This window comes from Haliotis rufescens, unplaced genomic scaffold (genome assembly GCF_023055435.1).
Source record: "Haliotis rufescens isolate VD_foot unplaced genomic scaffold, xgHalRufe1.0.p SCAF_134, whole genome shotgun sequence".
Taxonomy (NCBI): domain Eukaryota; kingdom Metazoa; phylum Mollusca; class Gastropoda; order Lepetellida; family Haliotidae; genus Haliotis; species Haliotis rufescens.
The window spans coordinates 277,707-399,602 of record NW_025963818.1 but is presented as its reverse complement, the minus strand read 5'-3'; the positions used below and the strand labels follow the sequence as shown (position 1 = coordinate 399,602).

The 121,896-nt window shown below is 39.7% G+C and overlaps 3 protein-coding genes and 1 long non-coding RNA gene across 8 annotated transcripts; 3 read left to right on the top strand and 1 right to left on the bottom strand.

Annotated features, from left to right (window-relative positions):
• Positions 1-3,402: 3,402 nt before the first annotated feature.
• LOC124118684 lies at positions 3,403-53,320 on the top strand. Of its 3 annotated transcripts, none has more exons than XM_048394938.1 (8): positions 3,403-3,534; positions 4,096-4,380; positions 24,707-24,857; positions 26,354-26,404; positions 26,666-26,679; positions 28,335-28,373; positions 28,807-28,869; positions 52,716-53,320. In XM_048394938.1, exons 1-8 carry the CDS (start codon positions 3,504-3,506, stop codon positions 53,318-53,320), a joined length of 1,239 nt encoding a protein of 412 aa, XP_048250895.1. In that variant the 5' UTR covers positions 3,403-3,503. The 3 variants fall into 3 exon arrangements, with proteins under 3 accessions (XP_048250895.1, XP_048250896.1, XP_048250894.1); XM_048394939.1 differs by having other exon boundaries at positions 24,704-24,857; positions 28,335-28,364; XM_048394937.1 differs by having other exon boundaries at positions 24,704-24,857.
• On the top strand, positions 46,622-49,744 carry LOC125378952. The gene is made up of 4 exons (XR_007220543.1): positions 46,622-46,676; positions 47,495-47,770; positions 48,706-48,859; positions 49,708-49,744. It is a non-coding gene; the product is annotated as an uncharacterized LOC125378952 (long non-coding RNA).
• Positions 53,321-53,733: 413 nt separating the features above from the next.
• On the top strand, positions 53,734-57,305 carry LOC125378958 (serine/threonine-protein phosphatase 6 regulatory ankyrin repeat subunit B-like). Its single transcript, XM_048394950.1, has 3 exons — positions 53,734-53,806; positions 54,386-56,909; positions 57,194-57,305. The coding sequence occupies exons 1-3, from the start codon at positions 53,734-53,736 to the stop codon at positions 57,303-57,305; spliced, it is 2,709 nt and encodes a 902-aa protein (XP_048250907.1).
• A 24,728-nt stretch (positions 57,306-82,033) lies between these two features.
• Positions 82,034-94,794, bottom strand: LOC124117591 (multiple epidermal growth factor-like domains protein 10). Of its 3 annotated transcripts, none has more exons than XM_048394935.1 (7): positions 94,692-94,794; positions 92,908-93,088; positions 92,293-92,358; positions 90,639-91,034; positions 89,072-89,473; positions 87,214-87,325; positions 82,034-82,174 (listed from the first exon to the last, which is right to left on the bottom strand). In XM_048394935.1, exons 2-7 carry the CDS (start codon positions 92,915-92,917, stop codon positions 82,036-82,038), a joined length of 1,125 nt encoding a protein of 374 aa, XP_048250892.1. In that variant the 5' UTR covers positions 92,918-93,088; positions 94,692-94,794; the 3' UTR covers positions 82,034-82,035. The 3 variants fall into 3 exon arrangements, with proteins under 3 accessions (XP_048250892.1, XP_048250891.1, XP_048250893.1); XM_048394934.1 differs by lacking the exon at positions 82,034-82,174 and adding an exon at positions 86,192-86,985; XM_048394936.1 differs by lacking the exons at positions 82,034-82,174; positions 90,639-91,034 and adding an exon at positions 86,192-86,985.
• Between the last annotated feature and the right edge of the window lie 27,102 nt (positions 94,795-121,896).

The window sequence follows — 121,896 nt, the reverse complement described above, 5'->3', positions numbered from 1 at the left end:
CGCTGGACCGCGGGGCCGGATGTTGTGCTACCTCAACCGTTAAAGGGACCAAAACGAGGGAACAAAATGCTCCCAAACAAACACGTACTCATCCAAATCGTGCGTCGTGCAGTAAAACGCACGTGCAAATTGGGAATGATTACCTTAAAGTCGAGGATATGACATCATGAATATGTATTGAAAGTATTACTTAAGTTCAGAACTTTAGTTTTTTTGGAACTTCATTTGAAGAAAAGTTACTTTTCCCCGATATCATGTTAAAACGAAGTTCGAGAAATATCCAATCAATATATTATAATGATAATCCATAATGTCATATTTGATCCGTTCCACCAGGAAATTCTTCAAGAAATACTTTTGTTGACAATGGGTCAATCACTGGATCAGTGTACATCAATTACTTGATGAGTTGCACCTGCAGAATGTTTGACAATACAACTATTGAAAACAGTGACAACAAATTTAGACTTACCTTTATGGGAGCATAGTGAACCAGACCAGCCATCTTCACATCCATAGATGCAATCTCCAGTCTGCTCGTTGCATTCAGAAATATCAGATGTTTTGTTGACATGAGTGCGGTTTGCCCGACAGTTTTTACTGCAATTCTTACTACAGAACATGCCATGAAATCCAGGTACACATCCATGGAGACATCCAAAGTCACATGGTTCCTTGCAGCGATCACATGAATACTCACAGTTCAGGCCGAAATATGGCGGACGACACTCAGTACATGTTCCTGATCTCTTGTTGCATGATCTACATCTACCTGAACATGTCTTGCAGTCAGTGCCGTAGTATCCATCAATGCATCCAGACACACAGGAGGAGCCCAGCTGACAATATCCTCCATCACAACCACCTGGACAAGCCGTACATTCACTGACTGAACTGTCACATGGTATGAGGCACCTACTTCCTTGGTATCCAGGTGCACATCCTTCGGTACAGACGCCAATGCCAATCGTTGACGTGTGACACATGCCTTTTTTGCACTCCTTGCTGCAAACGGAGCTGCACTTCAGGTCGAAATATCCAAGGTCACACTCTTTGAGGCAATGTCCCGTATTGTTATCACAGTCTGAGCAGTGCTGCCCTTCTCCGCATGGTGAAGCTGGAAGAGATTTGTCAATAAAGATTGTACATCTGTACCTGTGATAGTTATGTCAATAGCCATGATGTAATGTAAACAATAGCATAAACTAATAACATTGTTATGCAATACAGGATAATGTATTAACTGGACTTACCTTGTACGGACATAACAATACCAGCGATTGCCAACAGCTTTTCTGTTTTCATATTTTCTGAAATAACAAATAGAATAAGAACTTGTGCAATAAGACACACACACAAAGCACAGGGGAATAAGGCAGCATATAAACACTGTGCAACGTAACACACGAACATCAGTGAAGTGACCTAATATCTGCGCTCAGTTTCAAGAAACACGGGTTTATTTTTTGTGCCTACTTTCATATTCCATGTCACCAGGAAAACACAACACAGCTTGTTTCGGTGATCATTCGAGTGCAGCAGGAAACATTTACCTGCAGTAATTTGTGAACATAACTTGAGTGAAAAGCCATTTTGTTTTGACGTATGTATAGTTTCAGTTGGGACTAAATAAAATCCCCATGTCGGGTGATCAGGTTCTGAGATGTGGCATACGTCACATGCATGGAATGATTCTCATGTTGTTGACGTTGTGAGATAGCTACGCAATAAATCGAAAAGAAGAATGAAGAACAACGATAAAACATTGTACTATCATGACATCATTTCCGGAGATTTGAATGACGTCATATACTGTAAATCTTGAAATTAATGCGTCTCCAAGTTAATACGACTGCTGACCCCAAATATGCGACTCAATATCAATGTGACTCCCCGCACTCAAATCACCAGCACATATCCTTACCTTTATCCACATTTACCTTAATCCAATCAAACATCAAATAGCACCACCTATTAACGCCAAGTAAAAACAATAAACAGAAACAACACACGGTGTATATGGTTATTCTGTTGACTTGAATTAAGGAAGTTCAAAGGCTATACAATAATTGAGCCAACAACGGTTCGCTGACTGGAATGCGGATAAAGTGCCAACAAACTTGAAGGCAGATGACAAGACAAAGGCTGTAGATCTGAGGAGTGTGATGAAGCCTATCAGTGCGTGCTGGGTTGCGTCGGCTTTTTACGAAGTGTTGCATTGGTGGCGTCTCTCTGGACTGCAGGGGTGTTCAATGATGTCCTGTTTGACACGAGTGGTTAGAATTCTTAACCACAGCAGTGATAACTCACAAGATGCCTATTGTGTAATTGCTGTTCTTTGAATGACATTGTTATTCACTTGTCGTAAATGCTGCTTAGTAAACCGTGTTTATATTTATATCCAAGTTGGTATTTACGCTATTGAAAGAGAGCAGTGAGGCACTTATTGTTCACTCTCACGTTAATTCTAAGATGTACTGTTTTGGAAGACGTTAGTTTTTAGATCGGTTCGCAGATATACCCAGTGACCGAACGATCCCATCCAAAGTAGGATATAAATGACAATTGGTAACAGGGGAAAAGGTACAGATAATCGGCCTGAGGATCGTAAGAATATGGGGGAAATACCATATTTAAAATGGAATTGTTCGACTTTTCCGAGGTCGGATTCTATTCAGGGAGTCAGTATTATTACAGTCTTTTAAAAATCTTGCAGATTTTGTCAACATCCATAAAGAGGTTGAACATTATGTTGAAATATCAAATAAGAAATAAACAACTTGTGGTTGTTGTTTATGGTACTAGTGTATCAACAAACACCCCCGCACACGACGACGTCTACAGAACGACTGTTGTAACTGACGCCACAATATACATTATTAACCAGGTGGCGTTACTAAGTGACGTGTTTTCAGTGCTCTCAATGTGCACGTAGTGAAGTCAAACTTGCTGTTTATTATCGTTGAATAACACTGTGTGTGCCCTTGATCTCACTGACGGCTATTCATTCATAAGGTTTATTTTGTGTTGGTATATCTCCAGTAAACATGGCTCATTATTTGGCACATCTCCTTGTCGGGATTTCGGGGTACACTAAGGACTAAAGATCATTCCTTGTCGTAGGAGGCGACTTAATCAATCGCGTGGACATGGTTTGATTGATTGCTGTTGTCGTATCCTGACTGCACTGATCCTTGTACATATGTTTGATTATTTACAGCCCCCGGTCAAATAGCTGGATCGTTGCTGTGTGTGCTGTCAAATAACAAACACACAGTTCAGCTTTGCATGATGGTTAAATGTCAGATGATGAACGAATTTAGCTGCACAGATTGCAGAAAAGACGACCTGACGTTTGGTAGGACATAGTAAAAGAGTATTACATTATTCATCAAAATCACACATTTAATCGTGATTGTCAATTTCTGCACAGCTCCATGTTTTTGAAGTTTCTGTAAATTTATTTTCTAACAGGTATTGTAACAGCCAGACAACTCTCAAAGATGTGGCCACACATATTTCTGTTGTTAATCAGTGAGTACATTTACAATTTGTTATGACCTTTCAATGATCGTCCTATTAATTAAGTATGACTGTCACTTGGAATCGCCACTGGTTTATGAACAACTTCGGAAATCTCACCTGTCACGGCCATTTTTGACGTCAAGTAATTCGTGTACATTTATTATGACGTGCTGTCACTTGGACTAACTTACTGATGAAGTGATTTAAGAGACATTTTTCTTTAAATGGTATTTTTTGGATCTATTTGTTGTAACGAAACTAGGAAAATGTTTTGGCTGGTTGGTTGGTAGGTTGTTGTATGTCTGTCAGTGGGAACATGAAGTCACACATACTGCAAGAAACTGTGTGAAACATCATCAAGGTAAACACCAATGATATATACAATTATGAGCATTTGTTGAGGGTAAAACATATTGCCTATGTGAATATTAACTCACTCACTCACTCACTCACTTATTGCTAGTAAAACATTGTTTGAACAAGTTCGGACGTTCATAGTTTGGCCCCACTCTGAGAAAGTAAAATCTTACTTGTTTGTTGTATAATATGTCACGTATGATTCTATTCCAGCATCAATAGCCAATGGCGATGAGCAATGCCCCTGGGGAAAATATGGCGATAACTGCGACAAGATCTGCCCTTTGACCTGTAACACACACCCTGTGAGAAACCTCCGGCACTGTCTAAAGTACACTGGGAAGTGTTCTGAGGGGTGCGTTCCAGGAGATCATGGCGATCAGTGTAATATTCTTTGCAGCGGAGGCTGTCTGCACAAAACCTGCATTCAAGGAAACGCACAATGCACACAAGGCTGCAGTGGTGCATACAGCGGTGATTATTGCAACATAACTTCAGGTACAGTAGTCTCATGCAGAACCTATTTGTATGAGCTAAATAATCATTATACATTGTGTTTAAATAAATAAAAATAAATGATATAAAAAAACAACGTTCAACAGCCATTTTTTGCATAGGTCGAAATACATGATATACTTGTTAAATCATGGTCCAATGTAGATTCAATAATTAAAGCTCCAAATCAGACCAGAATGCATGTTTCTAAAATGTAACGGGATAATTATTAGCGTTTTATATTTCCATAATGACTGAAACGTATGAAACATGCTGCAAAATGTACAGAACTGCATTAATCAGTTTTCATTGTGCAAACACTTGCTTAACAATTCATGTCAAAATATTAGAATAGTATCCAAAAGTTATAAAGTTCACAAAGGTGTCTTTGCAGTCAGTCCACGCCATGAGGTCATATTCAACACAAATCAAATCAAATATCAAATCACTCTGTACATTTCCCTGAATAGGACAATTGGTTGTGTATTGTATGATTACAAACTTAAATACATGTTAAGAAGTATGGAATTCCTCTTTTTTCAAAATGACAATTATAAGAGTACTGCTCATTTAGCAACTTACACCCATTACGTACATTCATACGTACTTTCTTGTTGTCTGTTATTGTGTTATCATACTTAATACCTGGGTCTCCTTTTAACTAAACCAAACACAGCAAATATACATAAAATGCATATCTGTTATGGTCAATGTGGAAAATCAGTCCATTTGTGAAATGACTGATTCACTCAAATGAATAAATTGGCAGAATATTTGACACATTGACTGAAATTTGTGATTGTAGTAGAAAAGTAAAAACAATCATTTCTAGACGGGTTTTTTTTATAAACAAAGCATTTTGTATGGTACAAACATGTACTATACTTATTTGGTCAAACACTTTGTGTCTGTGAACCATTTATTTGTTTTACATGTGTTTGTGATGTTGGGGCAGGATACAGTCTCCTTCCATGAACACCTGGTATCATTACTGTTGAATATTTATTCATAAGCACATGAATTAGAAGTCGGAATCCTACAGTGGATTCTTCTGTAGCAGATAGATAATATAACTTGTTTGATGGCTATACATTTTGACAGTATATCATTTACTGGGCATGCCATGGTTTTGTACAATTAGGATTAGGATTAGGATCTATTTGCATGGTTTGCACTTCACAGCATTTGAAAATTGTATTAAATGTAAGTTTCAAGAAATACCTTATAAACAAACGCTATAATAACATGTAAATTAGCCAACATACACTCATGGATACATTTTTAACTGACCATGGTTACATATGTATTTCCAATGTCATAAGATTTCCCAAGAAGAATAAGGTAGCTCATCATTGACTCAACGAAGATTGTGCTGTAATGTGAATACTTTAGTTCAACCATAAGCCCTAGCTCCTGGACGTGATAGAGTTATAAAGTGAAACTGAAGCAAATCGTAGACATTACTTACTCGGTAAAACACAGATGCTCGAATCGAAGCCAGGAAGACCTGTTGTAAGGTGTAAAGTGTCGTAGCGTGTACAGTCAATTGCCACGCCCTAGGCTTTTAAATAAAAATAAATAAATATTTGGACCCTCTATCAAAACCTGTTCGCCTTTACACATCAGCACGCTATCAACAGCCATGTTTTCATGCTGGTAGTTTTGTAAAGTTTGAGCTGGAATGTCGTGTCTCCTACCAAGAGTTTGCAAATGTGACATGCGCCAAAATGGTCATTATGATATGCACTGTGAAATCTGTTATTCTTATGCTTTATGGTACATTGAGATACCATTATGTATATCTTTGTATTTGAGAGCGTTGACTGCCATTTCCGGCAAAAGGCTAAAGGGCAGACAGTGGCAATGAAGCGTCTGTTTCTGTAAGTTTCCACTGGTTATGTTATGCTAGTTCCTCTTCATCCGTGTGATCTTGTATAAGAATGAAATCAATAAATATGATTTTTTTAAATGCTTTGCTTCATTAGCATACAGAAATATAATACTGAGCAGCCAAAACATACGAATGCCTGAATGTTTTCCTACAATTGATACAGCTGACTGATCAAAGTGTTTAGTACCATGTCAGTAGAAAATTGAGATAGATATTTTGTTTAGTACTTTATTTAGGTGTTTTCTATGAATGCAATTAGTCATATGCATCTAGGTTGATAAAATACATTATGTTTAGAACTTGAATCCAATCTGCCCAGATGTAATGAGTACTGATACCGTTCCAAAACAATAGTTTAATCTCACCAGGACCAAATGCCTAAGTGGGCATACAGCCGATGACTTTCATTTTTTTCTCAGAGTGAGAATGGTGTTATACCACTTTTAGCAATAACACTTTCAGAGTGGGTGCCCTGAGCAATAAGGTTCACACATTGTACCCATGTTGCGAATCGAACCCGGGCCACCCCACTACCCATAATTTCTCATAACTAACTAGGAATATGAACATGAAATTTAAGGATATCCTCATTCTAGGTTTGATGTTGGTTCATAAAATATGCCTAACAATAAACTATGTATGGAATTGAAAAAATGGCTTCTATAAAAGTAAATGCCTATATATCTCAGCTTTAGGAGGCTTTTTAGAACTGAAATGACACAGAATATAACTACAGCTATCGGATATACCCTGGCTAACCTTATTTACTAGAAGCAAGACATGAACAAAAATTGCATCTGGATATCCTCCTTAAAATTGGTATGATGAACCAACACGCAGGGAATGAATGTAGGTGACACTTATTTTGACAAGCAAAACAGAAAGTAAATACATAATACAACGAGTAGTATAGGTAATGGTGGTTCTGGCTCACTTCCACTGGAGCCGGATTCATATACCTATACTGCTACTACAGATGGAATTTTTTATGCCAAAATGATTATGCGATTCAACGATAGTCATGAGATTGACTCCAGCTCACCAATACCTGGGGCCAATCATTGCTTTAGATGACTCTAAATGGTAATACAATATTCTTTATTATTTTTATCGATAAAGCGATATTCAACATTTTTATTAAGTTCTTCGTTCATTTTACTAGGAGACCAGACTATATAACTACACTCTTTTTGTAAATTGATAAGAAACAATTGATAACCGTATTTGGTTGGTTTGACATCACTGAAATATTAAAAACCTTGTGGTACTTCTCTCCATTGAATAGCTTTCTCCATTATTATATATTTAGGTAAGCATTTGTCTAAATGTGATCAAACGATAGTAAGCAATCTATTTTTAATCTCCAACCAGTTCTTTGGTTTTGGCACGGAATAATTGACGCGCTTGTTGCCTCCCCTGTTCTTTGAACTTTTTTTTCTCGTCTTCGCTAATACCACTGGTCTTACGATATTTTGATCGAATCTCCTGCTTCATTGCGTTGTATTTGGTGAGCTCTGACAGCACTAAACGAAACTCATTCTCGGATATCTTACAATCGGCCATTGCTGTCGAAATATGACCCTCAATGCTGTTCAACTTTGCTTCGGCGAGTACCGAATACTATCGTGTTTTAATGCTTTCTTTTGCAACCTACGAGAAATGAATTTTATCGCTATTCCTGCCAGTCCCGAGACTCCAGCGGTTATTTCCATGCCGAGCACGATAGGCGCGGCGATTATAGTTGATAGTAAACCGATACCCGCTACACCGAGTCCCATGCCAGATACTACAAGAGCGGTGTCAACTCCGTCCAGAGCATTCACGGCTCTGCGATACTTTTTATACAATCCAAGTCTCAACTCCCTATCCTTCCCTATTCGATTTTTTATGTCGCTTATTTAATGTAATCGAAATCCATCAACAGTTTCCATCTTTTCAAATGCTTCATCGAGCGCCGGATATAAACTCATAGTGTATATAACGATCATATAACAGTCTTTAATTGGTCTTGCTTAAATGTTTTGAGACTATACATCAATCTTATCAAATGTATATTATACGGCAAGAATATCTTAGAAAGAGAAATGCTGTCACTTTTAATAATTTGGACCCCCTCGAGGGTTGCAACGGGCGCTGCTCCGATATGAATAATACTGCAACGTTGATGCTCGTGTTTCTTGAGCCATTTAATCGATAGACCTGGTAATATGTCGAAGGCATCTACCGGTGCATCTCCGAACAAGACTTCAATAATAAGCGTGGAACTATTAGGTATTGCACTCAAGTTAACTTTAATATCTTCGAATTCAGTAATCAAATTTAAAGTAACATTTTGGATTGCCGGACGACTATATAACATATGACCTGGGTTTTCTGACAGGGGGGTAACTAACACACTTTTTCATTTTGATGGGATATAAGCCGCGAGTACGATGCCACTATTTATTATCTTAGTTAAATTATGTCCCTTACCCATCATCACATAAGGTGGGGTAATGACGATATTCAGTAGCCACTAGATGTGTGCTTCGACCATAGTCCATTTTTTATCGTCATTGCGAGTAATACTGTACGAAGTGTTTTTAAGGAGTCTACTTACGTCGACATCGCTTAAATCTTCTAGATTACCCGTGAATGTGACTTCTTTCCGCTTGTATACATTATCGTGTAAGTGTAAAGCGTATAATTTACCATCGGTACCGGGTTTATCAAATCCTTCCGTGTCTCCGAGATCGGAAAGCGCAATTGTATTACGTTTTCTTACTGTTCCAGGGCCTGATGCATCAACCATTATTTTTAATATGGAGTGTTACACTTAAGTATCCTATATGTACAGGTTGGTGTTTTACATCTAATACAGAAATTTTAAGGTCTGAAATAATACCCCGCTTTAATTTTTTATATTGTAATGTTGAGAAAGATTCCGTTCTACCGCTATTATATTTTTCATTTTTCACTGGAACACTTCTTAGCAGAGTTGAAGGACTTTCTTGTTGAATATTATCTGTCGTGCTTATTTGATCAAGATGGATGTACAACTCTTTATAGGGAACTAACTCAGGTAAATAGAGTCCCTGATCTCATGTCTTGATAACTGTTATTTCTCCTCCCCATCCAAGTGTGTATGCTAAGTTCACGTAAAGCTTTACATCCTTTGTTCCAGCGTTTAAAATCAGTAACCCATTTGACTCATTTTGTGTTAGACTAATTCCATTAGGCTTAAAAAATTCATCATTGAGTGAGCATACGCTGTAATACCTATCATGGAACTGTTCTAGGTGAACAATACCTTCCAAATGACGTGCTGGTTTTCTTGGGGAATTAGTCAGCAAAGAGCCAGAGTCACAGGAGACTAATCACAATTTTATTTACAAGAACAATTAACAATTTACAATATCTTAGAAAATAACTGAGGGTGCCACAGAGAGTCGGTACACACTCTGGGCTGTGGGAGAGAGGTCTGCTTGGTAAGAGAGTCAAACCCCTTCTCTCCTTCTCTCTTTTCTCTCTGGACCAAGGCTTATATAGCCAAGGTCACCTGACATTTAGTAAGTAATAAATATAAATATAAATGTAAACAGTAAATCATCAGTGACATACTTGCACATCCTGTTCAGGATGGCAGACGGTCGATGTACACAAAAATGGGGATTAACAAATAGGATTAGCATCTAATAAATAACAGCAATTAAATGTTTCAAGGCATATAGATGTCATGGCTCCAGGGTAATGAGCCTTTGCAATTAAATGTTCTTTAGACAATGGGTGTTGTAAATCAGTCACCATGACAACTTCCCTCCGTTACGTGAAGCTTGGACCCCAGGCTTATGTGAGTCCAAATTGATATGTGCGAGTTTTTTTCACTAACGAAAACAACCATGCAAATGTGATCAAAATCAGTTATATGAAATCCTTATGCAACAAATATATCTATGCAATGACGGTGTGAAAGTGATCATCTAGCCAATTTGATTTAGTGCCAGTAAGAAACCAACCAAGTGATCTTTGTAATGTGCAATTTCATTACAACGTAATTACTGCTTTGCACAGATTCAATAAATATATCACTGAAGGTTCTTTGAATTCAGGAGTCTGGCTTGGCAGTGCGACTCAGTACCGAATAATGATAATGAGTAATGTCATAAAAAGTACAAATTAAACATCTCAGCAAATATTATGCATAAAGAAATTTGAAACCAGGAGTCTAGCTTTACCGCGTGACTCAAACGGTACTTGTGGGTACTATTGCCCTTTTAAGTACAATGGGTGCTCTTCCCGTGTCTTTGATGGAGCTTGCCCAGATATTGTGGGTGCGATGACCAAGAAAAAAAAATCCTTAATTCCGACATCAAAACTCTGAAATGCTGAATACTGCTGTGCTGTTAATTACTTAATACTGACATACAATAAACATATGTGTGGGGGTGGCTCACCCATGAATATCCCTAATCTGAATTCAAAGTCTTAGACAATACATTCAATTTTGTACCAAACTGTGCACATTAATTACTTGTAACAAATGACAAATTTTGTCGTTTAGATTTTTGAAATTACGAGTCGAGCTTTAAGGTGTGACTCGATAACCCTACAGCTTAGGTTTGTCTGGGCCCTAGCTGTATCTATATGTCTGGCGTGGCCTGGAGACATTTCAAAGATTCCCTACACAATAACTTCAAAGATCTAGCTGGACTAAAGATGTAATTTGGAGTATATTGCACATATATAAAACTGAATTTTTGAAAGACACATTTTGGCATTAATATACTGGCTTTGATTAAACATACCTGGTTGCAATATTCAACAGTCACACAGTATATATCCTTGATTGAGTCCATGTAAGTAAACACAAATTAATAAGTCCCCATGAGATATCTTGTACACAGTGTCCATCTTGTAGGTGCCCGTGAGGCGGTTTCTGTATTGTGCAGGGTCTGCATGAAGATGGCTGTGGTCGGGTCTCTGTGGGATAGGCGTGTATACTTCTTTTCTTTGGTCCTGTACAGTGTGCAGGAACGACATCTTGAAGGGGAAGTCTTAGCAGTGTTGCTAAGATATTTGAGCAGGGAAGGTTTGGGATCTGAGAACTTGTCCTTGATCGGAGAGGTTCTTGTTCTTTCTTCAATCTTGTTAAAGGCCATTTCTTCGTTCTTGGTGACTGGCCTCCAGGAAGGTAGTATATCCTTTTAAAAAGAGACTGTCACTTCCTACAGTTTTGTGAACCATATGCCATGCTGCAAAGAGGTACAGGAAAGGACAGACTAAGAAGTCTGTCATACCCGATAGCTCCACCAAATTAACAACGTGTGTCGGTCCAACGTTGATTAATGAACGATTTGCACACTCGTATATGCAAGGGGCCGACGTATGGTTCTCAGTAGGAAGTGACAACTTGGAGACGATGGCTTGCGGTATATACAGTTTTACTTTATACATGTCGATATATACATACAGAAGACACTATGTGCCAGGTCAGCACATGGTGGTAGTGGTTGGTGTCTAGGTGCCCCGGAAGCACCCAGCCTAACCCTAGGTAGGCTAAGGGTAAGACCTGTCTTTTCCTCCTTCCTCTTTTTTATCTCTGGACCAAGGCTTATATAGCCAAGGTCACCTGACATTTAGTAAGTAATAAATATAAATATAAATGTAAACAGTAAATCATCAGTGACATACTTGCACATCCTGTTCAGGATGGCAGACGGTCGATGTACACAAAAATGGGGATTAACAAATAGGATTAGCATCTAATAAATAACAGCAATTAAATGTTTCAAGGCATATAGATGTCATGGCTCCAGGGTAATGAGCCTTTGCAATTAAATGTTCTTTAGACAATGGGTGTTGTAAATCAGTCACCATGACATACCCATAAGGTATGATGTATTTTTTACCATTTATTTCTGTCTCATTATTATAACCCCTCGCAGCACTTATATTGGTCCACAGTGGGTAATACGTTACATCGCATAGAGCGACTTTGAGTTGTCCATCCGAGTTATCGATAGTACGAAGCAGTTGAATAGACTGACCATTTGTTATTCCCAGGAGTGTAACATACATATCAAATATACAATGATACTATATCATAACTTAAATATGGCATCAACCATTATTTTTAATATGGAGGGTTACACTTAAGTATCCTATACGTACAGGTTGATGTTTTACATCTAATACAGAAATTCTGAGGTCTGAAATAATACCACGCTTCAATTTTTTATATTGTAATAACGAGAAAGATTCCTTTCTACCGCTATTATATTTTTCATTTTTCACTGGAACACTTCTGAGAAGAGTTGAAGGACTATCTTGTTGAATATTATCCGTCGTGCTTATTTGATCAAGATGAATGAACAATTCTTTATAGGGAACTAAATCGGGTAATGCATTAGGTACAATCACTTTTACGCCGGGTGGTAATGTTATTTCTTCTCCCAATCCAAGTGTGTATGCTAAGTTCTCACCAATAATTATTTTTGTGTTTCCATTGATGATTTTCATTGTCCCATTCGACTCATTTTGTGTGATACTAATTTTACTAGTATTAAAAAATATCTCATTAGACTTAAAATAGTCATCATTGAGTGAGCTTACGCTGTAATACCCATCAGGTATAGTAATAATTCTATTAACTCTATTTTGGTCATCTGTTACATATATCTCATTATTTCTTCTCGCAGCACTTATATTGGTCCACCGTTGGTAATACGTTACGTCGCATAGAGCTACTTCGAGTTGTCCATCCGAGTTATCGATAGTATGAAGCAGTTCAATAGACTGACCATTTGTTATTCCAGGGAGTGTAACATACATATTAAATATACAATGATACTATATCATAACTTAAATATGAAATCGACTCACATTACTAATCAATCGATTATAGTAACTGCCTCCGGTGCTGAGTTTACCGTTAAATTCCACGACATCTTTGAAAAATACAGTTTCACGGCAACTAACGATAAAATGATTGACGATTGGTTTAACCATCCGATCAGTTAAACTTTGCCGTATGGTGTGCCACAACGGGATGTGGCGTATCTGTTAATGCACCAGGATTTAAACTATATGAGTCTGTTATATTATTTCACGTGTACTATCAGATTAGACGTATACTTAAAGAAATTAGTGCTCCATTACCGATGGATCCAGCATGGAATCACGCAAATAATCATTATAATAAGAGGGCCTTCGAACGTATTTGTAATGAATTCAATGTTTCTACGAGTAAAGATTGGCGCATTAAAGGACCTAGCCATGGTCTAGGTATTCCGTACAATGGACAAAGAACTATTAAAGATAAAAGCGATTATTTAATTAAAGAGGGTGTGATCCCTTCAGGCTTTGCTCTCTCGAGTAAACAGTTTAGAGCAGATCGTATGAACTTTGAGAGTGGCATTCCTTATATTTTAACAAAGTTTGTGCATCCAAATGATACAACAGACCCTTGGAATGAATTTCTTAATGATAAAACGGAAAATAATTTTACTAACCCAGGATTTGAAAGAGTTAATGAATCGATAAGAACTTATGTATGGGCAATTCTCGGAGCACAATCGCAAACACGAACGTCCATCATAGGTACTGGGACGGCGTTCGATGCCCAAAAACAGTTTGTCGCAAACGTGGAGGACGCCATTAATTCACCAGTTGACATACCATCGTCTATAAAGCGTTTTCAAGATGCATTACAGTACGCTCAATCCAAAGTGGACTTCGTTTATGCGCCGGGACTATACATGTCTCTGAGTAATATGGAACTTAAGATCGGTCAAGTGATAGGCTATAATAATAAAATTGTTATCGCTACCGATCAACAAAAAACAGGTATAAATTCAGATATTAACGTCGAATTAATAACGCAAACGATCACGGGCGAAAAGGGAATAGTCAAGCCACAAACACCACCTATCGCTCAACCGTCTACTAACGCACAAGTACCACCGCATATTGCGGCTAAAAATCAACAACATATCGATGAAAAAACAGCGCTTGTAGTGGGTGGAGTCTCGGTTGGTTTTCTTATGATTTGGTGGTTAAATAGTTCTTAGCGGATACGTACAACAGCCCTGCAATTGCTGCGATCAGCCCCCACAAGTTTTGACTAAGCCAAGTGGTGGTCTTAGCTAATAAATTCAATAGCCAGGAAACTATACTCCCTATTATACCGGGAAGTGCGGCCGCGGCTTTCTCAGCGAGCTTTCCCAGTGCTGAACCTAATGCTTTTAAATGCTTTTTTATCCACTCTTTTATACCATTTTTATCGTTGGGCGGTGATCCGCCTCCACCTGTACTGCCACCTGTTAACGAGAGAGTCAAAGTCGATATAATAAATCCCAATGCGGTTAAAATACTGGCAATGGTTATTCCCTGTTCTCTGAACAATGTTTTAATTTTATCGGCCAGTGTAGTGTCATCGTTGAGGACTTGATCGATAGTTTCTCAAATACGACTGATTTGCGAACGAAGTGCCTTTCTATTACTGGAAGCAGCCTCGAGGCGGGCCAATCTTTCGTATTCTAAGTTACGCAATCTTTCCGCTACGCGGCGTCTACTGAACTCATCGCCCGCCTGTTCAAGTTTTGTTTTCTCATAAGCTATATGCTTGTCAAGTTCGGATAGCTTGGCTGTATTATTGATGAGTTCTCCCCACATTGTTTGCATTGCCTTGTCAAGACCTCGTAAATCCCTAATACTAAACTCTGATACCTGTAATGTGGAATTATCGTAATAGGTATCTAAGATTTCTAAGAAGTCCGTTCGAGGCCACCATCGAGGAAGCCTCCAAATCATCTGTGTTACCGAGTTCAGCATGCACAGTCCTAAGAACCTTAGTAGTCTTCGCGGAAAGTCGTCGGTAGTCCACAAAACCTAATTTATCACGAACAGTGCCGATGCCGTGTATAGCAGCTATCGTAGTCAAGGCTAGGGGTTTACGAGTACGAGAATGCATAAGATCAATATCCGGAGCGCCACGCAGTCGCAATATTCCTTTACTATCTATCTCAAACTTTGAATAGTCACGACCTATTGGGGTATCTTCTTTTAAGGCATCGTAATAATCATTGACGGACGATTGTAAAAGTTCATCGTTAAGACTACTAAACCTGGTTTCATTAGTACCCTCTTCAGTTCGATTCGGATCATCAAAGGTACTTAGATCAAAGTCATTATGTTCAAAATTAGTCATTTTTATATTAAACATAGGGTGCATAATTTCAATATAAACAATGTCTTCGCAATACGGACGCAAGTTAAACCCACAATGTAGACTTCGAGATCCATTAGGGGTCAAAGCAATTCGTCAGTCTGTAACTATAACAAATAACCCTAATACCATAGATCAGAATCAAACGCTTCTGGTTCGCTTTCCTAATCTCGGCGCACACGATGTGTTAGTTCCGGGAACTGTCCGACTAGCATTTACGATTAGTTTGACTTCTACAGACGTTAACAAGGAGCCCGTTCAGAACATAGGTCGTGCTATCGTTAAGAAAATCGCGATTAAAATTAGCGGTAATGAGGTTTTGAGTATCGACGATAGCGATGTATACTATTGTTACATGGATCTCTGGAGAACGGATAAAGAGCGGGAAAACTTACAGAACCAAGGTATTTGTAATAAGAACACATTGAGACTGCGCGTGGGCGCTGAAAATGGTGATAGTACCATCGTAAAAGATGAGGCCGTTGCCGACGCATTAGGTAACAGATTCTATATTCCCCTAGACTTTGAATTACTAGATTCCCACATGCCCTTTTATCAAGCATCCCTAGGCGATAGGTTAGAATACGAACTCACTTTTAATGACTACGGTAGAGTAATCAGATCTGCTAATGAAGATGCTAGATATTCCATTGACAATATCTCTCTGGAGTACGATATGATAACGGATCCCGAATTAGCCAGACAAATTCGTAACCAGTATATGGGAAGTTTAGCTATTTTGTACGATCGCGTGCTGCGACATCGAAAGATCACGAGGGACAAAAAAGATACGATGTACAATATCAATCTAAACGTTCCCACGAGGTCGCTGAAGGGTATTTTAATGTTGTTCGAGGACCCCTCCGATGCGTTTAAAAGAAATACCAAGAAGTTTTACAATCCCAAGATTACAAAAGTAGAATTGACTATCGAGGGCGTTCCTAATCAACTATATAGCCAAGGAATGCTAGCGTATCACCAGTGGGATGAGATTAAAAAACTTAAAAAACGTTCTCCGGAAGTTAACGCAGTCGTGAAAGATCTGTCTCTCGGGAGTGTATCGATGGGTGAATACCTCACCACGAAGTACGCGCTATGGCTCGACATGCGAACAACGAACGATGACCAACTACACGGCAGTGGGAGGAGAATAGAAAATGCTAGCGAGGGTGCCACCATACAGATAACGAAGCTTCAGGAATCAGCTGGTAAATTAAACATATATTTGTACGTGATTATGGATGCGCAACTTAATATACAGAATGGAAGATTCGTGCAAGCAATCTATTGATAATCTTTTACCTAAAGATCCGCACTGCGCTATCATATGCGGTCAAACGGGCTGTGGAAAAACAGCTTTTATTCTAGATATTTTAGAAAGTCATTATCGGGATGTTTTCGATCATATTATTATTCTGTGCCCGACTATAAGCGTTAATAAAACATACCTATCGAGAGATTGGGTAATGAATGACGACGGGGTACACAGAGTCGATCCGGGCGATCGTTTACAAGACTGCCTCCGAGTATGTCACGAAAAATACAAAGGAGAATCGACCCTTTTCGTAATAGACGACTGCAGCGCGAGTAAAGAACTCACAAAAAAGAAAGATATGCTTTCGTATTTAGCATTCTCCGGTCGGCATACTCAACATAGCGTTTGGGTACTTACTCAAAAATACAACTCTGTCCTGAAAGATCTCAGAGAGCAGACCAAATGGGTAGCACTGTTTCATTGCAAAGACTGAGATTCATTCGAGGAATGCTTACGCGAAAATGATGTCATTTATACCGAGGGTGAACGAGATAAAGTCAGAAAAGTGTTAGTGGCAACGAAGCACTGTAAACTCGTATTAAAAACCGATCAACCAGCTGCTTATGCAATTGCTTAGCAAATTATAGCAAAATTATAGCAAAATTATAGCAAAATGTAGCAAAAATGTAGCAAATATAGCAAAATGTAGCAAATATGGCAAAAAATATGATAAATTGAAGATAAGCGGTTAATATTACATAGAATGTGGTTCGAAATCCTCATTCTTTCGCAACAGTTCATTATTACGGGTTGTATTGGATATGTCATATTACGTTATGTTAGACTTAAATATCTCCTTAGGAATTACATTATGGAATGCGACGAACTCATCGAACAAATGCTCAAAGAATCTGATGTTGATCAAAATGTTACAGATAAATCTTTAGATAAACATAGAGAAAGACTCGCGGCTTTGGTAGCCGGTGGAAAATGTTCCCAATATTTGGGAGAAAATTATACCATCGAAAAAATTGATAACATGACCGAAGAAGAGATTAAAAAACTGTACGCGGGTTACGAGTCTAGACTGGGAGCTACCATGACTAAAACAATAGGTTCGGCTATGTTACAACTATACACAATCGTAGCTAGTAAGTTTCTCCCTATCCCGGTAGAACATCGCCTGTATTTATGCGAATCTCTCGAGAAAGACCCATTCATCGAACACGCTATAAGCGCAGTGAGCTGTGAGTTTTATCATAGATTCGGAATGTTCTTAGCTCCGTTCACCACCGCTTTAATAACGGCTAGGTATTGTCAATTTAAACATACATGCCCACTTAATAATCTCAACAGATTGTGAACGAGGAACAACAGATTGTGGAAACGCAACAACAGATTGCGGAACAACGAGTGAATGAGGAACCACCACCAGTGAATGAGGATGTGAATGAGAAAACAAAAAAACAACCTAGAGTTACTAAGAACCCCCCATAAATAGCCGCAGGAAGAAAGGGTGGGCTGGCGCGCAAAGCGAAATTAATAAATAATTCAAATCCGATTAAAACATGGGCACTAGTAGGAGTTGCTGGTATAGCGGCTGTATGGTTCTTTTATAAGACCGGAGAAGATAAAACGTCACCCCCGCCGCAACAACAAGTTCAATTAGAGGTTAGTCCTCATATAATGCTATAATAAGCATGACTACTCCAGTTACAGACGGTAAAATGTTGGTAAACGCGACGTATCATTCAGCGGTGGTCACCGGCTTGGCCATTGGCTATGCCCGTATGGCTAAAATGATTACTAAAGCCTCACCTCCCAAGCTAGATTTTAATGGATATGACATACCAAAGATGGTTCTGGATATTGGATTAGCTATGGCAACGAAGGATATGCTCATCAAACAAGGACTTATCCCGGCAGGCATAATGAAGTAATTCAACATTTGAATATTTATATTCATATAAACATTTGAATATTTTATATGGCAACAATTGCGATGATGGTCGGTGGAGCTGTTGTTAATGCTCTAGCTTTTTCGGGGAGTAATTATTTATTTTCCAGTATGAGGGAATCAAACGCTAAAGAAGTTGAAGAGGAGCGTAAACGACATAATGAAGCTTTAGAACAATACCAAGCAGCCCAGTTGCAATATACACAGCAGAGAATGAAGAGATTAGACTTTATTCATGAACAATTGATTAAGGAAGGACATTCAATTCAAACGTTTAAGGATGTCGAATATGCCATGCACGAATACTTCCTCGTTTATGGGAAAAAACTAGACCCAATACCGAGACCAACAATGAGTCAGTTTTATACACCGTCAGAGGAACAAAAGAACCGAGAGGTCACATTTATTATGTTGGGATTGACTTCTCTATTGATTTTCAGCTATACAATTACACATAAGTCAGAGTGACAGCTGTGGCTATGACCTATTTTGGAGCGATCTATAAATAGCCTAATCAATATCTCACAGTGTAGCTGTGATTTGCATTAGACAAATGATATGATAGATGTATATACCATGAATAACTGCAAGTTTACACTCATGGGTAAGACTACCCTTTGTAACCGACGCTGTGTTGATTTTTACTGCGGCATACACAACTATTACATCAGGCGCGGAAACATCAACTATACGTGTTCTGAATGCGGGATAGGGGTCAAAGGTCGTTATTGTTTATGCAAGAAACACGGTGCTGATAGGGTCAGGAACCAGATTATTTATGCTAGGAAGAGAGATTACATCAATGAGAGGAATAGATTGGGAGAATAAGTATTTAGATATATGAAAAACAACCAATTAGACATTTGTCTCATTTTGCATATACTTTTCAACCACAATGGTTTTTGTCAGAGAATTAAAAGCTATGGCAAAGCAAAGTGGACTGCGTGGATATTCTCGTATGAGAAAAGCTGAATTGATTGATTTACTCGGTTTGGAATACAACAAACCCGAGACTGTTAGAGAACTCAAAGTTCGAGCGAGAAACAGTGGGCTGAGAGGTTATTCTCGAATGAGAAGAGCTGAATTGATCGCTTTACTAGATAATAATCAACCTAATGATGATGATGATATTCAACATAATAATGTTGATAATCAACATAATGATGATATTCAACAACAACAACAAGAATTAATATTTGTACCCACATCCGCCGGCGTTGGTAAATATATAAGAGGTTGGAAGATGAATATTAATTCTAACAAGGATGTTAACGATATTAAGCCCATCATATCGAGTAAAATTAACGAGGAATTAGATGATTTACATAGTATAAAATACCAGCTGACGATTAAAATGACATTGGGTAAAAGTAACACAGACGATAGCACCGAATATACCGAACCATATTTCCGTAGCAATCAAGAAGTTATAACCGAATCTGATACTATAAACTCATCATTAGATACATCAATTCAGAGAATACAGGAAACTTTAGAATGCTGGACTAATAGAGGTTCGGGTTGGGGTGTGGATAAAACCGATAGTTTATATTTAGATATAGCAAATTATATGCCCTTCAAAGGTCGATCTTATATAGATTTACCCCCGTATTATAAGAAGAAAAAAGCCATAATTAACGTAAAAAATAAATCCGATGACTGTTTAAGAATGATGATAAGATCTGCATTGTTCCCCGTAGACAAAAATCCGGATAGACCTTCTAGCTATCCCCAAAACGATGGACTCAACTTCGATGGTATAGACGAACCTACACCAATATCACAAATTGATAAGGTAGAAAAGCAAAATAATTTAGCTATAAATGTTTTCGGACATTCTAAAGGAATTGTTGTACACAGGATAAGCTCCGCTCCGGAACATATTCCCAGAATCAATTCATTTCTGATCGAAAAAGATGGTAAATATCATTATACATGGATAAAGAGTTTAAACAGGCTATTATACGATCAAACAAAACATGCTAGAAAGAAATATTTCTGCGAAAGATGCCTACATGGGTACAGCAGACAAGATCTATTAGAAGCGCATAAAGAAGACTGTAGAGGTGTTGGGCAGACCGCTATCAGGATCGATATGCCTGAAGAAGGAAAAAAATATATTAAAATTTAGCTACCTCTGTTGATTCTTTCGATGTTAATGGCTCAGCCTCTTTGTATCGACTAGCCACATCCACTACTGTTAAAGCGTATTTATACGTTTTGCGTTTTACCTTATCGTGGGGAAGAAACAAGAGGTCAGCCTGATGAACTTCATTTGTTGTAAAAATATCAAACTTCTTCCTCGGTATATAACGCGGTGCCGGTAAATATATCTGCCACATCGCTTGTTTCTTAAACCAATCCTTGGCCACATCTTTAGATACCTTAGCCGCGGTGGCTAATTTTTTTATTGCTCCTACACCTTTCCAATATCCTCGTGGGCTATAGTAAATTTTATCCATTATTAATTAATATTGATGTTTCGTTTAATACAACTCATGACTATCGTTGAATCGCATAATCATTTTGGCATAAAAAATTCCATCTGTAGTAGCAGTATAGGTATATGAATCCGGCTCCAGTGGAAGTGAGCCAGAACCATCATTACCTATACTACTCAACGATTGTCCTCATTCATTTTAGTTCGTTCATGTTGTAGGTTAGAGTAATGTCTGATATTTCGGACAATGAACTATCAGTAGCTCAACTATCTACTCCTGTCTCCTCCTTCCCGCCACCCCTACAGATAGTAGACGCGTCCACACTGAATTCTCGAGAATTGTACTGAGCTCAGTCAGACTGCCGCTACACATGACACGCAGACATTTGAAACTCGGCAGTGCAGGGTAGAGCATGGAGTGTCTGGGAATAGAGTGATATGTGCATGGTATAACCACTCTCATGGAGGGTATACACTTGGAGGCTGTGGGTAGCGCTGGGCTAATTCTGTTTATAGTTGTGTGTGTATGGGAAGAGATGATGAGAAGGAGTGTTGACAGTGCCTGTAAGGGTTGGTGAAGTGCAGGGAAGGTTTGTGGACCTAATTGGCAGTTAATTGTTTGTTTGAGTTGTTAAAGGGCGTGAAGTTAGGAGTTTGTGAGTCAATGGTTACAGTTAGGGTCGTGTGTGGAAGAGTGAGTCAGTGGTTGCAGCTGGAGCGTGTGTGTGGTAGAGCTATTGTGTCAATGGTTGCAGTTAGGGGGATGCTTAGAGCGTGTGCGTCAATGGTTGCAGTTGGGTGTGTGTGTGGTAGAGCGCGTGAGTCAATGGTTGCTGTTGGAAGCGTGTGTGTGGTAGAGCTATTGTGTCAATGGGTGCAGTTAGGGGGATGCTTAGAGCGTGTGAGTCAATGGTTGCAGTTAGATGCGTGCGTGGTAGAGCTCGTGAGTCGATGGTTGCTGTTGTATGTGTGTGTGTTAGAGGTAGTGAGTCACGTGTTTCTCTTAGAGGTGTGTGTTAGAGCTCGCTGGTCAGTGGCTGCTGTTAGAAGTGTGCGGGGCAGATCTAGTGTGTCAAAGGTTGCTGTTAAAGACATGTGTGAATGTGCGCGTGAGTCAATGGTTGCTTTTAGAGGCATGTGAGGTAGAGCGTGTGAGACAATGGTTACACTTAAGGGCGTGTGTGGTAGAGCGAGTGAGTGAATAGTTCTTGTTAGGGTCGTGTGTGGTAGAGCGTGTGATACAAGGGTTGCAGTTAAGGGCGTGTGTGGTAGAGCGAGTGAGTGAATAGTTCTTGTTAGGGTCGTGTGTGGCAGAGCGTGTGATACAAGGGTTGCAGTTAAGGGCGTGTGTGGTAGAGCGAGTGAGTGAATAGTTATTGTTAGGGTCGTGTGTGGTACAGCGTGTGATACAAGGGTTGCAGTTAAGGGCGTGTGTGGTAGAGCGAGTGAGTGAATAGTTATTGTTAGGGTCGTGTGTGGTAGAGCGTGTGATACAAGGGTTGGAATTAGAGGCACCTGTGATAGAGCACGTTAGTCAATGGTTGCAGTTAGGGGCGTGAATGGTAAATTTTGTGATGGTTTCAGTTAGGGGCGTGTGTGGATGAGCGCGTTGGTCAGTGGTTACAGTTTGAGGCACGTGTGGTAGACCACGTGAGTCAATGGTTGCAGTTAGGTGCGTGTGTGGATGAGCGCGTGGGTCAATGGTTACAGTTGGGGGCACGTGTGGTAGACCACGTGATTCAATGGTTGTTGTTTGAGACACGCATTCAACCAACGCTGATTAACACGGGCCATTCAGGAGACTTTCGACCATTGGTTGCTGAGGGCTTCCTATTACAACCACGAATATGCGAATGTGCACGTTGCGTACAGCTCTATTCAATAGGAGCATTTCAGCACACACACAACGGTGGAGTAAATGAGAATAGTCCCTGCATAAACACAAAGCAGACAGGACATAGTTATCAACAGGCTGAGCAACTTTGACGTCTGTGCACAGCGAGAAGGGAAATATGAAGTGTCAATAATATCGTAAAAACCTAAATCTGGTGACATGACATTTTTATGGGAGGCTCCAGTCTTGTTCTCCTTTCATTTCTATGTATGGCAACACAACACAGAGAGAGTTTATTCAGTATTGAAGGCCTCTTCGCCAAGAGTAATTTTTTTTATGTAACATACGCGTGGGTGTATTACATGTACGATTTTAAAAAAAATAATTAAGTTATATATCTAACGGTGAACTGGCATTTGGCGGGGGTGGTTGTGTGTGTGTGTGTGTGTGTGTGTGTGTGTGTGTGTGTGTGTTTCGGGGGGGGGGGGGGGGGGGGATTAGGTAAGGCAAATTCCTGATCTTGATAAGCAATGATGAAAATAACGAGGAATTAAATTATTCTTGTAATATGGGCAAACTAGTGCAAAATGATATTCATCTTCTAGTTCTAATAAATCAGACTTATCACAGAACATTAATTCAGGTTTCATAAACTGTTTGCTAAAGCGGTGTTTTTGTACTGTTAAGTCTTGTGTGAAACACTTACAAACACTTACAAGATCCTTGTCAAAGCATGAGGTTATACAGAGTTCAGTTTCCAGTAGTGATTATTATGACGCATAATGGTTCAAGAACATAGAATTGATAATCTTTAGACTCCAGTTTTGTACATCAATGTCAATACATCTTCTCTTGAATGATTCCATAAAACAATGTATGTGTCCACAGTTATGCGACATCCACGCATAACCAACACCAGATTTAAGCAAAAGCATTCTCACATGAGATGCGCAATTAACACTGGCACTTTATAACACGCATTCAATCGATTTGAATTAATGCGTATCAATATACACCAACATCTTATACATCGGCTGAAATAAATAACATTTAGATGATAATTGCCAACTTCACCAAGAACCATATCAGATTATGTTTTAAACCATGGCTCCTTTGTCTTTGAATGTGGTCTAACTAAGTGAATTGTTAGTTAAACACAACTTGGCAATGAAGGACCTTCTTTTTCCCCAAGTTTTGTTTATCTTGATGTTAGAACAATTTAATGAAAAGCGGAAAATGAATTCAAATATTTGATGTCATGTGAATTGTTTTTGTGTGTGCCAAAGATACTGTAGTTTTAAAATATTATGAAAAGTCGAAATGTGATCTTTCACTTATAAAATGTATAGTCGCCTGATACGACATGTAAAGTCGCCTGATACGACTTGTATAGTCGCCTGATACGACCTGTATAGTCGCCTGATACGACATGTAAAGTCGCCTGATACGACTTGTATAGTCGCCTGATACGACCTGTATAGTCGCCTGATACGACTTGTAAAGTCGCCTGATACGACTTGTATAGTCGCCTGATACGACCTGTATAGTCACCTGATACGACAAGCATAGTAGCCTGATGCGACAAGCATGGGTTGCTGAAGATCTACACTCTACCTGGAGTTTTACGTGTCTTTGCAAAGAAACGTTGTTATTTTGAAAACACACATATATATATATATCTAAACTATTGTTCGTTACAGTGTAGATGTGTATTATTATTCTTGTTTTTGAAAACATATTTTAGTAGACGCATCTACGAAAGGTCCTATTGACTCAACCACGAACGGTCCTATCGAAACCACCACAACACAACCCACGCATCTTCCTGTGATTCTTGTCTCTGTGTTCATCGTCATCGTCGTCGTCGCTATCATCCTTGCTGTGGTGGTGCTCAAACTGTAAGTGTATGTTTTACCCAAGACGTGTGTGATTCAGAGTGTCGTTGTTGAATGAAATGAAACAATACTCATCCTTGCTGACATTTTCTGAAGTATTAGTAGGATGTAAGGCACCGTGCATGTTGCATCAATTGGGAAATATTTTGAATATACATGTGACCCGCCAGGAGAAAATGTAAGGACGAATATAATTGTGCTGTGACGTCATGAAGAAAGACGTTTGACGTCAACTTACTTCCGTACGCCAAGTCTCAGGACTGTACAGACATATATAATGTTTCTCTTGTTCGTCAGTGACACAATAAAAACAGTATTTCAAAACATTTCAGATCGCGAAAAATCATTCACTATATCTTAATTATAACAACAGTTAGTATTTCAAGACTGAAAATGGGATTTTGCAGAAAATCAGTCCAAATGTTTGATGCTATGTATCTCTACAATACAAATGTTTGATGCCATGTATCTCTGCAATACAAATGTCTGATGCCATGTATCTCTACAATACAAATGTTTGATGCTATGTATCTCTGCAATACAAATGTTTGATGCTATGTATCTCTACAATACAAATAGTTGATGCCATGTATCTCTGCAATACAATTGTTTGATGCCATGTATCTCTACAATACAAATGTTTGATGCTATGTATCTCTGCAATACAAATGGTTGATGCCATGTATCTCTGCAATACAAATGTTTGATGCCATGTATCTCTGCAATACAAATGTTTGATGCCATGTATCTCTACAATACAAATGTTTGACGCCATGTATCTCTGCAATACAAATGTTTGATGCCATGTATCTCTGCAATACAAATGTTTGATGCCATGTATCTCTGCAATACATATGTTTGATGCCATGTATCTCTGCAATACAAATGTTTGATGCCATGTATCTCTACAATACAAATGTTTGATGCTATGTATCTCTGCAATACATATGTTTGATGCCATGTATCTCTGCAATACAAATGTTTGATGCCATGTATCTCTGCAATGCAAATGTTTGATGCTATGTATCTCTGCAATACAAATGTTTGATGCCATGTATCTCTACAATACAAATGTTTGATGCCATGTATCTCTGCAATGCAAATGTTTGATGCTATGTATCTCTGCAATACAAATGTTTGATGCCATGTATCTCTGCAATGCAAATGTTTGATGCCATGTATCTCTACAATACAAATGTGTGATGCTATGTATCTCTGCAATACACATGTTTGATGCTATGTATCTCTACAATACAAATGTTTGATGCCATGTATCTCTGCATTACATATGAATTGTTGCTTGACTTGTAAATTGTATTTAGATGATCCTAAAAACCTGTAGTTTTGAAAGAATAAGATGTCAAAATGTCATATTTCACTCATAACGGATTTATTTCATGGTGGGTCACACCACGTCACTATTACAAGTGCAAAATGTAATTTGAAATAATACAAACTATTACTTGTAATACTTGGTTTTTGCTTCTGATGTTTTGCAGAAGGAGGAACAAGTCGAGAAGAAAACGGAAAGGGGGGCGTTCAGATAACAGGTAAATATGAAGTTTTGATTATCCGCTGAAACACATTCCACTGGCCATAAAACACAAACCAGCAGTGAACAGTAAATGAATCACGAATAAATACATTGTTGTACACGTTTCTCCCTTGAAGAAACGAAAGGTACAGGATTAATAAATCACCATCTCGTAGCTAAGTGATGTTATGATCCATGCTGTAAGTATATCTGTCTCTACTGATATGCACCTGATTATGACATACTTTGTAAGACAAATGTATTCTTTCCTTTGCAGTCCTGCTGAAGATGGTAAGTATACCTCATTCAAAATTAATGAAGCTATGGCTGGCTGGGTATCCACATGTCCACCAAGAGTATATCAGGCCCTCACTGCTAATTGCAGTGAACACTATTCCTGTATCATTTATTTCCCTAAGGTAATGAAGATCGTTAACATCAACATCATACTTTAATCAGTCTTGAATTAATTCCACAGAAGGGAAAAGACAATACAGAGATGAATATACAAAAAAGTATATGAATCGAAAACAGTTTTTACGTAAACGTATATAGCGACCATTGGACTTAATAACAATAACTATGCAGACTTATCAGTCTGGATTATATGTTGAAGCATATTACTCCGAAAATAAAATAATGAGATAATATGAATGTATCTTCGAAAATAAGTGATGTACAGGTGTTGAATCCCAAATAATTGAAACGTGAAGGTTAACCCAGAAAACAGCACATACCAAACATTTTCTTTTGTGAAATTAGTAAAAAAACACACAAGAACAATCAACAATCAACAAAATATATTGAACCACACAAAGTTAGGTTTACAATCGTGAAAAAGGCAACACAATGCAATATATCACCATATGAAAATCATGTGTTTATCGAGCTCTGAGTATTGACCTAATGGATATTACTATATATTTCAGACCAAATTGTCACTATTTTTTTATGAATAAAGCGATATAGGAACACAGTGTCACGGGCATTTATTAGAACTCGCCTCAAGCTAGCTGCCAAAATAAATAATGTATTTCAAGCCCGTGTGCACTGCATCTAAACCTTCACATACATGAACGGAATATACTCACATTTAAGAGCTATTACATAAATGTTCAAATGTCTCACACCTTGCAATAACATCGAAGTAAATAACTGTACATTAACTGGTGATTGTGACCGATCCGAGAGAACATAAGGTTGTTATCATATCAGTAACTCAAATCGTCCTGACTTCTTTCGTATAAAAAGGACATTTCATAACTCCTTTTGGGTCAGGGGGTACCCGACATTCACATTTAATGTAACCAATATTTAAAAAGCTCTCATCCCTACATTGAGAAATAAATGGAATCTGACACATTCACCAAAAAACAATTCTACTCAGTGTTTATCGTCAAACATTCTATAACCACTTGCACACATATAATTAAACTTTCTCAAGTTCTTTCATTTTATGGAATGCCCTTATAATAGCATAGGTGATATCCTAGCGTCACATCATCTGAAAAGAATATTTTTAGAATAAGGCTTTTAACAATAAAATTAATGTTTTTAGTATGTTGATTAATACCACTCTAGCTTGAACAGCTATATTGCAGAAAGCTTCTGACCATGACAGCCTGCTGCTAGAAAACAAACCTAAATATTTATACCCTTGTGTGACTTCCACAAGTTGTCCATTCACAAACCATTTTCCCTATTATTCAGCCGCCCACCTTTCTCACAAAAAAATACCATTTGGCTTCTATAGTGTCTGAAATTAAAGTCGAATCATGTGCAAAGAGCAAAAATAAAACTTGTATGACATCAGGATGTAAATATACCCCAGAAAAATGCTCCTGTTCAATTACAAAACAATCATAATGTTGTCGAAACCTTTGGCTTATTTGTTTGGAATGTTTCATTTGATAGTAAAATAATGTATAACGTAAAATATGTTCCAGTGCGCTTGATTGAGCAGCAGCCTGAAGCAGGTCAGTGCAGTGAGTACACTCTGATCGTTTCATTGTTGTTGCGGTTAATGAATGAATGTGGAGTACTATAAAGTGACATTGTTGCTCTCTTGTATACGTTGTGTGGGGCGTGCGGGTAGCCTAGTGGTTAGAGCGTTAGAGCGAACGCCGAAGACCCGGGTTCGATTACCGACATGGGTACAATGTGTGAAGCCCATTTCTGATGTTCTCCGCCATGATATTGCTGGAATATTGCTAAAGGCGGCGTAAAACCATACTCACTCACTCAATTGTATACGTTGTTATACAATAGACGCAATTGTTTCAGTCTATTAAAATTCTTAGCTGTATGGAACATAGACAAGGTAATCTTCAACACAGACGTTATATTCAAATGAGTAATGCTGCAACCCACAAGCTTCAGATATGCACAGTGAATCCATTGAGTTTATTGTTCTGACAGCATCGCCAAGGGATGAGGAGATTCAGGAGATGAGCCATTCAGACGGAGATAAACTACCAAACGGTATGAACTGGGTTCCGTCATATCCGGTTTGTTTTTAGCAGTATGTGTATATGATACAGATGTGTAGAATCAGGCAATATGTACAGTGAAGTGACTTCTATCTTCAAAAGATGAATATATATTCAAATTAAATTGAGGATAATTTATTAAAGAGACTAATTCATTTCAGTCAATCTGTCTAAAATCCAATCTCATTTTGTTTGAATCAGCCGATATACATATTGCCTGATATTTTGAAGTCAGTAAACAAATTGCTTGATGGTAGATATTTACTCGTCGTACATTCACCATTTTGTTATTAGACAAATGTGACCATTCAATTTCTGAGTTAGTCCATTTGGATACATTTCAAACGAAGACAATTTTCTTTAGGAAATATGATTTTCTCAAGCTTCATCATCCCGCAAGGATATATAATTTATATCTGTTTGTTTTACCTAAACAGATCTGCCATACCATATAAAGGATAACAAAGATCTATTCATTGAAACTGAGAATTTCAACTTAGTGGAAGAGAAGCTGAAGACGTTTGGCCATGTGACAATAAGTGGTGCTCCAGGATCTGGTAAAACATCCATGGCCCTGATGCTGGGAGCTGAATACAGGAAGCAGGGGTATGAGCTGGTACTGGTTGAGGATGTTGGAACTGTTCAGTTGTCTGATTGCCTAGGTCAGGGCAAGGACGTGTGTGTCATATTCGATGACATGTTTCAGAAGGGTGGATCTATGGATGTGCATTGCCTGAGACAAGTTCTCTATGAGCTCCATGGACACCTGGAACAGTGGAGAACCAAGTTGGAAACAATATACCACAGTCTCCAGCAAACTCGAGGAGCGGAACAGAGGAGGACCGACCATCCAAACCTGTATGTTATATTCACCACAGATAGCAACAACCTTGAATGTGCAATGTCAAAACTTGAAGGCCATATATTTTTCCAAAACTCTTCAGTGGTAGACTTGACTAAATCGAAGAAACTTGAAGAGAAGAAGGCCATATGGTTGAAACACAAAAGTCACTATCAATGTGAAACTGACGTTGATGTGACTACAGTTATTGAATACGAGGAAACTGTTGGTTTCCCTTTGGCATGCAAACTTTTCTCAACACACGTACCTTTTCAAGAGCTCAAGGAAACGTTTTTTGAAAGGTCTCTGTTTTATCTTCAACGTGATCTTCATAAGGACACAAGTCAACTTGATGACAAGTCCCTGAAACTGTTGCTGAAGTCAGTGTGTGACGGTGAAGTGAAAATCAAGCAACTGGAGACTAAATCTGATGCACACCTGAAACGTGTTTTAACTCTTGTCTCGTTATTCCATCCTCTAATACATGATACATGCATGTCTGTGTTATTGAAAACTAAGCCGGAGCTTGTCCTTCATAACTGCAGTATAAAGTTCATTTGTGAGCATGTACATGATCTGCAACACAGCACTGCTCATGTAGAACAGAATGCCATTCATTTCTCAGATGCCTACAGTGACACCATTGCTGCCAGGCTGGCTGAAGCTGTTGTTGCTGGCACTTTCAGTAGGTACATCATGCATCCAATATGGAAAAGGAAAGACATAGAAGATAAAGTGTACCAAATGTTGAAAGATGTATGCACTATGTCTTCTGATTCTAAGCACAGCGTTCTCCATTATGCCTGTTTCTCTGGGAACAATGACATCATTGAAAGATTACTCCCTCACTGTGACATCAATAGACGTGCTGTGAATGGCTGGACGCCCGCTATGTTTGCTGTTACTGGTGGACAGATGGATACTTTGAAACTTCTCGTAAAGCATCAAGCTGATATCACATTACGTGACACCATGAACAATGACCTCTTTCATTTGGCTTGTCAATATGGGAATATTCAAATTGCGGAATGTATTTAGCAAGTTTAGGTGGTAATATATCTATTGTCGAAGATCTTCTGCCAACTTCTGACATCAACAGTTGGGGTGACCACGGGAGAACTGCAATAATGAATGCTGCCTGTTCAGGCCAAAGTCATATTTTTAAATTGCTTGTGTCACAGGACGTTGATCTTAAACTGACTGACTGACGACTACAATGACACGGTGCTTCATTTTGCCTGCGAGGGAGGGGACGCAGCCATTGTGGAACATCTTCTGCCAACAGTTGACCTCAATACCCGAGGAAGGAATGGCTGGACCCCGGTTATGGTCGCAGCTCGCTTTGGAAAATTAGATCCTTTCAACTTGCTTGTTTCAAAACAGGTCGATCTCAGGCTGACTGACGACAACAATAACAACTTGCTTCATCTTGCATGTCAGGGAGGAAACAGGTTCATCATAGAGCATCTGCTTCCACTGTTTGACATCAACAGTCGAGGACAGGATGGCAGGACGGCTGTGATGTTTGCAACTGTCAATGGACTGAGAAGTGTATTTGACCTGCTTGTCTCACAAAAGGCTGATGTATTACTGAAGGATGACTACAACAACTCTGTATTTCATTTAGCATGTCTAGGTGGAAATAGTTCAATTGTGGAACAGCTATTTCCAAATGTTGACATCAACAGTGTGGATGACAATGGGAGAACAGCAATCATGAAGGCAGCTTGTGCCAGAAACAAGAGTGTTTTTTTTATTTTCTGGTCTCAAAGAACTCGGATCTGGAAGTAATAGATGACTACCGAGACAGTGTGCTACATTTTGCATGTAAGGGGGGAGATAAGGCTATTGTTCAGTGCATTCTTCAAAGGCTTGACATCAATACCCGGGGAAGGAATGGATGCACACCAGTCATGATTGCAGCTCGGTTTGGAAACAGACATCTTTTCAACTTGCTTGTTTCAAAGGAGGTGGATCTCACTATGACTGACGACCACAGTAACAACATACTCCACCTTGTATGTCAGGGTGGAAACAGGTTCATCACAGAGAATCTCCTTCCTCTGTTTGACATCAACAGTCGGGGACAGGATGGAAGGACGGCTGTGATGTATGCAGCTGTCAATGGACTGAGGAGTGCGTTTGACCTGCTTGTCTCAAATGGGGCTGATGTGTCACTGAAAGATGATTACAACAACTCTGTATTTCATTTAGCTTGTATAGGTGGAAATAGTTCCATTGTGGAATGTTTACTTCCAGAGTATGAGTTCAACATTCGTGGTCACATCGAGAGAACAGCAATAATGGAGGTAGCTTTGGCAGGCAAAGGAGATGTCTTTGACCTTCTCGTGTCAAAGAAAGCTGACCTGATGGATGCCTTCAATGATACTGTTCTACATTATGCATGTCAAGGAGGGAACACAGCCATTGTAGAATATCTTCGGGAGATATTGGACATTAATGAGAAGGGACAGAATGGCTTGACACCAGTAATGCATGCAGCTAGGGCTGGTCAGAAGAATGTGTTCAATCTGCTTGTATCACAACAAGAGGAGTTGAATCTGCTTGATCACACCAGGAACAATTTACTGCATCTTGCCTGTCAGGGGGGAAACCATTTCATCATTAAGTACCTCTTGCCACTGTTTGACGTTAATGGTCCTGGAGAAGACGGGTGGACACCAATAATGATGGCAGCTCTCAGTGGAACGATGGATGCTTATGATCTGCTTGCATCAAATGGGGGCATTCCATCCCTGACTGCTCCGCAGAATGATAATGTTCTCCATGCAGCCTGTCAAGGTGGTAACAAGGTCATAGTAAGGAAGGTCATTGACATCTTTGACATCAACACCAGGGGAAGGAATGGTTCCACACCTCTGATGAGGGCTGTTATTGGAGGCCACATTAGTGTGCTGAAGTTCCTGATGTCTCGTTCAGCTGACCATACACTGGTGGACAATGATGGGCTCACCCTTCTACATCTTGCTTGTAAATATGGTCACCTCGATGTTGTGAAACACATCTCAGACAGGTTTGATATAAACACTAAAGACAAGGCTGGTTTAACATGCATCATGACATCAGTATTGCATGGTAAAGTTGCAGTATTTGAATACTTGCAAAGTAGAGGCGCAGATTTGTCACCAGTTGACAACGAAGGGGTTGACGCCTTAGATCTTGCCCTTAAAGTAGACTGCAAGCAAATCATAGAAAAACTGTCATCAGGTAGAGAGTCAGAGAGGAACGTCACACCATGGAATGCCCTTGTGATATCAGGAATGAGATCAGATGTGTATCATCTGAATAAAAACCGGCAAGTTTCCCTAAGGCTCTAATGAGGCCACTGTAGAGGATGTTATTGACAGCTTTGACATCAACACAAGAGGAAGGAATGGCAAGACTCCTCTGACGAGAGCAGTCCGTTGAGGTCACATTGCCGTGTACAGATACTTGGTGTCCTGCAGTGCTGACCGTACTCTGGTCGACTAAGACTGACATAATCTTTTACATCTTGCTCGTCATCACGGACAACTTGTAATGTTGAAATATGCCATTGATTATTTCGATATCAACTCAAAGGTCAATATTGGTTTGTCACCTGCAAGTTCGGGAGCAGACAAATCATAAAACAACAAGAAGGCAAACAAGACAAGACAGTGACTCCATGGAATGTACTTATGACATCTTTGGTAAGACTGGAAAAGTCACATCATGTGTGCACAGAGACACTCTACACTGAAAACTACAACAAGGCTTATATTGTACATTAAATGCTGTATCAGCATTGACTGACAAACTTATCTATGCATACGTTCAACAAGTTTCCATCCAGTAGCAAACTGGAAGGTTGGTTGGGTGTTGTCTAATGCCGCACTCAGCAATATTCCAGCAATATGACGGCAGTCTGTAAATAATCGAGCATGGACAATCGAGTGATTGACATCATGGGCATCGACACCAGACAGAAATTTATTTTAAAACAACATTGACAAGGATGTGCTTCTTCAAGATAAAGAATCACTGATTAAATGTAGTTTATGCTTAATATTTAATAATGATTATGTTATGCAGTAGATCCGTGTTGTGGCTATGCAATTTTACATGATGTGTTTATATATATAAAAGTAAACACATAGTTGCACAGGAAGCATGTCATGTTTTTAAGCCCTGATTCTGCAAATTTCGTCTTATTATGAAGGAGAATCTGAGAATAGTGACAAAAAAGAAAAACATTGTTACTCATCATTATATACTTCATTTTCATTGTACACGTACGGCCATAATCTTGTGGCTATCATGAGCATGCAGTATTATCCATGTATGCATTTTATGAGATGAAGATGACTGAATATATTTTGCAATCTTCATAGTTTGCAACATTTCAGGACGTCATACGGACACATTCTACATGGCAAATTATGGGGTGCTGCCGGATAATAGGACATGCTTAAAACCATGATTTCAAGCAGAAAACATGATATCTACCGGTATTATTATCTTAGATTTTTTTAGATATTCAATTAAATCGCCTTTGAACGTAGCATGAACAACTGCAAAGCAACAAAACTGAATGTAAATAATCGAGTCATGACAAGACAATCCAGTGATTGACATCATGAGCATCGACCCACGCAATTGGGATCGATGACATGCATCAACCAAGTCAGCGAGCCTGGCCACCCGATCCCGTTAGACGCCTTTTACGACAAGCATAGTCACCTTTTACGGCAAGCATGGTTTGCTGCAGGCCTCTTCTTACCCGGATCTTAGAATCTATACAATATGAAAGGATTGGCCTGGGCTATTGCAGGCAATAGCATTTTTTTTAAATCTCCAAACAGAGATTTAGTTCTTCACAATTTCAATTGTTTTTAGATTTGGCAGCCAAATAATGTAATAATCAGATTAAAAATATGTGTTTTTGTCAAACGGTATTTGCATCTACTGATGTCTTTAGTATTACCATCTAAAAAAACATACATTCAAGAGGAGATTTCATATGAATGATGCTTTGTCATTTCTATTCATATAGAAAGATGTGATATTCTTGTGGCAATTTTACCAACTTTGAACACCTATTTTACTACTACAAGACATTGTGGAGAGACCCTACATAATTAGAAAAGTAGAATCATGCTATTTACCTCAAATGTTTGACAGGTGTTGAAACTCCTATTGTTGAAACAATTGGGCAGTAATGTTGTTCTGTTTTGTATTACAATCAAAGCGCTCTCCTGCTTTAGGCGAGTATTTGTTTCTGCAGAACATATGTTTCTGTAAACAGCAGCACCTCTGGAAAGCCGCAATGACTAAGGTTGTAGACTTGTTATATAATCGACACCAGGCAGAAATCAATTGTAAAACAACATTGACAAGGATGTGCTCTTTTTAGATAAACAATCACTGATTAAATGTAGTTTATTGCTTCATATTTATCAATGATTATTGTTTGCAGTAGATCCTTGTTGTGGTTATGAGGACCTCACACACTTTAAAAAACATTTCCCAAAACCTTAGGCGATGTCAATTTCAATGATATTTCTAACAAACATTTGCTGCTTTCTAAAATTTACCTTTTAACAGGTGGTGAAACACACATGAAAACAGAAGGAGGCAACGATGAAACAATGTTGTTAAATAGACAATATATGTATGCAAGTTGACAAATATTTTTTACAATATCAACACATGATCACCACTCCTCGAATGTATCATTAGCTTTGATTTGATTGTATCATCAAATAGAATAACTACCATGCTTATGCGTGTGTATATTCCCATGTAGCATTAGATCATTTTAATATTCATACAAGATATGTCACATAGAAGCCTGACAACATATACAGTTTTACATTATATGTTTCTATATAAAAACGTAAACATATAGTTGCACAGGAAGCATCTCGTGTTTTTAAGCCCTGATTCTGCAAATTTCGTCTTTTTATGAAGGAGAACCTGAGAATAAGGACTCATCATTTAATACTTCATTTTCATTGTACACGTACGGCCATCTTCTTGTGGCTATCATGAGCATGCAGTATTATCCACGTATGCATTTTATGAGACGAAGATGCCTGGCTCTCATGAGCATGCAGTATTATCCACGTGTGCATTTTATGAGATGAAGATGCTTGAATATATGTTGCAATCTTCATAGTTTGCAACATTTCAGGAAGTCATAGAGAGACATTCCACATGGCACATTATAGGGTGCTGCCGGATAACAGGACATGCTTAAAACCATGACTTCAAGCAGAAACCTTGGTTCAGTCCGGTATTGATATCCTAGATGTTTTAGATATTCAATAAAATCGCCTTTGAAGTGCAAAGCAAGAAAACTGAATGTGAATTATCATCAGAAATAACCAATATCAAGACAAAAAAAGTTAGTAGATAAATTGGAATTAATTGTTTACCATTGTGATGATTAACTAAAGTCTTAGCTAACACTGTTAGTTATCTATCAACCGCTTGGATAACCGCAAGAGTATCTTCAATGCGAGCTGCGATTAGTTACTTTTCTTATTACCTTGGATAAATTCCGACTAGTAATGGTATCTCAAATGACAGTTCATTGCATTATTTCATGTACAATGTTCTTATGTTATAATAAACAACGTGAACACTTGACACAGTGTTTGTTTTTATTAAGTCTTGTGTTGTGTGCACTGTAGTATCTTCTGTGAAGGAAGGTTGCTGCAGATGCGGATACGGACAGCTCACTTTGGGGAGTCCAACTTGTCTACGCTACAAATCACTTCCTGGTTGGACACGGTTTCCTGCCTTCTCTTCCATGTTATTAAATGTTCACCTGAGTCCATCCCCTATATCTCCATGGCCAGTAGTTCGGTGAATCTACTCTAACACCTGGCTCCATTCCCGTGGTTCTTGCGATAACCTGCTCTTTATTTTCATTAAAATTGTATTGATGAATCAAATCGACATAAGGGAAAGGGAACGGGTAAGGGCGTAACTCCCATTACCTAGAAGCAAAAGCCACCACCAGTTTTACTGGACATGAAGACATCCTTATCATGAGGGATGTCATTTGCTTTTCAATGTTGAGTTTCTCACCAATTAATGGGACTGGCACAAAAACACTGAGACTGGTTTTCAACTCGCATTCTGATTGGTACGTTAAATCTTGTAGCCCAGCCAATCGACTTGCCAACTTGAAATCAAAGGCAGCAATCATCTGACTGTTACTGTGAGTCCAAACTGATGACAGAATGTCTATCTAATCTATCTGTCCATATCCAAGATTAGTTATTCAGCTATCAAATCAATACCAATTATATCAAAGTTGTTGCCATGGAAACAACATATATAAAATCCCTACCAGCTACCAAATCAATACCATCGAATTGGGATTCGGAACTTTGTATTTCTACGTCAGATACACACCACTATGAACAGAGTCAAAATCAAACTTGTTGCCATGGAAACAGACAAAATATATTCCAAAATCCCTACCAGTCTTCTGGTCTTTGTGTGTGCACACTTTCAAGAAAGAGTACTTATTAGTTTAGATATATGGTCCGGATAAACACATCACTATGAACAAAGTCAAGGTCAATGGAAACAGGAACACGTTTTTGTATTCCAAAATAGAGCAAGGCACCACTCCAGCCCATGATTAAGATTGGATGAAAACATGTACCAAACTTGGGTGAAAATTGTTGAAAAGTGTCTTAGTCCTGCGAAGAGATGCAGGTCCTTGACGTTTACCACTTCGGTGAAACCCACGAACACGGGTATGGTGCTGACAAACCTAGACACATAATCGGGGCGAACAGGGATTCGAACCCACAATCATTAGTTTCTGGCGCGTCCCTAGAGATAATGAGAATTGACATTGACGCACTGAGTGAAAAGGCAGTGAAAGCTGAAAGTTACTATCGGGACCAAGAAGCTCGATCAGAAGACCAGGAAAGGAGAAGCAGGCGAAACAACATTGTTTAATACAGTATTCCAGAGAAACGAGATGGAAATTACACTGAAAGCAAAGACAAGACCTGAAAAGTGCTTGACTAAATAAAAGTCTACAATCACTGACTTTTAAGGGCACAACCGTACCCTCTTGGCCCACACAGGAACGTTGACACTGGTGATGAACATCAACGACGATCTGCAACTGGATCAGGGCGACTGACATATCCAAAACTCGCCCGTCCGTCAGGGGACAGACCAGATAGGAATGGGGCCAGGGGCATGATAGAGACAGCACCAGAGATTATATGACTCTTCATGATGCCATAGAAACAGACACATGTGATATATCTGAACACTTGTTTGTGAATTTCATGTTTTAGAACATTTCCGGTATTTCACAAAATTTAACAGAAACTGACTTCTTGAACTATATAAAGTCTTTTGACATAGTTTGAATAACTGAAACATGGACTAACAGTTTTGATTTAGAATATGTTTTCCCAGATCATAAAGTTATTACTAAGGATGCGGATAAAATATCGAACAGTGGAAGACATTTTGGTGGGATATTAGTATTGATAATAAGATAGTTCTTCAAATATGTAAAATGGTACAAAATAACAGAAAACTCTGTTTAAATATTATTTAACAAAACTTTATTGAGTCTTGATTCTGATTTACTATAGTCATGTGTGTATGTCCACCCAGAAGGGTCCACTCTTGGCTTGTATTGAACAAATGGAATAACAATATTTAAAGATAGATTTATGGACGTACTATCTAATCTCCCGAATGTTTATATTTTGTTGAGGACTATATAATTGACCGCTTTGAAAGTTAAAATCACTCCATGTGGGATTTCCTTCTTGATTATTTTAAAGTCCAGCGATTCTCAGCTGACAAAACTGTAAATAATTTCGGTAAATGTCTATTAGATCTATGCTCAGTGTTAAATGTTCATATTATGAACGAACCATGTCACACTGATTCTCAAGTGGGAGATTATACGTTTATATGTGCAAATGGCGCAAGTGTAATTGATAATGTTATTGCCTCATCTTAGCCTTTCGAGTACACGAGTGATTTTACGATACCGTCACGTACTGACACAGCACATCTTCCGCCTACATTGAAATTACGTTCGTCTCACGTGGACCCACAATTATCAAATGAAAGTAAATGTGATAGGCCATTTAAGTTTGTATCGGATTAAAACAAACAAGAGTTCTTTCGACAAAACCTTTTAAAGAGAAAGCGTACAATATATTACTTAATATATCTGTAGAAATAGTGTTTAAAATTTTAATAGGTGTATGCAATACATCGTAGAAGCGATATATTTGGCTGGTGATGATATGAAACGACAAATCCGTAATATAAAATCAAATGTAATTGATAACAAATGGTTTGACGCTGAGTGTGAGAGATTGAAAATGAAAATATGTGAACATAAAGACACTTATTCGCTAGATGAGTATAATTGCCTTAGACATAAGTATAGTGCTACCTGTAGACAGATGGATGTTATGTTCATCACATTTTTAACTTGATGAAATTTGTTTTTGATGAAGAAAATGTAAGCTAACACATTCATAACGTCCAGATAAAGCACCAAGGAAGCGAAAGTTATGACGATTTTCAGCAATTTTAAGATTTCATAATAGAGCTGTACACTAACGTATTTCTTTTTTTATTTTCTCTGTTAAAGAACTCGAAAAATGCTCATCAAATAAATCTTAATTACGATCCATCATCACGTGTTTCTAAAATAACCGTGTTTTTTTCCGCTCAGTGGAATGAGAAAATACCGGGAAATACCTCCATGTTCGAAGCTGTCTTACATGTAAATAACACGTGCGACGATTCGTCCGATGTTTGGTATCGTTAGAAATCTCTGAATATCAATAATATTTGACAGTAGCCTGACCAGGAGTATTTCAGTATTTCTTATATGTTTTTTTATTGGATTGACATTGGTTGCTGATGACGCTTTTGCCGCAATCTAATATAAGGATCGTGATTGGTCAAACACAATCACATGACCTAATGCGGCCAATCAAATTACAACAATGGATACCGTCCTTGTGTATGAGTTACCATTTTATGGAGAACAATTTCTGCTTTACTGTATATAGCGACGTTTCGATGTTGAGGTGAGATGGGGTTTAACGTCGCGTCCAAGATTATTGCACTAATATAACGACTTGCATGCACGTGTATGTGTGTGTGTGTGTGGCTGCTTCTACTTGTCCGGACTGATGCCGATTTATAGTGCTAGCTCACTGAGATACCATGCCGCAGTTTAACATGAGTACCCCACTCAGACACAGTATACTGACTCTGAGCCGACCAGTCCTTGTTTTAGCCCCTTAATGCCGAGCACCAGACAGGGTAACAACAAACTAACATTTTTAAATGTCTTTTGGTATGACGCGGCTGGGGATCGAACCCCGGATCCTCCGCTCTCTTGGCGGACGCTCTACCATTCGATTACGGAGGCGGTCTACACCGTTATCAAGCTCGGGTGAAAACAACCAAGTGATGAGAGCTTAACATTGACAACAGCAGGAAATAGATAACAAGTATCATACAGATAATTGGATAAAGACAAATGTACAGTAAGAATAACACATATCACACAGGTAATGAAGCACACGGGTAGTGAAGAGAAATGTACAGTAATAACTACCCATAGCACACAGATAATGAAGCACACTGGTAGAGAAGCCAGATGTACAGTAAGAATAAGGAGTAAAGGGATTATACAGTCGTGACAAGCTGACTTGATCCTAATTGAATTTTTTTTTTCCCTAATTAGACCTTAATAGGCAAACAAGATAAACTACCCTTCATCTCTGTTGATCAAAGGTTAATCGGTCGTCACAAACCTTTTTAATATATTATTTTTTGCTGATATCTTCAAATCGATTTTGCGTTATCAATCAATATTTCATGATATCATTTAATCAAATTTGTGAACTAAATTCATTCTTTGGAGTCAATAAAAGAATGACTGATATCATAAAACAAGGGATAAATAGTAAATAAAACGGCGCATAATATATTTTTCCTTTTGGTTTGTATTGAACAACGCAATTGCATCAAGGTAATAGTGTCAATTCCTAGTCTGTTTCTGCACCAATATTTCATTTCTTTTATGAACACTGTTTAATAAATGACAACCCCTACCTATCTATTTTAACTGCACACAAGGAACTACTGCTATCCCCGACCTGCGTATATTTATCTCTCTATCGTTATCACAGTTAAGTGTATATACTTATACCAGAACATCGTACTGATTACAGAAAGTCACATCATCTTAACACATTAACATGTAAACTGACGTCCATAGGAAACTATACCAACTGAAAATATAAATTTCAGACAAAGCATATTTTTTTCTTCGATGAAGTCTATCTAAAACACATAACTTACATACAACAATAGTGTATGCAGAAAATGTTAATCGTCTGTTACATGTTTGCGAGATAAAACGCGAAAAAGTGAAATGCACGTGCACCCCGGACAACTGCAAATGCACGTGCGGGCAAGGGTATAAAATGATTGCAACGGCAACTCAGACATCCACAGTGATAAAAACACACAAAAGAAATGCCACAACTCACAGTCGAACAACGTGAACGAGCCTTGGGTAGGGTACAGATGGGAACCACCCACGCTCATATTGCACGAACCTTCGGTTGCTCCCGTGTTGCCGTTACCATCTTGATGCAACGTTACAGACAGACATGGCGGACCGCTAACAGGCCAATAATAGGCAGACCCAGGGTGACCACGCCCCATGATGACTGTACCTTGCACCTTCGAAATCTCTTCCTGACAGTGACGTCATCGGCGACAAATGCCTTAGGTCACAGGGTTAGTTGACAGACAGTGGCCAGGAGACTCAGGGCTCATGGAATCAGGGCTTTTAGACCATACGGAGGACAGCTATTGACATCGCAAAATCGTCGTCTACGATTGTGATGGGCCCGGACTGTACGACGTTGGCAACGACGTGACTGGCAGAGGGTTGTCTTCACTGACGAAAGTCGATTCTGTATGTTTAGGGCTGATGGAAGACAACGTGTTTACCGCCGAAGGGGTGAACGAACGGCGGCGTGTTGCGTGCAGGAGGTCTTACCATATGGTGGAGGGAGTGTCATGGTGTGGGGAGGGATCTGTGGGCAGGAGAGGACACCGCTGGTCATCGTTGACGGAAACTTGACAGCCCAGCATTACATGGATAATATTCTTCGTCCAGTTGTCCTACCATTTCTCCAAAAGCAGCCACGTGGGGTCATTTATCAGCATGACAACGCTAGAGCCCGTACAGACAGAATTGTCACTAACTTCCTCGCAGCCAACAACGTCAACGTCCTGCCGTGGCCTGCACGCTCACCCGACATGTCCACCATAGTACACCTCTGGGACTTGATTGATCGTCGTGTTCGACAACGACCACACTCTCCAGCCAACCGGCAGCTGATCTTGGCCCTCCAAGAAGAATGGCGTCAAATCCCACTTGACCTCATCAGACGACTGACTTTTTCTGTGCGTTGAAGAGTTTTTGCGTGTATTGGCATTTTGTGGTCACACAGGCTACTAATGTCTTGTTATTGAACGTGAGTGATTGTTTATGTACTCCGCCTATTGACCATGATTCTGAACGCTCGAGTTTTGTACCACACCAAGCTTTGGGGGTCTCTGATGTCATTGTCGGTCGCGGTATGATTGTCATTTTCAGTGTTGATTATGTTGATCTATTGATCTTCTCAATACACTTTACTTCATGCATGTATGTTTTGTTGTTTTTGAGCAGGAGTGATTTCAAACTCTGGTAAAGTTTCTTTTGGACGTCAGTTTATATGCTGTATATTCATCAATACTTTGATTCTGTAGCACCGAATATCGTTACCCTGGTTACTACTGTATGACGGCTCGCTCCTTGTTTTCAGACGTGACATTCAAACTAATAATTCAGATGTGACAGTTGTCACAATCTCACCGGTTATCGAGAAGTCTCACCCTAGTTGAGAGTGATAGGCTGAGATTTGAGGCAATTCTTTTCATAGACGCTATCGGTTGCCACGGGGATTTTCAACATTGTCGATTTTCTTTGACGTGCCGACTGGTAATTTGTTTGTTGTTATACCATGTGCTTCTTTGGTGAACCGACTACTGTCTGTATGGAATATAACCCCGATGGTGATATATTTATAAGTCTGATGCAATTTAGTATTGACATGACATACAGTTAAATGTGTAAACGTCAATACAATGCCTATTTACAATTTATGCGGATCATTGACATGATGACCTATTAAACTAACGTTTATGTATTACACTGTATATTGTGAGTTTACCATACAACTCGAACGTGTCATATGGTGACATGGTGACCTATAAAACCAACGTTCATATATCACAATGTATATTGTGAGTTTACCATTGTACTCGAACGTGTGATACGGTGACATGGTGACGTATAAAATCAACGTTTATGTATTACAGTGTATATTGTGGGTTTACCATCGTACTCGAATGTGCAGGTGAACATTGTGTCTACAGGCTACTTTTCGGTATGTGACGTCATTTCCCTTCAATAGTCTTTCTTACTCGGTATAGCTCTGCATGATCAACTACGGGATGGATGTACATTTAAGAAACATAAAATCTTACACAATATCATCCATTCACAGCCTGCAGATATCTCTCGATCTAAACTGATGGCTGAAACCGCACTGTCACAACGGGTTCTGATTAAGTGTAGTGGACCCTCATGGTGGATCTGTTTACGCATTTACTGTCAGGAAGTCACTCAGGTGGGTAATGGTCACTGTAATGGTGGTAGTGTCAGCCGTGGGAATGCAGAATATGTTCGCCACGAAGTGGCATAATTAAAATCGATATGACTCAAGGCATTTCTTTTATAGCATCGGGAAATACATATTATGATATTTAGGCGTTTTAGGGTTAGTTTTGTCAGGTTCGTTTGTATTTTAACGAAGCACTCATCGATATTCCAGCGGTCTGGATAAGAACATCGATCTACGTGAATAGGATACGATGACATGCATCAATCAAGTCAACGAGCCTGACCACCCCATCCCGTTAGTCGCCTATTACAACACTCATCAAGTCAACGAGCCTGACCACCCCATCCCGTTAGTCGCCTATCACAACACTCATGGCTTGCGGGAGACCAATTCTATACCATGAGAATTCCGTCCGCCCTTCCGACAACATTTTCTTGCTGAATCTATAATTACCGAACAACTTCATATCAAAAGGAGAGGTGCAGTGAAAAGTTTCATTTCAATATTTGGGTTTCTCAAATAATACAGCAATTTTTAATCTTTATTTGGAATATTTTTACTTATTTCAATAAATGAATTTTCAGAGAAAATATTGTCTTTTGCATGTTTTGAACTTAGAAATATTTGTATACTTCCGACCTGAAGGAAAATCCGGCGATAAACCGGATTTAAAATTCAAGTGTACTGTACCCGGCAAAGCTTGCCGCTGATGCACTACTGCATCTTTGAATCATGCCATTGCTATGTTATATCATTGTGCTTTGTAAGAAAAGTCAGCTGACACGTTAAGACATCAATATATCTCCAATATTTAGATTGTTCTCCAGCAGATGTTGGAGTAGAGGTCGGGGGTGTAAGTGAGCCCTGCTCACTTTGTGCCTTGCTTTGTTTTTCCAACCCTATTTCCCTTACATATAAACACTGTCGTATGTTGCTATGTTAGTAGCATCAACCAAACATGGAAGACAGGTATCTGTGAATAGGCATGTTTCCCAGGTATAGAAGAAAACCTACAGTAATGTGAAATAACCTTTCATGAAAATATTATTTTTACTTCGACTCTGGTGTGACATTGAGCATGGTTTGCTTTATTTTATAGTTTTGCATTTGTTTATCTGATAATGTTTAAGAGTGACTTGTCAAAAGCGTAAATACATCAACATATTTGTATTAAACTTATTGTGGGGGTTAATTTCCAACACGCTATACACAAGGCATTATAAGTAGTCTGTACACAAGGATGTTTCCTTCACATGATAATGTGTAGAGTGGCCATATTCAAATTGGTTGTAAGCAAGCTGATGCAAAATATTAGACTAATATTACACGGTAACGTGGATCTATGTCATTAACAAGTGTGAACAAAATAAACAAATGTTACAGGCATAAACCATGGTTAGGGAGCATTCGCTAAATTTATGATAATAACTGTTCCCCCTAAACGATATTCCCCAAATAAATAATAATGATTAAATATTTTTTTTGAATGCTTATTGGTTCGGTAAATTTTACAACATTTCATGATTATTCACATTGTCAGGAATTACATCTTTATCCGATATCAACTGACGTAAGTGTTCGGGGTATTTCGAAAAAAAGATCAAACGACCAAAAGAACATATCTCCATCTAATTAATCACCGAAACTGGAGCAGAAGCTGATAGCACTCCCAAAGAAAGTTCTCAAGAAAATTTACCACCTCTGTGCCTTTCACGTGAAACCGATATAGGGCATGCATGATCCTTACATACATTATCACTCTCATTTACAAAATATGATAATTTGATATGATAGAGTAAAATATAGGTGATGAATACTGACTTTACTTAATTTAGCTGCAGTCACATCTAGGTCGGTATAAGTACAGTCACATCTGATCGGTGTAAGTACAGTCACATCTAGGTCAGTGTTAGTACAGTCACATCTGGGTCGATGTTAGTACAGTCACATCTAGGTCAGTGTTAGTACAGTCACATCTAGGTCGGTGTTAGTACAGTCACACCTAGGTCGGTGTTAGTACAGTCACATCTAGGTCGGTGTTAGTACAGTCACGTCTAGGTCGGTGTTAGTACAGTCACATCTAGGTCGGTGTAAGTACAGTCAGATCTAGGTCGGTGTTAGTACAGTCACATCTAGGTCGGTGTTATTACAGTCACAACTAGGTCGGTGTTATTACAGTCACATATTGGTCGATGTTAGTACAGTCACATCTAGGTTGGTGTAAGTACAGTCAGATCTAGGTCGGTGTTAGTACAGTCACGTCTAGGTCGGTGTTAGTTCAGTCACGTCTAGATCGGTGTTAGTACAGTCATATCTTTGTCGGTGTAAGTACAGTCACATCTAGGTCAGTGTTAGTACAGTCACATCTAGGTCGGTGTTAGTACAGTCACGTCTAGGTCGGTGTTAGTTCAGTCACATCTGGATCGGTGTTAGTACAGTCACATCTAGGTCGGTGTTTGTACATTCACATCTAGGTCAGTGTTAGTACAGTCACATTTAGCTCGGTGTTAGAACAGTCATATCTAGGTCGGTGTTAGTACAGTCACATCTAGGTCAGTGTTAGTACAGTCACATCTAGGTCGGTGTTAGTACAGTCACGTCTAGGCCGGTGTTAGTTCAGTCACGTCTAGATCGGTGTTAGTACAGTCATATCTAGGTCGGTGTTAGTACAGTCACATCTAGGTCAGTGTTAGTACAGTCACATCTAGGTCGGTGTTAGTACAGTCACGTCTAAATCGGTGTTAGTTCAGTCACATCTAGATCGGTGTTAGTACAGTCACATCTAGGTCGGTGTTTGTACATTCACATCTAGGTCAGTGTTAGTACAGTCACATCTAGCTCGGTGTTAGTACAGTCACGTCTAAATCGGTGTTAGTTCAGTCACGTCTAGATCGGTGTTAGTACAGTCACATCTAGGTCGGTGTTAGTACAGTCACATCTAGGCCGGTGTTAGTACAGTCACGTCGGTGTGGTATCCTGTAGCAGACACGTTAATATGTAGTAATTGGTGATTTAATACAGCAGGTTCCAGCCTTATTCTTTGACATGTTGAATCATACATTTTGGTTGGACTTGGGAGGAATCAATTATGCAAAAGAATCCCAGCTAAATTTGACAACTATTTATTTTTATTTGCAGGTGGTACAAACATGGATGCCCCCCGAGCCGTGCTTGTACTCTACTAAACTCTGCTGATAGTCAGTGAGTACTGAAATGATACAAGGCAGACAGACAGACAGACAGACACACACACACACACACACAAACGCACACACAAACGCACACACACACACACACACACGCACGCACGCACACACGCCACTCTACTTTGTACTAGTCGGAACTAATGCCAGTGTCATAGATGCCATATAACAATTTACCATGGTCACATCAATCAGACACTGGCTCTGAGTCGACCAGACCTTGTTTTATCATCTTAATGCTAAGCATCAGACAGAGTAACAACATGAACCACAGACTGACACCTCTGTCCATATAAATACAACACAACCCTGTCTATAAAGACCACCACATAATGACGGGACCTTCGAAGAATCCTCTACTGATGCTAGTAAATTACATGCTTTTAAAAAATAATATATCATTTTCTTGACAAAAAGTGAATACACAACTTACCTTAACTATTACTTCTATCAGTTGGCTGTCAGGTGAGACCGATACTTACCTTTGGACAGTCTTTCCGACTTCTGTCGTCTGCTTTTTTTCCTCCCACATTAAGCTGACAAGCCGCGATATAATTGGAATACTGTTAAAAATTGGCGTTTAACCCAACTCACTAACTCTAAATAATGGAAACACCTCCTTAGACATGTTCATGCCTGATTAGATTTTCCAAGCTTTCCGTTGATAACAAATACATCCTGATATACCTCCGGTAGACCTTTTCCAAATGTTGACTCCAGACACCACTGCTCTATTGTATACACTACATAACTATAACGTGATTGTCAATGTGGTCTGACCCTTTTATTTCTATTTCAACTTTTCACTACTTACAGCACACGGACAAGACAGCTGCAATTGGGGAAAATATGGAGAAAACTGCAGCAAAGACTGCCCTTCCAACTGTATCGCCAATCCAGGGAGAAACATCAGGCACTGCCACAAGGAGACAGGGAGGTGCTCGGAGGGGTGTGTGCCGGGGTGGTTTGAGGATCTCTGTGATCAAGCCTGCAGCAAGAACTGCTTGAGAAACATCTGTAATCGCCAAAATGGCATCTGCACGTTTGGCTGTAGTGGAAGCTACACAGGCGACTATTGTAACATTTTACAAGGTTTGATTTTCAATTGATTCAGTTCCGTTAAGATTAATGTTGATCTAGATTGACTTTATTTGCGTCGTAATATTGTTCTGATCCAATAAGCAAAATATTTCATTCAGTATGTTGAAGTAGTGTATTTAATAAATCGTATTTACCCTGCACTGTGGCCCGAGATTCTCAACCAAATCAAATTATACTGGACATAAAGATAAAGATAGGATAGGATGCCTAGTTGTGTTTGTTGCTGGCACATGGCATATTTCAACTATAGATTCCTGAGTTGTTTATTGCCTTTCGTTTTTGCCTCAGTATGTTTTCTGATAAATGCATGATATGCGACCCACCAGGAGAAGGGACCTTATCGGAGCTTTGGTACAAATGTGCGTTGACGTCATAAAGACGTTTGACGTCAACGTTCTTGAGTGAGGTCTGACTGTATCAAAATATCTTACTCTCGATAGTTCGTAATGTAATAGAAAATATTATTTCAAAACATTTCAGCATACAGCTCTACTTAAATTCACCAGACACTATGTCTTAAAACTGCAATTATTACATAAACAGTTATACATCGGAAAATTAGTTCAAATGTTTGATGTCATGTTTCTCTGTCATAAATATGAATTGAAGCTTGTGAATTGTTTTTGCAAACATAACTGTAGTTTTAAACTATAATGGAAAGTGGAAATGTGATCTTATAGCTACACATTTTCAGATATTGGAAAAAAAGTGTCATGTCTGTTGTCGTCCCTGTGAGACAGCAATACTACACTTATGATGTAGCATATTAAATCACGCACACACACACACACACACACACACACACACACACACACACACACACACACACACGTGATTTTGAAAACACACACATATTTACATCTGAACTATTGTTCGTTCCATTGTAGATGTGTATTATTATTCTTGTTTTTGAAAACATGTTTTAGTAGACGCATCTACGAAAGGTTCTATTGACTCAACCACGAACGGTCCTATCGACACTACCACAACACAACCCACGAATCTTGCTGCGATTCTTGTCCCTGTGATCATCGTCAGTATCATCGTTGCTATCATCCTTGCTGTGGTGGTGCTCAGACTGTAAGTCTATGTTTTACTCAACACGTGTATGATTCAGAGTGTCATTGTTGAATGAAATGAAACAATACTCATCCTTGCTGACATTTTCCACAGTATCAATAGTAGGGTGTAAGGCGTCGTGCATGTTCCATTTATTGGGAAAAAAATAAGTATACATATTGTGACCCCCCAGGGAAAAGATAAGGAAGGATATAATTTTGCTGTGACGTCAAAAGGAAAGACGTTTGACGTCAACTTACTTCCGTACGTCAAGTCTCAGGACTATACAGACATATTTTATTTTTCTCTTGTTCGTTAGTGATGTAATAAAAACATTATTTCAAAACATTTCAGAATTCGAATAATCAGTCACTATATCTAAATTATAGCAACAGTTAGTATATCAAGACTGAAAATGAGATTTTGCAGAAAATCAGTTCAAATGTTTGATGCTATGTGTCTCTACAATACAAATGTTTGATGCCATGTATCTCTGCAATACATATGTTTGATGCCATGTATCTCTGCAATACAAATGTTTGATGTCATGTATCTCTGCAATACAAATGTTTGATGCTATGTGTCTCTACAATACAAATGTTTGATGCTATGTGTCTCTACAATACAAATGTTTGATGCCATGTATCTCTGCAATGCATATGAATTGTTGCTTGACTTGTAAATTGTATCTAGATGATCCTAAAAACCTGTAGTTTTAAAAGAATCAGATGTCAAATGTCATATTTCACTCATAACGGACTTATTTCATGGTGGGTCACACCATATCACTATTACAAGTGCAAAATTTAATGTGAAATAATACCAAATATTACTTGCAATACTTGGTTTTTGCTTCTGATGTTTTGCAGAAGGAGGAACAAGTCGAGAAGAAAACGGAAAGAGGGGCGTTCAGATAACAGGTAAATATAAAGTCTTGATTATCCGCTGAAACATATTCCACTGGCCATAAAAGACAAACCAGCAGTGAACAGTAAATGAATCATGAATAAATACATTGTTGTACACGTTTCTCCCTTGAAGAAATGAGAGGTACAGGATTAATAAATCACCATCTCGTAGCTAAGTGTTGTTATGATCTATGCTGTACGTATATCTGTCTCTAATGATGTGTACCTGAGTGTGACATACTTTGTAAGACATATGTATTCTTTTCTTTGCAGGGCTTATGAAAATCGTAAGTATAGCGCATTCAAAAGTAATGAAGATATAGGTGGCCAGGTATCCACATGTCCACGTATAATATATAAGGCCCTTGCTGCTGATTGTATTGTTCCCTAAACACTATTCCTGAATCATTTATTTCCCTGAGGTACTGACGATCATTAACATCAACACCAGACCACAATCAGTTTTGAATCAGGGAAAAGACAATACAGAGATGAATATAAAAGGTATATGAATCGAAAACATTTTTTTAGGTAAACGTATATAGCGACCATTGGACATTATATTGAACGCCAACTTTAGAGACTAATCATTCCAGAGCTTATTACTCCGAAAATGAAATAATGAACTTATATGAATAGATCTTTGAAAATAAGTCATGTGTAAGTGTTTAATCCCAAAAAGTTGAAACTTGAAGGCTAACCCAGAAAACGGTACACACAAAACATCTTTTTTTTGTGAAATCAGTAAATAACCCCACAAGAACAATCAATAATCAACAAATTATAAAGTCAATACAATGGGTATCTAAACAGTAAACTGTGTTGGAAGCAGGCAGAATAAAGTCCGTATTTTCTGATATACGTCGCAAGTGAATTAGAAGGAGACATTGAATCGCCCACGAATCGTCCTCATACAGGTACACCTGACCTTCCAGAAACGATTCGCTCCGAGAAGTCACTTCCGGATGTAACGACATATGTAAACAGAGCTCCTTACTCACTCGTTGTACCGGGAGGAAATGAGGGTGTCATTCGCGGGGACGGAGTTTTGACTCAGTATATATACTAAGGGAGGTTACTCTAATTTATCAGCGTTGCATCTAACTGCTAACGCATTACCACTGCAACATAACAGATGGCGCCAGGTTTGCGTTCAAAGGGTAATGTCTTAATATACCGTCTGCACCCGCCACAAACACAATTTACAAGAAAGAGAGGAATTGTTTGTTGCCCAACAGCACTTCTAAAACACCCCGCACGACCCGCACAACCCACCCCCACCAATGCAATGTATCACCAAATGAAAACCATATGCATATCGAGTTCTGAGTATTGACCTAAAGGGTATTACAAACTATTTCTGACTAAAATGTCACTAATTTATGTTGAATGAAGCAATATAGGCAATTATTAGTACTCGCCTCAAGCTAGTTGCTCTCATCGCTGCATTAAGAAGTAAGTGGAATCTGCCAAATTCACCCAATACAATGCTACTCGGTGTATATCGTTGAACATTCTATAACCACTTGCACACATATAAATAAACTTTCTCAAGTTCTTTCATTTTATGGAATGCCCTTAATATAGCATAAGTGAAATCCTAGCGTCAAATAATCTGAAAAGAGTATTTTGAGGATAAGGCTTTTAACAATAAAATTGATGTTTTTTAGTAAGTTGATTAATACCACTCTAGCTTGAACAGCTGTATTGCATAAAGCTTCTGTCCATGACAGCCTGCTGCTAAAAAAAACCCACCTAAATATTTATACCCTTGTGTGACTTCCATAAGGTGTCGATTCGCAAACCATTATTCAGCCGCCCACCTTTCTGACAAAAAACTACAATTTGTCTTTTATAGTGTCTGAAATTGAAGTCGAATCATGTGTAAAGAGCAAAAGTAAAACTTATTTGATATCACGATGTAAATGTACCCCAGAAAACTGCTCACGTTCCATTACAAAATAATCATAATGTTGTCAAAACCTTTGGCTTATTTGTTTGGAATGTTTCATTTGATAGTAAAATAATATATAACGTAAAATATGTTCCAGTGCGCTTGATTGAGCAGCAGCCTGAAGCAGGTCAGTGCAGTGAGTACACTCTGATCTTTTTAGTATTGTTGCAATTATTTAATGAATGTGGAGTACTATAAAGTGACATTGTTGCTCTCTTGTATACGTTGTGTGGGGCAGGCGGGTAGCCTAGTGGTTAGAGCGTTAGAGCGAACGCCCAAGACCCGGGTTTGATTACATACATGGGTACAATGTGTGAAGCCCATTTCTGATGTTCCCCGCCATGATATTGCTGGAATATTGCTAAAGGTGGCGTAAAACCATACTCACTCACTCAATTGTATACGTTGTTATACAATAGACGCAATTGTTTCAGTCTATTCAAATTCTTAGCTTTATGGAACATAGACAAGGTAATCTTCAACACAGACGTTATATTCAAACGAGTAATGCTGCAACCCACAAGCTTCAGATATGCACAGTGAATCCATTGAGTTTATTGTTCTGACAGCATCGCCAAGAGATGAGGATATTCAGGAGATGAGCCATTCAGACGGAGAGAAACTAACAAAAGGTATGAACTGGGTTCCGTCATATCCGGTTTGTTTTTAGCAGTATATATGATACAGATGTGTAGAATCAGGCAATATGTACAATAAAGTGACTTCGATCTTCATTTCAGTCAATCTGTCTAAAATCCAATCTCATGTTGTTTGAATCAGCCGATATACATATTGCCTGATATTTAAAGTCAATAAACAAATTGCTTGATGGTAGATTTTTACTCGTCATACATTCACCATTTTATTATTAGACAAATGTGACCATTCAATTTCTGCGTTAGTCCATTTGGATACATTTCAAGTGAAGACAATTTTCTTTAGGAAATATGTTTTTCTCACGATTCATCATCCCGCAAGGATATATAATTTATATCTGTTTGTTTTACCTAAACAGATCTGCCATACCAGATGAAGGATATCAAAGATCTATTCATTGAAACTGAGAGTTTCAACTTAGTGAAAGAGAAGCTGAAGACGTTTGGCCATGTCACAATAAGTGGTGCTCCAGGATCTGGTAAAACATCCATGGCCCTGATGCTGGGAGCTGAATACAGGAGGCAGGGGTATGAGCTGGTACTGTTTGAGGATGTTGGGACTGTTCAGTTGTCTGATTGCCTAGGTCGGGGCAAGGACGTGTGTGTCATATTCGATGACATATTTCAGAAGGGTGGATCTATGGATGTGCATCGCCTGAGACAGGTTCTCTATGAGCTCCATGGGCACCTGGAACAGTGGAAAACCAAGCTGGAAACAAGCTACCACACTCTCCAGCAAACACGAGGAGTGGACCAGAGGAGGACCGACAATCCAAACATGTATGTTATATTCACCACAGATAGCAACAACCTTGAATGTGCAATGTCAAAACTTGAAGGCCATATATTTTTCCAAAACTCTTCAGTGGTAGACTTGACAAAATCAAATAAAAAATGGAAGAGAAGAAGGCCATATGGTTCAAACACAAAAGTCACTATAAATGTGAAACTGACGTTGATGTGACTACAATTGTTGCATACGAGGAAACTGTTGGTTTCCCTCTGGCATGCAAACTTTTCTCAACTCACGTACCTTTTCAAGAGCTCAAGGAAACGTTTTTTGAAAGGTCTCTGTTTTATCTTCAACGTGATCTTCATAAGGACACAAGTCAACTTGATGACCAGTCCCTGAAACTGTTGCTGAAGTCAATGTGTGACGGTGAAGTGAAAATCAGGCAACTGCAGGCTGAATCTGATGCACACCTGAAACATGTTTTAACTCTTGTCTCCTTATCCCATCCTCTAATACATGATACATGCATGTCTGCGTTATTAAATACTAAGCCAGAGCTTGTCATTCATAACTGCAGCATAAAGTTCATTTGTGAGCATGTACATGATCATCAACACACCACTGCTCATGTAGAACAGAATGCCATGCATTTCTCAGATGCCTACAGTGACACCATTGCTGCCAGGCTGACTGAAGCTGTTGTTGCTGGCACGTTCAGTAGGTACATCATGCATCCCATATGGAAAAGGAAAGACATAGAAGATAAAGTGTACCAAATGCTTAAAGATGTAGGCACTATGTCTTCTGATTCTAAGCACAGCATTCTCCATTATGCCTGTTTCTCTGGGAGCAATGACATCACTGAAAAATTTCTCCCTGATTGTGACATCAATAGACGTGCTGTGAATGGCTGGACGCCAGCTATGTTCGCTGTAACTGGTGGACAGATGGATACTTTGAAACTTCTCGTAAAGCATAAAGCTGATATCACATTACGTGACACCATGAACAATGACCTCTTTCATTTGGCTTGTCAATATGGGAATATTCAAATTGCGGAATGTATGGAAAGGCTGCTGAAACAAAGTACTGCTTGGCATGTCAACAGTCGAGGGATGAATGAATGGACACCGATTATGTGTGCAGTTTGCTCAGGCAAGAATGGTCTCTTAAACTTTCTTCTAAAAAAGAAGACAACTGATTTAACATTACGAGATAGGAACAACAACACTGTTCTTCATCTGGCATGTATCTATGCAAATGAGTCCACTGTTAATTCGTTGTTGCCATTAACAGATAGAGATTGTCATGGGGAAAATGGCATGACACCTATGATGTGTGCACTATTGTCTGGGAGGAGGGACATATTCAACCTTCTCATGTCACACAATGCAGACATCTCTTTGACTGAAGATGACAACAACAGCCTCCTTCATTTGGCCTGCCTCCGTGCGGGTATACCCAACAGTCTAGTGTCAAAGATTGACTATGATGTTCCAGGAAGTCATGGTTGGACACCTGCAATGAAGGCAGCTGTTAATGGAGCAGCGCATGCATTTGGCCTGCTTGTGGAAGCAAAGGCTGATCTTTACCCGAAAGATGACAACAACAACACTATCCTTCATCTCGCATGCCATAGTGGACATGCCTCAATTGTGAAATATGTACGGTCAATGTTTGAGATCAATGCTTGTGGAAATAATGGATGGACGCCAGTAATGTACGCTGCTGCCAATGGAGAGAAGAACGTGTTTGACCTGCTTGTGTCAAAGGGGGCTGATGTATCCCTGAAGGATGACTACAACAATTATGTATGTCATTTAGCATGTGCAGGTGGAAATATGTCCATCGTGGAATATTTACTTCCAATGTATGAGATCAACAGTCGGGGTGACCACGGCAGAACTGCAATAATGAATGCTGCCTGGACAGGCCAAAGTCTTGTTTTCAAATTGCTTGTGTCACAGGACGTTGATCTTAAACTGACTGACGACAACAAGGACACTGTGCTTCATTTTGCCTGCGAGGGAGGAGACGCAGCCATTGTGGAACATCTTCTGACCAGAGTTGACCTCAATACTCGAGGAAGGAATGGCTGGACCCCGGTCATGGTCGCAGCTCGGTTTGGAAAATTAGATCCTTTCAACTTGCTTGTTTCAGAGCAGGTAGATCTCAGATTGACTGACGACAACAATAACAACTTGCTTCATCTTGCATGTCAGGGAGGAAACAGATTGATCATAGAGCATCTGCTTCCACAGTTTGACATTAACTGTCGGGGACAGGATGGAAGGACGGCTGTGATGTATGCAGCTGTCAATGGACTGAGAAGTGTATTTGACCTGCTTGTCTTAAATAAGGCTGATGTTTCACTAAAGGATGACTACAACAACTCTGTATTTCATTTAGCATGTCTAGGTGGAAATAGTTCAATTGTGGAACAACTATTTCCAAATGTTGACATCAACAGTGTGGATGATGATGGGAGAACAGCAATCATGAAGGCAGCTTTTGCTGGAAACAAGAGTGTTTTTAATTTTCTGATCTCAAAGAACTCTGATCTGAAAGTCATAGATGACTACAGAGACAATGTGCTACATTTCGCATGTAAGGAAGGAGACAAGACTATTGTTGAGTGCATTCTTCAAAGGCTTGACATCAATACCCGGGGAAGGAATGGTTGCACACCAGTGATGATTGCAGCGCGGTTTGGAAACAGACATATTTTCAACTTGCTTGTTTCAAAGGAAGTGGATCTCACTATGTCTGATGACCACAGAAACAACATGCTTCACCTTGCATGTCAGAACGGAAACAGGTTGATCATAGAGCATCTGCTTCCACAGTGTGACCTCAACAGTCGGGGACAGGAAGGAAGGACGGCTGTGATGTATGCAGCTGTCAATGGACTGAGGAGTGTGTTTGACCTGCTTGTCTCAAATGGCGCTGATATGTCCCTGAAAGATAATTACAATAGATCTGTATTTCATTTAGCTTGTCTGGGTGGAAATAATTATATTGTAGAATATCTCCTGCAACGGAGTGATATCAATTGTCTGGGATACAACAAGAGATCTGCACTAATGGAAGCAGCTTTGGCAGCCAAAAGAAATGTATTTGACCTTCTTGTGTCAAAGAAAGCTGACCTGAATCTGCTTGATGACTACAATGATAATGTTCTGCATTTTGCATGTCAAGGAGGGAACACAGCCATTGTAGAATATCTTCGGGAGATATTGGACATTAATGAGAAGGGACAGAATGGTTTGACACCAGTAATGCATGCAGCTAGGGCTGGTCAGAAGAATGTGTTTAATCTGCTTGTATCACAACAAGAGGAGTTGAATCTGCTTGATAACACCAGGAACAATTTACTGCATCTTGCTTGTCAGGGGGGAAACCATTTCATCATAAAGTACCTCTTGCCACTGTTTGACGTTAATGGTCCTGGAGAAGACGGGTGGACGCCAATCATGATGGCAGCTCTCAGTGGAAAGATGGATGTTTATGATCTGCTTGCATCAAACGGGGGTATTCCATCCCTGACTACTCCACAAAATGATAATGTTCTTCATGCAGCTTGTCAAGGTGGTCACAAGGCCATAGTAAGGAAGGTCACTGACATCTTTGAGATCAACACCAGGGGAAGGAATGGTTCCACACCTCTGATGAGGGCCGTTATTGGAGGCCACATTAGTGTGCTGAAGTTCCTGATGTCTCGTTCAGCTGACCATACTATGGTGGACAATGATGGGGTCACCCTTCTACATCTTGCTTGTAAATATGGTCACCTCGATGTTGTGAAGCACATCTCAGACAGGTTTGATATAAACACTAAAGACAAGGCTGGTTTAACATGCATCATGACATCAGTATTGCATGGTAAAGTTGCAGTATTTGAATACTTGCAAAGTAGAGGCGCAGATTTGTCACTAGTTGACAACGAAGGGGTTGACGCCTTAGATCTTGCCCTTAAAGTAGACTGCAAGCAAATCATAGAAAAACTGTCATTAGGTAAGAGAGTCAGAGAGGAACGTCACACCATGGAATGCCCTTGTGATATCAGGAATGAGATCAGATGTGTATCATCTGAATAAAAACCAGCAAGTTTCCCTTAGGCTCTAATGAGGCCACTGAAGATGAGGCTATCGACAGCTTTGACATCAAAGCGAGAGGAAGGAATGGCGAGACTCCTCTGACGAGAACAGGCCGTTGAGGTCACATTGCCGTGTACAGATACTTGGTGTCCTGCAGTGCTGACCGTACTCTTGTCGACAAAGGCTGACATAATCTTCTACATCTTGCTCGTCATCACAGACAACTTGTAATGTTGAAATATGCCATTGATTATTTTGATATCAACTCAAAGGACAATATTGGTGTGACACCTGCATTGACGGCAGCAATACACCAGCAAGCTGCAGTACCCAAATACAATAAAGGCACATATCTGACTTAAGTTGACAACACGGGAGACGATGCCTTTACTCTCGTGCTTAAGTTCGGGAGCAGACAAATCATAAAACAACAAGAAGGCAAACAAGACAAGACAGTGACTCCATGGAATGAACTTATGACGCGCTTCGTAAGAATGGAAAGTCGCATCATGTGTGTACATGGACCCACTCTACACTGAACACTATAACAAGGTTTATATTGTACAGTAAATGTTGTACCAGTATGGACTGACACACTAATATATACATATGTTCAACAGGTTTCCGTCCAGTAGCAAAATGGAAGGTTGGTTTGGTGTTGTTTAATGCTGCACTCAGCAATATTCCAGCAATATGACGGCAGTATGTAAATAATCGAGCATGGACAATCCAGTGATTGACATCATGAGCACCGACCCACGCAATTGAGATCGATGACAGGCATCAACCAAGTTAGCGTGCCTGACCACCCGATCCCGTTAGTCGCCTTTTCGACAAGCATAATCGCCTTTTACGGCAAGCATGGGTTGCTGAAGATCTATTCTAACCCAGATCATCACAGGTACAATATGGAAGGATTGGCCTGGGCTATTGCAGCCAATAGTTAACAGCAGAGATTAAGTTCTGCACAATTTCATTTTTGTTAGATTTGGCTGCAAAATGATGTAATAATCAGATTGGAAATATGTGTTTTTGTCAAACGGTATTTGCGTCTACTGATGTCTTTAGTATTACCATCTAAAGAACATACATTCAAGGGGACATTTTATACAGATGATGTTTTGTCATTTCTATTCATATAGAAAGATGTGATATTCTTGCAGCAATTTTACCAACTTTGAACACATATATTACTACTACAAGAGATTGTGGAGAGACCCTACATGGTTAGAAATGTAGAATCATGCTATTTACCTTAAATGTTTGACGGTGTTGAAACTCCTATTGTTAAAACAATTGGACTGTAATGTTGTTCTGTTTTGCTTTAGGCGAGTATTTGTTTCTGCAGAACATATGTTTCTGTAAACAGCAGCACCTCTGGAAAGCCGCAATGACTAAGGTTGTAGACTTGCTATATAATCGACACCAGACAAAAATCAATTTAAAACAACATTGACAAGGATGTGCTCTTTCAAGATAAACACTCACTGATTAAATGTAGTTTATTGCTTAATATTTATCAATGATTATTGTTTGCAGTAGATCCATGTTGTGGTTATAAGGACCTCACACACTTCAAAAGACATTTCCCAAAACCTCAGGCGATGTCAATTTCAATGATATTTCTAACAAACATTTGCTGCTTTCTAAAATTTACTTTTCGACGGTTGGTGAAACACACATGAAAACAGAAAGAGGCAACTATGAAACAATGTTGGTTAATTGACAATATGTGTATGCAAGTTGACAAATATTCTACAATATCCACACATGATCACCCCACCTCGAATATATCATTAGCTTTGATTTGATTGTATCATCCAGAAGAATAACTACCGTGCTTATGCGTGTGCATATTTCCATGTAGCATTAAACAATTGTAATATTCATACAAGATATGTCACATAGAAGCCGGACAACATATACAGTTTAACATTATATGTTTCTATATAAAAACGTAAACACATAGTTGCACAGGAAGCATCTCGTGTTTTTAAGCCCTGTGTCTGCAAATTTCCTGAGAATAGTGACAAAATAGAAAAACAAATGTTACTCATCATACCTCATTTTCATTGTACATGTGCGGTCATTTTCTTGTGGCTATCATGAGCATGCAGTTTTATCCAATTATGCATTTTATGAGATGAAGATGCCTGGCTATCATGAGCAAGCAGTATTATTCAAGTATGTATTTATGAGATGAAGATGCTTGAATATATGTTGCAATCTTCATAGTTTGCAACATTTCAGGAAGTCGTACAGACACATTCCACATGGCACATTATAGGGTGCTGCCGGATAATAGGACATGCTTAAAACCATGATTTCAAGCAGAAACCATGGTTCAGTCCAATATTGATATCCTAGATTTTTCAGATATTCAATAAAATCGCCTTTGAAGTGCAAAGCAAGAAAACTGAATGTGAATTATCATCAGAAATATACAATATCAAGACACAAAAAGTTCTTAAATAAATTGTTTACCATTGTGATGATTAACTGAAGTCTTAGCTAACACTGTTAGTTATCTATCAACCGCTTCGATAACCGCAAGAGTATCTCCAATACGAGCTGTGATTAGTTACTTTTCTTATTACCTTGGATAAATTCCGACTTGTAATGGTATCTCAAATGACAGTTCATTGCATTATTTCATGTACAATGTTCTTATGTTATAATAAACAACGTGAACACTTGACACAGTGTTTTTTTTTATTAAGTCTTGTGTTTTGTGCACTGTAGTATCTTCTGTGAAGGAAGGTTGCTGCAGATACGGATACGGACAGCTCACTTTGGGGAGTCCAACTTGTCTACCCTACAAATAACTTCCTGGTTGGACACGGTTTGCAGCCTTCTCTTCCATGTTATTAAATGTTCACCTGAGACCATCCCCTATATCTCCAGGGCCAGTAGTTCGGTGAATCTACTTTAACACCTGGATCCATTCCCGTGGTTCTTGCGATAACCTGCTCTTTATTTTCATTAAAATTGCATTGATGAATCAACTCGACATAAGGGAAAGGGAACGGGTAAGGGCGTAACTCCCATTACCTAGAAGCAAAAGCCACCACCAGTTTTACTGGACAGGAAGACATCCTTATCATCAGGGATGTCATTTGCTTTTCAATGTTGAGTTTCTCACCAATTAATGGGACTGGCCAACCAAACACTGAGACTGGTTTTCAACTCGCATTCTGATTGGTACGTTAAATCTTGTAGCCCAGCCAATCGACTTGCCAACTTGAAATCAAAGGCAGCTATTCTGAGATTGTGAAAACTTCAGGAATGGATCCGGGGGTAAGTGCAGATTTACCGAAATGCCAGTCATGGAGATACAGAGCATGACCTGATGCCTGCCACACCTATTAAAACGAAACACCATGGCTTCAAAACAAGAGTCATTAGAAGATGACAAATTCCCCCGGCCCCAAAAATTCGAAAGAACCAATCATCTGACTGTTACTGTGAGTCCAAACTGATGACAGAATGTCTATCTAATCTATCTTTCCGTGTCCAAGATTAGTTATTTAGCTATCAAATCAATACCAATTATATCAAAGTTGAAGCCATGGAAACAGACAACATATATATTTTAAAATCCCTACCAGCTACCAAATCAATACCATAAAATTTGGATTCGGATCTTTGTATTTCTACGTCAGATACACACCACTATGAACAGAGTCAAAATCAAACTTGTTGCCATGGAAACAGACATTCCAAAACCCCTACCAGTCTTCTGGGTCCTTGTGTGTGCACAATTTCAAGAAAGCGTGCTTATTGGTTTAGAGATATGGTCCGGATAAACACACAACTATGAATACAGCCAAAGTCAATCTTTTTGCCATGGGAACGGAAAACAGACATATAAACGCTAAACACCACTAAGTAGCATAAGGCACCATGTGACAACCTGGTCTTTGTGTGTGCAAAGAATAGGGGCGGCCGGGTAGCCTAGTGGTTAAAGCGTTCGCTCGTCACGCCGAAGACCCAGGTTCAATTCCCGACATGGGTACAATGTGTGAAGCCCATTTCTGGTGTTCCCCGCCGTGATGTTGCTGGAATATTGCTAAAAGCGGCGTAAAACCATACTCACTCACTCATGAAATAATACCTATTAGCATTAGAAATATAGTACGCGTGATATAACTGGAATAATGTTAAAAGCAGCGTTAAACCCAACTTACTCACTCACTAGAGTTATGGTCCGGACACTATGAACATAATCAAGGGAAACAGGAAAACGTTTTTAAATTCCAAAATAGAGCAATGCACCACTTCAGCCCATGATTGAGATTGAATGAAACCATGTACCAAACTTGGTGGAAGATTGTTAAATAGTGTTTTAGTTCTGCATAGCCCAGTAATCTAAGTAGCTGAAATTCGCTGTGTCCTGAGTTTTGTCCCTTGGGCATGCCAGAATAGTGAGTGAGTGCGTGGGTGAATTGGGTTTAACGCCGCTTTTAACATTGTTCCAGTTATATTGCTGCGTGTCAGCTTAATGTGGGAGGAGAGCCCGAATTGATGCAGGTCTCAGACGTTTACCACTTCGGTGAAACCCACGAGAACGGGTATGGTGCTGACAAACCTAGAAACATAATCAGGGTGAACTGGGATTCGAACCTAAAATCTTTGGATCATGGCGCGTCCCTAGAGATAATGAGAATTGACATTAATTCACTCAGTGAAGGGACAGTGGAAGGGACCTAGAAGCTCGATCAGAAGACCAGGCAAGGAGAAGTAGGTGAAACAACATTGTTATATACAGTATTTAAGAGAAACGAGATCACGAACTACACGGAAAGCAAAGACAAGGCACTCGAAGTCCTTAACATTGCTAGACTACATAAAAGTCTACAATCACTAGTTGCAAGAGACTTCGAAGGGCACAACTGTACCCCTCGTGGCCCACACAGGAACGTTGACACTTGTTATGAACATCAACGACTATCTGCAACTGGATCAGGGCGACTGGCCATATCCAACACTCGCCCGTCCGTCAGGGGACATACCAGATAGGAATGGGGCCAGGGGCGTGATAGAGACAGCACCCGACATTATATGACTCTTCATGATGCCATAGAAACAGACACGTGTGAAAATCTGAGGACTTGTTTGTGAATCTTTTGGGGGGAACACAAATTGCCTTCTTGAACTAAAAAAGTATGTGACGTAGTTGGAATAACTAAAACATAGACTGACAGTTTTGATTTAGAATATGTTTTCCAAGATCATAAAGTTATTACTAAGGATGCGGATAAAATATCAAACAGTGGGAGACACATTGGTGGGATATTAGTATTGATCATAAGACAGTTCTTCAAATATGTAAAATGGAACAAAATATCAGAAAACTCAGTTTTAATATTATTTAAGAAAACTTTATTGAGTCTTGATTCTGATTTACTATAGTAATGTGTGTATGTCCATCCAGAAGGGTCCACACTTGGCTTGTATTGCAAAACTGGAATAACAATATTTCAAGATAGACTTATAGACAAACTATCTAATCTCCCGAATGTTGATATTATGTTGTGGACGACATAGCTGACCGCATTGAAAGTTAAAATCACTCCATGTGGGATTTCCTTCTTGATTAGTTTAACGTCCAGCGATTCTCAGCTGACAAAACTGTAAATAATTTCGATAAATGTATGTTAGATATATGTTCAGTGTTAAATGTGCATATTATGAACGGACGATGTGGCACAGATTCTCAAATGGGCGATAACAAGTTCATATGTGCAAATGGCGCAAGTGTAATTGATTATGTTATTGACTCATCCTCGCTTTTTGAATACACGAGTGATTTTACCATACCGTCACGTACTAAAACAGCACATCTTCCGTTCACATTGAAATCGCCTCATGAGATCCAACAATTATCAGATAAAAGTAAATGTGATAGGCCGTTTAACTTTGTATGGGATGTGACAAACAGGAGTTATTTTGAAAAAATAAATAAGAGAAAGTGTACAATATATTACTTAATATATCTGTTGAAATAGCGTTTAAAATGTTAATAGTTGTGTGACAGATTGAAAAGGAAAATATAGAAACTTCTAAACAGGTTTAGAAAACATAAAGACAAAAATTCGCTAGATGAGTACAATTGCTCTAGAAATAAATATAGTGCTACCTGTAGACATATGGAAGTTATGTTCATCATATTATTTAGATAATGCATTTTTAACTTAATAAAGTTTGTTTTTAATCAAGAAAATGTAGGCTAACACATTCATTACGTCCAGATGAAGGAACAAGGAAGCGAAAGTTATGGCGATTTTCAGCAATTTTAAGATTTCATGATAGAGCTGTAAACTTACATATTTCTTTTTGTATATTTTCACTGTTAAAGAACTCCGAAAATGCTCATCAAATGAATCTTAATTACGATCCATCCTCATGTGTTTCCAAAATATCATAGGTTTTTTTTCCGCTCAGTGGAATGAGAAAATACCGGGAAATACCTCCATGTTCGAAGCTGTGCCTACATGTAATTAACACGTGCGAATATTATTCAAATGTTTGGTATCGTCAGAAATCTCTGAATATCTATAATATTTGACAATAACCTGGCCAGGAGTAATTCAATATTTCTTATATGCTTTTCATTGGATAGACATTGGTTGCTGACGACGTTTTTACCGTAATCTAATATAAGGATCGCGATTGGTCAAAAACAATCACATGACCTAAGGCTGCCAATCAAATTGCAGCAATGGATACCGTCCTTGTGTATGAGATAGCATTTTATGGAGACCAATTACTGCTTTTACTGTATGTAGCGACGTTTCGATGTAGATCCTTACACCGTTATCAGGTGAGGTGAGGTGAGGTGAGGTGAGGTGAGGTGAGGTGAGGTGAGGTGAGGTGAGGTGAAATGGGTTTAACGTCGCGTCCAAGATTATTGCAATTATATAGTGACGTGCATGCACGTGTATGTGTGTGTGTGTGTGGCTGCTTGTACTAGTCCGGACTGATGCCTATTTATAGTGCTAGCACACTGAGATACCATGCCGCAGTGTTACATGAATACACTACTCTACTGACTCCGAACCGACCAGTCCTTGTTTTAGCCCCTTAAAATGCCGAGCGCCAGACATGGTAACAACAAGTGCCACTTTTTAGCGTCTTATGGTATAACACGGCTGGGATCGAAGCCCGGACCTTCCACTCTCCGGGCGGACGCTCTACCATTAGATCACGGAGGCAGTCTACACCGTTATCAATCTCGGGTGACAACAACCAAGTGATGAGAGATTAACATTGACAGCAGCAGAAAATAGATAACAAGTATCATACAGATAATTGGATGAAGACAAATGTACAGTAAGAATAACACATAGCACACAGGTAGTGAAGCACACAGGAAGTGAAGCACACAGGAAGTGAAGCACACAGGTAGTGAAGCACACGGGTAGAGAAGCACACGGGTAGAGAAGCCAGATGTACGGTAAAAATAAGGAGTAAAGGGATTATACAGTTGTGACAAGCTGATTTGATCATAATTGAAGTAGTTTATTCCCTAATTAGATCTCCATAGGCAGACAAGATAAAATACCCTTGATCTCTGTTGATCAAATGTTAAACCGTCGTCACAAACCTTTTAAGTATACTATTTTTTGCGGATATCTTAAAATCGATTTTGCGTTATCAATCAATGTTTCATGATATCATTAAATCAAATCTTTGAGTCAATAAAAGAATGACTGATATCATAAAACAAGGGATAAATAGTAAATATAACGGCACCTAATATATTTTTCCTTTTGGTTTGTATTGAACAACGCAATTGCATCAAGATTCCTAGTCTGTTTCTGTACCAATATTTCATTTATTTTATGAAAAATGTTTAAAAAATGACAACTTATACCTAATTATTTTAAATGCACACAAGGAACTACTGCTATCCCCGACCTGCGTATATGTATCTCTCCATTGTTATCATAGTTAAGTGCATATACTTATACCAGAACATCGTACTGATTACAGAATGACACATCATCTTAACACATTAACATGTATATGCTGTATATTCATCAATACTTTCATTCTGTAGCACCGAAAATCGTTTCCCCGATTACTACTTAATTACGGCTCGATCCTTGTTTTCAGACGTGACGTTCAAACAAACAAGTCAGGTGTGACAGTTGTCACAATCTCACCGGTTATGGAGAAGTCTCACCCTAGTTGAGAGTGATAGGCTGAGACTTGAGGCAATTCTTTTCATAGCCGCTATCGGTTGCCATTGGAATTTTCAACATTGTCGATTTTCTTTGACGTGCCGACTGGTAATTTGTTTGTTGTGGTTACCGTGTGCTGATTTGGTAAACCGACTATAGTCTGTATGGAGTATAACCCCAAAGGGTGAGATATTTATAAGTCTAATACAATTTAGTATTGACATTCCATACAGTTATATGTGTAAACGTCAATACAATGCCTATTTACAATTTATTCGGATCAATAACATTGTGACCTATAAAACCAACGTTTATGCATTACAACGTATATTGTGAGTTTACCATTATACTCTAACATGTGATATGGTGACATGGTGACCTATAAAACCAACGTTTATGCATTACAATGTATATTGTGAGTTTAACATTATACTCTAACATGTGATATGGTGACATGGTGACCTATAAAACCAACGTTTATATATTACAATGTATATTGTGAGTTTACCATTATACTCGAACATGTGATATGGTGACATGGCGACGAACGTTTATGTATTACACTGTATATTGTTAGTTTACCATTGTACTCGTACGTGTGATATGGTGACATCGTGACCTATAAAACCACCGTTAATATATTACAATGTATATTGTGAGTTTACTATTATACTCGAACGTGTGATATGGTGACCTATAAAAACAACGTAAATATATTACAATGTATATTGTGAGTTAACCATTTTACTCGAACGTGTGATATGGTGACATGCTGACCTATAAAACCAACTTTTATATATTACAATGTATAGTGTGAGTTTACCATTATAATCGAGCGTGTGATATGGTGACCTATAAAATGTTAACGTTAATATATTACAATGTATATTGTGAGTTAACCATTATACTCGAACGTGTGATATGGTGACATGCTGACCTATAAAACCAACCTTTATATATTACAATGTATATTGTGAGTTTACCATTATAATCGAACGTGTGATATGGTGACCTATAAAACGTTAACGTTAATATATTACAATGTATTGTTGTGAGTTAACCATTATACTCGAACGTGTGATATGGTGACCTATAAAAACAACGTTAATATATTACAATTTATGTTGTGAGTTTACCATTATACCCGAACGTGTGATATGGTGACATGCTGACCTATAAAACCAACTTTTATATATTACAATGTATATTGTGAGTTTACCATTATAATCGAACGTGTGATATGGTGACCTATAAAAACAACGTTAATATATTACAATTTATTTTGTGAGTTTACCATTATACCCGAACGTGTGATATGGTGACATGCTGACCTATAAAACCAACTTTTATATATTACAATGTATATTGTGAGTTTACCATTATAATCGAACGTGTGATATGGTGACCTATAAAAACAACGTTAATATATTACAATTTATGTTGTGAGTTTACCATTATACCCGAACGTGTGATATGGCGACATGGTGACCTATAAAAACAATGTAAATATATTACAATGTATATCGTGAGTTTACCATCGTACTCGAATGTGTAGGTAAACATTGTGTCTACATGGCAGTTGGTACAAACAGGCTACTGTTCGGTATGTGACGTCATTTCCCTTCACTAGTCTTTCTTACTCGCTATAGCTCTGCATGATCAACTACGTATACAATGTGCGCCATCAGATCATACTACAAGGACCATGTGTATCTTCAAACGCAGTGCATAGCATAATTCCTATTATTTTGGTTTTATTAACAGATTAACTCTTAACTTACCTGAATATGGTCCGCTTGAACATTTTCCACACAATGTTCTTAATCTTTAATTTGGTTCATATACCTTAATATTCGAAGGATATCCCAACGTGTTAGAAGGCTAATTTTGATTATACCACTGTGGCTTGTTCATTTCATGTGCACGTGCTGAGTCCGTGCAATTCGCCTTGCCCCAAGCGTGAGCTCAGTTTATTGATGACTATGAACAAAATCCTCATTTTATCATTCTATTCATTTGTCTATCTATGTATCGCCTCGCCTCGTCTTTTCTCGTCAGGTATTTGTCAACGTTTGACATGTATGACCGATGAGTCCATGATCAGGATCAGAGCCGTGAGTGAGTGAGTGAGTGAGTGAGTGAGTGAGTGAGTGAGTGAGTGAGTGAGTGAGTGAGTGAGTGAGTGAGTGAGTGAGTGAGTGAGTGAGTGAGTGAGTGAGTGGGTGGGTGGGTGGGTGGGTGGGTGGGTGGGTTGGTCGGGTGGGTGGGTGGGTGGGTGGGTGAGTGAGTGAGTGAGTGAGTGAGTGAGTGAGTGAGTGAGTGAGTGAGTGAGTGAGTGAGTGAGTGAGTGAGTGAGTGAGTGAGTGAGTGAGCGAGCGAGCGAGCGAGCGTGCGTGCGTTTGAGTGAGTGAGTATAATTTTACGCCGCGTTTAGCAATATGCCAGCAATATCACGGCGGGGGACACCAGAAATGGGCTACACACATTGTACCAATATCGGGAATCGAACTCTTTAACAACTAGGGTACTCGACCGCCCCTGAGGTCAAATGTGTAAATTTAAGGTGAAACATAACGAACGGGATGGTCTCAATAGGCCTATGTTCATTTTGAGGGGACATAAGTTCATCCACAAGGCTCATGGTGTACACACTCTTTTTGGTAGTGTTTTTGTTTTCATTCATCTCCATGATTTGATCAATATCGTAATTTTCATATAAACGAAACCTTGCATGGGCATTATCGACCTTATAAAAAAATATGTCGTTCAAGTCGGCCTTTGTAATCAGTCCTTTCGATCAGAACAAAGAAGGACTTCTCAAATAGAATACCACTAGTGTGTACACATCCGCGATCGCCGATTGCCAAGGGCGACGCAATGTTTCTTTGTAAACGCTGAACGTCATCCTTACTTGACCTTTCAGTCATTTCATTGCTGTTCCAAATAATACATTGTCATCCCGCCATTAGCACTAGATATAGACAACAACTTAAGACCAAGGCTCGGGACTAACAACTTTAATTTCACTCTGGACAGATAATCCGTCATGCCTCATCGCGAGTAGTTTATTGTCTTTATTGCCTATCGTCACGTTTTAAGATAAGAAGCTAACAAAACAAGAAACAGTTTACTCTTATCACAGAGGCGAAGTGGCTTTTCATAATATTCATACGCGTCTGAAACGTCATGGAATTCGTGGAATTTTACCTGATCACACACAGTCTACACTCAACACTAAGATTCCGCGAATAGTTCGTTTGAGAGGCGTTAATACTTCGACAATTTAAGCAATGCTGTAAATTTTGGCGAAAAAAATCCAATTTGATTATTGTTTAATAGTACAACAGTGAATAAAAAAAATGACTTGGCATTATTGTTTATACAAAATTCAAACACGTGTAGTTCAAACTGTTTGCCAATTCCTCTCGGTCGACATGGCTGTCAGTCGCCTCAAAGTCACTAGCTCTCGTGACTGCGAAAAGATAACCATAGCCCTTCGTCTGCACATTCTCAACAACATCAAACTGTTTAAACTGATTCTACAACAAGTGAGGCTTATTTGATACACTCTTCAAGCGAGCATATGCCTTTCATTTTAGAACAGCAGTACATATTCCAAACGGGAACATTGGAATGTGACGTGACCTTGACCTTAAACTGAAAGGTAAAGGCCGAGTGTTTATGCAGCAATTTCACGAAAGTTAAACGTAGATGTCCATAAACCAAGAACATTGGAGCAGGAGTTCATTCTGAGTCAGAGGATATTTCTGTCGTAACCTCCCTAGGATCCAGTGGATCCAACGCCCGTATCGACAGGTTTGCAAGTAGTTACGTTGAATACGCCGCCGTAGATCGGGCCAGAAAACAGGCTGTGGGTCATATCCGTTGTTGCGTGCTGCGAGTGTGAAGAAATCATAACATCGTGTTTTTGTACCGAGGCGGATACAGGAACAACATGCGAAAGGAAGGTTGTTCAACGGCTGGGAGGCCACTGATTGACATAGTAGGCCTGCATAATCCGAACGTGGTTTGACCGGGGTCTCTGCGTACACTGGTATTGGACAGAATGTTGGATATACCACAGTGTTGATCTTCAGTGATTCGTGAATATGTTTATAGAATGTATATTTTTGTGCCCAGACACTTGCATTATTTGCTGGGCTGCAACGCCCTTACTGGACTGTGATTGTATCATGTGTTTCCTGGCGCTGTGATTACTAATGCGTTTGTCAGATGAAAGGTTGGCTTTGGAAGCCATTTTTTTCATTAGTGTCTTGTGTTTGTTGCGAGGTAGAATGGATCGTCCCTCCCCGAAACACTGCTGGGTCTCAAGTCGCGGGACACCTTCTACACGTTGACTGGACAACAGGAGGGGTCGTCGGGTTGGGCCCAGGCCCTGGGTGTCACAGCACGAGCACCCGTGGGGTCGTCTCCGGTTCTGGTTTTGGATTGCCATTCAACATACTCGATGAACTCCTTATTATCAGGATTTCGTTTCAACTGAACATCCCCCCAAGTCATTCTTCCGTGTGGAGATATTGACCGTAGACCGAACACAATTGTATTGTTCTACCATAGAGTGTCTAATATCGACACTTTCAGGTGTGTTAGTGCCAAGCTGGCCTGCATCTCGGAGTTGTTTTATTTCACTGTTGGAAATAGCTTCCGCTCTGTGAGGTAAGGTGCCTTTTCCCTGTTTTTTAAATGATTTTGATTTTGACTTGATTACATCCCAGATTTTGAAAAATTCAATTGAATCTGGAAGAGAGAAGTCATAATCTTTAGGTTTTAAGTGACGATCTAAACTGATCCTGAATCCAATGTCCTGTTCCCTAACGCCAATGAAAAACTTGCACATGATCGTATTAATTTCAGTTGGAGGGATAACTTCAATTGGGGCGCTGCTCATTCAGCTTTTCTGAAAGAAACTGTTGGACAAATCGATAGTTTTTCTTATAGTGTTTGCATTTTCATTTTCTGCCAGACGTTTGTAGATGACGCCATTAGGTATATCAACAAATCTATCTGCTTGTTTTGGAACATCACGGATATTATTCGGGCCATCAAATAAATCATTATCCATCAAATCATTCAAACAAGATTGATTTAGACCAAAATGTTAGGGTGTGGCTGACATAGAAGTCACGGTTTCAGGAATCACACGTAGTCTATAACGAGGGACTTGTCTCTCACCCATGTCAGTTTTCACCACAAAGGCGTTTAAACTGTTCAAAGGCTGTATTATGTTCACCACTCATCCAACCAATTTTTCGCCAATCTTCACTTTTACCGGGGACAACAATGTCACCATTGTTGTTTACATGCCTTTGAGACGATTTATTTAATCAAATTTAATCTACATGTCTCAATTAGTTTTGTATTGTGTTCCGTGTATGCAATTATCATAAACAACATGTGTGAACGATATTTCATTTGAATGCACACTCGTGTGGAACCCGTCTGTCAAGCGTGTGACACCCGTGTGCATCGCGTTAAACACGGATGTGCACCCCGTGACATACTCATTACAGGGGGAAAAACTTTTGACCAAAGGAGGACCCATGTTAAGCTCAACTTGGAGGTGGTAACAGGGAGAGAAATGTGTGATATCCTGACGAAAAATGTCAACACACATTTTATTATATGTACTTGCTGATGTCTCATTTTTTAGATGTGATATTGTTTGAAAATATGAGTACTATTGTGGCTTCTACATGATTTTTTGGGGATGGTGTTATGAGAATACATGATCCTGCTAAATGTTATTGCTATTCAAATGCTTCTCTTGTGATTTCACATTTAAAGTCTGTAGTACGACTTTCAGTGATTATGTATATCCGGTTTGACAATTGTTTTTTGGGACCCTAATTACTTTATGATGGTTGGGTCTCTTTGTCTCAGCTCCATAGCCGTGACGCAGGGAAAGGGCATCATTTGATTGAGGATACACTTTAGGGAGGGGGTTCTACTAATTACCGCACCACAGGAAGAGACCTGTAGACTTGAGCGCGGGGTTGTGTATAAGATGGCCGTTGCATAATGGCCGCCAGGACAGGTAAACATTGAGCAAAAGCAATGTTGTGTTCACGGGCATGTTGAATAATGTCCCAGCGCTACTGTCAATATATCTTCTTCTTAATCTTTGATAAATCATTTTGGCATTTACATTGTACATTGATAGTTTACTAGTCATGTGTTTTAGAGTATTTGTCAATTGTGTTGAGCTTACAGGCAATAATTGTGATTTTTGGTAAATATGAAACGTCTCATGTAAAACATGAAGTAAGTACGATAGTAAATAATAACATTCAAATCGCATTAAAATACAATGATAACAAGATACATATGTAATCCTCAAGCCTGTATTCCACATTCATAACCAGGAGGAAAACTGATTGAATATAGCGAAGAAGCTTGCCCTTACATATATGTAGACACATCATCTGAATATGACCATATATGTAAATGTTACGATACTGTAGCTATCTGCACGAACAAAATGGTCATAAGGTCACGGCGACGAAGGCTTTCGATACCATAACATGGTCGATTTTTTAGATGATAAAGTATATTATTAGGTATCATTAATATAGTTATGGATATCTACAACTAAAATCAAAATTGTGATAGAAATTCCTTCTTTGGTATCCATAAATTAATTATTGACATCAAGTAAGGAATAAATAGTAAAAAGGCGCCCTATATATTGTTCTTTGTGGATTGTATGGAGTAACGCGATTGCATCACGGTTTTCGTGTTAATTGCTAGTCTTGTTCTGCACCATCAGTTCTTTCATCATGAAAAAGTGCTTTAAAAAAGTCAACTTATAACTGATTTAAACAATATTAATTTCCAAAAGAAAATGAATGGAATTGGTAAAAAGGTTAACCCTATTTAAACGCCTCTCCATTCAAGGTACATGTAACAATTGATAAGAGTAAACTGTTTATAAAATTATAAATTTAGATTAATTTTCCCTTCTGTTGCAAATATTATAATGCGAATATACTAGTCACGCGTGAAGAGAAATTTAAATGTGTTTGACATATTAATATATTTCAACACCTTTTTAAACGGTAAAATTAGATATATTTAAAAGTTAGAAGCATATAACACTTGAAATTGAAAAGTCTACAAAAACTGTATTTCTTATAATAGAAGGTTCTTAATGATATTTAGAAAGGTACCGAAACTCGTTACGAAAAAATAGTTATCTTGATGATAAATACTGGACGTTCCCGACCACCCCACTTTTTGTTCGTTTTTGTGTAAAAGTTAATAAGACGATGCTTGTTGGGGGACTAGAGGTATATTTTCAGAGGATGTTATTCGGACAGTACCCACTATTTATTGGAGGATATTGGAAATGATTATTAATCTTCCAGTTTGCTGACTTACTGTTGGTAATATCCGTTTTTTATTCTCGTTGCCTATCAAGGCACCAATTTATTGGTCCTGGGGTTTTGTTATGTTCTTTTTAGCAAATAAGAGGATAGTTTGTAACACAAATATACAGTATATAACGAAATTGTTCACAACTATCACAAAATCATTCGACACTGACACCGCATCAAACCCATGGTGGACTGGAAACAATTATTTGCGCACCGATAAGATGACTCCTTCCCGCAGGGTGGGGTTGTGGTTCCAAGCGAAACGGACAACCCTGTCTGTTGTCTAATTAGTGCTGACGGCGCCATTCATCTTGCCTCCAACCATGCATGTAGTAGGAGTAAACGATGATCAGGATGACCTGGAAATAAACAAGATTCTTTCTTGTTGCATATCAAGACACCAATTCATCGGTCATAGGGTTTTGTTATGTTTGTGTAGCCCAGTGTATCCACAACTAGAATGTCTTTGGATACATTTTCGCTTATTGTAATGATATCTAGATAACAAATCATATCTCTTTTTGAAATCCACGAGCACAGTTGCTGTCAAACCTAAAACCATATTCGGTCGGCCAGTTTTGACTCACTTGCATCGGGTTACCATGGCTGTTGCCGTGATGCGTTTAGGCGATCGGTTTTATTGTCATCTGCTTTGGGGTTTTCATCATCAAATTTCATTTTCCGGACAAGGTAATGTTAAAGTTTAGGAACTTAGACAAAATTACCCAAGACAAAAGACATGTCATGCAATGTTACTTGAAGTGACGTTTCTTTTGCGGTTCAGTGTATATCACGTCCCTGTCTCAAAGTTGTTAATCGGTAACCACGGTCCAAATTTAAAAACTTAGTCATCTATTGTTAGAAACTAGACTGATTTGTTTACACAATAAAAGATGTTGTTCCTTTATGCGGATATTCACGGATACGGTTACATATAACTTGGATAGGTTGTAATTATTTTCTTTGCATTTTGTTTTCATTCATTTGCTGTTGCATTGAATAGAATCATTCTTCTTCCTCTACGTTTTCGTTGTTTGCACAATCCTTTTCGTTTGTAGGTGGGCATATGTTACAGTGAATGTGAAAATGTGATTCACTCAGGCACTTTACACAATGTCTAAATATTTCAGTATTTTACAAATTGACTGAAACATCTGTCCATTTGGTTAAAAAGGGCTGAAAACATTCCAATAGACTAATTATTATATGACTAGAAGCCAAAACTATAGAAATGTACTTTGAATTTCGAGTTCCTTTTTTCCTATCATTTTCAGTTACTGGGTGATGAAATTAAAGCATGTTTGGAATTCGTTATCATAATAACAGAAATGGACTGTTTTCCAGTCAATTTGTAAAATAACTGAATATTTAGGCATTTAATAAATTGCCTAAGTGAAAATGTTTCACACTTTAACTATAAAATATACACACGATAAAATAAGCAATGCTGATCAGGTGAAATATTGTCTTTGTTTTGCAAGTAAAAATAGTGTAAACGAAAATCGCACAATACCAAGCAAGTGACTTCTACACCATTATCTATGCACAGATGCGTACATTTCCTTATTATTTTCAGGACTAAACTGTATTTCAGTTTGTTGATCAATGTGACTATACGCCCTTACACTATCAATAAAAGCGCAGCACAGGTCACGAACTAATCTAGATGTCTGCTGTATCATCCGGGTACTCACGGGGAAAAAAACAATAACAAATGCAACAGCCAGTCGCAGGGAATTGCTTGAGATCAGTGCCCCTTTAAACGTGCTGGTAGAACATTATTTGGCCATTAAACTACACCGTTCAATGCTATAAATAACTATGAATATATACAATCTTCGTATCGTGAAGGCAAGATCTTACCAATTCACCATGGTAAAAGCTAGTCTGATTCAAACAATTACAGAGGGATTACGTTAAAATCTGCCCCCAGTAAGCTTTCTGAAAGCCTCCTGCTTTGCAAAAGTGTAAAGTGGGTAAACAGAAAGTGTGTTGTCTCGCATCCGTTACAATTCGGATTTCGCAAAGCAACAGGGTCGTGTTATAAGCAGCCTGCTTCAGCCTGCTTGAAAACATCGCATACTATACCGAAAGAAAACCAGTTGTTTATTGTGCATTTCTTGATAACACAAAGGTATTTGATCGAGCGTGGTTTGATGGATTATTCTTTAAGCTACATGGCATGGGTATGACTGGTAAGGCATGCGTGTCTGTTGCGTAATGCCTATTCGTCCACGCAATCATATGTTGCATACGCAGGCTATAGTTCAGATGTATTTTCTATCTATCAAGGTGTTGGCCAGGGACGTGTACTATCTGCCTGGTTTTTAACATTATTTATCATTGATCTCATTTGCCAGATTTTTTTTTTTCTGGCGACGGCCTGCACATACCATGGGTCACTATCCGGGTCAACTACTGGCAGACGATACGTGTATGTGAGGGGGATGCGTGTATGTGGGTCCATATCAGGGTACATAGGTCGTGTGAGGAAGAGATGGGGATGTGTGTATGTGGGTCCATATCAGGGTACATAGGTCGTGTGAGGGAGAGAAGGGGCTGCGTGAATGTGGGTCCATATCAGGGTACATGGGTCGTGTGAGGGAGAGAGGGGGCTGCGTGAATGTTGGTCTATATCAGGGTACATAGGTCGTGTGAGGGAGAGAGGTGGCTGCGTGAATGTCCATATCAGGGTACATGGGTCGTGTGAGGGAGAGAGGGGGCTGCGTGAATGTTGGTACATATCAAGGTACATAGGTCGTAAGGGAGAGAGGGGGCTGTGTGTATGTGGGTCCATATCAGGGTACATAGGTCGTGTGGGGGAGAGAGGGGGCTGCGTGAATGTGGGTCCATATCAGAGTATATAGGTTGTGTGAGGGAGAGAGGGGCTGCGTGTATGTGGTTCCATATCAGAGTACATAGGTCGTGTGAGGGAGAGAGGGGGCTGCGTGTATGTGGGTCCATGTCAGGGCACATAGGTCGTGTGAGGGAGAGAGGTGGCTGCATGTATGTGGGTCCATATCAGGGTACATATGTCGTGTGATAGAGAGAGAGGGGCTGTCTGTATGTGGGTCCATATCAGGGTGCATGGGTCGTGTGAGAGAGAGAGGAGCTGCGTGTATGTGGGTCCATATCAGGGTGCATACGCCGTGTGAGGGAGAGAGGGGGCTGCGTGAATGTGGGTCCATATCAGGGTACATGGGTCGTGTGAGGGTGAGAGGGGGCTGTGTGTATGTGGGTCAATATCAGGGTACATAGGTCGTGAGGGAGAGAGGGGGATGCGTGTATGTGGGTCCATATCAGCGTACATAGGTCGTGTGAGGAAGAGATGTGGCTGTGTGTATGTGGGTCCATATCAGGGTTCATAGGTCGTGTGAGGGAGAGAGGGGGCTGTGTGAATGTGGGTCCATATCAGGGTACATGGGTCGTGTGAGGGAGAGAGGGGGCTGTGTGTATATGGGTCCATATAAGGGTACATGGGTCGTGTGAGGGAGAGAGGGGCCGCGTGTATGTGAGCACATATCAGGGTACATGGGTCGTGTGAGGGAGAGAGGGGGATGCGTGTATGTGGGTCCATATCAGGGTACATGGGTCGTGTGAGGAAGAGAGGTGGCTGTGTGTATGTGGGTCCATATCAGGGTACATAGGTCGGGTGAGGGAGAGAGGGGGCTGCGTGAATGTTAATACATATCAGGGTACATGGGTCGTGTGAGGGAGAGAGGTGGCTGCGTGAATGTGGGTCCATATCAGAGTGTATTGGCCGTGTGAGGGAGAGATGGGGCTGTGGGTCCATATCAGGGTACATGGGTCGTGTGAGGGAGAGATGGGCTGTGGGTCCATATCAGCGTACATAGGTCGTGTGAGGGAGAGAGGGGGCTGCGTGAATGTGGGTCCATATCAGGGTGCATAGGTCGTGTGAGGGAGAGAGGGGGCTGCGTGAATTTCCATATCAGAGTACATAGGTCGTTGTAGGAAGAGAGGGGGCTGCGTGTATGTGGGTCCATATCAGGGCACAAAGGTCGTGGGAGGGAGGGAGGGAGTTGTGTGTATGTGGGTCCACATCAGGATCCATGAGCCATAGGAGGAAGATAGTATGTTTTGACAGCTTTCAACACGACTATGTTGCTTCTTAAATCACACATGTTCAGAACAGTCAGTTTCTTTGATCTGCAACTTACTGAGCAGTTGAACTTGATGTATATAGCATTCTTTGTTAAGACACTCGACAATTACAACCAATTACCACCAATATATCTACAACAATCTCTTTACTGCCATATGGCATTTGACAAAACGCACGTTCCTGCTTTGCAATTCTTTGTAAATCTTGGAGACTTCAAATGCACCCACTCAGTTGTTACTGTGTGCAGGCTTCTCAAAATATTGTCTCTCATAACTGTGTTCATGGACATTGCTGCTGAGCTGTTTTAGTAGGAAGATATCATATTCATGCGATGAACCATGGTGTTCGGTGTTGTATCAGCATGGGAATGTCTGGTTATGTGGACAATCTGAGATAAATTATTTGAACTTCTGTGAATGCATTGGATGAAACATATTAAAAATGCATTTAGTAAATTGATTATTTGGAGAAAGTAGCCTCCCTGTTGTCCAAATCAAATCAGTTCCACGTTATGCCCCTTAAACAATTATAATGGAATATATACAAACAGTATTACTCGACAGAATGGTTAGTGTCCTTAAGTCAAAAAAATTAAATTGAATTCCTGGAAATCTCAAATGCTCTCAGATTGATGAATTTGTCGGCAGACTTCTAAAAAACTACTTCTTTTAACAAAGCCTTCCTGTGGCAATTTCCACGAAGTAGCTGTTAGGGTTGGAAGGTAAGTGTTATGTACATCCATTATTCTTATTACCTACTTGGGCTCAAATATGCATTGTAATATCTTTGTGATATTTGCACAAGTGTGCAATTAGTGATTCTCGAAAATCAATTTTCATTGGACAACAGCACTATTTCTTTCTCATTACTTTTCTCAACAACATAATTTCACATTATTTTTTTTTCATATGATTTTCGTTTTACAGTAAAAATCCAAACTAGGAGTGTGTTTATAAAAAAAACATGGCTGGCTATTTGACACCTGTCAAAGTAACTGACCTCGTTAAATCGGAGGCAGATCTGACTGACATGAAGAGTTATTTGTTTAATTCAACCTCTGCACACATTTAAGGTCTTTGTTCCCAAAACTGCATGTGGCCACATTGCAGATCATCGCCACCAAGTCCGGGTTTGCGTCTGTGTTAGAGGGCCTAGACCACCGGACTAAGTACAGACATGTTTGCCTTTGTGAACAAGGATGACTTTGATAACTGAAAATGAAAACAATGCAAAAGACTAAACTTGACAAGTTGACTTGAACTTAGTTCACCAAGTTATACAGGTAAGAAAAACACGAAACATAACTCATACTTTCAACGATGGCATCAGAATAAAAAAAAACACATTTTGCAACAACGTTAAGACTTTCCGAAAGACAATATAAAGCTCCATTAGAATGTTGTAACGGATGGTTGTACTCATGCCTCACGCCATGTTGGTGCATTTGCTTCGATTGTGTTGTATACAGCGTCACAGTAGTATTATAAATGTTAAGTACTGTCTCACTTGCTAGAAATACGACAGGATAGTTGTACTCATGCCTCACGCCATGTTGGTTCATCTGCTGCCATTGTGTTGTATATAGAGTCACAGTAGTAGTATAAATGTTAAGCACTGTCTCACTTGCTAGAAATACGACAGGAAGGCTGTACTCATGCCTCACGCCATGTTGGTGCATCTGCTGCCATTGTGTTGTATACAGCGTCACAGTAGTAGTATAAATGTTAAGTACTGTCTCACTTGCTAGAAATACGACAGGAAGACTGTACTCATGCCTCACGCCATGTTGGTGCATCTGCTACCATCGTGTTGTATATAGCCTCACAGTAGTAGTATAAATGTTAAGTACTGTCTCACTTGCTAGAAATACGACAGGAAGGCTGTACTCATGCCTCACGCCATGTTGGTGCATCTGCTGCCATTGTGTTGTATACAGAGGGGCATAAACCGCACATTTCCCCATTGCTTTCTAGTGAGTGAAATAACCTGTACACTGTACAGGCACGTCGAAGTTCTTCACAACGGTATGCGCGAAATACAACTAGAACTGGTTAGAACTGGAACTTCGCAGTACGCGTAATAAAGCATTGGGATATCATTTATCTATCCAGGATCTTGGCTTAATGAAGAACAAATATGTGGACTTCTGCACTAAGTGTTTGCATATTCACACTCTGAACTGAATGAAGTGTCAGACGATCAATATATACAGTTGACATACATCCCGAAAGTATACAAATATACAAAGACATATCGGTAAATCAGGAAATCATGATCAGCTATTAACAGGTTTCATAATTCGGTTAAACAACAGTAAACCACGGTTATTACGATCTCAAGGGACCACGAATTTTAGTTCGTTATAACCGTAGTTCCTTATTAGCATATATATAGCAAAAATCAACAAATGGCCGGGACCAACAAAATAAGCTTGTTACATACGTTAGTTCGTAATAAGAGTGTTCGTTATGAACGTCATTTGCTGTATTCATTGACACATATGTGAAGCGTCAATGGTGGAGAATAAGCTGTATCACTTCTCTGTCATGGTGATCAAGTGAGATGAAATGGGGTTTGAGGTCGCGATTTCTGTCAATAACATACGAATCGTGGTACCCAGCACGTAATGGTTGATAAGGGACAGGCAAAAACACAAAGTCTTTATCGCCAGGACTGGCATGTCTCTCTTGAGACTTTTTGTCATAATGTACTTTCATTTTGTCATGGGATTCCTTCACGTTATCCCAGGCACATCCACAATACTGAAATGATGAAACAAACTCCAACAAACATATTTACAACTTATCATTCATGTCCGGATGTCCATAGACACACACAGCTTAAAATCCTCCAGCAAAACCAACATCCTCAAACCATCAAAATCACCATTGACCTCCTTTGCAGTATGCCACCTACCAAACAGTTTCCTTCTCCCTTGGAAAGTGAACAAACATAGAAACAACACTAGCTTTTGCCTGTAGGCTTCGGGAACCAATTCATAAGGATTCAATAATTCAGCCTACTATTTTCAATGTTTCTGCTTCCATTTCTCTGAACCAAAGTTCTTTTCCAAAGCCATTTCTTTTTCTTTCAAATGCATCTTTCAAATTCAATTGCATATAAAACTTAAGGACCATCCAAAATTTTATCCTCAACCAAGATATGTTATCAAAACTATCTTGACATCAGCCTTAATTGACCAATTCGACCAGTTCAGAATTGTTTTAGCACAGAGACCTATTCCGTGGAAGGCGGGCTAACAGATTCTTCAGCAGTAAAGGTCATTGTGATTGTTGGCGTCACAGCGTATTAGATAATAAAACGTTTAGTCAATAATTATGACAACTACTTTGTAATATATTAATTTCAATCCCGGAGGAGTCCCCAATTTCTGCTACGTCGATTCTCAAATTGATACAATATGTTAACCAAGAAATATGTACATAAAACAATTCAATGTGAAACCAACAAATGTGTTACATATCTTACCCCATGGTCTGCGTCTGGCCCGTGTTACCAGCATCTATGTTATTACATGAAGATGCAAAATAACGTGTGAATTGAAATTCTATTGACAACAGTTATATGCTACTTTTCCTTTCAGACTGCAATAAGAATGGAGAAGGATTTCCCCAAAGCTAAATTCCAGCGTGTTGTCTTTGTCCTGGCAACTGTAGGAGTAATCATCTTATTGATGGTAGCCAGGACTTACCAGCCAGGGACATTTTATTTGCCAGCGATAGAAACCTACTACAAACATGGTACATGTCCAAATGTACTCAAATGTATGGTGGCTGGTTCGTGGGCAACACGTCCTATCACACAGAAAGAGGAAGGTGAGATCGAAGCATTTTTACTACAAGGCCTCTACGCTGTAAACGGAAGTAATAATTTCGAACTGATGGATAAAAGATGCGGAAACCTAGGCTACTATCCATGGAAGTCAAGTGAGAGAATGGCAGACTGGACAAGAGCATTGTGTAACCCAAGGGGAAGTAACCCTTGTTGCTATAACAACACGTGTCAGATGAAAACAATTAAAGAATGTGTCTGTACAGACTGCTATGACCTTCGACCTCAGTTACATGCTGAATATTCGAAATGGATTCCTAACGACAGCAGGTAATAGGGTAGGAATAGTTAACCAAACAATATATTATATTATATCGTTTATTTCTTACATGGATTATCAACATTATGTACAGCCTCGAAATGGATGTTACTAAAATGTTCACGATATACAAATATGTTCCCGTATTTTAATAATGACTGACTCCCTCAGTAGAATCCGACCTCGGCTGTGTCAGACAAGTCCATTATATGCACAGGTGGATATTTCCCGCATATGCTCACAATCCTCACGTCAGTTACCTTAAACTTTTCTCCCAATACCGATTGTCATATCTCTCCCGCTTTTGGATGCGATCGTCCGGCCATCGCTTGTATCTGTGTTGCTCAGCTACATCCTTTGGGAACAACACAGTAGACATTTCACTCTATAAAAATAACGTCATCCAATTTACGTTTGAAATCGTTACACCGTTCAAGGCATCGGTGAACGTTTTATGGTAGACGTGTGAAGGATATTTGATGCATCAGTGACAAGAATGCAATGTCCGATGCAGTTCCATAGTTTGACTTGTACCGTGTGATTCCTTGCTATTTTTTCACATGAACAAGTCAGTTACGTTTGCTGGGATTACACTATTTGATAGTAATTCATTAACCCATGTTAATGATTTTGTTGAAATCGTACAACGGACTCTTTTTAGTAGAGATTCCCTGTGATTATGGAAATGTTTTGTTGTTGTTTTTATTCGCTTTAAATTGCAATTAAAACATCAGCTACAAAACCATTTCTATGATTTTAAGAAATCCAGTGTACCATTCTGATTATATTAAGAGCATGTGTATATGTCTAAACAAATACAAGCGAAAACCAAAACACTTTCCATATCCACTAGAAGTCCCAGTAACACAGTGACAAGAAACATTTTGTTTAAACTTTACATGGATTAACCGAAGACCAGTCATTTTAACATTTTAGCATATGTCTATAACTAGAAATGGAAATTAGGGAACCATGATGCTCCATAATACTGAATAATCAGGATCTGTTCTTGTCAGATGTCAAGTGAAAACATTCTCACCCAACGCTGCCTGTGAGCTCCTCCGGGGAGGCACCTATCACTTCTATGGGGACTCCATTGTCAGAATGGTGTTTCTTGCCGTCATCATTATACTCAAGGGAGACAATCAATATGGCGGACTTCGACCCGATGCACCTGCAGGTATGTAAACCTTTTTTCTTTTCAATGATTCAATCATAAATATTGTACCTCCATGGTGCCTGTACTTATTATTGATGAATTAAAACGTACAAGATTTGTACATATATCTACAACCATTTGGATGAGAAGCAACCACCAAAGTGATTTTCATATTTCATTCTTAATAAATCAAGCTTGTGTTAGGAGGAATAAACTGAGTTACAGCTAAATAATCCTTTCAAAAGAAGTCGTTCTGACACATATTTGGTTTTATTACAGACATTAAGACAAAATGTTCTGGGATGTATGTTTTTCCAACCCGTAACTGTCGAGCGTATTTGGACTACACTCCGAAACTCTGCAACGGGACGGTAACAGTGCTGTTCCGTCATTATCCACAGAGTAGCGACGTTCCTAAGATGAGACAAGACGTCAAACGGATTATGGGGAAGCCAAAGTCTCTCCTCTTCTTCGGTGCCGGTGCATGGCACCATTTCAATAAATTGGTTATGAAAGATTATGCCATGACTGTTATCACTTTGCTTGAGAACGAGGCTTGGCCGAAGTTGATATGGTCAGGTTTTCATCATTTTGGTCTCTTTCACAGACGGTATACACCAACATCAGACAATGCTCACGTTGAAGTCTTTAACAGATATATGGAGGACCTCCTGGGAGGATTCAATGTCTCTGTGTTTGATTCCTTCAACATGACTAAAGGAGTCAGGAGCGTGGATGGCGTGCATTACGGCCCTGGGGTCAACTTTGTTAAAGCTCAGATATACTTGAACTATATATTGGAATTACAACGTCAAGAAATGTGGAATTGAGACGTCTGTTTTATGCATGGATATGATGAAATCTTATATTTGCTGCAAATCATCATATTTTCGCTTCATTGGTCCATACTCGTGACGTTGTGGATGTGTGAGCTTACATTATTTTTATTTACAACAAATTTAATTATTTTGTAAATGCATTGTTTAAATCATATGATAAACATAACTTTCATAAGCATGAACATTAGGATTAGGACCTTCCCAATGGTGTATAACATGTTGTGGCAAATATGTTTTACAAGCAGATATTTTACTTGATATATGTTGGCTTCATCCATAACCAAAGAGTCTCTGGGACCTCGGTGACACAGCAGTAAAAGCTTCTAGTTGACTTGTGTTGAAAGAGTTTAATTGATAAAACGAGTGGACACTATGTACCATGGAGTCTTGGATAAGCATTTAGAAGTTGGAATAACATGAATGCATGACACGTTTTCATTTTCCACCTCATGAAGGGGGCAACACTGCACCAGCAGTGGTGCCACCAGCAGTGGAGAGAGTAATCTTCTCAGACAAGTGCAGTTATAACAACAGATGGCAGAGAGAGAGAGAGAGTCTGGCGACGCCCTGGGGAACGTTATTATATTCGAATGAACAGCATCCCAGACAGAAGCACCTCACGGCGTATCACCTGAATATGGGAGGAAAACCTGAATTGGTTCATATAGTAAATGTTTACCACTTTGTTGAAGTAGGGTAAGGTGCTGATAAACGTACAAACATGATCTTGTCGAACAGGGATTCGAACCCACATTCATAGGTTGCTGGCGTGTCCAAGGGAGACAACTCTGCACATATAGTTATAGGACTAGGCCACAGGTGCCCCATAATAAGAGATTAGGTAGGTATATCGTACATCCTACAGCACATTACAGGAGACGAAACAATTTGGAAATATCGTAAAATTTGAATGAGGACATGTGATCCAAATGATTATTTCATACCCCGTAATTACTGTGAAAAAGTAAAATGGCTCAACTCGAATCCCACATAAAACAAATATGAAGGTAATGGGCAAAAGATAATGTGAAAATTGTGTGGGCAAATCTGGAGATCGCCCACTCAAACTCTCCACCTAAACCCTGTACCTCGTCCCGCCAATCCCACAACTCCACTACTCAACCACCCACCTTGCTAATTCATTTCCCTACTCGATCCCGCACTCCTCTAAGTCAACCACAAGCCTCCTCACCGCAACTCCGACCACTTAATACTGGACCCCCCCCCCCCCCAACCACCCCCCCCCCCCCCCCCCCCTCTCAACCCTGCAACTTCCCCACACACAATCACCTCCCCCACTCAAGCATTCACCTCACTTCCCTCGCAACCCCTCCACCCTTACATCAACACGGATACCCGAATCTTTACATTCAAGCGTATTCCCTTTGAATACAGCGTGTGCATCGCCTACTGTGTGTAGGGGCCACGGCGAGGTTTAAGCAGGAAACGAAACCCGTTGCTGTCAGACATACTTGTATCAATATTGCAAGCGATTGATAGAAATAAAATATATAACGATGAATATATTTGTTTGGTTTAGAGCTGTTGTTGTTTCTTATTTCATTGATCAATTGCTCACTACCTCAGTCTGCTCTGGACGATTGTACTCATTCCTGAGGAATGTGGTCACACTACGACCGCGACGATGCAAGTATTTAACGTGTAGTAAAGGCTACATGACATGCAAAGTCAGGTGACATAACTTGACGCCTGTGACAGACTGTGATCTTCAATATCACTTCCTCCTTATAACGAACACTGTAATCAGAGTGTGCGATATACGCATGCGCCGTGCACTATGCAGTGTGCTGACTCTATTTATAGAGGAGGAAATAGTGCAGACAGTCCTGGTCTTATCTCGGCTCTATTTTGACGGTGTTAGAGTACACGGCACGGCGTATTATTTACAGCCTAGTTATGTGCTGTTTGTTATCTTCACTGTGTAAGTACTTGCTTCCGCATGGTTGCTCAAATCTCTGTTTTATCGCTTGTCATGTTTCCAAATGTAGAACACGTTAACTGTAAACATATAGCTGTTGCTGTTATCAATGTCCGTTGCCGGGTTATCCATTCGGCGAAGTGAATGTTGATTTACACCGCAGCCATTCGCTCCTGACAAAGTAGTGGTTGATAGCATGAACAACTTAAACACTGTCGGGGTGCAATGACGCGCAGTTCTACAGGTAACCCATTGTTAATTCATCAACCACACTGGAGTCGGCTCTTATACAACGGGGGCCACCTTTAAAACTTAAATAACGTTGTTCAGGTTACTTTATGCAGCTGTCATGTAAAATCTGTGAACTGACTCGATCCCACGTGTAATGTAAATGCGTGACGAAATTCTCACTCGTTGAAATTTATGCATGCAATGACGGGGTCATCATGGGTAATTGTGACAAGTGTTTGCACATGTGACTAGCATGCATGATTATGACAATCCATAATTGTAGTTAAACATGACTTTTCATGGTGCATAAGATGTGCTCCCGTACACGTATATGTATAACTATATGTCAATATTGTTCAGCTATGTAATGCACACCCAACGCGCACATGCGTCACTCCGAACGCACCATTAACACTCAAGGTGGACTTGAAAGGAAAAACACAAACATATTCCAGTACACGGATGACAGAGGGCAACGTGACCTAACCCTCGACCACATCGATAACGTTCCCTAACGTGCAGTATGATATGTGCTCTATAGTTAGGCTGAGCGTCGTGTTTCTGTCTGTACTTCATATCATAGGTTCTGGACTATGTCAGCGGAAAAAGAACGGGGTCGTGCTTGTTGTCCCTGTTTATTATTTTCATGACAGTCTGTCTTTGATCTTTATTGTAAGTATTAATCAGTTAAAAAAGAAAATAAATAAATAAACATCCACTACATTCCGGTTTAAGCACCTGTCCCAAATTCTGTGTTAGAAACTGATTTATGTTGAATGAACGTTGGTTTGGTAAATTTGTTTCTTTGTTTCTTGTTTCATCACATCATATGTCGTTTTTACACCTCGACATAAATAGTAAGGTGATGTGAAATGGAATTTAACGTCGCATCCAAGATCATTGCACTTACATAGCGACGAGCATGAACATGCGTGCGTGTGTGTGTGTGTGTGTGTGTGTGTGTGTGTGTGTGTGTGTGTGTGTGTGTGTGTGTGTGTGTGTGTGTGTGTGTGTGTTGGGGGGGGGGGGGCGCTTTTTGTACCAGTCCACTGTAGTAGTCCACTGGGATCCCATGCCACAGCTTAACATGAATACCCAACCAAGACACAGTACCTTGACTCTGAGCCGACGAAAGCTTGTTTTAGCCCCTTTTCGCCGAGCGCCAGACAGGGTAACAACTATTACAACTATTACAATATTACAATACGAGCACAGCTGCAAATATGTAATCAACGTCAGTGTGTGGGAAACATATATAAACATGCACTACAACAATGCTCACACCCAATATAGAATCTGAATAATCCATGTCGCTCTCTCAACAACGCACTAACAAAATATCAGATATGGCACATACAATATATATACATTATACAACTCTTTTCTGTTTCCTGCTCTTTTCTAGATATCTCAGTTCCTGGTAGCCTCACGCTCAGAACTCCGAGTTTGATATTTCAGTTCTTGGTAGCCTCATGTTCCGACCTCCGAGGTAGATATATCAGGTCTTGGTAGCCTTATGCTCTGACCTCCGAGGTAGATATCTCAGGATTTGGTAGCCCCAAGAGGTAGATGTGTTATCCTTATTTCTAAAGCCTCTTGGGCCCAAACCCTTGCTATAACGCCTTCATACTAACAGGTCAAGGGTTGTGGTTCCTGGTTCAGCTGTTTCTGAAAGTTCAAGGTCACGTGATAGGCTGGTTTGTCTATCATCAGTGAGCGGATCATACATCTCTGCTTCATCAATGAAATCATATACTCGAGCATCAGTGTCCTCCGTTGACATGTGTATGCCATGGGTAGGTGTGAGGTATTGAAACCTGCAAGGAGATTGCCTCGTTAGAATACTCATAGCTTTTCTTGGATCACAGTGTGTGTGTTACCAACAATTTCAATGGTTGTTACCAACAATGTCAATGGTTGTCTGTCTACATTGGTCAGTTATTATAGTAAGTATGACATGGGGACCACTTTAGTCAGTTATTATGGTAAGTATGGACATATTGTGACCCCGGATCTGAGTATATTTCTGAATTTCGCACACTCACCTGTTTTTCCTTAAGTGTTGACAATACTTGTAGCAGCACACAACCAGGAATAGTATTACAATGAAAAGCACACCTGCAGCAGCAAGTCCTATAAACAGTCCCACGTTATTACCTGACAAAGAAAAACAAGGTTGATTTGTAAATACTGTTGCAGGGCTTTCTTGTAAAATTTATGACAAGCTGATTTATGTTTTCCTACTACACAGTCAACCAGGATGTATGTCCTCTGTTTATACATGAATCAGCTTGTCTTACATTTTACAAGAAATCCCTATATATATCTGTTATAAGGGCTGTAGGAAACGGGCTCTTGGTTAGGTTAGGGGCTAGGCATAGGCGTTGGGCACATACGAGATTGGGGCAGGTGCAAGAGATGGGGAAGTGGTAGGTGCACAACGGTGCAAGACGTGCAGTGGGTGGCAGGTCTAAGACATTAGGGGTTTGTAAGCTTATTAGATATGTGAGGGCGAAGTCTGAGTTTAAACCTAGTAGTAGAAGGAAATGTGACTGGGTGAGTAATTTCATTCACATGGGAGGTGTTTCAGCCACATTGGTACTTCAGGATACATTTAATGTCCCATTTTGTCAACAAAGAACACACCAATAACCAGTCATCAAAGAGGTAAGTTTGCTAGTTTTTAACATTTTTAGCCACACCACAACACAGAAACGACACAGCAACATATTCCAGACACCAGCTAACTTTTACTCATAGTAAAATGCGGCAGACCTAACCGACTTTGAAATAAGGCCAATTACATGTGTGTGTGTGATGTGGCAGAAAATAGGAGTAGGGATCAAATGGTCGAGATATAGTAGTATTCGTTGGTGTGGCAGAATCACTGTTGAAGGAGGTGTGTGCGTCGGGAGGGATTGGTGACGTGGGCAGGTTGAACGATAGGGTTGGAAGGGATTGGTGACGTGGATAGGTTGAACGATAGGGTTGGAAGGGATTGGTGGCGTAGGTAGGTTGAACGATAGGGTTGGAAGGGATTGGTGACGTGGGTAGGTTGAACGATAGGGTTGGAAGGGATTGGTGACGTGGGTAGGTAGGTTGAACGATAGGGTTGGAAGGGACTGGTGACGTGGGTAGGTTGAACGATAGGGTTGGAAGGGATTGGTGACGTGGGTAGGTTGAACGATAGGGTTGGAAGGGATTGGTGACGTGGGTAGGTTGACCGATAGCGTTGGAAGGGATTGGTGACGTGGGAAGGTTGAACGATAGGGTTGGAAGGGATTGGTGACGTGGGTAGGTTGAACGATAGGTTTGGAAGGGATTGGTGACGTGGGTAGGTTGAACGATATGTTTGGAAGGGATTCGTGACGTGGGTAGGTTGAACGATAGGGTTGGAAGGGATTGGTGACGTGGGTGGGTTGAAAGATAGGGTTGGAAAGGATTGGCGACGTGGGTAGGTTGAACGATAGGGTTGGAAGGGATTGGTGACGTGGGTAGGTTGAACGATAGGGTTGGAAGGGATTGTTGGCGTGGTTGGATTGAGGGATAGTGGTAATGGCTGGTGTAACAGAAACGTATTGAACTAGTGGAATGGATACTTTGATTCACGTGTTTGTGACGGGTGCCACGGATGGGACAGGATACCTTCCCCTTTATTGCGACTATGTAGTCTGAACCGTAGTTGTACCTTATAGCAGAGATTTATTTTGACTTTTGAAATAGTCACTTTTCTTTCTGAACAGAAATAAAATACTTCCGTTGAGGGGCATCCTTGCACATGTGTCTTTAATGTGCACCATCATATGGGGCCAACTTTAATTGTTCTGATCGACACATGTTCATCTAAGTTTGTAGCCTTAAGGACAGTAATACTGTGAACTCTTTTCATAAAATAATACTTACCTGATGTCTCTTCGCATATTCCTGTTCCTGTCAACCTGTTGCATTTGGTACATCCTCTCGAACAGTTCTTACAATCAGTCCCGTAGTGAGAGTCTACACATCCAGACACACAGAAGGAGCCCAGCTGACAATATCCTCCATCACACCCACCTGGACATGCTGTACAGTTACCTCCTGGACTGTCACATGGTATGTTACAGTTGATGCCTTGGTATCCTGGCACACAACCCCCAGTGCAGTTAGCACTACCGTGGCTTGAGATCACACATGTGTTATCCCTACAGTTTTTGCTGCAGGTAGACTTGCAACTCAGACCGTAATATCCAGTGTCACACTCAGTGAGGCAATACCCTGTCTCACCGTCACAGTCTGAACAGTGATTGGTTTCCTTGCATGGACTGGCTGAAAGTGATATTAAATGTATTATAATTGGTGGTCTTGTGAATAGAAACATGGGCATTGTGACGTGGGTAGGTTGAATGATACGGATGGAAGGGATTGGTGACGTAGGTATGTTGAAGGATAGGGTTGAAAGGGATTGGTGACGTGGGAAGGTTGAACGATAGCGTTGGAAGGGATTGGTGACGTGGGTAGGTGGAACGATAGGGTTGGAAGGGATTGGTGACGTGGGTAGGTTGAAATATAGGGTTGGAAGGGATTGGTGACGTGGGTAGGTTGAACGATAGGGTTGGAAGGGATTGGTGACGTGGATAGGTTGAACGATAGGGTTGGAAGGGATTGGTGACGTGGGTAGGTTGAACGATAGGGTTGGAAGGGATTGGTGACGTGGGAAGGTTGAACGATAGGGTTGGAAGGGATTGGTGACGTGGGTAGGTGGAACGACAGGGTTGGAAGGGATTTGTGACGTGGGTAGGTTGAAAGATAGGGTTGGAAGGGATTGGTGACGTGGGTAGGTTGAACGATAGGGTTGGAAGGGATTGGTGACGTGGATAGGTTGAACGATAGGGTTGGAAGGGATTGGTGACGTGGGTAGGTTGAACGATAGGGTTAGAAGGGATTGGTGACGTGGGTAGGTTGAACGATAGGGTTGGAAGGGATTGGTGACGTGGGTAGGTTGAACGATAGGGTTGGAAGGTGTTGTTGGCGTGGTTGGCAGGGGGGGGGGGGGGGGGGGGGGGTAGTGGTAGTGGCTGGTGTAACAGAAACGTATTGAAGTAGGGATCGGAAGGGCTATAAACATAGCAATGTGTTTTTCACCAAAGGTAATTGTGGTTAAACACTTTCAACCAAAGCAATCAATTCTTTGATTCACGTGTTTGTGACGGGTGCCACGGATGGGACAGGGTGCCTTACCCCTTATTGCGACTATGTAGTCTTAATCTTAGTTGTACCTTATAGCAGAGATTTATTTTGACTTTTGAAGTAGTTACTTTTTTTTCTGAACAGAAATAAAATACTTCCTTTGAGGGGCATCCTTGCAAATTGTGTTAAATGTGCACCATCATATGGTGTATACTTTTAATAGTTCTGATGGACACGTGTGCATCTAAGTTTGTAGCCTTTAGGGGAGTAATACTGTGAACACTTTTCATAAAATAATACTTACCCGATGTCTCTTCGCATGTTCCTGTCAACCTCTTGCATGGGGTACATCCTCTCGAACAGTTCTTACAATCAGACCCGTAGTGAGAGGCTACACATCCAGACACACAGGAGGAGCCCAGCTGACAATATCCTCCATCACAACCACCTGGACATGCTGTACAGTTACCTGCTGGACTGTCACATGGTATGTTGCAGTTGATACCTTGGTATCCTGGCACACAACCCCCAGTGCAGTTAGCACTACCATGGCTAGAGATCACACATGTGTTATTCCTACAGTTCTTGCTGCAGGTAGACTTGCAACTCAGACCGTAATATCCAGTGTCACACTCAGTGAGGCAATACCCTGTCTCACCGTCACAGTCTGAACAGTGATGGGTTTCCTTGCACGAACTGGCTGAAAAGTTATATTGCATGTATTATAATTGGTGGTCTTGTGAATAGGAAAATAGGCATGTTGATATTGAAACATGGTAAGGTAGTAGGTCAGGACATGCGCACCCATTGCGAATACTTGGTTCTCTTCATTGATTCTCAGTGACTCCTTCAGATAACTGTCACCACTATTTTTGCTGTTTATTTCCAACTGAATCGTATCATTGAGTCTGGTTATTCTCTGGCCTTGACGTTGTATATTAAATGACCAGTTATACGTGACCCACTACAGGTATAAAGAAATAAAAATGTGACTTATAATACCTGAAGAAATGTCTACCAATTGCGTGGCTTTGAATGATATACAAAACTGACTATCCCCGAACAACAGCTGCTGAAAACTGATAATAATGGCGTTGACAAATACCCGAGACTTATAATACCTTGGCTATTTTGTACTAATTGATTTGGATTTGAGAGAAACGGTTTGATTGTACCTAAACAAGTGTATGTTGTCAAAAGAAATCTATGAATAAGATACACTTAGGGTATGAAGACGTGATTGTCTTACCGCATTTAGCTAATATTATTTGTGCGAGTATGTGTATTAATACAGAGTTCCCTGATAGTACCTGCATACGGCCTCACATAACCAAGCAGAATGGCATCCCTGTAGTGCCTCCCTGTAGGACATGGATATTCTTCCAGCTCTACTGATCACTCCCTATATATGTTTGAGCCTGCCCTGTAGCAGTCTTGTAGTGCCTTCCTGTAGGACATGGATATTCTTCCAGCTCTACTGATCACACCCTTATATGTGTGAGCCTACCCTGTAGCAGTCCTGTAGGGGCTACCCAATAATTGCATACTTGGATATTTCAAGTTAAATTTGTTGGATGATTTTCTTATATCATCAAAATTTTATTCTTAGCAAACTGAAAGTGGTATATTCCCCGTTCAGGGAAAAAAGGCAATTGGTACAGTGTGTCAAACACCAAGAACTTGTTTTAACCTCAGTAGCGTTTTTTCTTTGAATTGGGGACGAGTTCGTCTGTCAGTTTTAAGTGTCTTGTTTACGCTATTTCCTTTTATCAAATCTAATTTGGGGATCTAAGTAATTATGATTAAGTATGATATAAAGTTTCAAAACTTGCAAACTTGTTGTGTTGCTCTTGCTTGCTCTTTGATCTTACATTATTTAAAATGACACATTATTGTACATAGGTATGGACATTGGCAAATAAAAACACTCAATCAGCAATATACACACAACGTGTTACCTTCAGTAGCAGTTACCAAGCAGGCAATCCATATCATCAGCGAGGCAGCCATTATGTTGACTGTAACTGATCAGAAAAAAACAATTAAGTGATATCGCACATTAACCATTAACATAAACATCTAAACAATGAAACAACAATTGTTTGATGCAACCACAACGAAATTAAAAGTTGTCCAGGTGTGCAGAAAACAAAGAGTGTATGTGTATACTCCTCATGTAGCTGAGAATAAAAGAAGCTGGACACAGAACACACCACATTATATGGAGTCAAGCTTATAGAAAAGCTTTATTGAAGCCTTGAATGGTGTAACCCTCATCAAACAACTTTTGAGCAGGCACCATGTAACGATCTTTGAAGTTTTTGTGGAAAGAGCTTGCTCAATTGTACCTCACAAGAAGTGAAATGTATCACACAACGGATGGAGCTGCTGAAATATAGCTAGGAGTTGGAAGTCATCCTGAATGTGTATGTACATATCTCTATGTATATACATGAAACAGATAAGGTAGTTTTACTGGTCAAATTCATTTCTAGTTCTAGTGGGTAGATGAGTCGAAGAGAATTGGCAGTTTTACCATCAGTCGACGATATCAGATCACTGTAATACCTTACCTGTGAACATCTGGGTAGGAATAGATCTTCAGCAACCCATGCTTGTTATAAATGGCTACTATGCTTGTCACAAGAGGTGGTCAGGCTCGCTGGCTTGATTGATGCATGTCATCGTATCCCTAACGCGAAATCGTATCCCAATTGGTCTAGACTTGATTATTTACAGACCGCCATCATAAAGCTGGAAAACAAACAAACAAATAAACAAAGATTAATGTACCTGAGGCTTAAATTCAACTTTAAGAATTGCATTGGCCTCAGCCAATCTCAATCTATAATTATTACCTGGAATTCTCGAAGACACCATTTCTTATCCAATGAGAGTGACACTTCAAACTTTGCCTCCATCCTTGGAACCATTAGTAAAGAATCATATTTTGGTCTTAATTTGGTATATTCTTGTAGATAGACCAATTGGTTTGTGTTATATATTTTAGTGTAGTAAGTGTAAGGTCTACCTACTGTTTGACTGGGACTCTATATTAGGAACACGTTTTAGATACAAAATAAAGTAAGTGACAGACAAATATTGCTTTGCGTGGACACCCTGATCCGGAATATATTGGTCAGACAGTTGGACTTAAAATTGAAGAAAATATGAAATTAAATGACAAAAGTGGCCACTCAAACCAAAATCATATAAATCCTTCCGAATGACATGCTTCCAGGTAGTGTCAAATGGAGATATTTATGATAATAATGGTAGTTCCTAGTATCTGTACTTTTAAGGTACATTTCGTGACGACATAAAGCAGACGGTTTAAAATCCTGGATCAACAATCGAATGTCATAAAGATTACTTCTAAGTCCTCTGCAATTCTGTTAGATTAGGTTAACTGGTTGAGTTATGGTGGTTCAAAGGGGGACCTCTCACATGATCATATGGAGGAAGTAATCCTGCCTCGGTCTTCTGAACACAGGATCCTCTTCATTTCTGGAGGTCCAAGCGATAGGACTACTGCACAAAGACAACAACCCTGACATTCTACACATTGAAAATAAACAGTGTCCGCTCCACAGTGTAATGATAATATTACCTTGAAGAAATGCGAAGGTCTATTTTCTTAACATTTTCAAATATATTATCATAAAGACACTCTTTGTGTTCGGCGACGACATATCAAGGACTAGATCATGGTATATATTGTACGGGTGGTCTGACGCCATAAATGCTATGTTTAATGTGTTGTCGGCTGACTCAGATTTTATGATGTGCACAAGACTAACAGTAAACGATTACTGTCACCACACAAAAACAAATCACAATGCCTGGCTCTCGACTTACAATGTGCACCGAGTCATGGAGAATAGTTCCACGCCATATTGTGTCCATCATCATGTCTTGCACAAGAACCTCTCCCAAACTATGTGAGTTAAAAACAAATGCTTGTGTTATGGTTAACATCATATAGTGGACTCGCATTGAGCAGATTCCTTATTCCTTATGATCCTGGAAGAATTGTTTTAATTCAGAATGTCAACACTTGATGATAATGGCTGAACATGCATTACAATCTGGTCCTCTCTGCTAATGTTGTTACCTGTGTTATACCTCGATAGTGAAATTTGGAACTTTCACTGTGAGCCGCTCAGCGACTAATGCCTCCCGCTTACATAAGTTGTGTGTACACGTTGATACTTGACACTCATAAAAAGTGTCACGACTGCCGATAGATAGTAATGTAATCAATCACACGACCAAGCCAAGGCATGTGCTCAAAATATTCTCACCCAAACTGTCCGAGATGAACCGAATATGACTACAAATCACATACAATACTCACCAACATCTCATGAGAACAGTACAATGTTTTATGCTGCATGTGTCACATGCACCCCAGAAAGCCTGTCGAACGGGTAACGTCCCTGTTGTCAGCCACGTATCAAGTATGCATGTAGGCATTAGCTATGTCACTGCATGACTAACTGCTCTTTCGGGTCACCACGTATACCCGCTTTAACTGTTGTTATACACATTCATCAGCTATGTACTGTTAAACCTGTGATAAGGATACTGAGATAAGGAACCTGACATGTATCAATGAAGTCTGAATTATGAGTATGCCATTTGGTGTATCACAGAATAATCGTCCTGATGCCGTATAGTACATTGCAACTGCAACAACACGTTCCTGCATTTGTGTCATGCTATCAACGCAATACAGGGGCATGAATAGAACACTGTGACACACGAGCGCATAAGCCATGCTAAACATCATATGACACTGGATGATGTATACACACATTCATTACACACCTCTGCACTTGGACTATGCTATATATTATATGACACCAGATAACGTATGAACACACTCACGACACACAGAAGGACGCTACGACCATGCTAAATAGTTTAATATAAAACGATAATGGAAAAAATAACGAGTCTCGATTCTTTTCGATTGGGCGTAAAAGGCAATACAGTGGTGACAATTGTATAAGAAGGTCTTCGCAGAGATGTGTATACAACCTCTCATAACACACATCGACGATAAGGCACATGGAGGTGTATACTATCTATCAACAAACATCGACGATAAGGCGCAGGGAGGTGTATACAATCTCTCAACACACATCGACGATAAGGCACAGGGAGGTGTATACAACCTCTCATAACACACATTGACGATAAGGCGCAGGGAGGTGTATACAACCTCTCATAACACACATTGACGATAAGGCACAGGGAGGTGTATACAACCTCTAATGACACACATTGACGATAAGGCACAGGGAGGTATATACAACCTCTCATAACGCCTTGACGATAAGGCACAGGAAGGTGTATACAACCTCTCATCACACATTGACGATAAGGCGAAGGGAGGTGTATACAACCTCTCATCACACATTGATGATAAGGCACAGGGAGGTGTATACAACCTCTCATCACACATCGACGATAAGGCGCAGGGAGGTGTATACAACCTCTCATAACACACATTGACGATAAGGCGCAGGGAGGTGTATACAACCTCTCATAACACACACCGACGATATGGCGCAGGGAGGTGTATACATCCTCTCAGAACACACATCGACGAAAAGACGCAGGGAGGTGTATACGACCTCTCATAACACACATTGACGATAAGGCACAGGGAGGTGTATACGACCTCTCATAACACACATTGACGATAAGGCACAGGGAGGTGTATACAAGCTCTCATGACACACATTCCCGATAAGGCACAGGGATGTGTATACGACCTCTCATAACACACATTGACGATAAGGCACAGGGAGGTGTATACGACCTCTCATAACACACATTGACGATAAGGCACAGGGAGGTGTATACAAGCTCTCATGACACACATTCCCGATAAGACGCAGGGAGGTGTATACGACCTCTCATAACACACATCGACGATAAGGCGCAGGGAGGTGTATACAACCTCTCATCACACACATCGACGATAAGGCGCAGGGAGGTGTATACAACCTCTCATAACTCACATTGACGATAAGACGCAGGGAGGTGTATACAGCCTCTCATAACACACATTGACGATAAGGCGCAGGGAGGTGTATACAATCTCTCATCACACACATTCCCGATAAGGCGCAGGGAGGTGTATACAATCTCTCATCACACACATTCCCGATAAGGCGCAGGGAGGTGTATACAACCTCTCATAACACACATTGACGATAAGGCGCAGGGAGGTGTATACAACCTCTCATAACACACATCGACGATAAGACGCAGGGAGGTGTATACAACCTCTCATAACACACATTGACGATAAGGCACAGGGAGGTGTACACAACCTCTCATAACTCACATTGACGATAAGGCGCAGGGGAGGTGTATACAAGCTCTCATAACACACCTAGACGATAAGGCGCAAGGAGGTGTATACAACCTCTCATAACACACATCGACGATAAGGCGCAAGGAGGTGTATACCACCTCTCATAACACACATCGACGATAAGGCCATGCTTAATATTCTATAACACTGAGTCATGCTTGTAAACACTTACAATACACTAGCTAAAGGGTACGCGAGGAAGAATGTGTGCCAAGCACTGCATTGCGACCACATTGGGCTGTCAGATTGCCTTGGTCTGCGTCCCTGTGTAGGTGGATGAGTCTGGAGCACTTGTTTCAGGAGTAGTGTCCCTTTGTCCAATACACCACTTCGACCCTAACTTCACCCAGACGGGTAGTGGGTTGGGCCAAGTTAAACCAATCAGCAGGCCATGCCGTATCAATATTGTATTGGTGAAACTTGTAAATCTATTCAAAAGATTCAAATGTATAATTTTAATTATGTAATTTACCTAGAATCAAAAGTCCAGAAGCCGGTTGCGCATGTGCAAATCAAGAGCAAAATATAGGCTGTCAGTTTGTACCTGCTTGAGTATATCTCCCGAGTACACTTTGTTACACGACAGTGTATTTCATTGTTAAGCAATGATTGTTACTGTATTACATTGTTTCTATTGAGGTACCTTGGTCACGCCAGAATACAGTGATATAACTGTAATACTTTTCAAAGCAGCGTTAAACCCAATTCACTCACTCGAAAGTTCTGTTGATAGTCAGTAGAAGTCCATTGCAATGTATTTGGTAAATGATAAGTCGGAATCAGGATCACGAATGTAGTAGTTTTTAATGTAGGCAAGGGTGAGAAAGTCATTATATTTAGATGCTCGAACTATCTGTAAACTCTCCTATAGCATGGATGGATGTGAAACGTTATAGAAACATGTGGAATAGTGTGTGATGTTCAAGTGAAACTGAACTGGTCTGGCACTGTGAAGAAAGTAACCTTGAAACTGGTTAGCCTAAAAAAGTAGAGAGGGCGCGTGCCAGATACATTTCACGTTTCATCTCGCATTTCATCTGATATTACATCAAGACCAGCGGTTGTGTGAAGATCTCTTATCACCCCAGATTCCCAGCCTTGGCCTATCTAGGAAGCCTGACCTCTGTTGCGGAGAGGAACATGTTATTAACTGCACTTTTTGCTATCACCACTGCCATCATATTTTGTTTTTGACACAGTCATTGAATATTGTACAACGTTAACATATTATTTCTATTTGGTAACCGACATCTTGGTGCTGCAAGTCAGAGATCCACTAGTTCTTAGCATTGTCTCTGTGATACTCCAAGGTGGGTGAGGAGCTCGAGTAATGAAATATTATACAATGAACGTGAGCGGACCCCTAAAAAAAATACACATCCACTTGGCAGAGACCTACAAATCCATTAGTTATGGCTAACTTATGGCTTGTCTACCTCACATATATTTTCCTGTCACTGTGAATTAGATTCAAAGTACCTCACTATCAATCAGCCGTGTATGTTTGTTGTTTGTTGTTTATTCAAATATCAAATGTATATGTAATTAAGTTATATTTTTGCTTTTACATAAATAAGAAAGAAAACAAGCCCTAGTATGTGTGAAGTCAATTTATATTTTTGTAGTATCTTTTGTAAATACTTCCTCTAAATATTTCCACAAGAGAAAAATAAAAAAAAGAGTACTGCTGTGTCATTGTGCTGTTTGAATGTTATGATTTAATGTCGATCTGTCATTTAGAAATGTATTTACCACAAGGGCATTTTCTTATCGATACGAGTGTTACCTTGATTCTATTATTTTATCTATTTACAATCATGTATAATCATAAATAAATGAAAGTATTTTTAATTCATACTTCTGTTGGTTTTTTTTGTGAACAAAGAATGAAACAATTGGGTAAGTGAAAAGACTATTCTCAGTTGCGTACATCATGAGAGAGTAGGACAAGACCTGGTTGGAACACTTTTTATTTTTTTCATATACAACCATTATTAAGTTCACATGCAACTTGACTTATCATCTAATGAACAAACATGAGGAACAATCCAAAGTCTATTTCTCTCATGTAATGAGTCAAGGAGTAATGTTGTTTTGTGTTGTTGTTTATTTTTACTTCAGGACTTTTACCTGCTCTTGAAAAGAAAACAAAACTTTTTGACTTAAGACACAACTATATACTAGACAGTGTGTTCCAACTTAGTTGAAAGGTCTACTTCTTACCAGTTACTAACACTCAACCAGCCAGTAAGGTTAAACAAGAGAAAACTGGAAATTATACGTGCACTTTTAGGAGTAATAATACGAAGAGCAAAAGACAACATGAGTTAATAGAACAATAAGTATAAAGACGTTATGTAATACAGTATAGTGGCGAGGCGATCAACGACGTTCCTAGAATTTGCAGTTGGTAATGAAGTTACTGCTCACCCTTACTTATATAGTCTTACATTTCTGAATAAACATTCCATTACAACCAATGGAAATGTCTTGTTTATAGTGCTGTGTAAGCAATGTAATGACACATGTAACCCTTCAAACTCCCTAAAAAACTTTTTGTTTCTTTTTTGATGAATTTTAAAAAAGTGATTTTTGTTTCACCAATGTGAGATTAAAAGTAATTCGATGATTGTTAAATGTTTTAAGAACGTATTTAATCGAGAAAAATAAAATTCATGATAAATAAGTGTGTTAAAACAAAACAAAACAACATGAAACATATCTGTTGATGGTTTAAAACATCTCATTAATATAATTTCGTATCTTTATTGGAAAGGCTTTGATTGTTCAACAATAATTGTTCGTCTTTATTAAAATATTTCTTTTAGCAATAAGCCTTCATATGCAGAAGAAGTCAACTAGGTATACCGCATTCGCAAAACTTATCGTCTCACTTAGATTTTTTGAGTGGATCACAATGAGTGGAATGGAAAATGGAGAATTATGGAATGGTGCTTCTCACATTTCCAAATTAACACACTGTCAAAATATCTCACTTTTTAAAAAAAATGAATTGTATGCATTATAGGAATTGTTTTACTTTTTGGTCGACTCAGCAGCATTTTGTTCTAAATACGAGTGAGTGGTGACCTTGATAGAAAAAAAAGATTGTGTTTTTTTTTATTTGCAACTGATTGGATAATTTCGCCAACAACCTTAAATTTGTATTATTCATATTCACACATCTATACAATTATTAATTACCTGTGGTCAATAAGTACATGCTCCCGACATAGTTGGAAGTGTACAACGGAGTATTCAAGGTTGTATTTTGATGATTGAAATACTTTTAATACTTTTAGTAGGACCTGATTCACCACAGAACTCCGATCTCTGTGGAGAGACGTATCGACGACACACTTTATTTCGTAAAGTTTAATGACACAGCGAAAACCACGACAATAAATATAAAGGCTAACCTATTTAAATATGACACAAAAAGCAAGTTTGTCGAGATTGACCTGCAGGGAAAAGGTAAAATTTGAATGCAGTTTCAATGATTCTAACCCAAGACATTCCAGTTTACTGTTGGAGTTAGCAATGTTAAGTCTCAAAATTATTCACATATCTGGCTTGAAGAACAGTCAGGAGATGCGTCTCTAAAAACGTTGAACAAGGACACAACTTTAGGTTGGTAGACACATATTATTCCAGTTGTGTGTTTGCCATTGCCGTGAGCACTGAGCCAATATTCTGTTTTGAACATCCAACTGTCTGCATAGCCTGTTTCCATCTCGAATGTGAACACTGAAACCTGAAAAAAAAACAACACAATCACGAGGAAATTCTTAACTGTAGGATCACATATCAGTTCATTTATCACTGTTTGACACGCAGTAATTGGTGATGGTGGTTTCTGTAAACACAATTCCTTCTCTGTGATTGCTAAACTTTGCGTCAATATTTGAGTTGATGCATACATTTGGTTGGTTTGTTGTTTTACGCCGCACTCAGCAATATTCCAGCTATATGACGGCGGTCTGTAAATAATCGAGTCTGGACCAGACGAACCACTGATTAATATCATGAGCATTCATAAACCAAGTCAGCGAGCCTGACAACCCGATCCTGTTAGTCACCTTTTATGACAAGCATAGTCACCTTTCACTGCAAGCATGGGTTGCTGAAGACCTATTCTACCCCGGATCTTCACGGGTATGGTGTATAAAGGTACACTGTATACTCGTCAGGGAAAGGCAGTGATGAAACTGTCCAGAGGAGACGATTGTGATTAAAGTAACTCACGTATTCAACGAACCAGCCATCTGAGTGGCAGGAATCAGCAAACGCAAGACCAACCTCTTCCACTGTGCAGATGTTACGAATCAGTAAGTGGTACAACTAAACCTGTGAAGCTGATATTTTCCGCAAATTTTCCACCCATTGATCACTCCTCTTTTACAAAAAACAACAACAAACGATTTTCAAACTGAGTCATGGTTTTATACTGGTGAACACTCAGATTCTGGTCACAATTGTTATCCAAACATAAAATCCTTTACATGGACGGGTTTGATCATATCGGCTATAGGTCAGCCAAACCAACATATACCCCTGTGTTCTCACCTTCTCTGAGCCATGGCATGGATGGGTTTGATCATATCGGCTATAGGTCAGCCAAACCAACATATACCCATGTGTTCTCACCTTCTCTGTGCCATGGCATGGATGGGTTTGATAATATTGGCTATAGGTCAGCCAAATCAAAATATACCCATGTGTTCTCACCTTCTCTGTGCCATGGCATGGATGGGTTTGATCATATCGGCTATAGGTCGGCAAAACCAACATATACCCATGTGTTCTCACCTTCTCTGAGCCATGGCATGGATGGGTTTGATCATATCGGCTATAGGTCAGCCAAATCAAAATATACCCATGTGTTCTCACCTTCTCTGTGCCATGGCATGGATGGGTTTGATCATATCGGCTATAGGTCAGCCAAACCAAAATATACCCATGTGTTCTCACCTTCTCTGTGCCATGGCATGGGTGGGTTTGATAATATCGGCTATAGGTCAGCCAAACCAAAATATACCCCTGTGTTCTCACCTTCTCTGTGCCATGGCATGGATGGGTTTGATCATATCGGCTATAGGTCAGCCAAACCAAAATATACCCCTGTGTTCTCACCTTCTGTGTGCCATGGCATGGGTGGGTTTGATCATATCGGCTATAGGTCAACCAAGCCAAAATATACCCGTATTCTCACCTTCTCTGTGCCATGGCATGGATGGGTTTGATCATATCGGCTATAGGTCAGCCAAACCAAAATATACCCCTGTGTTCTCACCTTCTCTGATCCATGGCATGGGTGGGTTTGATCATATCGGCTATAAGCCAGCCAAACCAAAATATACCCCTGTGTTCTCACCTTCTCTGTGACATGGCATGGATTGGTTTGATCATATCGGCTATAGGTCAGCCAAAACAAAATATACCCCTGTGTTCTCACCTTCTCTGTGCCATGGCATGGATGGGTTTGATCATATCGGCTATAGGTCAGCCAAACCAAAATATACCCCTGTGTTCTCACCTTCTCTGAGCCATGGCATGGGTGTAATGGTGATCAATTGTGTGCGATAAACAATTGTAAATGTGCGTGTATGACGTAAATCGCACACACCGCTCGATATTTATTCTTCATTACAATACGTTTTACCTCCCTAAAAGGAATTGGCTAAACTGAAGGTAGCTGTGTATGCATCGCATATCAGTATCCTTTGCTTAGTCCTTTGTGCATATATATCAGTGTAAAGTTGTTAGTTTGTACATAATTCTATATGGATAACAATAGAAATCAAACCTGGATATTAAGCATGAGAGTTAACCACCGCCCCAGCAACATGTTGGAGCTTCAATATGCATTCAGTTTTGAACATGGGTCCTTAAACCAGACCACGTAAACCTGATGTTTATGCACAGTCAGTAATATTCCAGGAAAGTTTAATGCACATATTTCTTTAATAATGCGTGTATACTAATGGACTTCATCGATACAAACATGTTGCTACAGCCCTTTTATTCCAAAAAGAAGAATCACGTTACCTTGTGTGTGCTTCTGTTTCCTCTCTGTAGCCTGATATTTTTCCCATTGTTCAAGTCCCTTCCAACTTGTCCACACGTCCCTGCAATGGTTAACCGCAGGTCAGCCGTGGAACTAGCGTATCTTTTCTTTCCAGTCTTGATTGTTATCTTGTAAGTTGTTCTTGTTTCTGTGCGTTTGAAATTAGGTACAAGGACATGATGTCACACCTAACCCGGGCTGTATATATATCGTGCTCACACATCAGACAATGAATCTACACCATGACATTATTTTCAGAGAAGCATACAAAACTACTACAGACTAACTTGGAAAATTAATAGTGTAGCACTGATGAATGAGATATTTGCAGATGAAAGCTTGTATTTGAAATCAACAGATTATATGTATTGTAGAATAAAGCAACAGACTGAAATTGGGCGCAGCCACCATAGTCTTAACTGGTAATAAACTGATATCTATACTGACAGTATTTGTTGATCAAGTCCCAATCATGTACCCCCAACTAGGCCTGACGTATACAGGTAAACATAATATAGAGACCTGTATGAATTTGAAGACATGCATCAACCAAGTCAGCGATACTGCCTCGTACAGCAAGCTTGAGTTGCTGAAGACCTATTCTTACCCGGATCTTCACGGGTCACTCTTAATGTAAATGCCCATGCATCTTGATAATGTTGATGCCTGCCACGGGCGACACCTTTTGAGACCCATCGATCCAGATCCCATAAAGCAAAGAGCCGTATTTCTTCATATTCACGGGGGGATCTGTGCGCTTTCAGCCACAATAGCATCTCATCACTGTTCGTACACTGACTGACTGAAAAACTGGTACTTACGTTGAACCTCACATCGCTTTATGCACCTGTGAATGTGCACTGGGCCATCAGGGGTTCTACCTGCTGTCCCATCGTTCTCTCCATCATCACAACCTTCTGTAAGATATTGACACTAACATTGACATCATATCTGCCAAATAACACGTTTGTTGTAAGAAGTGAAAATATCCAAAAGAAAGGTTTTAATAGTGATGGTGTATTTAGTTGTCGTATATGGTGTCATATTAGGCTAGCAAACAACTATTGGGAATTGATTATGCAGAAATGTTTTCATTATCCAATATCTGCACCGCACATGTCATGTCAAAATGAAAACTAACAACCTCAAGGGTCAAAGGGAGACTACTCTTCAAATCTAAGAGGCCAAATGTTGAATATTATAAATATAATCCTTATCAATAAAGTTGTGGTTTTTACATTATTGTCCTTGCACATCATAAGTAATGGTATAAAAATACAAGACAGTGTTAGATAATGAATATCTGTGCCAACATTGTCATGTGAAATAAACTAACAGGCAAAAGAAAGTAGAGATTTTTATTTTTCATTTTTTAAAAGCAAGTTAATAGTTAATGGACAGTAAATTGTATCACTAGAATCATGAGCCAAGTACTGGAGCTATGGATAATATATATATATATATATATATATATATATATATATATATATATATATATTTAAAAACATCGCTTAAACACAAAACCCGTCATCATACAGCTGATGTCATGAAAAATGTGTAAACCATGTTTTCAGCTAGAAGCATAAAAGGAACGTGCTGTAATGAGGTAGAAATTGGCTTTACTGAAACTTCAGTATCACACAAAGAGAAAACGCCGTCATATAGCTGGAATGTTGCTGAGTGTGTCGTTAAACAACAAACAAACAAACAAACAAACAAACCTAAGAAAACCATACAACAAATATGGCCAGATTGACTTTGGTGAAGATAGAGAGAAGGATATTGGTATAATGTAACGTCACATCGATAACCAAGGTTATCTTATGCCACACCGTGGGTGCTGTTCTGTCAACAATTAATTCAAACTGCTTCTTCTTTTGAACCACAAATTGGAAATTAACGAAATTTGACCGGAAGCATCCATAGATAGATATCAACCATATGTTGTTGGAAGCATCCCCAGGTGGTGGGGATTCAAAATCGGACAAATGGAGGGGCTGATCCCACCAAGGCTGAGGGGCGGGGCCAAAAAGATTCATAACTTGGACACAGTTAATATCCCCACTGTGGAACCATATGCACAATTGCTGAGTTTAATGAGTGGAATGCAGATACGCTACCAGGACTGGCCCTTCTCTTCATCTGTCACGCACTCCCATAGCAGTTAGAACCTTGACCATAACATGCAAACCGATATTATCCCCATCCTATTATATACAAATAATTGTACACATGTGTTTGTTATGAAGAGATTTATACATTTGTGCCAATAGGATTCACCCTGCGGTCCTATCCTGCCTCTGGAAACTTAGATCCTTGATCATAGCATGGAAACGGTTCAGATTTTATGCTACATTTGTAGCTAGAGAAATAGACGTTCTTGCTGTCAGATTTTGCCTCAACTCATTTTAAATGCTGTCGGAGTCAAAATTACGAAATATTTGCAGTATTATATACATGTACAATGGAAATGTATATTTTGTTATGATTGCGTAAATATCCAGGTGAGCAATTCAGGGCCTATGGGCGTCTTTTATTTCAAAGGCTGGTGTACAAAACATATACTTACTGTATTCCACGTGGCCGTCACACCTCCGGTCAGCTCCGTTATACACAAAATACATACATCTGCTATGTTTGTAACAGGTCGCAGCACACAAGGCAAGGCTAATGTCAGGACCAGAAAATATTGGGTCATTTTTGTCCTCCTGTTTTCTGCTACGGACGTGAACTACCCGAAATATGAATATGCACCAAATAATCCACGCAAGTGGATGCTTCATATTTGTAACAGGCTCTGAACACAAATGGTGACAAAGCATCGTCGCAAATACATTTTTGTGTGGTTGGCCATTAGTAGCTAATAGGTTTCTTCACACAATTTATTTTATTAAATATATAAGGCTATACTAGATTAGAAACTTAATAGAGGTTATCACGAGAGTGTGTTTTGGGATGGCAACTGTCACGTATAAAAAAGAATAATCATTATAATAATAATCATCAGTGCTTCGGCGACCTAATATCAGTCTTATCATCCTTATTTTATCACTAAGCTATGTTTGTTTGTTTTGTAACTTCGCACTCAGAAATATTCCAGCCACACGAAGACGGTCTGTAAATAATCGAATCTGGACCAGACAATCCTGTGATTTTGACATAATGGCAATGAGCTAAGTATTTTCATTTCTCACAAACGGTATCTACTTTTCCTGGAAGGTACACGCTGTTATAGTACATCATTCATTCAAGATACTAATCCAAATAGGCATATATTTTCCAAACAATATTTGGTCAATGCATTTGTGAGAATGGCCGATATATTCAGCATGTATCGTAAAGTGCTAACGAGATTCTGATCCAATTGAATCAATGCTGACAAGTTGCTATACTGCTTTTGGTACAAGGGCTGCATGTATCAGTTTGAATGGTCGATACAGAGCAAAGGTGTGGATACTGTGCAGGATCATATCTGTTATGTTTGGAGCTTTAGCCTTGCTCTGGCATATACATGTTCAACAACCCTGTTAAGAGCTGAACGTGATAATAGATTTATCTTTCTCAGAAATGCTTTTACTATTCCGTCCGCATATGTAACACGTCCGACATTTATTTTCTATGCATAGATGTAAAATGAACAATAAAGCAGTTGTATTGTGTTGAAAAGTATAATGCTATATTTGCGTATTTTGGCATCGACAAAGGCCTTCATGAATGGACATAGTTTAAACTCTTCATTGGGGGAATACTGTTGAATGTCGCAGTCAGATGTATTCGAGCTAAAACAGGCACGGTGGTCTGTATATAATTGAGTCTGGCACACAAAATCAGTTATTGAACACTTCAAGAATGGTGCACATATCGAACACGTTGACCGGCAGATTACTGGTCACAAGGTGTACCACGAGATCCCCACGGACTCTCCTCCCATAGTCAAGGTACAGATTACAGGTCACAAGGTGTACCACGGGATCCCGAAGGGCTCTCCTCCCATAGTCAAGGTACAGATTACTGGTCACAAGGTGTACCACGGGATCCCCACAGACTCTCCTCCCATAGTCAAGGTACATATTACTGGTCACAAGGTGTACCACGGGATCCCCACGGACTCTCCTCCCATAGTCAAGGTACAGATTACAGGTCACAAGGTGTACCACGGGATCCCCACGGACTCTCCTCCCATAGTCAAGGTACAGACTACAGGTCACAAGGTGTACCACGGGATCCCCAAGGGCTCTCCTCCCATAGTCATGGTACAGACTACAGGTCACAAGGTGTACCACGGGATCCCCACGGACTCTCCTCCCATAGTCACGGTACAGATTAGTGGTCACAAGGTGTACCACGGGATCCCCACGGACTCTCCTCCCATAGTCAAGGTACAGATTACTGGTCACAAGGTGTACCACGGGATTCCCACGGATTCTCCTCCCACAGTCAAGGTACAGATTACTGGTCACAAGGTGTACCACGGGATCCCCACGGATTCTCCTCCCATAGTCAAGTTACAGATTACTGGCAAGAATGTGTACCAAGGGATCCCCACGGATTCTCCTCCCATCGTCAAGGTGCAGATTACTGGTCACAAGGTGTACCACGGGATCCCCACGGACTCTCCTCCCATAATCAAGGTACAGATTACTGGTCACAAGGTGTACCACGGGATCCCCACGGACTCTCCTCCCATAGTCACGGTACAGATTAGTGGTCACAAGGTGTACCACGGGATCCCCACAGACTCTCCTCCCATAGTCAAGGTACAGATTACTGGTCACAAGGTGTACCACGGGATCCCCACGGACTCTCCTCCCATAGTCAAGGTACATATTACTGGTCACAAGGTGTACCACGGGATCCCCACGGACTCTCCTCCCATAGTCAAGGTACAGATTACTGATCACAAGGTGTACCACGGGATCCCCACGGACTCTCCTTCCATAGTCAAGGTATAGATTACAGGTCACAAGGTGTACCACGGGATCCTCACGGACTCTCCTCCCATAGTCAAGGTACATATTACTGGTCACAAGGTGTACCACGGGATCCCCACGGACTCTCCTCCCATAGTCAAGGTACAGATTACTGGTCACAAGGTGTACCACGGGATCCCCACGGACTCTCCTCCCATAGTGAAGGTACATATTACTGGTCACAAGGTGTACCACGGGATCCCCACGGACTCTCCTCCCATAGTCAAGGAACAGATTACTTATCACCAGGTCTACCACGATATCCCTAAGGACTCTCCTCCCATAGTTAAGGTACAGATTACTGATCACAAGGTGTACCAATGGACCCCAATGGACTCTCGTCTCCTAGACAGGTTATACTGATGTTGCGTACTGTTTGGCTTTATATCGGTTTTATACTTGCCGGATCACTTTCAATGGTTACTTAAATAACATAAAAATGCAGTATGAAAACATTGATTCAGTGATTGTTTGTTATCATTTCACTATTTTCTTCAATATATTTGGGGGCACGGAGGGCCCATTCGGCTAAGGCGCCGCGATTCGCTATGCAGAGTTGCGTACCTTGGGCACGCCAAAAACATTTGACTGGGTTCGAATCCCGGTTCGCCCCAATTATGTTTCTAGGTTTGTCAGCACCATACCTGTGCTCGTTGGTTTCACCGAAGCGGTAAACGTCTGAGACCTGCATCTCTTCGGGCTTTCCTCCCACATTAAGCTGACACGCCGTGATATAACTGGAATAATGTTAAAAGCGGCGATAAACCCAACTCACTCACTCACTCTTCAATATATTGACTTTTAAACTATTTTTCCGGTAACTACTACTTCTACACGATAGTACCAAAAACACATTGTTAACAGTCACTGGGCAAATTAAAAACAACAGCAACAAAAACGTACTGGCAAAACCGTGAACAATGAATATTGAAAACAAATGAGAATTGAGTTAATTGGTGCGATTGAAATTGGCATGAACATGGTTTGGGAAATAAGTTTTATAAATATTCAAGCTGACCTGAAACTTAATATTTATAGCAGCAACACACGACCACTGTTAAGAGTCACAAACTTTTGAATACAAATAAAAACTGATCATGTTAATGATGCGATTTAAATCGACGTGGACACGGCACTACACTGACCTCCATCTTTGGAGAAGGGACCGCCCATTTGATGCGTGGGGGTGGGGGTGGGATGTGTGTGGAGTTTATGTTTGTGTTGAGGGGCTTTGAGTTGATTAAAACACTTATACTTCAAACTGTAGATAGAATAAGACATTGTCTGTCAAAAAAATACATTGTAACAAGGTATGTTTCTTACCCAAAACATATGCAGCCTCATAGTTTTGATGTTTAAAATAAACCTGAACTTTCAGCTCAAACTGAAAAAAAAGATATATCATCTCCAGACAACATCCAAGGTCCACAACACTGGGCATTGATGTTACTGATACACAATTGTTTGGGGATAGGTTTTTTCAGATAAATCGCGGCAGCCAGAGGACAATTGAATCTAGACTTGAGTGAGTGAGTGAGTTGGGTTTAGCGCCACTTTTATAAACATAGAAACATAGTTGGGTCGAACCGGGATTCGAACCCACAATCATATGTTTCTGGCGTTCCCAAGGTGCCTAAGACGACTGGGCCACCCGTGCCCCCGAATCTGGACCAGATAAAATATGAACCAGATTCTCTGATTCTAACTACCTGGATCATTTAACCAGTCTTCACAGATTCCGACAGATGATGTTATATGTTATGCATCTTTCCTATTTCATATACTATATCTCCTCTCATCCAGTGGAATCACTGATCACTAAATAGATGAGAATTTGATGATTGATCCCCTTACACAGGGGTTTAACATAAATGTGGCATGGCTTGATATAACTTAAATGATTTGGTAATTATTTATGGGTAATGTGATCAAAATGTCTTCCAACTAACATATGTAAGATTTTGATAATTTCCACATGCACGGGACTTTTCTGTTGTTTGCTTCAGTAATTATCTAACTGTGTGTCACTCTTTTATGAGTCTTGTTTAGGGTTGCATGTTATGCATTCATCATAATGCCAGGGAACAACATTTGTTGTGAACTGTGTATGTCCTTATCTGTGCAGGTTAATGTGTATTTGGGACTCACCAATAAACAATACATAGGTAATAATTAACACTGACAAACTTAGAACAGAATATGTTCTGAATAGGTTCTATATTTCAACTGTCCAGCAAATGTACCACTAATCCCTGATACAAAGATGACCAACACTACTTATATGAAAACAATCGAGTGAGGACGTTCTAGTCGAATCTGTACTTTACTCAGAAAGTGTTATCCCTTATATAACATTTGTTACATTTGATCACTTTAAATGGCTTTGTGTGTTTATAGCTTGTGTACATGGGAATTTACACATGTCAGAGGGGTACACACAGTATGTGATCTAGGCCACAGGTTGTCGCACTTTCATTTTTTTGTGGAAGCCTCGGTAGCTGCGTGTGTGCTGGCGACTATGTGCCTCAATCTGGCAGTCCGGACGGGACTCAACCCCCAAAGAGTACTATATTTTGTACTTTACTCAGAAAGTGTTATCCCAAGTACAACATTTGCTACTTTATATATATTTATTGAAAGTATTTAACACAACATAAAATAAAATCCCTAAATACTTGTAATTGGCAGAACCAAATTGGCAGTAAATGTAGTTGACAGATATTGCTATTCATGTCACATTTGCTAGAGTATAACACCCTGTAGCCCTTTCGAAGTTTGGATATCCAATGTAATAAGACACCGTCCATGTTGACGCTCTATGGTGGGCGGAGAGCAGGGGTGCAGAACCACTTTATACTTGTTACCACTCAGCCGATATGAAAATGTAGAGGTTGCTGTATCAGCACACAAAACGCTGAACTGATGTCAAGGCACCATAGAGACAGAGCGCAATGTCTGACATGAGTGAAGATGGGATGGTTGCAGAACTGACACAACAAGGAGTTACAGCTGTCAAACTATTCACAAAACACAGGATAACAACATCATGAAGATCTCTATATCTCTACCTTTTCACTTTCGAAAATTCCTGATTCGGTAATATCAGAGTGGAGGTTTAAGTACCAAACCCAATCCGATGTTACAAATATCAAATTTTTGGAGTCGGTGTCAGGACCTGCACCCTTAGTTCAGTCTGTGTCCACTGCAGTTGCCCACATGAGAGTAGTGAGTGCACAGAAGTCATTAAACGTGCAAAGTGCGACCCAGGGCCTCTTCCAAACTTTGTCCAGACAGTTAGTGGCTGTTTCCTCAAATGGGGTTGAAGTAGTGTAAAATGATTGTCCCTCTTCAAAGAGCCTTTATTTATACCAGCTTAACTTGTCATTACCTCGATTGCTAAATGTTCAAATCAGAAATAAAAACAAATTAGATGATTCGATTCAAGATGGATTTTAGTTAAATAATTACAATGGATATGTTAATATATTGTGTTAGAACTACTGGCATTATTTATGTTTGAGAGTATTGCACAGCCCGTCTGTCTGTCTGTAAGAAACAGAATAGAAGTCCCACAATTTGTATCTACGAATTGTTCACACAATTCCAATCATACATTTACCATGTACACAATGTTATATTGTCCTATTTTGAAATTTTGGGTTCATTTAACATAATGTGAGTTATTTTATGTTGTTTGCTTTGCATTTTTTTCATATTTGACGCTTTAATGAATCCACTGATGCAACATATTTTTCTATCTCTTCTCAAGAATAGTTGAAGTGAAGTGATTGTTCGTTTGCCGTGATACTCTATGTGTCAGTACATAATGACGACGGCAAACAAATTGACTTTTGACCAGACAAACTAGTGTCTGAATTAGTGTCTAAATTATATATTTATATATTATAGAGCCTGACAAATCGATTCAGTTTAGGCAAGTCTGGACTTAGAGAAACATACAAATATGCAGTTGGGGACAAACTCGACCCCAGAATTTCCACAGGTCTCTCACAACGTAGTAAAACGGAAACAAATAAGACACAATTTTGATATTGCAGATAGGCGACTCTGATCTTGTAATTTCATAATTATAACAAGTCTTTGAAAGTGATTGGAAGTGATACACATAGGGAAGATGATTTTTGGATGTAAATGCTCACTCCGAAACGTTGTGTTCCTTATAATAAAGAAGTTGACATCCATAAATCCCTTTTGTGGGTAATAATACTATAGTGAATACAAAAAGTTGATAATGTATTTTCTCAATGATTGTTACTATATATATTTCAGGTTGTTTCACTGAACCTTTTCAACATTCTACATTTCTGTTTCACCTATGTTGACAAGAAGTCCATTTGTCCAGGTAAACCTACATTGTTCTATACGTTCGCTTTTTTGTGAGACATCTGAGAGTAAATTATTCTGAGCACTTCAAGCATTTATCAAATAGCACGCAAGTTGAGGAATAGTTTACCCAAATGTGTCCTGATAAATTTATTATGCGACTCAGATTGGTGTTAGCACGACACGTCAATGACCCTCACCTTGGATTAACTCCGTGCACATACCTGGAATACCAGGTCAACAGAGCTGCCTATGTCCGAGTTGGTTTCGGGATTTCACAAATGCGTCTATCTATTATATTTTGCATTTCAATATAAACATAATCGATAAAACACTTCATACATCTTAATTATGCAGCTTTTTCATTGAACATTTCTTTACCTTCATTTCTATATCATCCATTTTGTCCCGGTGAATATAGCTTGGCTTTGGCCAGTGAACAATCACACAAAGTTATAAATTGTGTCAATGTCACATAAGGTCTGACGGAACACAGGCCAGTAGCTATTTGTTATCTTTATATATTTATATGTCTGTGTACATTGATGAAACATCGACACTGAGGACACATATGGAACAGTCCGCAAGCATGGATGAGTATGTAACGCACATCGTACAACAGAATATTAACAGAATTCACCATTTAGTTATTAAATTATTACCAAAATGAATTATATTTTTGTATTGAGTGATGAGTACGTTTTTAGGCCACTTGTAGCAATACTCCAGCATCATCACAGCTTATAATGGGCTTCACCAGAAAATGGGCTTCACACATTGTACCCATGTGGGAAATCGAGACAGGGTCTTGGGCGTGACAAACCAACGCTTTACCCACAAGGCTACCCCACACCTCTCTACAATCACACCTTTACGTGTGTTGGTGCGCGTGTACTTGTGGGTGTGTTGGTTCACATCCTGAATATAATGCCATTTTTGTCCAGCCAACTGAGATACAATATCACAGGTTAAACACGAATTCTCACTCAGAAACAGCATACCGACTTCGAGCAAGTGAGTTCTCATTCTTGTTCAGCACTAGCCAGGGTAGCGACAAGTCCCATGTTTTAACGTGTTTTGGAATGAAGGAGCTGAGGATGTGATTGTACCACCGACCCTCCTCTCTCTCATTCCACAACGACACACAGACGGTACCAAGTATGATGAAGCATTCACACTGAACAACTAGTTATAAACAATTTGCACTTTTTGGAGTTTTACTCTTGCAACAAATCAAAACGCGTATCAAAATCACCTGCTGTTTTCACATGTATTTGTATTTGTAAACAAACGTGGCGACTCCGACTCGCGTCACTAACTTGATATTACAATTTTTAAAATATTAACATTCAGAAACTTTGATGTGAGGCATCAACACGTCGGCAAATTGTCTTTATAAAAATGGCAAACCAAATAACTTTCCCCAAAAATATGAATATTTAAAACAAATGACTCCTGATCAAGTTAATGGTGCGACTCCAGTTGACGTGCACAAAACGCTTCAATGAACATCTTCAAGACAAAAACAAGTGTGTGCTAAAACGTTAAAGTGCAAGTCCCAAACTTCTCGTTCTTTTGCTAAAGCAGTTCAAGCATAACTATCCTTTATTGCAATACTCATAGTGAGTGAGTGAGTAAGTGAGTATAGTTTCACGTCACTTTTAGAAATATTCCAGTAATGACACTGGTGAGGACACCAGATATTAGCTTCACACATTGTTCCGATGACGTGTCTGTAGTACCAATAAACCAAATGAGTGTCAATCCTATGAGATGTGTATCCTGATTCGTGGTTTGTCAACATCGAAGACAGTCAAAGAACCAGCTGTCTTCGAGTTGATATTCAACATAAGCCTGACATTAAATTAGTGAAGCATTGTGTAATTTAAATCACATATTTAGTTATAATGTGTTCCCTTGCGTGAACATCTGGTAACTCTCAGCATCAAGAAAGTCAAAAACAAAAACAAACAATAAGCAGAATGATTTTAGGACCGGAAGCTCACATTTGATTTGCTCGAGAACTCAAACATATTTGAGACAGGCTCTTTATGTGACCATACTAATTATGTGAATGAGAGGCTAGAAAGTGATACATAGCTTTGCTGGTGTGTGTAAGGACATGAGGTACGGTGAAATGGGGTTTAACGTCGCGTCCGAGAGTATTGCACTTATGTAAAGACGTGCATGCATGTGTGTGTGTGTGTGTGACTGGATACCATGTCACTGTTTAAATGAATACCCTACTCAGACGCAGTATACTCCGAGCAAACCAGTCCTTGTTTTAGCCCCTTAAGGACATGAATCTCCCCTGAAATCAAGGGATAATATTTCCGTAATAACAAAGAAAATGGGTAAAATGCATGCTGTTGAGAACATCTTTCTTGAATGCATCACATTCTGAAAACTACTTCTCATTATGAAAAACACACAAACACCAACTGTCACTGTGACACGTTTCAAAGAATATAATGTGTAAGAAGTTATGTTTCTCTGTCCAGGTTGGTGAAACAAACTGATTGTCACCATCATTGTCTACATCCTCTCTTTGACAAGCATGCTAATGAACCTGTTTCCTTTGTCAAGCAACTTAATTAGGAATGTGTGACTGTATATTGACCATTAAACATTGACACATCGCAGACATAAATTAGTATTGTTCATTATATGGTTGAAATCTGAGGGAAGCAAAAAATGTTAATTTTGTTCTGTTCTGCAATTTGCATGACTGCTTTTGAAGTTTGTGTTTATTTTTATTTTTTCATTCCCGTGATCAGAAGACCTTTTATCTGGATTGATCAAGGTGGCGAGAAGCTGTACGCAACTGCTGATGTTAACCCTTGGTAACAGACCTGAAAACAGGCTGGGAAGGCTCTTTGGACTACACGTGACGGGGAGGCGGACGTGTTGGGACCTACCAGACCTTCATTTCCAATGAGATCTCAAGGTATGACCACGACAGTCCACTGGAAGACAAGCTGGTGTGTTTGGGTCTGTTATAACTGGATCGCCATCAGGAAACAACCTGGGTACTTTTGCTCTTCCAGACGTTTCACGGAAAACACACAAAACAAGATTGGGTGTATCAAGCCCGGAGACAAGTTACAAGCTCTTAGATCAACCAGACATGATTGGTGTACTAGGCCCGTATTCTTCACGGGGAGACAAGTTGATGTTCTAATGCCAACCAGACATGGATTCTCCACGGGAAGAGAAGCGAGGTATGATTTGATGTACTGCACCAGCATTGTCAATGGGAAGACAAGATTGTTAGCTGGCATCTTCTAAACTCAGATTTTCCAGAGGCAAGCACGAGATACGAGTGAGAAGATGATGATCACTGCAGCCTTTATTATATCATCATAGTTGAGTGACACAGCATGCACAGGGTTGTAAACATCAATACTGTGACAGTCTTACAGGTGCAATATCAACAAAACCTACAATAGTTACAATTAGGACAAACATATTTTCGTTCTCATCACTACCCACATACCTGGTAAGACCTGCAGGTAGCATATTGTTTTTTAATAATGGAGGTGAAACCCGGAAACTGAATATTGACACATTTTATTCCGGTGGTATGCACATCCTCCTCTTCCTCCTCATCATCACCATGTGCACTGAGCCAGTAGTTCGTCCGCAACGTTTTTCTGTCTCTATTGCGTGTCGCCATTTCTACAGTGACCACTTCAACCTGAAACTCAGCAAACCCCCTGAAATTCACAACTCATAACATCAATGACACTCTCGGTCATAGGCCACGATGGTGTACGTCAATATTTCATTCTACTTGATTGTTGAAATAAATCTTTGCATTCATAATCACAGGGATGACATAAATATTGTTGATGTAAAATCAATAAATGATGTTTATGACTAATAATAACTGATAACATTCAATATGGCTGACCCAAAACTTGTACAATCACTCCCCTTTTACCTTGGATAGTGGATATGGATTCTAAACCTGCATCGCCCCCACAATGATGCATAGTCCATCAGGTGCTGTGGCATAATTAAAATACTTGGTACTGGATTCGAATAATACAGTTCACAGTGGGGCATTGGGTTTACTGGTATGCTGAATTGAGAGTAATATTCACGATTTAGACTCATTGTTCCCAAATATGTTTTTATCTTTTCGGAAAATACAATAATTATGCTATCTAAAATCATTCACACACACACACACACACACACACACACACACACTGAGGCAGTATTGACTCATATATTGACAAGCGTGGTAACTCACGTATTCAATGAGCCAATCATCTTTGTGACAGGGATCAGAAAAGGCAACACCAATTGTTTTCACCGCGCAGACAGAATCGGCAATAAACTGAAAGGATCGATTATACAAATACATACCATTATAGTTTTCTTTGAGTAATTACACTTGTGTAGTACAACATTCCACATAAATCATAATCGAATAAGGATGCGAATATGTTAATAAGTTCATATGTTCAAAGGAGATGTTCAATTCTTATAGGAAATTTGAGATAACTGAAAATGTTCATTGATGTCATGATCTTGGTGGCCCACTTACAGTACTCCTTGTTGTTATAAGGCAACGGTTGGTGGTGATCCTTGCATGATTGTGGCTCATGGCCTGACCATATCACTCCCGGTCAACCCTCAGATGTGCATCACCATGCTGGAATAATGTATGCCACTTACTGTTTGTCGGCCCACCCGATGACTCAACGCCTCTGACGCTGATAAAATGACTGGCATGAAGCAATTTACAGAGCATTAAGTCAGCTTTAGAACCTGCATTTCGTGTCCAGTTGGGAAAACGTACATTACCTTGTGTGTGTTTTGGCGCCCTTCAGCAGCATTCCAGTCGGGAGCAGTTCTGCTACCTTGTGTGCATTAGCTACATTCCATTTAGAAACAGTTAACTAACCTTGTGTGTGCTTCGAAGTCTTTCAGCTACGTTCCAGTCGGGAACAGTTTTGTTACCTTGTTTGTGCGTCTCCGTTCTTCAACTACATTCCGGTCGGACAAATTAGGTTACCTTGAGTGTACCTACGCGTCCTTTTCTTAGTGTGATGTCTTTTCCATTTGTCAGTTCCTTACTAACTTGTCCACACCATCCTTCGAGGGTTAACACTAAGTCTGCTTTCGAACCAGCATTTCGTTCCCGTCCAGTCTTGAGGTGCACATTGTACTTTGCTTTTCGCTCTGTGTTTAAGATATAGGGTTCAACTACCAACGGCGTAAATCTTTTCGATCAGTTTTGGAATACTCCCGTATTCTCCCCGTATTTCCCCGTTTTTCCCCCGTAATTATAAAGCATACATATGAGTTTCTCGGGCATCGAGGTGTCACGTTAAAGCGTGTGCCAAGTGAGAATACTGTCTGATACAAAGAACACACCCACACGTTTCAATGAAACTGTTCACTCAAATCAACAATATACTGATTAGGAATTTAACCTAAACGATTTTTGTTATATTTCCTTAATTATATGACGATGCTCTACCACCATGGTCACATATCAGAGGGCATGACATTCAGTATGTTTCTATCTTTGAGCGAAGCAAGTGTTTGCGTGTCTACTTTCTTCTCAGACTTGTGTCTCTTGTGGATGAGATGTTGTTTATCATACACCAGTATGTATGGATAATGTGCATGTTTGATATGTATTTTCCCATCCGCTAAAATATCACATCATTGATATCAAACAGTATACTTACTTTCGCATCTCTTCTTGCACGTGTGTTTGTACCCCAGGCTTCCAACGCTCATACCCGCTGTTCCATCATCCTCCCCAACGTCACAACCTTCAAATGAATTTAGTGTGAACGATCAATAGAGCAGCATGACATTCCCAGTAGTATGCATGTGTAAGAATAGATTTTCGGATGTGGTGGTCTAGTTCGGTGTCATTGCTGATTGCATGTAATTGTACTACCCTTTAGCAGGACACTCCTGAAAACATCCACCTCTGGTTTGTCTGGCCCGCACTCAGTGTTGTCACAGGCCGTCACGACACAGTCGGAATATTGCTGACTTTCAGGTAACATTACATTCTATCACATATGAGGAGCAAAGTAAAGTGCATCATGGAAGGTAGCAACTTGAAATATATATATTAGTTTATAAACAGTCAAGTTGTTCTCATTATACACGGGGGCACGGGTGGCCAAGTCGTCTAAGGCGCCGCGATTCGCTGTGCAGAGTTGCGTCCCTTGGGTACGCCAGAAACCTATGATTATGGGTTCGAATCCCGGTTCGCCCCGTTTATGTTTCTAGGTTTGGCAGCACCATACCCGTGCTCGTGGGTTTCACCGAAGTGGTAAACGTCTGAGACTTTCATCACTTCGGGCTTTCCTCCCACATTAAGCTGACACGCCGTGATATAACTGGAATACTGTTAAAAGCGGCGTTAAACCCAATTCACTCACTCACTCACTCATTATGCACTCAACTTTATTCAGTAGATGTGTGAGTACTCCTTTCATTTCAGATACTACAACAATCCATGACACAAACAAACCATTAATTTTGACCAGCAATTCTTGTAGCCATTTGTCTGTGGTAAACATCTGTGACCTGCATCACTTCGGGCTTTCCTTTCACATTAAGCTGACACGCCGTGATATAACTGGAATAATGTTAAAGGCGTAGGCCAACATAATTATACTATCACACTCTACTAGATTAATATATTTTGGAGGCTATTGGTCAGTTTTGGAGATAAAATATGACGATTAAAGCTTTTCATTACTATTCTGAACTGCTCATTTCCTGAAGTGTTGACATTCCCCTACTCCCCTATCTACTTACGATTTTCCTCGTAACCATCGCATCGCTTGTTGTGGCTGATGTACACAAAATACAAACAGCTGTTATTTCTGTAACAGCTCACGGCACATGCCACCAGGTTACTGTCAAGAACGGAGTATAATGGTTCTGTTTGCACATTGTTGTTCACATCATGTTTTCTGCATTTATAAGACATTTGATCAACACTGCTGCGAACGTAAACTGTCCAAAAGACGCAGATGCGCCAAATACCCCCAACACCGAGGAGCTTCATCGCACAAAGGAGAGAACATACAAGTGTGAGAAACTATCATGATCCGTGCAAACTGTTATTGAGAACTAATTTTTTTCCTCACACAATTGATTCTATACTATAAATGGCACTTGTTAATTAATTTATAAAGGTGTTGGTTTTTTTGGGTTTTTTAAGTGATTTGACGGACATGTTTTTGTTTAAGATAAATGGATTTAATCTTTCTTGTTTTTTTGTTTTTGTTGTTGTTTAGGATGGTTTGATAAAGGTAAATTGATGAAATTATTATTTTTCTTAATACAAATTGGCATTTATTTATGTATTAGCGGCACGATTGCCAACTTGTCTAAACCGAGTTATGTCCCATGGGTTTTAATCTTGGTTCGCCCCTTTTACGTTTTCAGGTGTGTCAGCACCAGACCCATACCCATGTGTTTAACCAAAAAAGTAAATGTCTGAGATCTGTATTACCTCGGGCCTTTCTTCCACATGAAGCTGACACATTGTGATATAATTGGAAAACCGTTCAGAGCAGCGTTAAACACCGTCTATCACTGTTACTCTATAGAATCCCCGTTGAGACCCGGGATAGAATGTGTCCCCAGCACCCTATTGTTGGTCGTAATAGGCTACCGAATTTGGCAACCCATTTTGCCGTGGCTTGCAACCCCTGTGTCGGCGGAGGACGGGAGGCAGTATAGCTTTCAAAAAAAAAAGTGTGAGGACATTTCCAAATTTGATGCATTGGTGATACAAATGATGTCCGATGCAATTCCCTATTTTTAATTTTACCATATGCCCCCTTGTTTTTCTTAGGTGAACAATTGATTTGCCTTTGCATGTGTTTGTGTCTACCAGTTGCGTTACTGCATGGATCGGTAAGCTGCGCGTCTACTTGCTGCCTTGCTGCATGAATCGGTAAGCTGCACATCTACTAGTTGCGTTGCTGCATGGATCGGTAAGCTGCACGTCTACTAGCTGCGTTGCTGCATGGATCGGTAAGCTGCACGTCTACTAGCTGCGTTGCTGCATGGATCGGTAAGCTGCACGTCTACCAGTTGCGTTGCTTCATGGTTTCGTTAAGCTGCACGTCTACCAGCTGCGTTGCTGCATGGATCGGTAAGCTGCACGTCTACTAGCTGCGTTGCTGCATGGATCGGTAAGCTGCGCGTCTACCAGCTGCGTTGCTGCATGGATCGGTGAGCTGCCCGTCTACCAGCTGCGTTGCTGCATGGATCGTAGGCTGCACGTCTACTAGCTGCGTTGCTGCATGGATCGGTGAGCTGCCCGTCTACTAGCTGCGTTGCTGCATTGATCGGTGAGCTGCACGTCTACTAGCTGTGTTGCTGCATGGATCGGTAAGCTGCACGTCTACAAGCTGCGTTGCTGCATGGATCGGTAAGCTGCACGTCTACCAGCTGCGTTGCTGCATGGATCGGTAAGCTGCACGTCTACCAGCTGCGTTGCTGCATGGATCGGTGAGCTGTGCGTCTACTAGCTGCGTTGCTGCATGGATCGGTGATCCCAATAGCGTAACTGTATGCTCGGGAGATCAATCACTGGATTATCTGGCCCGGACTCGGTTATTTACAGAGTTCAAGTTCAAACTGACAAACTGCAAATTTGACACATGTCCAGTGACTGAATGTGAAACACGCACATTCAGTCACTGGACATGTGTCAAATAACACGAATGTCTTACTATAGTAAACTATGGTTTTAACAAAAGGGACCACTTATTTTAATTCGTTATATAGGTTGTTCGTTATAAGCGTATGCTCAGCTAACATACAGCAAATGGACGGGACCAAGAAATGGTTCGTTTTATCCGTCAGTTCGTTATAAGTGTAGTTGACTGTATAAACACACTTCCATGACATTCATCATGGCACACAGACCAACATAAAAAAATGCTTCTCATTCATAAAGGTTTTTATATTTTTTTTTATTTCAGTGCTAAATTAATATTTTGAAAGTAATTTGAATTGCTACCTATAATTTAATTGATATGTTTTGTATTAAATAAAGACGGGCTTTTTTTATTGGTAGAATAAATGTAACAACTGAGATTGTTAGTGGTAGTGAGAGGACTGAAGTGGATTGTCACAACATCGTGTGTGTGTGTGGGGGGGGGGGGGGGGGGGGGGGGGAATTGCCACGGCATCCTTCTCTTAAATAAAATATCAAGTAAAATAGGAAACATATAAGGAGTGATATATTAAAGACTATCAATGACGCTAAACATGATCTGGGAGATTTTGAATAGAGTGAAACATGTGGCTCCGTTCTTAGATCCAAGGCCAAACAGATAGAGCCTGGAGATGCACCAAGTGAATACTTGTTGCATATAGAATGTTAAAACGTCTTCAATACATGTATAAATTAATTAGAAAGAAGTGATGGAACCAGGAGGAAATGCCTTATAGGATAACACTGATAACATGCCTACATGCCCATTTTGCTGAATAAACTTCACTAATCCTGTTTTTATTGTATAAACTGAGCTCCTAGACTCGTAAACCTCTGCAATGTGCTCCTGTTATAACGAATATGATGAATGTAATATTTAACGCCTGACGTGTCCTCATTTCACAACTCATAAATAACACACGGAAGTTATAACAGTCCTGTACTTGACTAGATTCAGGTCATATGTGTACTCTCCGGATGTGTTTCTCCCTGGGAGGAGCGGCAGTTACGTGGACTGTGTGATCAGTATGTATTGAACACACACACATCGCCACGGACAATACATTG

Coding starts and splice junctions, on each gene's coding strand:
- LOC125378958 (XM_048394950.1), top strand. CDS start 53,734: ATGCATTTCTCAGATGCCTACAGTGACACCATTGCTGCCAGGCTGACT. Junction 53,807..54,385: donor TGTTGTTGCTGGCACGTTCA/GTAGGTACATCA, acceptor TGCCATTAACAG/ATAGAGATTGTCATGGGGAA. Junction 56,910..57,193: donor GTGAAGCACATCTCAGACAG/GTTTGATATAAA, acceptor AATAAAAACCAG/CAAGTTTCCCTTAGGCTCTA.
- LOC124118684 (XM_048394937.1), top strand. CDS start 3,504: ATGTGGCCACACATATTTCTGTTGTTAATCA. Junction 24,858..26,353: donor GCTGTGGTGGTGCTCAAACT/GTAAGTGTATGT, acceptor GATGTTTTGCAG/AAGGAGGAACAAGTCGAGAA. Junction 28,374..28,806: donor GCCTGAAGCAGGTCAGTGCA/GTGAGTACACTC, acceptor TTGTTCTGACAG/CATCGCCAAGGGATGAGGAG.
- LOC124117591 (XM_048394934.1), bottom strand. Junction 89,474..90,638: donor AACATGCGAAGAGACATCGG/GTAAGTATTATT, acceptor TATCACTTTCAG/CCAGTCCATGCAAGGAAACC. Junction 87,326..89,071: donor AATATGCGAAGAGACATCAG/GTAAGTATTATT, acceptor TTTCTTTGTCAG/GTAATAACGTGGGACTGTTT.